Genomic DNA, 122,407 nt, shown 5'->3' on the forward strand with positions numbered 1-122,407 from the left:
TACTATACCTATTTTATTTTTAATTACTTTGCTTTTAAAATGTCAACAACATACAAGTCTATAAACTGCGAAAAGAGCCTTTCCCTCATCTTTAACCCCTGCACATCCCACTCCTGAACCACTATTACCAATGCACACCATATTCTTCTAGATCTCATGCCATGCACAGCGTATAGGTAGAGACCTACACATAATTAGATGCAGACTTAATCAGAGGCAGGACCAGAACTGGGATAAAGAAGGTCGGGGTAGAGATAGCTGATGTCAGCCATTCCTTTCTGCTCAGCAGGAACAAGGAATCCAAACAACTGAGAGGAGTACAATTTTTTGTTCTCAGTTCCCCAAGGGCAGTTATATTGGAGCATCCCCACAGGAAAAGAGAAAGAAGTCAATGATTGGAGGCAAGGAGAGGGTTATGGGAGTGCTGAGTCTTCTAAGACTGATAGAAGAGATGGATCGAGTGGACCTGACGTGATGGAGGGTCTGGGTTCTCTCTGTCCTGGGATAACTGCAGGATTTTTGTAAAGATGGGACCACACACAGTAAGGCATCAAGTGACTTTGAGGATCTAGGGGCAAGCAGCTGTTAGTGGAGAATATGCAAGGAAGATGGACAATTCTGAGCACTGGCAAGGACATGGAGCTGCTGGATCTCCTATGCATTGCTGGAGGGAATGAAAATGATACTCTCAGGAATTTATATATATATATATATTTTTTTTTTTTTTTTTTTTTTTTTTTTTTGGTGCTGGGGATTGAACCCAGGGCCTTATGGTTGCAAGGCAAGCACTCTACCAACTGAGCTATCTCCCCAGCCCAGGAATTTATATTTCTTTATGAAACATATATTATTTGTAAGTAATAGAATATTGATTAATGCTGGTTTAAGAGATAAAAATTTTACTATTCACCCACCAAAATGCTTAGAGGTAGACAGTCCAAGATTAGGCCAATATTTCAAGAATGTTATCCATGAAATAGACTTTGTGCCTCCTTCTGCTTCACCAACCTCAGTTGTTGATATATTACTTTTGAGAACAGTGTCTTGCAAAGTTCAACATACATTTACCATGTGACCACTCACAGATATTGAACCAAGGGAAATGACATAGGTTCAAATGAAGGTTCTACCCAAATGTTTCTAGTAACTTTATTCATAACTGCCCTAAACTAGTACCAATTCAAATACATCCATCAACTGGTAGATTGATAAGTTTTGGCATATCAATGCAATGGAATACTTCTCAGTAATAAAATTAAATATAATTATATTTCATTATAATTATATTATATATTAAATTATATAATTTAATAAGGTGAACCTGCATCAAAGTTCTTGATCATGGTGACAAACACCTATAATCTCAGTAACTCATGGGACTGAGGCAGGAGAATCGTAACTTCATTGCTAGACTCTGCAACTTAGCAAAACCCTGCCTCAAAATAAAAGTAAAAAAGGGTTTGTGCTATAGCTCAGTGATAGAGCACTTGACTAGCATGTACAAGGCCCTGAGTTCAATCCCCAGCACCACAAAAAATAGTGAATGAATGAATAAATGAATGAAAAATTCTTAACTTTTATTATTTTTCTAGCATAACCCAGAGGCATCCACACCAATTAAGGACAGTATGAAAGTTAAAGAAAGGATGGTCAACAAACTACCTTCACTTCTGACACCAGGTGGGAGTTTGGAGTCCCTGAGACTTCTCTTAGTTTTGATAATTCACTAGAGAGATTCCCAGAACTGACTAAAAGCTGTCATGCTCCAGGTTATGGTTTGTTACAGGGAAAGGAGACAGATGAAAGTCAAGCAAGGAAAAAGGTGCACAGCACAGTCTAGGACAGTTAGTTCTGAACCTAGTGACTCCAACCGTCCTATTCCTATGAAGTCATGAAAAGTCATATTTTTCTGGCATCAATGTGTAACAACACCCATAAGGGCACTGGCAACTAGAGAAGCTGACCTGGGCACTGGTGTCCAGAGTCTTTGTTGATGTTCAATCAAGTGAACCTATTTGGCTGCCCGTGTGGCTCACCACTGCCTCCAGTCTCGCTGGAGGTCAAGCTAGTACTGCTTGGTCTCCACCCTAAATCGCTCTGTTGGAGCAGCTCTAAGCTCTCACTCTAAATCACATTGTTATTCTTTGACTATAAAACAATGCCATGTGGATTTGAATTAGAGTGACTTTATAGTATTTTGAAATGTGCTAAGGTAAATTTCACTTGGGTATTCTTTCATATAATATTCATAACTTTTCTTGGATATTTACTTTTCCTTAAAGAACTTAAATTCTTTATTAAAGTTACATTTGGCTAACAGGATAGAAAACTGACTAATGTTGGTTAAAGTAATACAAACCTTTTCTTTTTTCTTTCTTTATTTTTATAGACTGCATTTTGATTCGTTGTACACAGATGGGGTACATCATTCCATTCCTATGGTTGTACACGATGTAGATTCATACCATTCCTGTAATCATACATGTACATAGGGTAATGACGTCTGTATCATTCCACCATTTTTCATACCCCCTCCCTCTCATTTCCCTTTACATAATCTAAAGTTCCTCCATTCTCCTCTCACCCTCCACCCCCCATATCATCATCCACTTATCAGGGAAAACATTCAGCCTTTGGTTTTTTGGGATTGGCTTATTTCACTTAGCATGATGTTCTCTAATTCCATTCATTTATCTGCGAATTCTATAATATTATTCTTCTTTATGGCTCAATAATATTCCATTGTGTATGTATAACACAGCTTCTTTATCCATTCATCTGTTGAAGGGCATCTAGGTTGGTTCCACAATCTAGCTATTGTAAATTGAGCTAGTATAAACATTGATGTGACTGTGTTACTGTAGTATGCTAATTTTAAGTCCTTTGGGTATAAACTGAGGAGTGGGATAACTGGGTCAAAAGGTGGGTCCATTCCAAGTTTCCTAAGGATTCTCCACACTGCTTTCCAGAGTGACTTTTCTATATCCAACAAGATGCTTAGACTGTTCTGAATTAGACCAATAATCCAGCAATGTCATCAATTAAATAGACTGTGCCTACAGCTGCTTTACCATCCTCAACTTGCTGATAATATGTATAAATGTTCCCTCATGGTGTTCCAAGGCTGCACAGATCTGGACACAGTAACTACATCCAAAGATAAGAAGCAGGAATCTTCTACTTATGAGACAGTCTTTTTTTTTTTAAGAATAAAAACTATTAGGAGACCTCAGTAGATGACTTGTACCTCATCTGCCAGAATTGAATTAAACATCCCTTATTGGACAAATTATCAGTTAAAGAGGATAGAAATTAGTTACTGATTGAGACAATCATAATTTATTGATCTGAGGGAGGAACCAACTCTCTGAGAATAAGGCCCCTCTACCCATTTCTTCTAAATGCAATTCTGTTTGAAAGAAACTAGCGGGAATTACTGTCAGGTAGGTAATTGTGTCTGCCACACCTTTACACTTAAATAATATTCCATATTTTTTAATGAATACTTTGAAACTTTACTTTGAATAACCTTAAACATATATTAACTTAGACTTAATATTTTATGGTTTTCAAGTTTTTTCGTCAAGAACTATTATGCTATTCCATTTGTTTTTATCTCATTTTAAGAAATTTAATAATATTCACAGTTCCCTTAATAAAAGTCCTGCAGCTCTCTGGTTCAATATAGGCCCACATAAATATTTTAAAGCATTTGTCACTATTGTGAATGCAATATTTTCCTGTGTTTATTTATAGATATTTATTGGTATTTCCACATATCCCTTGAATCCTATCATCTTCTAAATTATTCCATGAGATGCAATATAGCACCACACACATTTAATATTATGGAGTCAAACTACCAGACACTTCATTTCAACCCTGTCACTTTATAGCTATGTGACCTGGGCAACTTCCCCTCTCTGCTCACTGTCTTCATGTGTAAAATGGGTAATAATAACTCTTGTGAAATGTTGTCATAAGGATTTAATAGAGTAACACATATAAAAATTTAGAATTTAGAAAAGTCACTGGTACATAGTAAATTGTGTATTAGGATTTTCAATATTAAAATATAATTTTATTAATTCCAATTTTATGGGGGTGGGAATACTGGGGATTTGAGGTGCTTTACCACTGAGTTACATCTATAGTAGCTCCAGCTCTTTTAGTGCTATCCATTTACTCCCATAGTAGTAGAATATTGACAAATTCAATAAAAATTCAATACTAGTACAAACACTGGGAAATAAGACTATCTCTTTTTGCTAATAGTATGATTATATCTCTAGGTAACCTAGGATAATTATTAAAATTATTGCAGTTGCTTGGCGGAGTGAGTCAGTAGGTGGGTCGCAAATTGGAGGCCAGTTTCAGCAACTTAGTGAAACTCTTAGCAACTTAGAGAGATGCTATCTCAAAAAAAAAAAAAAAAGCTGGAGCTACTAAATTGCTGAGGTTTTGCGATCCTCTTTCCTAAAGTTTCCAAGTAGGTAGGATTAAAGGTATGTACCACCATGCCTGACTCAACCACTAATTAGCAACTTAGTGAGACCCTGTTTCAAAACTTTAAAAACAAAAGAATTTTAAGTGGTTGGGGATGTTGCTCAGTGGCAAAGCACCCCTGGGTTCAATCCCCAGTACCCAAAAAAAAAAAAAAAAAAAAAATTAGCATTTTGCCATTTAAGGTATTTGCTTTCAGGTCTTAGTAAAGAATATTATAAGCAAATGATGGTCAGCTGCTTTTATTTCTATTTCACTGTTATTGGGAAGGACTGTGAAATTTTTACCAAATCCCTTTTCAGCATCTACAGATATTATAAGCAGTGCTGTTGCATTTAATTTGCTCGTATGGATCAGTACACCTACTGATGTTGACACCCATTTGCATTCCTAAACTAAACTCTACTTGGTTGTAGGATAGCATAGATCATAATTTCTAAGTTTCACATTTTATCATCTCTGAAATTGGGTCAATACATTTCAATTAGTGGCACCCTGCAGTTGCTATTGACCAGATAGCAGGTATAACACAGTTGCCATGACCTGCACACGTCCAGTGGTCACGGATATTAGATCATTGACCCTTTGAGTTATGTACATTGGGTTTTACTCCATGAGTTAAGTTTAGTTGCTGTATAAAAATCTAAAAGATTACATTATGATTTGTCACCAAAATGAACAAATGATTAAACATGCAGAAATTCATGGAATCAGAACAGTAGTACATAAATTGGATATTCATAAAGCAAATTTTGTCATCAGAAATGACTTAGTTTTCCCATTTTCTTGCAAAACAATGATTGAGAGACATATAGAACTAAGAAAGCAAGCCACATACACACTTTTCTATTGAGATACACACAGAAGAGTTGCAGTACTCTGGAAAAGCTGCCAAATCTATTGAAATGGGTAAAAGAAATTCCAAAGCAATGTCATCAATTCATGTGTTTTGAAGGACTATCATTAAGATAGCAAAACTATCAAAAACTTCCTGTTAACTTTGAACAGGAAACTATAGAGAAAGAGCACCCTTTAAGAAATACTGCATCACCAATGCTACTGATGGCCAAGTGACTACATCATGTGCAAATCCAGAAATCAGTAACTCTTGAGTCTATAAATGGTAGAGTTGGACTTTGTGGAATTATCTAAGGAATGCCTAACATGTTTGGTTCATATCTATTTTCTTTTTAAGTGTACACACAGTGATAGATGAGATGGGAACAAACCCAGACTTAGATCAAAGGTCAGCAGTACCCTGGCCACAAGGAGTAGTCAAACAGAGTGAAGTGTTTTGGGCTTTGTTCATTTCTTGGTCTAACCATTTCTGTCCGTGTGCTGGATCCTAGAAGACATTCTATGACCACAAGGAGAACCAGTCTTAACATAAAACCAACATAAGAATAACATTATAGAAGCAAAGAATTGGGCTTGCCAAGCTGCAGGTTCATCTCAAAGCAATCTGAGTTTTTTCTGTTACTTGCAAACCAAAACCTCCTAACTGAATAAGTACTTTGTAAATGTTAGTTGATGGTGCCAACAATAATGAGTGGGGACACTGGAGCAGCACTGCTTCCCTAACCTGGGAATGATCCCACAACTGGGCCCTCTTGATAAACTACTAGTCTCATCTATGGAGGGTCCTAGAAAGAGTCCTAAGACTTTGCTATGGAGTACACTGTGGAAGTAGAATATCTTCGTGCCTTTAAAGGAAAAAAAAAAAAAAAAGAAAGAGCTGAATTAAGGGAAATTGGTAATTAGGGAAGGCATCTGAAGCTGATGTGCTGTGCACATTTATTTTTGTGGTTCAGAAACAATTCTTGATCTGGATTTGACTTTTATGCATATACAGAATGGGAACCTGGGCCAGACACAATGAAGCTGAGCATCAATTTTTGCTTCATTTTCACTTCAGTGCTAACTGAACTGTTCCCAGTGAGCCCAAATACTGCAGGGTCATCAGCTTAAAAAATCATGCCATGCTGCTGGCTTGGGTCACTGCTGAGTAAGCAGATGAATCCAGTTGAACGTAAAGGTGCTGGACACTGAAAGAATCACAAGTGTTTACTCAGGTCTGCCTCCTGCTAGCAATGATTGCTGCCTGCCCTATGAATTTGAGAGGGATAGGTAAGTTTCCCAGCCCCTGCCGGGTGGTAACATATCTAAGTTATCTAAGTTGTCACAAGATTCTAGCCAACCATAACTTCAAAATCTAAGGCTAGTCTATGGTCTTTACAACACCAGAATTACTTTTCTCTTTAAAACCTGGAAGGATGTTGGGGTTTTTTGGTTTGGTTTTCAGATTTTTTAAATTCTGTTTTTAATTTTTATCCTTGAGTTTTATAAATAAGTTTTCCTGTGCCTGCTTACCCATAACTTCTTTTTCTGGTCTGATGGCAGTTTAAGGAGTTCAGCCTGTGTTTTCTCAAACAAAAAGAAACTTGGGAGTATTGGAGCACATTAATTCACCAACAGATGTAGCCTGTTTTCCAAAGACCAGAGCTTTAGGGTGTTATAGAAGTGGAAACAGAATCATGGCTTTTTCCATTTTACTAGTGAATATATCCAGCTGAAGCCTAAGAGCGTCTCCTACCCCAGAATTCTGCTCTTTCTAACTTCTGAACAGAGCTGTCATTAATGGTCAATTTCTGGATGCCCATGTCCCAAGGAAATGGCTTCTTCTTTTGTCTTAAGTGGACTTCCCTGCAAACTTTCCTTGTCATTGACCATACCTCCTATGTCAGGATAGAGAAAGTAAGTTTTTTCTTCCTCCTCTTCACAGGGTAGGAAGAAATTAGACAGGTGGGAGAGAGGTCTCTGGGGGGTAAATTTTATGACTACACCCACATTGTACCAAATTATACCAAATATTTTATGACCTTCAAATTAGATGTTATGGTTTGGACCTAGAAACGTTCCCCCCCCAACCCCACCAAGCTCTTGTGTTAGAAGTATAGTCCCCAATACAGCAAGGTTCAGAGAAGCAACTTTTAGGCAATGATGAGAGGTATAACCTCATTAGCAGATTAATTCATTCGATGATTATATGATTATTATTATTATTCAATTATTATATGAATGGACTACTGGGTGGTAACTGTAGGCAGGTGGTGGCATGGTTGGAGGAAGCAGGTTACTGGGAGTATGCTCTTGGGGATTACATTTTGTCCCTGGTTCCTCTCTTTCTTTCTCTCTGCTTCCCTACCACCCCCACCTTTCTGTCAGGGTGTTCTGCCTCACTTCAGACCCAGAGCAAATGTAGTCAGCAGACCATGAACTGAACCTCTGAAACTGTGAGCCCCCAATAAACTCTTCCTTCTTTAAATTGTTCTTGTCAGGTATTTTAGTCACAGAAATGAAAAGTTTACTAACACACTATCCTGCAAGAAAACGGCAATGGTCCCCTGGTTGTTTGACCCCTCTCAACCCCCAATTTAGATCCACCCCTCTTTCACAACACTTTCCAAGTACCTCTGGATGCTGGCCCTGGACCAGGCTTTGGAGTCCTAGAGGTGGAGCAAAGAAACTCAGAATTTGATTAAGAAGACTCCTTGAGTAGATTTCTATGGGTCCAAGGGTGGCCATAAGTTCATATGAAACATGGAGTCTGAGTGGGAAGTCAGGGAGGAGAATCAGGGGCGCTTTTGGACTTCCACACTAGTAAGTGCTTCCTAGATAAAGCGGGGAGGGCACTGCAGGCAGAAGACTTCTCACTAGCGGGGTGGAAGGCAGCTTTGCTACTTCTGTAAGCTGCATTATGACTGGCCTCATTGTTCCTCTGATCTTTTAAGACTTCTGCTGTGAGTCAGCTAATTCTATCTCTGAAAGGATGTTCTCCTAACCACCTACTTTTCTAAATCAGCGCAGGCCCTTAATACATAAGTAAAAGAAAGAACGGACTTATTAATGGCAGTGGGACAAACTAACCCATCTTCCTCAGGCTGAGAGGAACAGGCAACAAACATCCCAAGATTCAATGTTCTTGGCTGCCACAGGTCACTCTGCCTGGCAAACAGCATTTCGAGGGAGAGATGGAGGCTGGCAATTGTGTATTTGTTGCTAATGCTTGAAGGGATGCTCATTAGAACAAGTCCTGAATATTTTCCATCGCCATACCAGAAAAAGTGGGGGGGAGGGAGTGACAGTAAACCAACAAAAATCCCCAACTATTCAGTCGTGGAGCGCGGTGGTGGCACACGCCTGTAATGCCAGGATCTTGGGAGGCTGAGGCAGGAAGATCACAAATTCGAAGCCAGTTTATGGAGACCCTGTATCAAAACTAAAAGGGCTGGAGATGTAGTTCAGTGGTTGAGAACCCCGGGGGGGGGGGGGGGGACACGGGACTATTCCAGAATGCGCTGAGAACTGGAAGGCGACCACCCTCAGCTAGAGGACCAGGTTCTTCTAGATCCGACAGGGGCAGAGCACTAAAAAATGCATCAGGAGCCGAACGCTTGTAATCCCAGCCACTGGGGAAGCTGAGGCAGGCGGATCGCACGTTGGAGACCAGCCTGGGATATTTAGCGAGTCCTGACTGAATAAAAAAGGGTTTGAGCTGTAGCTCAGCGATAAATCGCCTCTGTATTCAAGCCCTGGTACCAAACAACGACAAACACGAAACGAGTCAGGAGCCTGCGTTCACCGACTCCCGGAGGAGTGGACCAAACTAGAGAAGTGCGAACCAAGGATAGTCGGGGAAGCGCCGGGGGAAGCGCGGAAATTCAAGGGTGTCGGGTTGCAAAGAACTGAGCCAAGAAAGCGGTGGGTGGGAGGAGTAGGGGCGGAGCCAGAGCGCTCTGCAGGGGGCGGGACCTATCACATGTGAGTGGCGTGGAGGCACCAGCGCGAAACTGCGCAGGCGCGGGGCCGCCCGAGAAGCCCCGCGGCTTAGATCTCGGCGCCCGGGTCCCGCGGAGAAGAGGGCGGGACCCGGAGTCCGGCGGAGGGCATTGAGCGCAGGGCTCTGGTGAGGCCGGTGACGTCCGCAGAGGCGGGGTCCGTCGCAGCGCAGGTGAGGAGTCCGGCAGGGCCGGGTCTGCGGCGCGCAGGGTGCACTTGCAGGTTTTAGGTCCTCTCCTTCGAAGGGGTTCTGCGCGCGCGTTTGCAGTCCCTTTAGAGGCCGCCCGACCCTCCCTTGGGACGGCACTCCTGGCCCCGAGGCATCCCTGCACGGTGGCGGTTGTGGGCGCTGATCTGAGGGCGAGCCCGCTCGTCTTCCCGCTCTAGGTTTTGAGTGATGCTGGTGGCACCCACTGGTAGAATTTTGGGACAAAGGACTAAGGAGAGGCACGCCCCCCCACCCTCACGCCAGCGCTAAGTCTGGGATGGGTGGCGAGCGGACCATTGAGAGGAGGCAGTGGCCCGGCTGACCTGCCTTGGTTGCTTACACAATCACGCGTGCCTCTTCAGTCTCAGAGGCACCTGTTCCCCCTCTCCCAGAGGTTACAAACCCATGATTTATCACTGTAAAGAGCCCAAGAGTAACAAAACACAGTACCGAGGTGTGGGAATGAGAAGACAACAATGGACCAGCCTGTCCTCCGTTGTGCAGCAGCGGGAGGGGAAGGGATCCGTGGTCAGGGCAAGAGAAGTTAAAGCCCCGCCTGGCGCTGGCTGTGCTGAGCTGTGCAGCGGGAGGCACCCGCCAGGCCAAAGGCTTGACAGGTTCCTGTCCTGCTAACTGCCTCTTATCCCGCCACACCATGTTGTTTCCACAGCCTGTTGACCTAGACCTCAATTTATTTGGGTTTTATTTTAATGTATTTCCCTTTCAACTGGTAGATGATTTATTAGAAAGGAAGATAATTAGGATTTAGTGTGAAAAAAGCCATCTGCACAAAGCCAGCTTGTGTACAGTCTTGGATGCACCTGTTTTGGCCTGTCCCTGGAGACTGAGAATTGGGAGTCAGATTGCAAACCCTGACTCCTCAGAAGATATTCATTGGAAACGTATAGGTAACATTGTGGGGCAATCATTAATTGGGAAACAAGGAAGAAGTGTACATCATATCAGTGCACCCTTTGTAAGGTAGCGTACAAAGCAACTCCAATATGTTTAATCCTTTGATTTTTTTTTTTTTCATCTCTGTGTGATTCAGGAATCATTTTCATTTTACTGATTGAAGACAGTGCCTTGCCCGGTTCATACACCTAGTGGGAATTAGATCTTGGATATTCTTGGTCTAGCCTTTCCCATATCCCCTTCCTTTATAAGGGCATACCATGTAGTTGAGACTGTTGTTTCTGAGTGGTTGCAAAAGATGCTTCTCATTAACTTGTGTGGTACAAGGAAGGTTTAGTTAGGACTGCAATTCCAGGACTCAAGCTCCAGGCTTTGTCAGTATCTCAGAAATAAAGCAACTTTCATGCCTCTTTGTGAAAGGTTGGGTAGAGGCTCTAAGTCTCCCTCGACTGAGACTTATGTGGCAAGAGATGCTATGAGGGAGCCAGCCTCACCTCTGAGCTCAGTGGCCTCTGGCACAGGGAGATTACAGCTAAGCAGTGCCCTTTGCCTTCTCTGGCACTGTGGGTGGAGAAGGCAATGTGGAGCTGCTGCAGGGGTTGCATGGAGCGTGTGTTGTTGAGTGGGCAGACAGCAGAGAGGTGAAGCTAAGCTAGGGTTCCTTTCAGATCTAGAACTTCCATCTATATAGCAGGCCTGCAGTGACACAGCCGGAGCAGTTGTTCAGTGTTTTGTGTCTGTCCTGCTTGTGATGTCTTGCTCTCCTGGGAAAGTAAATGAATCTGAGCCCTGCAAAGAAGAGAAAGATGATGCCGCCTTACAATTCTCGTGCATATTGCTGCATTTCACATTGTTCTTAAATATTCTTTATGACAACCTTTCAAAATGCCCTTGTTTTTAAGATACTGAGATACAGAGGGATGAAATGACTTCACAGAGTCAGTGAGAGTTTAGGATTAAGGTCCTGAAGCAGTGTCTTTTGAAGTACCACCCCCGCCTTCCTATCTGCACCCATATACCTTGAGAGAGCAGGTGTTCTGTACCCAGACAGGAGACAGCAAGTGAGGGACAGAATGGCTAAATCAGTTTGGGCCTCTGCAGCTTCAGGCTGCTTTCTCAGAGGAAAGGACCTCTTCGAGCTCCTACATTCCTCAGCTTTAGCCACATCCTAAAGTTTCCCCATAGCTGGGTATGCCTTGTTCTTTGAGCACCTGTTCAAAAACTTTGTGAATCTGGCCTTTGAGAGGAGGGTTAAGCCAGAGCCAGCCAGGCAGGCAGGCAAGCAGTCAGCCAGCCCAGGGAGCAGAGCTGAGAGTTGAAGACTTTAGCAGGTAGTTGAGAGTTCATTGCAAGTGGCTGTGGTATTGACAACATTAGTGGGTGGGAGGGCATCTCCTGTTGCTCATGGGGCCCTGGGTGTCCTTGTTAGCATATTGCTAACCTAGCATTTTCAAGCTCTTTAGCATCTAGAATTGTTAGGGCCTTGTTACTGCAAATAGGAAAAGTGTGGACCAGCTTCTCAGCCACGAATGGGTAATGGGACCCTTAAGAAAACTTTTGGCATCGGTTTATAAGCTGTTTGCCAAGGATTGGGCCTGGCATAGTCTGGTGTTCTCTCCAAGTACGAGGTTTCCCAGGCCCCATTCAGGAGTAGTCTTACACTCAACTTGCTCTAAGCCACCAATCAAGTTTCGGGCTCTGGGTCTCTTGTCTAGGACCCCAACCCCTACCTAGTCCGAACTCTAGAGACTTTTGGGCAATGGTTGGCTTTTTGAGAACCAGACAGAATAAATGCAGAATAAATAGTCATGGACTGGGGTTTGGTAGACCCAAACCTGAGTCACCCTTGTGATCTTTCACTACCTATCCCATTCACTGAGCCTGAGTGCCCTCATCGACTTAGTAAAGGAAGGGCTGAAGTAGAGCTTTGAGGGAAGGAGAGGGGAACAGAAGGGAGGAAAGGAAGATGAAGCATCCTTCCAGCCTTGTTCACTGAGGGCCTGAGGCAAGGAGGCCCTTAATTTCCTGTCTCCCTGGGCTCCCCTTTCTTCCCTCTGTGCTGTCTGCCCCCGGCCAGCTCTTTCTGAGGAGGGAGGATTCCCTGGTTAGGCTGGGCTAGGCAGGAATACCCTTGATGTTTAGAATATGATGTTGTCTCTACTTGTTTCAGACATGAATTAACCCACCCAGTGCTGATGCTTTATTTTATTAAGACTTGATCAGTTCCTGCCTAGAGGCAGCTCTTTGAACAGGCAGGAATTTGACCTGGGGAAGGAAGAAGTGAGGATTCATACCCAGCAGGAGAGCATTGGTGGCAGGTGCCCCCTGACTTTCTGAGGTGCCATCAGATCCTTGTAACTGCAGTCTTGGGGTACTTTAGAGTTTGGATGTTTGACCCACACCCAGAATGTCCACATAGTTTAGGTCTGATCACCCTGCCAGCAAGCAATGTAGCTAGGACTCAAATGTAAAGTCACCTAAATCATAAGATAAGTGGGGTCTTTGTTGTTGTTGTTTTTGTTTTTGTTTTGTTCTTGGTACTGGGGATTGAACACAGGGGCACTTTACCACTGAGCCACATCCCCTTTTAATTTTTTATTTTGAGACAGGGTCTCACTAAGTTTCTGAGGCTGGTCTTAAACTTTCAATCTTCCTGCCTCAACCTCTTGAGTCACTGGGATTACAGGTGTACCCCACCACATCTGGTTTAGTGCTTTCTTTAACATCAAACCAACCTTGTCCCAAATTACCTTCCATACTGTACTGAAATTGGATGGTTTCAACCCCACCTCACTGTGGAGTTTAAAATTCAGATTCTTTCATTAGACATGCAACACCTGCTAATTACCAGGCTCTAATTAAGTGCTGGTGATACAGGAATGAGTAAAACAACAGCCCTTGTCCTTAGATTGTGCCACTATATTGTGGAGACAGATGTTAGTAGGTGAAACACATTAAGTCCACTTGTGCAGTAACTTTGTATTTGTGTTTATATATGCATGTACACAATGATTACAGGTGAGGGAGCAGTCAAGTGGCAGGGTTTTTGGGAAGGAATTTAGAGGAAAAGTGTTATTTGTGCTCAGCCTTAACAAATAAATAGATATTTACCTAATTAGCAAGAGGGGGGAGGGCATTCTGGGTAAAAGAAATGGCATGAGCTGTAGTTTAGCCTTGCTTTTGGAGTGGTCTGGTGAGGATGCTCTAGTGACCTGTGAGGCCAGAATGGTCGACTGAAGCTAAGCTGTGAAGGATGGTGCCAAGAGATTCATTGTAAAAGTCTGAAACCAAGGGTGGGATGTGGGTAGGTCGAGGTGTGTTAAGATTGCTCTGACTTTAGCCTGGAGAAAAATTGCAGAAAATCAAAGCAGAGCCAGGCCAAGTTCAATTATGTGGCTATTGAAATAGACCAGGTATAAAATAATACAGTTCTGGGGTTGGATCATAGCAGTGAAGTCAATAAGTGGGTAGCAGATGCATTTTATAAGATGAACAGAACTTCCTAATTAGGTGTGGGCAGGGAGGGTAAAAGAGTAAAATGTGACTGCCAGTTTCTGGCTTGAGCAATGGGCTGATTGCTTGTGTTGTTCCCCAAGAGAGAACTCCAGAAGAGAAATTAACATGAGTGTAGGTCAGTTTTGACATAGTACAATAGAGATCTAAAACCCCCAAGAGGAAACTTTGAGTCAAAAGCAGGATTGGGAATTTGGAAGTCAATACCAAGGTAGAGGGTGAAGTGCTGAAGTAGGTGAGGCCACTCAGAAAGGGTGTGTGAGTTGAAAAACCACTTGCAAGGCAGGGAAAGCAAAGAGGTAATGGATAGATGCAGGTGAGGATCCTCAGTGGTGCCAGCTGACTTCCTGTGCACGGGGTGAGGAATGGGCAAGGTTGCAGCCTGCATGAAAAGCCACAGAGAGAAGAACCTGGCTCTTTGATTCTGTGCAAGTGACATGTGGGCTCTATTAAGGGCTTTACTTCTTTAGTCTTCCCTGGATAGCAGAGGGGGAGTCTTTTGGCACTTGGGAAATGTTATCATCTGCATGACTGCAAATGACTCAAAACTTTGCTCAACTTTTTGAAGAGCTAGGGGGCCTTGGCAACTGCCCTTTTTTTTTTTTTTTTTTTTTGTTTTGTTTTGTTTTGTTTTGTTTGTTTGCTGAAGATTAACTGTGGGCAGCTGAGAGAGCTGTAGGGTGTCTGTGTGGCCTGGTCCTGCCTATAGAGTGACTGAGCTTAGGGGCATAGGCTAGACTCCAGGGCCCCACCTCCAACCCTCCTCCTCCGCCTTCTCTCCCTGCCTGCTCACTGTGGGTCAGCCTCTTTGTCTGCAGAGGCAAGGGTGAATGCTGCAGATGGTGAGTGCCTTCCCAGGTTTAACCTGCTGAAGTTTCGAACAGGGACCTTGTTGGGAGGGGAGTGACTTCTGTAAGGAAGAAGGCTCAAAGTTGGAAACTGAATGGGCAGCGTTGGGGATGGTGATGAAAAACCAAAAATGTTCAGACTTCAAAGTGTGCTGTTTTTGTTGGAATCTTGGGATGTCTCCTGGGAGCATTAGGTGCCTGGGCACCTCCTCATTTTGGAATTGAGGAAAATGGGGCCTGGGAAGGAATCAACCCAGCTTGTCCAATGGATCACATCTGGGTTGTACTCCCCACCCCATAGCTCTTCCCAGACCTCAGCTGCCTCTGTGCTCTGCCACAGCTGCTGTTTGTGTTCTTATCAACTTCGCCTTCTGTGAGAGGGGGATCAGATAAGCTCCACAGTGGGGAATTGGAGACTGTTAGGTGGGGGCTGGCTCTTCTGTAAACAACTTTGTTATTCTCTTTTAGAGAGACTTGACCCTTTCCTTAATGGAAAAGGAATGGGGCCAGGGAGAAGGGACATCTGGTATGTGGTAAATTTCCTTTAGAGCAATCATGATTTCACTGTATTTGATGACTGAAGAATAAGTTGATATTTTTTAATTCTCTTTAAGACAAAGGAGATTATGCCTCTTGACTTCCATAAACCCGTTTCTGAATGCATGGCAGGGCAAGGTGTGACAGAAAGATTACAAGGTTTGAAGTCCCATTTCTCTTGAGCATGGCCCAGGTTATCACTGCTTGCTGGTTCCGTGACAGTGGGGAAGTTAGTGAACTTCTCAGTATTGGTAGCTACAAAACAGGATAATTTCTGCATCAGAGTATATGAAATTAGGCATGTGTGTCAAGTGACACTAAGGAAATTCAGAGTTATTGGCCTCCTTTTTTCAGTGGTCTTAAAGGCTCATGTGGAAAAATGTTATTTTGTTTAAATATTAAAGCTCCCTCTGCCCACCCTTTTCCTGTAGTTGGGAATAAATATGATCCAAGACTCAGGATATGCCCAGGCTCTGCAGCAGGCTGCTGCATACATGCTTTAGGACATGCCAGGATATGGTAGCTTTGTAGTTCTGGGGGCTTGTCTGAGGGGCTAGACCTATGCCTTCTCTGGGTATTTCCAGAAATCACTTTTCACTGCTTATCATGGGCAGAAGAGCCAGCTGCTGGAGGACCATTGGGCATAGTGTGTTCATGGAGACACCTGACACCAGTAGTCCTAATAATGCTCTGACAGCTTAGTGCTGCAGGGACTAAGGATGCAGGCCACCTCCCCAGAGTGGTGACTCCATAGGACCTTCAGCCCTGACATCTGCTACAATCAATCTCCTTCCCAGGTTTAGTCAGCCTTAGAAGGGCCAAGCCCTTCCATTCTGCTTCTTGTGTCCTACACCAGCTCCAAAGCCACTTCTTCTCCGTGTGCCTATGGCCACCCAGATGGCTGTCATTCCTGCACTGCCATAGCTTCACGTTCACGCCCTGACCAGAATCTTTACTGTCCCATTTAGTTTTCTGTTATTTGTGTACCAGGCCTGCATCTCCTTGAGGATCGTTTATCATTTCGTTTTATATGCTTCCAAATTGCCATATATTGAACGGGTAGGTCAGTGCTGCATAAATGTTCAGAAATAATTGTTAAGTCTAGTTGAGTTGAACTCCTTTGTTGTACTCATAAGAAAATGGGCTAGGGGCTGGGGATATAGCTAAGTTGGTAGAGTGCTTGCCTAAAAAGCACAAGGCCCTGGGTTCAACCCTCAGCACTGCAAAAACAAACAAACAAAAAAATAAAAAACAGGGCTAAATGCCTGTGGATGGGCAATGGGGGGATGGCGCCTGTTTGCCTCTAAGTGCAACCAGGATGTATCTGGAGGATGTGGAGCTGACTGTAAGGGTCTCTGAACTTCCTGAATGTGTTCATGTTCCCAGTCAAAGCAAGTCCATTTGTAGGATAGATGAAAGTTGACCTTTTCGTACTGAGACAGAAGTATTTTCATCTGATCAGACGCTACTCATGATCCTGAATCATACACACCTGTCAGAAATCCAGAGATGTTTTAGAAATGTGGAAATATATAGACATTGTTCCAGGCACTGTGGAATCTCAGCAGGTGGTTGAAAGCTGTGATTTTCCTCTTCATTGTTCTGTGAACTATAATCCAGTAATGTGTAACTTTGCCACATGAAAGAATTGGAAGCAGGCCTGTGAAAGTTTCTTTCCTGCTTGGTCTAAGAACTTGATTGTTTGTAACTTACAAACAAAATAACTATTTTGTTCACCATTCAATTCTGTTGAATTCATTTCAGCACACATTTATGGTGAGTCCACTGTCCATGGACCACATTTTTTAAAATGACTTTATTTATTTATTTTTTTTACGTGGTGCTGAGGATCAAACCCGGTGCCTCACATGTGCTAGGCGAGGGCTCTACCGCTGAGCCACAACCCCAGCCCCCATGGACCACATTTTGAGTAGTGTGGTTTTGAGAAACTCCTCTCCCAGCCAGAGTCCCTCATGTCAGAGATACCACAGCAGCAACCCCCTCCCCAATACACATACTGACATCTCTTCTTTTTTTCTTCCCAAGTACATAGATGCCAGATTCCCCTTTCTTAAACACCATTTTCATTTAGTTGTCCCGTGCCTGGAAGTTCTCTTTCATTTCTTAACTCTAAACTGGACTTCTTAGGCTGGCCTCAGTGCTAGTCTGACCTACTCTTTCCTTCCCAAAGTCATTACCACCAAGTTGTAGTGCCCCTGTCACACCACTTCCCTTGGCAGTGACATGGATTTCTAGACTTTTGGAGACATTCTATCTGAGCCAAGTCCTGTAGGGGCAAGTTGACCTTGTGTGTAGGTGAACCTGACCTTGAGGGTAGGTGAACTGCACACCCCCAGGCCTGTGCCCAGGGATCTAAATACACAGAATTAGACTGGGATGTAGGAGAAGGCAAGAGAAGAAGTTAGATCCTAGGATGGCATGAGAAGTAATGGAAGGATAGGTGTTTAAGTGGTTGTCAGGGGAAGGAAGGCTGAATAGGGTTCCTACCATGGTACAGGGGTGTGCTGTTTCCAGGGTTTTCTATCCAGAGGCATAAGGTTTCCCAGCTGAAGGGAATTTTACTGAGTGTCTAGGCCCTGGCTGGGAATAAGAGAGGGTTCCAATAAAATCTGCCTGGGGCTCCAGTTCAGTTGCAGAGTCCCCTACTGTATGTAGACACCTTTTGCCAGGCTACTTCTGAAACCAACACCATAGCATTTGCTCCTGGGCATAACACCACCGCCCTTAGTCCCTAGTTTCCTCATTCAGCAGACACCATGCAGTTCTGTTAACAATGAGAAAGTGGCAGGTTAGACAAGGTGTTTAACAATGGTCTTCTCTTGGTGGTAGGCTTTGGAGGATGTTTCTTTCTTGTCAACCATAATTTTATGTATTGCCTCTTTTTCTGTTTGTTTTTTTTTTTTTTTTTTTTTTCATTTCATTTTTTTTAGCATGAGCCCATTTTACTTCTATAATGAGTGAAAAATAAAGCTGTTCCTAGTTGGGAGAAGTTTACTGAAATTGCCTGCCTACCATGAGTGAGTCCTGCTGTGGCCTTAATGAATAGAATATGGTTCTTGTTTCCAGGGAATATTCAAATTAAAGAGGAAAAAAAATGGGTAACAAAGCAAGTATCCTCTGATCACAAAAGAGAAAGCTGTCCCTATCTAGGGAGGCATAGCTGAGCCACTTGTGCTATAAGAGAGAATCAGGGTTTGGAGAGGAAAGGAAGGAGGAAATATTCTGCCTCAAGGGTCACAGAATGGCAGAGCACTGCAGATTTGGGGGCCAGCACCTTGGACTAAAGGAGAGCGAACAGCAAGAGAAGCCCTGAGAATGCTGTCGTTTCTCTTCCATCACTCCTGACCCGCTGGTGAGTTCCTTGGGGCACTAGTTACACATCCGTCATCTCCTCAAGCTCTGGTAACTGGCAGGTGGTTAGCAGACTTTATCTAGTGTTTCTGATACTGCTTCCCCTCCTCCCTTGGCTTCCTGGCCAGCTGCCTACCACAGCCTTGGAACCTTACTCAGGAGATCAGATTCCAGCTGTCCTGTGGAAGCAGTAACATCTTCCTTCCTCTCAATCTCCAGAGATGTCTTTCCTCCAGGACCCAAGTGTCTTCACCATGGGAATGTGGTCCATTGGTGCAGGAGCCCTGGGGGCTGCTGCCTTGGCATTGTTCCTGGCCAACACAGACATGTTTCTGTCCAAGCCCAAGAGAGCAGCACTGGAGTATCTGGAAGATATTGACCTGAAAACACTGGAGGAGGGTAAGTAGTGACTCTGCTGTTCTCAGTACTTTTCCGAGGTCCTGGGATGCAGGCTTGCTTATTTATTTATTTTTTTCTTTCTTTCTTTTTTTTTTTTTTTTTTTTTTCTTGAAGAGACAATACAGTAACATTAGGGTAAGTTTAATAACACTTTTAAATTACCAACAGTTCCATTATCCTAACACAGTCATCATTTTTATTTTGGCATTTTCCTTTTCATATGTATATGTTATTATAAAGTTATGATCTTGTTATAAGTTGTAATTTTACCTTTTTTCTTATTCAAATCATTGTTCACTCTCTATTAGTGTCTAACTATAATGATAAATTACTTCATAATGTTTAATCATATATTATGCCATCACTTGATAAATGTTCCAGAGAGTTTTCTGAGAAATTCCAGGCTTGTGGGATCATTACGGCACCACCCCCACCAACCTGCAAAATAAAAAATAAAAAAATAAAGAGTCAGATAAGTCTGAGAAACACTGTTTATCTAATACTGTGTTCCTGATGCTCAGCACAGGGCCTGGCACAGAGTAGGAATTTGTTTATCGAAATGGGGAGGTCTGCTTTGCTACTAATAAAGCATAGTCAGCCCCCAATCATGCAGTACACAGTGAAGAGTTTTAGTGTCACACTTTAGAACGGACATATCTCTCTACCTCCCCTTGGGAACCCTCCCACCTCTGGAGTCCATTGTGGGCAGCTGAGAGCCACACATCCTGGTGTACTCACAGCATCAGAGCTGTAGTTCAGTGGGGGGTCAGTTGTGCTCAGATGTGACGGGAGACTTTGGTAAGCGCTGGGGCTCATTGACTGGGTGGTCTCCAGATTAGTGTCCCAAGAGGAAGCCTTTGTCATCCATTCAGTAAATGAGGAATCTTGTCAGAGGAAGGCAGGTGTGTGATTGTGCAAGGTACAGGGAGGAAGGCCTGTGAGCCTTTGTTCACCCCAGGCTTCCCAGTCTCATTTGATTGTGGACAGTCTCCCCCACTTCCCTCTTCCCTTTTTTGCTCATGTGGCATCCACAGGGACATGGATGCCTCTGGCAAACTAAAATAATAAGGGTTCATACTTAGTGAGCCCTCACTAACTCTATGACCAAACACCATGGGGAACACTTTTATATTCTTCTTTTAATAATCCCTGCAGCCCAAGGTAGAACTCCTAAATATATGCATTTTGTAAATGAGAAAGCTGAGGTCCAAAGAGGAAAAACGGCTTTCCCACGATCACACAGCTAGATTCAAATTCAGTCTGATCACAAAGCCAGTCTTGGACTATAGTACCGTCTACCCCAATCACTTCCTTGCAGGACATCTTCTACCTGCTCTGTTAATAATATTGTAGTTACATATTGAGGTACTTTTTAAAAATTTCTGTTGACTTAATTCTTTCGAATATTTTTCTAAGAGTGAGTTTGTGTGTGTGTGTGTGTGTGTATATGTGTATCAAAGTACAAGACATTTTCAGTTTGCACATTTTTCTGACCAATAGAATTGTTACAATGTTCAGTGACACTGGCCATAAAAGGAATGCCCATTTTACCAGAAGTATCACAGTTTGGAATGTTCACATTTGAAAATAGGTTTTGATGGGGAGGGGCCTTTGAGTATGCTTTATTAACTTTCTTCCGTAAGATGGGTAGTCCCTGCATGTGTTTTTTCTTTTTCCCATGAGTGAAATGCCTGTCCTGGCTCTCTCCCAGGCCTGGTTTCTGACCTTGGCTTGGTTTAGTGCAGATCATGAGCTGCTTAGGGGTCAGGACTGGAAGACCAGGAGGAGATACTGAATTTCCTTTTCTTTTTCCTTTAGAACCAAGGACTTTCAAAGCAAAGGAGCTCTGGGAAAAGAATGGAGCTGTGATTATGGCTGTGCGGAGGCCAGGCTGTTTTCTCTGTAGAGAGGTAGGTGCCTTTGAAGATCTGTTCAGAGAAAAGAAACATGGCACGTGGGGGCCAGAGCATTGCCAGCCAGCACCAAAGGCCTATAGGCCCACTTTGGCCTTTTATCAACACTGGGCTGTTCTGTTATTTGCTCTGGGTGTTTCTTTTGATGTGGATTTTGTTCCTGCTTTTTAGCAACTTGCCATCTCTTATTGGGGTTAGCAATACATCTGACTTGCCTTTGATACTTCCAAGCCTTTCACCCTCTATTGTAGCATCTGTGTCTTCCCTAGTTAATCCAGAGGAACAGTTGAGATACAGTTCAGTGTTCCCAATGAGCAGCACAGACACAAACTTCTTGAAATGGGAGGTCTACATTGCTATTGATACAGGCATGGTTAGCTCCCAACTGTGATGAAGCAGCACCTGGAGAAGCTTGTTAAGATGAAACTATAGAACAGACCTGCCTGTCTGCCTCCCCTTGGGGAACCACCTGGAGTCCATTATGGACAGCTTTGGTCTTACAGGATCTGTAGTCTGGTGGGGACTTGGTCAAGCTGGTGGTGTGGGTGCATTTGATGTGAGAAACCCATGAAAGTTGGGGCTTACTGAATGGTCTGTAGGTTGGCCCTTCAAAGGGAAGCCACTGTTGTCTGCCCAGTAAGTGAAAAAGCACATTAAGGGAAGGCAGGAGCTATGATTTCTAAGTCACAAAATACTAGTGTTAAAGGGAACTTTGCAGTGACCTGGAACCAGATAGGTAAGCTGAGGAGGGCCAGAGTGGTTTGGTGGCCTGCCTAGGCTGATAGCAGAAGCCCCAAGTTCTGAGATCACTCCTTGCCTGGATGAAAACTGGGAATGATAGTACTCCTGCTTATAAGACAGCCTGGCCTCCCAAGTTGTGGCTTTGGCCCTGTGAAGGTTATCATCCTATTCCTCTGGCTGCCCTCTTCAGCCCCGAGGGATTTCTTTTTCAGCCCTGTTGATCTCTCTTCTGATTGCATGGTGGACCAGTGGAAAATCCACTTACACTGCTGATACACAGGATGCCCTGCAGAGCCTCACCCTCAGGGCATTTTTGTCCCTGTCACCCCATTGGCTTCTCATCATATCTCTTTGAAATACACCAGCCAGTTGTTGCTGTTCTCATTTTGCAGAGGAGGAAATGGTGGTGCAGAGATTGTAACAAAGCCACACTGTCTAAAGAGTTGTATTAATTTCCTATTGCTGCTGTAACAGATTGCCACAAACTCAGTGACTTTAAACAACCCAAGTACCTCAGGGTTCTGAAGTCAGAATTCCAAAATGAAATACGCATGTATTCTTCCTGGAGGCTATGGGGAGAATCCATATCTTTGCCTTTTCCGGCTGCCAGCATTCCTTAGCTTATAGCCTCTTCCTCTGTTTTAAAGGTCAGCTGGTCAAGTGGTTCTCACATTGTATTCCTGTGACATTGACTTTTCTGCCTATGTCTTCCACACTTAAGGACCCTACTGATTACATTGGGCCCACCCATTTAACCTAGGATAATCTTTCTTCAAGGTCAGCTGATTAACATTTCATTTGGGTCTCCCTCATACTTGCCATGTAACATATTCACAAGCTCCAGGAATTAGAACACAGACATCTTTAGAGGCTCTCGTTTTTCTGCCTACTACTGGAGGTGAAGTTTAAAGTTTTTGATTCCAAATTTGCAATGCCTCCACGCACCAATGTGGAAGCCTGTTATAACTTGATCGTTTGAGGCCAGTGAAACCCAGAACGTTCCAAGAGCAATAGCTCTTTCTAATTGCAGTCTGTTTTCCTCTGTGCTGGTCTGTGTCCTGGCAGAACATTTTTGTAGAAACTTCCATTTTCCAAAAAGATCAGTGGATGTCAGTCTGAGCTATTTGGAGAGGCCTGGGGAAGAGGTATATGACTCAGTTTCCACTTCACGGCTTTGTACATTGATATTCCCAGATTAAAGAGCCCAAGAAAAGCAAGTGGAACTCCTCTTCTCTAACAGGTGGTCTTTGACCACATCAGACACTGTAGTCCCTCCTCCTGGCTCTAGGTCAAAATTTGCCACTCACTGAAGCTCTTGATAAATGTATTGTAATCAATTCTGCTTCACCTTTTTCTCTGTTCTAGAATATAAATGAAAACATAAATGTAGTTGCCACCATACAGCAGTGCATTTGTGTTAGAGACCAGCAGGCTGCATTTAAAAGAATTTCCTGCTGGTTCTTTAATTCTGACACCCAAAGTGGAAAAAAAAAAATTGTTATTAAGGTTGAAGTCTTATCATGATCCATGCAGTAATTTCTCATCCAGCACCAGTTCATGAGGGTCAGGGATGTCTGAACTGCTCAGCTCAGCTACATTCTCCACATTGTCCACTTTCAAATTTTTCCACCTGGTATTTTGCACCTTCTTTATATCCAGTCATGCTCTGTACACTAAGGGTGCAAGAAATGGAACATGTATTTTCTAGCTATTATATTTGGGAATTAATTGATTGTACCCAACTTAGTGGTATCCCACAGACTCAGCACAAAAACGTAGCCAAACAGGGAAGCTATATAGAACATGCACAGAGCCTGTGTGGTGGCTCACACCTACTACCCGAGTGACTCAGAAGACTGAGGCAGGAGGAGGATCACAAATTCAAAGTCAACCTCAGCAACTTGGCAAGACCCTGTCTCAAAATAGAAAATTAAAAAAAAAAAAAAAAAAAGTTGGGGAAATCCTGGTTTCAATCCTCAGTACCAAAAAAACAAAAACAAAAGCAAAAAAAAAAAAAAAAATCTAAACAAACAAAAACAAAAATAACATACACAGAGAAACAGAAATAGAACTTCACTCCAGGCTGGATAGGCTAGCCAGGGAGATCTTTCTAGATCAGGGATACCTTTCCAGAGAGTCCAGTTTGAGCTGGAGAGAGAGGGGAGATGGTAGCAGGGGAGGGGAGACCACTGAGAACAAGTGTGGAGGCCATGGAATATGGGCTGTGTGGCATGTGTCTGATGGTCCCTTGTACTAGTTTGGTCTAGTGCCAGAGAGCAGCTGGAAGATAAGGTAGGAGAGAAGTGTCATGGCTGGGAGTGGAGGACATGTTTGAGTGTGTCCTCGCTGTTATGGCTGCCCGCCCAAGGCTATGGTTGGAACACCCATGATAAGAAGCTAGCTGTCCTTCCCACCATGAAAAACACAAGAAGTCTAGATTGAGGACAGCTTCTAACATCCTTTCCCAAGTCCTAGTGCCCAGCTAAGATAGGCACATGCTGGGTTGCACAAATATTTCTGGCAGTTTGTTGCCTCTGTTCCCCTACATTCAGGACCAGCCATGCTTTGGTGCTGTATAGAGAGAGGTTTGTTGGCTGCAGAACACTAGGAGTTCATGCCCCTGAACCTCCCTGTCTTCCACAGGAAGCTATGGACCTGTCCTCCCTGAAACCCAAGTTGGATGACCTGGGTGTTCCCCTCTATGCAGTGGTAAAGGAAAAGGTTGGGACTGAAGTGAAGGACTTTCAGCCTTATTTCAAGGGAGACATCTTCCTGGATGAAAAGGTATGTATCCTGTGAGCTTGTGGGACACAGACTGGTGGAGACTATGCTCAGCTGTGGAGAGTTCTGTGGCTCAGGGTGAATCTAGCATGGAGCTGGAGACCAGCCTTGCCTTCTGCTGCCCTGGACTTACAGGGACTCCCCCAACCCTCCGAGCAGAGCATCAGATGCTTGAAAGTTGCCTTATTCATTGTTACTAAAACCCTTCCATGCAGTGCAACCCAGTAGCTGAAACCCCTTGGATTCCCCCATCACACAGGTGGACCTTAACGCAAACCCCCAACCCTTAATGCATTGCAACTCTCTGGTTTCCCCCTCTATTCCTCATCTGCAGAATGTAGCATTGTCGCAGGTGTGAGAATGGTGATATGGTGAAGTTAGAGTTATTTCCCTAGGTTGGGCTGGCCTTGAAGTCAGAAGGTGAATCCAGGGCTGGGAGTTAGAGTACTTGCCTAGCAGGTACAAGGCCCTGGGGTTCAATCCCCAGTACTGCAAAAAAAAAAAAAAAAATCTTTTTAAAGATGCCAAACCTGGTGTGGTTCTTCGAGTCCTTACAAACTGAGACTCGTTCTGGTGGGGATGTGCACGTGCTGAATGGGGAGAGGACAGGAACCATCAGATCCCCTGTGGGGAAACTTCTTCCCTGGGGAGGGTAGGCATAAAGATTTCATATGGCGTCTGTTTTTCTTGCTCCCTAGAAAAAGTTCTACGGTCCACAAAGGCGCAAGATGATGTTTATGGGATTTGTCCGTCTGGGTGTGTGGTACAACTTCTTCCGGGCCTGGAATGGAGGCTTCTCGGGAAACCTAGAAGGCGAAGGCTTCATCCTCGGGGGAGTTTTTGTGGTGGGACCAGGAAAGCAGGTACATTCTTAGTGTTTCCTTGGGCATTCTAGGTGTCTGTCTCTGAGCACAAGGCCCTGTTGAGGAGCCTAGAATGGTGTTGCCATGCCCTGTTTGGGGTCTTCTGGCCTTTCTTCCAGAAAACCAAGGGAGGCGAAAAAGAGGAGGGAGGGCAGTAGACATTGGCCACACATCTGCTGGTTCCTCACACATGAGTACATTCACTCTTCACCTTCTGAGACTCTGATCATGTTGCAGACAGAGCTTCGACCGTGAGGGGATGAGCAACTATACCAATGAGCACTGTTCAGCAGTGGCACTACTGGGGCCTGAACCCGGATTTTCTGATTTCAGGTTCTGTGTTCACATGAAAGTATCTTTTTATTATCCTTATAAGTGTACTTTATTGGTATATTTCCAGGCCATCAAGGATGGATGATGGAGGAAACTGAAGAGGAAAGAAGGAATAAAAACAGGCCTGATAAGGGAAGGGACAAGGAAGTTGAGGGGGGAAGGCTGTGCTTTTCCCCCTGAGGGTCTTGGTGTCAGGGCTGTGCCTGAAGAGGTCACTTACCCCTCCACCGACAGGCTGTTATGGTCCCTGATTACGAGGATCTGGAGTCAGCATGGGAACCCCAGAGGCAGGTCATAGAAAAGAGAGATGAGACTCGGCCCAGGGGTTAGGTGGGTGGGTGCTCCATGTTGGACCCTGGGGCTTTGTGACACCCTCCACCCCACCCTGGAACGTGGTACCAGCAAAGGCTGGTATTTGTATGGCAGAGTAGATGCAGGCTGGGCGTGGGAGGAAGACCTGGAGACTGGCGGCCTGACTTCTAGGCTGGTCCCTGCCCAGGAGCATGTCATTAACAGGTATAGCAAGTGTTTTCTTTCTGTAGAAAGACAAAGTCGGTCTGCATGGTTGGAGCTCATTACCAACACTGATGTTTGCATACTTTTCTCAGTTTGGAAGAATATCAAAGAGGGAATAGAAATCCTTGGATTTTAGACTTTATTTCTGAGTTCTTTTATACTTTACTAACTACTTTTGCTTGGCTGTATTAGAACTTAACAGTAAATGGAAATAGATAAAACCCAGGAACCCACATGTCTCTAGTTCTAGAGACCCTACCAGTCCCTGTGCATAAACTATGTCTTCAAGAGGGATTCCCACAGACCCCTGCCAGATACCCACATCCTTGAGCAGGCTGGACTATGACTGCCCCTCCCCATCCTACTCTGGCATGGGGGTGGAGGGTGGGGGTGTTCTTATACTCCTCCCTCCCGTGCCTTCCCCTGCCCTCTAGGGCAGGGTTTGGCATACCTGCCAGCCTTTTCTTGCCTAGTGATGACTCATCTGGTGCTCACAGGCTGACTGGCACATTCCTGGTGTTGCCAGGTGTATTGTTTGCCTTTGTGGCCACTCCCTGGAACTTCTGGCTTTCCCCTGCCTGGTGGAAGGTTAAGTGGATTGGCTGAGGATCAGGACCTAGCTCAGTTCTTCTTGGGAGTAGAGTTTTTACAGTCCACTATGCCAGGTGGCACTTGGTGGGAACTTTTTTTTTCTTTCTTTTTCATTTTTAGTATTAATATTACATATTAATATGTTTTGGTATTAGTAATACATAAAGCACTCAGTGTCACTTGATGGGAATTTTGTAATAAAAATCTGTAAGGCATACTTTAAAGAAGCATGTGCATGCTATAGAAAATTTGAAAACAGTCAGACAATGGAAGGTGGGGGGAGCCATTCTATTAGCTTAACCATCAGAGACAACCCATTGAAACAGAGCTAAATGGTTTTGACTTTGTTTTTTATTTTTGTTCTTTTTTACCTTTTAATCTTTGGTACTGGTAATTGAACTCAGGTGCTCTACCACTGGCCTACATCCTCAGCCCTTTTTTATTTTATTTTGAGCCAGGGTCTCACTGAATTTCTGAGGCTGGCCTCAAACTTGTGCCACAGATTAGCTGAGATTTTAGGCATTGCCATCATGACTGGCTTGGCTTTGTTTTTTTTTTTTTATTTTTAGAAACGAGGTTTTTTTGTTTCATTTAGCAGTGTATCCTGAACATTTTCCCGTGTCATTATGTATTCTTTCTCAGTATTTTTACTACCCATGTTATTGTTTATTAAATAGCAAGTAAATGTAATGTCCTGATCGCTTTACCTGTAGTCACTACAGTGTGGTGGAACTTTTAATTTTTTAAGTCTTTCTAAATAATGACAACATATTTTTAGGATTTTTTGTTGTTTTTTGTTTGTTTTGATGTGTGTGTGTGTGTGTGTGTTATACTAAGGATTGAATCTAGGCATGCTATACCTCTGGACTGCATCCTCAGCACTTTTTCAAAGTTTTTGTTTTGAGCCAGCTCTTGCTAAGTTACCAAAGCTGGCCTTGAACTTTTGGTCCTCCTGCCTCCTGAGTAGCTGGGATTATAGGTATTTGCCACCATGCTTGCAATGGGTTTTTTTAAAGTCTGAGTTCTCAGGTGTAATGGGCTAAATAACTGAGACACAGAGGCATATTCCTATAATCCCAGTTATTTGGGAAAGTGAGGCAGGAAGTTGGCAAATTTGAGGCCAGCCTGGGCAACTTAGTGAGGTCCTATGTCAAAATAAAAAGGGGTAAGGATATAACTTGTGGTAGAATGCTTTCTTACCATGCAGGACCCTGGATTCAATCCTTAATGCCCTCTGCCCACTGAAAAAGACTCTTTTTTTTTTTTTAAACCACTTCTTTAGGGTAACTCTGGGGTATCCTGATCTTAGTTCATTTTGTTTCACAGTATTGGAAGATTGACCTCCAGTTTCCTATGAAAAGTAACCATGGGTCTCTCTTCTCAGGTGACCATTAAACACCTGCTGAAGCCTGCCCTCTGGGCTGCCCACTCAGTCAGGTTTCTTTTTTATCTTCATTATGTTCTCTTTAGCTGACATGTTCTTTTACCTGCCTGCCTGTCTGTGGACACCTGAGTTACCCTCTCTGTGTTATCAGTTGTGAAGCTTTTCCTAATACTCTTGTCATAGTTAGCTGCTCTTGGCTTCAGATCCCAAAGTGTTCCTTGCATAGTCCAAATATTGTGATGTGGCCTTTCGGGGTCTATGTTCCCCCAGAGTCTGAATTCCTCCAAGGCACATGCCAGAACTGATTGGGATCCATGTTCTCTTCCCCTTGAGCACAAGACTTGATGGACAACTGGTGCTCAGTATCTGTCTCATGAATGAATGACTTAGAATGAGGACTGATATTCCCTCATTTCCTTTTTAGGGCATTCTTCTTGAGCACCGAGAAAAAGAATTTGGAGACAAAGTAAACCCACTTTCTGTTCTGGAAGCTGCTCGGAAAATCAAATCACAGACTCCGGCTTCAGAGAAAAAATGACCACATGAAACTGCCCGGCTTATTATTGTTTCCATTGATGCCCCTGAGAAGTTAGGAAACTCACTTATTCTACCATATTCTTACTATAGATTATTAGCATATTTTAATATTGTTTTTTGTTTAGGCCTATTGAAGCAAAATAGGCCCAAAATATGACTGATAAAAAATTCCAAGAAACTTGTGAAGATTATTTTAGGTAAGACCTGGAAAAGATGAGGCTTAAAGTTGGCTGGTGCACCTCATTACAAACATGTGTGGTGTTTGAGTGCCATTATTTGAAATAATTTCATGTCTTGGAAAGTCTAAGAAAAGTTGGATCTGTGGATGTAGCTCAGTGGTAGAATGCTTGTCTAGCATGTAGGAGGCCCTGGGTTCAATCCCCACTGCTGAAAAAAAAAAAAAAAAAAAAAAGAAAGGAAAAAGATCTAGGACAAGTGGATGATTGACTTAAAGATTAGAGAATGTAAGACTTTTGGTATATGTGTTTTCTATTAATGGTTTATTATATAAAGTCAAAGTACTACTCAGAGAAATGATGTGTTATGGGATAGGTTGATGAAGGTAAATTTTAAAGTGAAATCTCTTGTTTAATTGTTCTCCATTCTAACCTCAGAGATTTGTTTTTCTAGGAGTGATCACCTAATAATTATGCATCAAGAATCACCTGCACAAAATTTTCTGACAAAACCAATAATAAAAATATTTACCATAATGTTGGCTGAAAGTGAAAAATTGTAGGAGTATAGAGAGTAAGGGGGGCAGGCTCTAGTTCTAATAATCTAAGAGGTTTGAAAATCATGTGAAGTATTCATCCCATCATTCATACTATCATTTGTGGAGGAATGACTTTGATGTTTAAAATTGGTAACCACTTTGATATTGGTCTTTTAGTCTAGTTTGGTAAGTAAGGAGGAAAAGGAACGTAAGATGAAATATGACTTAATACATTGCTTACGTTTGAATTTTTTTCTTGTGAGTAAGTACAAGGTCTGCAGAGCCCCAAGGGGAGCACTGATCCCAGGAGTCTCTACCAAGGCACAAATGGGCCCAGGAGTATAAGTATTGGAATGGGAATCAGTAAAAGAGAATTTACTCAGGGAACCAGCCCAACCTGGAGGAAGGGAGTGAAGTCTGTCATCTAGGAAAGCAAGAATAGAGACTGAGGCTGAGAGGCAAGCTGGGGAAGTAGAAGAGTGAAGACTGAGGACACAGCAGGGCATGTGACTCAGGACCAAGATGAGGTTTTGGGTCTGACTTTAGGTGGATGGCAGTGCAGAGTGTGCACTGATCTATGTTGGGCTGGGTTTCTGCAGTCTTCGAGGCAGCACCCTTAAGTGTCTACACAGGGTCGATGCAGTGACTTCTTTCCTAGGAGCTTGATCCATGGGACTCCAGCTCAGAATGGAGTTCTTTGATGCCCAGAGGAGACTTAACTCTGAAACAGTTCCCTTGCACCTGAAGAAGAGCAAAGCCCAAGAGCATGCACCAATGGATGCAAAAGTAGAAAACTTATTGTGATCTCTTTCACCAGCTGTTTTCTCCTGGGTCCTCACATGCCTTGTAGTCTCTCACCTGTTAGTGTGGCATCCTGGAAAGAGCACTAGATTGAGTCAAGGTGGGTTCAATTTCTAGTTTACTGTGACCTTAAAATCAAAGCACTGGCCCAGGCACCCTCATTGGTATAAAGTGGGCATAAAAATTCCTGCCTGCTCTTCAGAGCTATTTATTAGAAATCATCGAAGGAGCCAGGCATGGTGGCACACACCTGTAATCCCAGCCACTCAGGAGACTGAGGCAGGAGGATTGCAAGTTCAAAGCCAGCCTCAACAATTTAGTGAGGCCCTAGGCAATTTGGGGAGACCCTATCTCAAAAAATAAAAAAGGTTGGCGATGTGTCTTAGTGGTTATGAACCCCTGTGTTCAGTCCCTAGTACCAAAAAAATCATTAAAGGAATGATAAATATTATAAGATAGTGCTTCTTCAACCTTAATGTACATGACTACAGATCTCATTGAAATGGAGACTGTTGAAAAAGGTGGACACTGAAGCAGTAAAGACTGATTTTATTCTCTAGTTGACTTCAACTGATCTGTGCAGAAGTTACTGGGAATTTTAAAGAATGAATGAGGGGATCAGAAGGGAAATGGGAGGAGGGGCAGAGAAGTGGAAAATTACAAAGAGCTGGTGGGATGGGGTCAATGTGATCAGACCTTCTGTGTCTACTGACTGGCACGTTTATGAACTTAGGCTTCCTGCCTCCCACAGAGCCTGGGAGTCAGCCCTATGTTTCTTGATAATTAAATTTCAAAGGGATGTTCCCAGGTCCTTGAGAAACTCTGTGCTCCTGGGTTGTAAAAAATGCATTGATACCTCTGAGGTATAGAAAGATTTAAAATTGTAAATTTTATAAAGTAAATGTTGTAAGAAAGCGGGGAGGGTAGCTGCCTGTACTTAGGTGTGTTGGCTGGAACAAAAGGTAACATCCCCTTTGAAACTTTCCCAGACGGGGACTCAAAAGGAGACAAGGCCTTGAGATAACTGACAACTGTGCTGTTGTTTGTTCCATTCTTTTAGTGTATGCTTGATAAGGGGCTGGTGGACAAAATAATTTATGCTAAAGGCTTAGTGGTTCTCAAGACTCCAATTCAGCAGCCTGGGGTAGGGCCTGAGTTTCCAAATTTCTAACAAGTTCCAGTTAATCTTGATATCTTGCTGGTTCATGCATCATACTTTGAGAAGCAAGGATCTGATGAGGACCCTACAAATCAAAGGCATTATCCTCTGTGGGCTTTGGGCTTGACGCTTCAGCAATCTTTACAAACATTAGCAGGTTTCCTTTTAATTTATTTGACAAAAGAATGGGAGATCCACAATACAAGCTATTGAGAGAATGTAAGACAATATCCTTACTATAAAGCCGGACAAATTTGGACATACAGTAGAATCACCTGGGGAGATTTTCAAAATCTTATACCCAGGACCACTAAATCAGAGTCTTTGGAATGGGACCCAGGCAACAATATTTCTTTAAGTTCCTGGGTGATTCTGATACGCAGTTAATGTTGAAAAGTGCTTGAAAAATTGAAAATCAGGAAGAACAGCAGTCACATCTCAAGAGCCCTTTCCCAGAACCAGGCTGCCTCTGGTCATCTCTGATCATTCAAGGAAAAAACTTCGGGTTGCAAGTGTCAGGGATGGTGTGGCCATGGAATGGGGAGGTGGGAATCCTACCTGGAGCTGAACATTCAAGGTGAAGAAAATTTAGACAGTAAATTGTAGAGATGGAAAATGGGGACAATTCTGGTAAGTTTTGTTTACATGATTCTATGTTCTTTCCCCAGTATACTGATTTCTCAAAAGCATGCCTATGCAGGGCTGGGAAGATAGCTTAGTTGGTAGAGTGCTTGCCTCGCAAGTACAAGGCCCTGGGTTCAATCCCCAGCACCCAAAGCACTGGGTTCAATCCACACACACACACAAAAAGCATGCCTGCGTCTATATTCTCTTTTTCCCAGAGTAAGGCATTCCATGTGATAGGGAGGCATTGGAGGGGTGGGACAAGCTATTGGAAAGAGGCTGTAGGGGGTTGTTGAGTATAGAGGATGGATGGGTATTTGTGAGTTTGTTTGGCAAGGGAAGGGAAAGAAAATTGGCTCCTTCTAATTTCATCTTTCAGATACTTTCTAGACTTTTTTAAAAATGTATTTATTTTGATTCATAATACACAAATGGGGTACAACTGTTGTTTCTCAGGTTGTACACAAAGCACAGTCGCACCATTTGTGTAATCATACATATACATAGGGCAATGAAGTCTGTCTCATTCTGTTTTTCCTTCCCCCATCCCTCTTTTTCCTCTATACAATCCATCCTTCCTCCATTCTTGCCTCCCTCCCACCCCATTATGTATCATCATCCACTTATCAGAGAGATCATTTGGCCTTTGGTTTTGGGGGATTGGCTTATCTCAGCATGATATTCTCCAGCTGCATCCATTTACCTGCAAATGCAATAATTTTATTTTTCTTTATGACTTGAGTAGTATTCCATTGTGTATACATACCACAGTTTCTTTATCCATTCATCAATCGAAGGGCATCTAGGTTGGTTCCACAATCTAGCTGGTGTGAATTAAGCAACTATGAACATTGAAGTGGCTTTATCACTGGGCAGAATTAATATTGTCCAAATGGCCACACTACCAAAAGTGCTATACAAATTCAATGTAATTCCAATTAAAATACCAATGATGTACCTCATAGAAATAGAGCAAGCAATCATGAAATTCATTTGGAAGAATAAGAGACCCCAAATAGCTAAAGCAATCCTTAGCAGAAAGACTGGAGCAGGGGATATCACAATCCCAAACCTTCAACTATACTACAGAGCAATAGTAACCAAATAGCATGGTATTGGTACCAAAAGAGACTGGCAGATCAATGGTACTGAATAGAGGACACAGAGACAAACCCACATAAATACAGTTTTCTCATAGTAGACAAAGGTGCCAAAATCATACAATGGAGAAAAGATAGCCTCTTCAACAAATGGTGCTGGGAAAACTGGAAATCCATATGCAACAAAATGAAGCTAAACCCCTATCTCTCACCCTTCACAAAACTCAAAATGAATCAAGGACCTCAGAATTAAACCAGAGACCCTGCACCCAATGGAAGAAAAAGTAGGTCCTAATCTTCATGTCGACTTAGGACCAGACTTCCTTAACGTGACTCTCAAAGCACAAGAAATAAAAGCAGGAATCAATAAATGGAATGGATTCAAACTTTCTAGGTTTAAAGAATAAGAGTGTGGGACTGGGGTGTAGCTCGCTTACCTTGTATAGCTGAGACCCTGGGTTTAATCCCTAAGAATGTGCTTGTGTGCATGTGTGCATGTGTACGCGCACACACAAACACTTTTTTAAAAAAATTTACTTATTTTTTGGTGCTGGGAATTGAACCCAGGGCCTCATGCATGCTAGGCAAGGACTCTACCACTGAGCCTCAAATTTGTTTGTTTTTGAAGTTTTATCAGAAAAGATGGTAGTGGAATCTCTGAATTTAGGCAGGGGATCTGGAACATGCTCCTTCCTGGGAATATCAAGTCCACTTCCATGTTGCATGGTGGTCAGAGCTGACCAAACACACTTTAGAGGAAGGAGTCAGCATTTTCCACAGTGCAGTGAGGGCTCAGGGAGTGGCAGCATAAGATGACATCTGAGCTGACACCTGAAGGAAGTAAGAAGTTGGTCTTACAGATATTGGAGAAAGCCTTCCAGGCAGAGGAAACCACAGGTACAAAGGCCAGAGGAGGGAATGGGATTGCCGTGTTCAATGGAGAGTTAAGAAAGCAAGATGAGCCAAGTGATGCATGGACAGTGGCAAGAGAGAAAGGCAGAGGTGGTGAGATGTTTGGAATGCAGGCTATGTGGTTCCAGCAGTCCCAGGTAAGAACTTATAAATTTTATTGAGATATGAGAGATTTTACTGAGATTGGAGAGTATTAAGAAGAGTGGCACAATCTGCTTTTTATTTTTCTTGCTTCTTGGACAGAATAGATTTTTGAGGATAAAAGGTGACAGCAGTGAGACCACTTAGAGCTATTGTAATGATTCAAGCAAGAGATAATGGTGGAAGGAACCAGGTGGGAGCAGGGAGACCCGAGAAGTGTCAGATGCTGACTGTACCTGAAGGAAGAGCTAAGAGGATTCCTGAACCATTGGATGTGGAATGTGAGAGCAGGATCAAGGATGACTTCACCATTTTGGGCCTGAACAACTAACTGCATGTGAATTTTGCATTAAAGAAGAGCAGAAGATGATGAGGTAGTGGGAAATTTTAGTGGGCTACAGCAGTTTCAAGGAATGAACTAGAGGTCTCAGCTTGGATGCATTGAAACAATGCTAAGGAAAACGGCCAGCTCCCGAATGTGCATTCAATAGGATACAATTTACATATGTTTTTAAGACATGGAAACAGCATTGTTTAGGGAGGTGTGTGTGTCTAAAATCCCTAAATCTCACACGTATATGAGATGGAAGTATAAAGACCAAGTATGGAGGGGCTGGGGTTGTGGCTCAGTGGTAGAATGCTTGTCTAGCATGTGTTAGGCACTGGGTTTGATTCTCAGCTCTGCATATAAATGAGTAAATAATATAAAGGTCCATCAACAACTAATAAAAACATTTTTAAAAAGACAAGTATGGAAGGATAAATGATGTGCAGCCTAGGTCGAGCACCACCTGGGAGCTTCACACTTTTAACAATCCCATTGTTCAAGCCAGAGCCTATTCCAGTTAAAGCAGAATCTCTAGGGAGGGACCCAGGACTAATATATTTTTAAAAACTCCCTAAGGGATTCTAGTATGTGGGCAAGGTGGAAAACCACTGCCTTAAAATAAGAAACAGTTGTGAAATCTTTTGAGAAGCAAAAGGAATTTTCCCCTTTTATATCAAAATCTTGGTCAGTATCTGTTTTGGATTTAGGCAAGCGACACCCATGCCCTAATTTCCATGATGTTCATCCAGGAAACATGAGTAAACACTCCCTGGGGGCAGCTGAGCCCAAACTGGCCTTCCAACATCACTTTCCAGTAAAAGGGACTCCTTAGAGAAATGGTTGATTGCAGACTTGGGCAGAACATGTACAAGATGAGTCTGTAACATCTTGTCACATCAGATATCAAACAGCCTCTCAAAGACCACTGAGCACTTGTAGAAAGGGCAGATTCAAGAGACAAAAGAGGTTCTTACTGGGCAAGAATGGGATGGTTGAGCATTGATGAGCATAACTGCGGTGAGTTAAAATACATCGGATCTACAGAAATCCATGAATTTGATGATCCTTTTAAAAAGAAAAATCCTTAAGTTAATAACTCATTTTGAAACCTAGCAAATAAATAAGATTTACCCTGCCTTTGCTACTGAAAAGTAACCAAGAGTTGTTAATAGAAGTTTCTCACTACAGTAGTATTATCCCAGGTCCAGCAATATTATATTAGAGGGGTAGTTGCCAAGGGGCAACCAGCGAGAGAGGCCCGAGAACCTGAAAATGCCTCTCTTGAAAGTGTTCAAAGAGCAACTCCATGCAGGGCTCTGCACTCTCTATCAGTAAGACCTGCTGGTACCACTTCCTACTCAAAATATTCCCCAGCACAGATGAAGTCAGTAAAAATCTGGATCCTAGCTTTTCACTTTAAGAGGGGGAAAGTGTTCTCAGAGAATGAAGTTTCAAAACTCAGAGTTAGCTGGATGTGTTGGCACATGCCTAAAATCCTGGCAACTCGGGAGACTGAGGCAGGAGGATCACAAGTTTGAGTTTGAGGCCAGCTTCTGCAATTTAGTGAGACCTGTCTCAAAATTTTAAAAAGTGGAGGGGAGCTATGGATGTGACTCAGTGGGTAAGTGCCCCTGGGTTCAATTCCCAGTACTAAGAAAATAAACTAAAAAATAAAAAAATTCAAAAGCTGGCCGGGAGCAACTTATGTGATAGAGGGTAAAGAGTTCTGAGGTAAGCTTTCAGATTTGGGCCACCTCTTTGCCATGAAACCTTATGCTGGTGGCTTCCTCTCTGGGTGTTTGTCTCCATCTGTATCATGCAGGAGGTTCTAGATTTGGTAGCTATGGGAACTATGTATCCTTCATTAGGGCCAAACCTGGAGTCTAGGTCTTTGTTCATATCCAGTGCTGTTACTAATCCCATCCTCTTTCCTCTTTTTTTTTTTTGTTTTGTTTTGTTTTGTTTGGTGGAACTGGTGATTGAACCTAGGTGCACTCTACCACTGAGCACATCCCCAGTCCTCTTCATATTTACTTTGAGACAGGGTCTCACTAATTTGATGGGGCTGGCCTTGAACTTGTATCCTCCTGCCTCAGCCTCCTGAGTATAGCTACTGGTATGCACTACCATGCCCACGAACCCCATCCTCTTTGGATCAGTGGACTGGACAGTCCAAGAAAATAGAAATGTTGATCTTAGTCAGGTGTGATGGCAGACACCTATAATTGATGCATTGAGATTGCACTGAGACAAACCTCTCCTTCCAGACCCAGGATGGTCGTTGAGTATAAAAAATGGACTAGATTTGCTGAAGAGGATATTTGAGTCAAGGAGGTGGATGGACTTTAGGACAATTCTCCAAGTAGCCTTGGATAGATTCAGTTCTCTCTACTTGTAGTTCTCAAAATAACTGTGGAATGTACTGGGATCGTAGCATCTTGAGAGGAGGAACTGGCCACAACAGACTGGGCTTTGTTCCTATCACCCCTAAGGATGTTAGGGGAAAATTGCTTCCAGCCAACATAGCTTCTCCCCACAATCCAAGTACTGGGGATTGATCCAAGAGGCATTCTATTACCCACAGGGTCTCACTAAGTTGCCCAGGCAGGCCTTGAGCTTGCAGTCCTCCTGCCTCAGCCTTCTGGTTAGCTGGGATTACAGGCATGCACCACTACATCTGGTTGATAATAGCTGTTCTACTGGGGTAAAGTGATATTGCAAAAGAACTACCATGTGGTACAGCTATACCACTCCTGAGTATAAGCCTGAAGGATTTAAGCACAACATATGCTTGTGTAGAAATGTCACAGAGAAACCCATTAATTCACACAATTAATATGACAATATTTATAACTTAAAAACACTACCATTTGTATTAGCGTATCAAAAAAGAAATGTAGATACAAGATCTATATGCAGAAAACTATAACACTTTCATCAAGGAAATCAAAGAACTGACTAAATGGAGAGATATTCCATATTCATGGATAGGAAGACCCAATGTTGTTAAGATGTCAGTTCTTCCCAACTTGATCTATAGATAGATACAATTCCAATCAAAATCTCAGAAAGTCATCTTATGGATATCATCAAACTGATTCTAAAGTTTGTATGAAGGGACAAAAGTCCCAGAAGAGTCAACACAATATTGAGTGAAAATACAAAGTTGGAGTACTGATGCTACCTAACTTTCAGACAGTATAATGCTATAGTAATCAATACAGTTTGTATTGACAAAAGAATAGGAAAATAGATCATTGAAACAGAACAGAGCCCAGAAATAGACCTCACATAATTATAGTCAACTGAGCTGGGCATGGTGGTACATGCCAGGAATCTCAGATACTTGGAAAACTGAGGCAGGAGAGTCCAAAGTTGGGAGACAGCCTGGAAGATTTATCAAGATCCTGTATCAAGAAAAAAAAGGGGGGGGATTTGGGGGATGGGGGCTGGAGATATAGCTCAGAGTAGAGTACTTGCCTAGCATAAGTGAGGTCCTGGGTACTGATCCTCAAAGAAAAAAAAAAAAAAAAGACCAAAGACATGCACAGACACCTCAACAAAGAAAATATACAGATGACAAGCAAATCAAAAGATGTTGCACATAATATGTCATTATCAAGAAAATGTGAATCAAAATAACAATAAGATACTACACAATTAGAGTGGCCAAAATCCATAACACTGGCAATAAAAATGCTGCCAAGGCACTAATTTCAGTGTCTTAGGAGGCTGAGGCAGGAGAATCACAAGTTCAATGCCAGCATCAGGAACTTAGGCCCTAAGCAACTCAGCGAAATCCTGTGTCTAAATAAAATGTAAAAAAGGGCTATGAAATGTGTCTCAGACGTTAAGTGACCCTGGGTTCAATCTCCAGTACAAAAAACAAAAAATGCTGCCAAGGATGTGGGTCAGCAACAACTCCTATTGCTGGTGGGAATGCCAAATGGTACAACCACTTTGGAAGATAACTCAGCACTTTATTTGGTACTGGGTATTGAACCCCAGGGTGATTTATCACTAAGCTACATACCCAACTCCATCCCCTTTTCAAAAATTGTTTTGAGATAGGGTCTTGCTAATTTGCTTAAGTTGACCTTGAACTAGTGATCCTCCTGCCTCAGCCTCCCCAGTAGCTGGGATTCAGGTGTTTGCTACCATGCCAGGCGGTTTAAGACTTTATTACAAAACTAAACATAACCCTTTGCATATGTTCCAGCAATTGTAGTCCTTGGTATTTACCTCAAAGAGGTTAAAACTATCCATACAAAAATCTGTACATAGATGTTTTTAGCAGCTTTTATCATAATTGCCAAAACTTGACAGCAACCAAAATGTCCTTCAATAGGTGAATGAATAAATAAACTATGGTATATCCAGAAAATGGAATATCAGTCAACATTAAAAATAAATGGAAAAAAAAAAAGGAAATGAGCTATTAAGCCATGAGAAGACACAGAGGAAACTTAAATGTATATCACTAAGTGAAAGAAGTCAATGTGAAAAGGCTTCATGCTGTGACTCCAACTATATGACATTCTGGAAAAGGCAAAAGTATGTAGACAGCAAAAAGATTGGTGACTGCTAAGGGTTGGGGGAGGGAATGCTAAATAGATAGGGCATGGAAGATTTTTAGGATGGTGAAATGAATCTGTTATACTTTAATGATAGATACACTCATTAAATATTTCCAACCTACAGAAGGTTCAAACCACTGATAGGGTTTGGATTGTAAATGTTTCCCAAAAGTTCATGTCCTCAGTTAATAGAATTATTGGGAGGTGACAGAAACTTTAGGAGGTAAAACCTAGTTGGAGGGAGTTAGGTCACTGAGGGCATGTCCTTGAATGGGATATTAGGATCCTGGCCCCTTCACCCTGCTTCCTGGCCACCATGAAGTGAGTAGCTTTGCTCTACCATGATGTTCTGCCTCACCAAAGGCCCAAAGCAATGGAACCAAGAAACCATGGACTGAAACCTCAGAAACTATGAGCCAAAATGAATCCTTCCTCCTCTAAAGTTGTTTTTCTCAGGTATTTTGTCATAGCAAGAGGAAGTTGACTACTATAAACACTAAGACTAGTATAAATATGGACTTTGGGGGATTACTATGTGTCGATATAGGTTCAATTATAATGACTATACCAGGTAGGTAGGGGATGTTGATAACGGGGGAGGCTGAGCAGGTGTGGGTTAGGGAATATGGGAAATCTTTGTACCTTCCATTTAATATTACCATGAACCTAAAACTACTTTAAAAAGTAAATACAAATATATTAAAAATGAAAAATACAAATAAATTAAATGCCAGTATACAAGAAAAATACAAATATATTAAATGCCAGTATATTTGGGACTCTTGTTTTTTGAAATGGGGGTCTTATTATGTTGTCCAGGCTGTCATGAACTTCTAGGTTCAAGTGATCCTCCTGCCTCGGCCTGTTGTGTAGCTAGGACTACAGGTGCACACCACCAAACCCAGTTAATCAATATATTTGTAACACAAACCAAAATAAACTGGCAAGTGAAAATATATTGGTAAATGAAAAACCAAGGCATACAGAATCCCATTTAATCTGTGACCATCTATCTATATGTGTATTTGTTTAGATCTAACAAGATAGATATTTATTTCCGTGTAATGTAATAGTCTATACCTAAGCTATCCAAGGCTGGGCTGGTGGCTCCACTGGGTCAGAGGTCAGTTTTTTTCTGAATTGTTACTCTATCATCCTAGTGCAATGCCTTCATATTCCAAGAAGGTACCCACTAGTTCACCAGAGCTGATGGGGAGGACACGTAGAGGTCACACTGCTTTCCCTTAATGCACAGCGTGGAAATAGCACACCTCACATTTGCTCACATCCTACTGGCCAAGACTTAGGGCTGCTCTTATCTACAAGACATACTGGGAAATGTAATCGTTCTTTCCTTCTTTCATTTTTTTTCCTTTCTTCCTTTTTTTTTTTTTGGTGATGCTGGAGATCAAACCCCCAGCCTCTGAGCTATACTCCCAGCTCTGGAAATGTGGTCTCTCTCATAGATGGCTTTATACCCAATCAAAAGTCAGTGGTTTTATCCCCACCCCTGAAAAAGAATGGATTTGGGAGAAAATCCAAGTGTCTGCCCTAACATATGTCTGCCCTAACATGAAACCCTGGTAACAGCATTTGACTCTAAAAGCAGGGTAAAAGTGATTGAGGACATAAGGTAGGAGGAGAATGTCCTATTTAATACCTTTTTGAATTTTTATAATTTGTTCCATGTGAATGTATTAACTAATCCAACATTTTAAAAAAAGGTTATATAAATGGCACCCTACCATGTTCTTAGTGAACCTTCTTAGCTGGTTCACTGACAGAAGTTTGTGTACCCGCCCCCTCAGAGAAGGTCACAGGTAAATGTGGTGTGGAAACTCAGGCCACATTGAGCTGCAGAAAATCCATATGGTTTGAGGAGCTGGGGAAGCCCCATAGGCCTATATGGGCTTCTCCATATAGAAGCCTGGAAAAGAACACAAATCCAGATAAGTGCCCTGGGAACGCTAATTCCCTCCTGACTGGGCCAGGTCTGATTAGAGGAGAGGAAGCCTATTCTTTTGCCAGGCTCTTGTCCCAGCATGGCTGCTGAGGAGAGGGAGGAGGGCGCCAGTGCCCTCTGGCCAGGAGAGACTGGGAGTGGGCCCTGGAGGTGTAGGTGTAGGCAGCTTCTAGGGCAGATGCTGCTGCTTGCCCTTTGAAGCAGAAAGCCTTTGAAGACTCTGCCAGGCAGAGGCCAAGCTGCCCTTATCTGACTCTCATCTCTCCCCCATCCTTCATGACTCATGAGAACCTTGGAACAAACTTCAGGCCTGCGTGGGTGAGAGTTGGGAGGCTACCAGCAGCGAGCCCCTCATCCTAGTGCGGAAGGGCAACCCCTTCTACTGGCCCCTGCTGGTCTGTGAGACAGATCACAGGAAAGAAACTCTTATACCCCCTGGTGTACAGACAGCTCAGACCCTGTTACCTAGACTGGCTCCCAGTACCCTCCAGGGTGCTCTGCAGTTGTTATTTAGTGCCCAGGGGTCTCCGTGCACAGAGTTTTCCAATTCCACATTTTGTATAATGTCCAATGAAAGAAAACTGAAACTGTTAACATTCCTTTATATATTTGCATACTACTTCTACAATTAATAAGACAAATTGTTATAATTTTAACAGAATAGATTTTCCCTGAACATTCAGTTACACTCTTCCTGATTCTAATGACTCAGTCTCATAAATGTTTTTAACACATTTAAATATTGACAAATAATAAAATAACCATTACAAAACTGGACCTGTAAATATATACTAACTCTGCTTTTGATGCTAGTGAGTGGATCTAAATTTGCTTCTTTATTATTTGCAATCAGCAGCTGAAGCATCCGGCAGGATAGATATATGCTTGTATGTTGCTCATCACTGCCCTCTCCTGGTAACCTGAGGGAGTTGGCCAGGTCATGCCTCACCCAGACTCACCAGGTTCTGAACCTCAAACTCCCCACCCTGGGCATAGTGACTGGACTAGAGGTGGGCTCTCGACTGTACAATAGGCCCTCATGGGCTGGCCATGGACTTTCAAGACTTACAAAAAAGTTCTGTCCAAGAAGGGATGCAAGTATTGCCAGCTGAACAGAGCAATCATCTGCGGGTTTAGGGGGTGTCTGAATATGCATCTCAGAGAAAGGCTGGGCAGAAACCAAAGATTCACAGAGCAGCCAGTGAGCAGAAATCTGGCATGAGCCCTTGAGGGTTTGCTGGGATCAGAAGCTGCTGGGGCAGTAGAAACAGAGACACCAGTGTCAGGGCGCAAATGGGGAGTGTGTGACATGGGGACAATACTAGATTCTGACCCCTGCAGGCCTGCTTTACAAAGGACATTGAGGAGGGGCTGTGCTGGGTGACTTTCTCTTTCCCTGACTTCATATAGGCAGAGGGAATGGGCAAAAGGTGTTCTAAGCCATGGCAACAGCATGGGCAAGGGGTTAAGTGCATAGGAAATAGAAGTTGACTCAGAAATGCATGTGCAGGAAGGGAGGGAAGCAGGGCTGGAAAGAGACAGGAACCGAACTATGAGACCTCAATTAATCCCATGGGAGTTCTAAGCTGGAATGACCCATTCCAAAAGAGGCAAGGAAGCTCTGTGACTCGCTCTCTTTTACCACTTAGTGGATATAGCTGCCCCCCCTACCACATACACACACACACACTGGGGATAAGACACAGCCTTGGGGTGGGGCAAAGCTTTGGCACCTTCCTTCCACCAGGGGCATTCCAAGTGAATGATCAAATTCAAACCCTCCATCCTGACTGTGTGGCCACTACATGGAGGAGACAGACTGGGTCACTGAGTGTAAGGGAGGCCTGTGGTCAGAATGTGGTTGCAGCAGTTCATTCAGAGGCTGGGCCGGGTCAGCCTCTGTAGAACACAGGAAGGGGTTGGTATTCAGGATGAACTTCTAAGGGTTTGGGGAGGGAGACTGGCAGGATCAGATTTTTGTTCTAGAGTCAGGAAGCAGATAATTGGGACCACAGGAGAGAGATTAAGTCTGGTGATAAATACATCGTATGGCCAAATGCATACAGGATATCTAAAGACACAGGAGTGATTGGGACTGCAGAGAACCTGTGAAGATGGGGTGAGGTACTTAGCCCAGAGTCTGAAAAGAGTGGTAACATGTACAGGAAGTGGGAAAGAAACCTGAGGAGCTGCTGGATGTGCACTACATGGTCCTGAGTGGGAAGTAAAAGAGAACAAGTGCTCCAGGAGGAAGGAGACAGAAGCAGTGCCACGAAAGGACAGCAAAATTGTCCCCTCCTTTTCTAGCATGTATGAGCCCATCTGCCCGCAACACATGCCCAGAGCAGCAGCTTGATAAACTCAGGGATTCTATGGACTGCCCCTAGGTGGCAGTGTGTGCACATGCAGCAGCTGTTATGCAAGGGTCCCCAAGGACAGCCAGATTTTCCCATGGGGGGATCAGCTAAAAGGCCAGAAGTTGCAGAAGTTGTGAGAGGACAGAAAGGGATACCTGTGATGCCTGAAGTACCCACCTGTGCTCTTCTCTGCTTCATGTAAGTCCAGGTGCACCTCTGTCTCCTGCTTCTGGGGATGGAAACATGAGGGTATTTCTGGGCCTCTCTTGGCAGGGTCTGAATCGGGAGGTCCCAGAGTCTGTGAGATTGAGACAAACAGGGGTTTCAAGTCTGGATTTGAAGATGATCGTCTTCCTCCTACCACTTGTGGGCTGGGTGACTCCTTCTGAGTTTAGTTAACTAACTCAGAGCTTTGTGAATGTCAGTTCACATGAGATTTCAGACATAACACTCTTTTAACACTCAGTGGCTCTCACATCTGCATACATCCCATAGTTCCCTGAGTGGACATGAGCAACTCTCACCCCTGAGTGGACATAGCTTGTGCAGAGTTGGGGTTTGGCTCAGGCAGTCTGATTTTCAGGTCTTGTTCTTGACCTCTATGCTCTGCTCTCTCCCTTTGATGTCTTATCTAGCCACCTGGGGTTTCCTTTTTTGGCAAAACCATTTCCTCTCACATGGAATAACTATACCATGATTGAATTAGGGGTGGTAGGATGTTGTGTGTGTGGGGGTGACACCTATCAAACTACCTACTTCTCTCCCTAACTCCAGTTTGTGGATGGCACAACCTTGGTCAGAGATATGATGGGACTACTTATTACCACCATCTGCTGACAGTTTTAGCCTCTATCACTGAAGAGTGCACCTCTGTGTCTTGTGCTCACACATGCTCTCCTATCTCAAATCTTAATCCTGTCTTGCAGGGAATGCCAACTGAGGGCATAGGTCACAGAGTGTAGAATGCAGATTCTAACAGGAATAAGAAGTACTTGGAAATTTACAGAGTCTTTAAAATAGTTCATTCTAGGAATGTAGCTCAGTGATAGAGTACCACTGGGCTCAGTACCCCCTACTGCAAAAAAGAAAAAAAAATCATAATGTAATACATAGGCAGGCATTGGATTACAGGACAAGAAATCAATTTCTTTTTTATTCTTTCTCCCTTAGGGCTTCCCTGACCTCTTTTTAAAGAAAGGAAACATCAATTCAAAATTGACCTTGGAGTGAAAGGTCTGCCAAAGATGTTGGCACCTGGATGGTTGTAATTGCCTATACCTCAAGTCCTGCCGTACATTGATAAGGTGACCCATCCTCAAACTGTCTTCTTGGCCCTGACCTTCTCACCCTAAGTAAGGGCCACTGACTTACTTCTTTACTCCACGTGGTCGCCCTCTCTCATGGATACATCCCTCTGTCTGGCACAACCTTGTGCCATACAGTCTTCTCACTCACTCAGGGCCTTCTAGCCCCTCTGCCATCATCTCCTTCCTACCAGCCAAGGCCTGTCATACAGCACCTCAATGTTCTTACCAGTATCCTTGAATCCTCTTCACTATTGTTTTTCTCTCATGCCTTCTGGCAAATCCCCAAACCTTGCTCAACTCTAGATCCTAGAAAAAGAATTGTGACTATCCACTTCTCTCCATTCTGCCTCATCTTCGTCCTGGACCATTGCAACAGCTCTCTATTGAATTGTTTTTCTTTTATGACCATAAGCTGACTGAGGCTGAAACCTGCCCAATGAGGAGAGCCAGAACAGACCAGCCAAGTGGATCTGGGACCTGAATGCGACCAGCCTGCTCTTCTCAGTATGTCATGGCAGTTATTTTAAATACCTACAGCAACCAACAACAACAAAGCCCATTTGGGTAAAGCATGTAATTGGGTCACTGTTATAAGAACTATACACAATTCCTACTTGATACAAAACCCGCAATTTTATGGCTTTTGCTTAGATGTCTCTCCTGAACACAATCTCAAATTGGACCTAAGCCTTCTGTTCAGAGGCACTTCAAATGGAAGAGGCCTAAATCATCAACTCTCTTCAGATACACACATACACAGGACCACTGAGTTCCTTGTCTCAGTAAATAGCACTGCTGTTCTTTCAATCAGAATACCATGTCTCCTATTTCCTCATTTTCCCATTCAACTCCTCATCCTCAGTTCTATATCCAAGAAGCATCCAGACACTGTCCACCTCTCTCCATTCTGCCTCATCTGTACTGAATAATTGCAACAGGTTCCTTTATGACCTTCTTCCCCCTTTAATCTTGCTTCTTCCAACCCACTCTTCTGACTGCTCTTAGGAATCTTCTAAAGCACAAACATGACAATGTCATTGTTCTGCCTGAAACCTTTCAGTGGTTGCCTACAACCTGCTACAGAAGACTCTGCCGGGAATTATGATATTGGTTCTGCACACACCATCCCTTCTTCTAGCATAGGCCTTGCGCTATGGGCATGTGACCCAGTCCTGGCCCAATTATGGGTATCCCATCTCCCTTACCACAGTGATTGGTCCAGGAGTGGGCATATGACAAGAGCTGGACCAATTAGAATCCTTTCTTGGAATTTGTCCGTTTCAAGCTAGAGTATAGAATTTTTCATGGTCATATATTTCTGAAATGGCAAACTTTGAGAACTAAGAGAGAGGGGCAGGGGCTCCTGGTCTGGGAAGCCCCTAGTCTCAGCCATGAGTTTTCAGAGTAACTCTGGTTTCAGGTTCTCCTTTCGATTCTGAGTGACCTGAATTTCCTTCCAGTAATCTCTCCCCTCCCCATTTTCCGATATTGGTTTAAGTAGAGATCTCTTGTTTCCGACTAATTATTTCCTGACTATTGTGAAGAGCCTTGGCAGCCTGACCTTATTAAGACATCATTACCAGGTAACAGAGTTCTTCACAGCTTACTTAGTGTTTTTCAGTTTTACAAACTTTATCTCGCTTGACACTTTTTTTTTTGGCGGTGGGGGTGGGGAATCAAATCCAGGACCTTGTGCGTGCTAGGCAAGTGCTGTACCACTCCTACACCCCTAGTCAGTTTGTGCAATGAGCTTGTGATGTGGACATTACTAAGACCTTGACAGGTAAGAATGTTAGTACTCAGATGTAACATGGTTTGCACAAGATGAGAAAGCTATGAATTAGGAGAGTTGGTCACCAAATCCCTCTTCTCTTCAAGGTCCCCCGTGCCTGCCCCTTGCCTGTGCACATAATTGTACAACCCAGAATGGGCAAGAGCAGCTTTAGGACAAAGGACTATGGAGGAAGTCAGAGGAAGACGAAAACCAAGTTCTTCCACTCAAACTTTAATTGATAGCTACTTCAGGAAAAGAAACTCTCAGCTTCTTTGCTTCCCTTTTTCCTTCACCATTCCTTGTTCCCACAATCCATACTCCAGGCTTGTAGTCTGTACTTTAATTCAGCTACATTTTTGGCAATTACAGTCCTAGGGACTAGAAGGCAAAGGAAATTACTGGTTACAATACAGCCCTTCTATGAGTTGGGGCTGTCTGTATCCTAACTCTTTTCTTTTTTAATAAAGGAAAATAAGACATGTTCTGCATGGAGTTTCTCGGCTGCTCTCAAAAGCAACCCATGTTGCTGTCAAAATGGGAATACTAGCTGGGTAGCTGGAATGGCAGGGGAGTGTCAGATGTGAGCGTCCAGTGAGACCTGCTGGGGACTGGGGTAGGCTGAGGTGGGATAGGACATCCTGGCTCTGTGGGGATCCCCTCTTAACACCCTGCAACAGTGTGTTCAACCTGTCCAAAAAGAAAATATGTCTCAGAGGCTGCTCAGATTGGCAGAATCATCAATATCACCCTGTTCCACGGTTCACAAAGTTGGCTTCACCCTCCCCTTCCTCCTTGTTCTGTGCTCATGACCTTCATATCTGAGATTAGGCAGACATCATCAGGTATGAACGGTCATCTTCTCTTCACTGGAAATATCTCAGCCTCCATGCCCTTAATCATTGTGGCAGTCTCCCTCCATCAGAGGTGACCTTTTCATCAGTGTCCATATCCCATCTTCTTTTGCCTGCTCTTCAGAATCACTGCTCCTTCCATCTCTCCCAGATCATTCCTATCACTGTGCAAACCTGCTCTACTATCATCTATATTTTAACAAACCTCTCTATAGTCTAATAAAAGTCAAAATTAGATGTGATCATGGGCACCGGAAAATAGAAGATTAAACATATATAAAGTCAATAGGTAGGTAGCTGGGTAGGTGTGGTGACTCCCTAAATATCAGGAATACATATTTATTCTCACTCTTATATAATATCCTCAATACATGGCTTCCACTACAGATTCCATATGGTTACTGGAGCTCCAACTGTGTATTCATATATTCCAGTGAGGAAGAAAGAACAATGACTGAGGCAAGAACACTATTTCCTTTAAAGCTAATTTAAAATTTGCACATGATCAGCCCTACATCCTGTTGGTTGGAACTGAGTCACAGGATCATTCATAATAGTAGGACAGGCTGAGAAACTCTATTTTGAAGGGAAAGGAAGAGAATGACTATCAGGGTCATCCAGCAATTTCCACATCAAAAGGGATGTGCCCACATCCCTTTTGAGATGCCCTCCTTTCCTATTAGGTCGTCCATATATAATAGCTCTACTGTGGTCAAGCTTCCATCCCCTCTACTTCAGGAACACTGCATCCCCAGCATGAAAAGGGCCCAGCATACATCAGGCCCTCAATCAAGCACTTACTGTCTGCTGAAGGTGAATGAATGTAAGGTCAGGTTCCCATGGAGGTCCCTGAACTACCTAGAGTATCACAGGGATAGGTTGCATCCCCTTGGTGAAACAGCAATAACTAAAATGGACTGAACAGATACCATTTCAAGTTTCTCTTGCCCTCTTTTTTGTTTTGTTTTGTTTTTTTGGTAGGGTTGGGAATTGAATGCAGGGCCTCCTCCCACTTGCTATGCAAGTGCTCTACCACTAAGCTTTATGTTCAGTCCTTTTACCTTGAGACAATCTCACTAAATTGCCTAGGCTAGCCTATAACTTTTGATCCTCCTGCTTCAACCTCCCAAATAGCTGGGATTACAGGTGTGCATCATTGTGCCCTCAGCCCAGTAAGATTCCTGTTAAGCACTGCCCAGCAACAGAGCAGACTACCTGATCTTCAGTTCCCTTTCTGAGTTTAAGCAACAGTAGTGTGCCTGCTTCACTTTGCTAGGAAGGTCAGCCTTTTCATCACGGGATCCCTGCTAGCAGCGTGGATACCCCTGCACACCTGTCTGTACTTCGGGCCTTCCATACCGCCAAGAATCATCCCAGCCATCTCCTCAGCATAAAGGTCGGAACAAATCTCAGCAGGAGATCCAAAGAAAGCTTGGTATTTTTAGCATCAAGGCTGGAAGGAGCGAGTCCTTACTGTTCCGTAGGCAAAGAAAAATTTTAATTTATCACCTCTTCTTTTACAGACTACCACCACTTCGGGTTTCCAAGGCCTTCCATCTTCAAAATAGCCATTTTCCTAATCCTTCTCCCACCTCCTCTCAGTCACCCTTAACATCCCTTGAGATGTGGCCTCCTAAGCTCGCGTTTCTCGGCTGGGGCCAAGTATGGGGCAAGGCCGGAGGGGCTTTCGCGCAGCTTATCTCTAGCGCTCGCGGTGGCCACAATTGCCTGGCCGGTGTCCAGGCTCCGCCTGCGCCGCGCACCCACAGCTAGGGCAAGGACCAGGGCCGACCCCAGCCTCGGGCACCGCCCAGAGCGGGACAAAGGGGCGGGTCGGTGATCGGCCTCTCAGCCTACGGTGCCTCGGAAGCTGGAAGGCGGGGCGGGGCGCGGCAGGGGCGGGGCGATCCGCAGCGGGCGGGGCGGGGCGGGGCCATGCGCGGGGCCGCACCGGGCGGCGCAGGGAAGCGGCGCCCCTTCCTCTGCCGCCGCCAGGCGCCGCGCCCCCGGCCACGCCCCTCCGCGCCCCGCCCCCGCCGCTCGGACGGCCCGAGTCGCGCCCTCCCGCCTGGCGCTGCCGAACTTGCTCTAACTTCCTCGGCCGACCGGGCCGCGTCGCCGCCGCCGCGCCCGGGTGAGTAGCGCGCGGAGCCCTAGCTGGAGCGTCGGGCCCTGCCCCGCTTATTGTCTGGAGCCGACCCCCCCAGCGAGCGTCCCCGGGGACAGGGACTGCTCCCAGGTTCCCGCTCAGTCCCTCAGACTGCCTCCTCGCCTGCCCGGGGGCGGCCCTGCGGGCGGCGCTGGCTTTGTCTGCCGGGATCGCCTGCGAGAGATTGGAGGCCGCGGCCCGGACCCTGCGGAGCCGAACTCAGGCGCCGGGCGGAGTGAGAGGCGCGGCGGCCATCCGGCTGACTCAGTCGCCCTCGCCTCCTCCGCGTCCCCTGGGACGGGTGGGGGTGGGAGCACCCTGCGAGGGAGGGGCTGGATCCCCGCCGCCGCTCAGGGCTCTGCTCTCGTCCCCAGCAGCGAGCCCCGGAGTGGGCGCTCCCTTCGGCTTCATAGCCATCCCTCGACCCCCCAGAGCTAGGGGTCAGGGTTGGAGGTGGAGGGGTGGGCACAGGCTAGTGAGGGCCACCCCCTCCCCCCACCGGGCGGTGGTGTTCTCCAAGTAGCGCACGCGACTGTGCGTTCCCCTTTGCCTGGCTCGGGCTTGGGGCGGCCGGAGTTTGTGTAGGTGGAGACGCAGCTTCTCCGTGTTTGGTCGTGAGGGGTTAAGCTTGGAAGCAGAGTCCGACCCCTGACCTAGCCTGAGCGTTGGTCGTGCTGCCTTTGTGGCTTGTCCCAGGTTGCTGCTCCCGACCCCCTGTCCCCGTTGTGGAGGGTAGGGAGTGTGTGTGTGTAGGGACGTTGAAGCCGGGACCACTTGAACGTGTGTCTTGGGAACTTAAAATTGGTCTCCTTAGAAAGTCGGAGTTTGGGGAAGTCATCAGCCCGTTGGTAACCTGGCGCTGGCCACTGAGCAGTGGTAAGTGCTTAGTAACTGTGCCTGGACGCTGGTGTCTGAGAACTTCATGTCAGAGAGTGTAGAGCTTTGAATTGGAGCCTCTGCAGGTGTACTGAGAGCAGGGATCTTACCCTTGAGCTGGTGGGTCAGCTGTATGCCATATCTTCAAAAGAAGTCTTCACCCTGCCCCTTGACCTGGAAGTAGAAGTTAGTGCCAGCTGAGTGCTTGGGCCACCATTCCCTTTTGTGAAAGGAAACCTGGAGATCCACATTCAGCCAGCACAGTGGTTGGTGGAGGCAACCTTCCTTTCAGGGATGCTCCTGGGTGCTGGCAACCTCAGAATAAAGCCCAGATTCCATCATGGCTCCATATACCCTTCTAGCCCCTTCCTCAACTCTCCTCAAGCTTTGTATCTCATTCTGAGTATGTGTGTGTGTGTGTTGCCATGCTAGGGGTTGAACCCAGGGCCTCATACCATGCTAGGCAAGTGCTCTTCCATTGAACTATTCCCCCAGAGCCCATTCTGAGGATTTCTATTGTCTGGAAGTCAGACCTTGGAAACGCAGGCCACCAGATGAATTTTCCCTCTCCACATTGTGTTGCCCTTTGTTGCATTCCACCTTCAGGTAAAACTTTTTTGTTATGTTAGTTTCTTCTTTTCATTTCTGAACGCCACATTTGGACCACCTAATATGATCTTCAGTTCATTTAAATGCGTGATTGAGAGTCTGTGGGGCGCCAGGCACTGTTGCAGTCAGTGTCCCAGGGCTAATGATTCCCTGACCATTTATAAAGCCTGTGTGGTCTTAGAACCCAGGCTGGACCTAAGTAGGTGCCCAGTAGTGTTTATTGATTTGAGTTTAGCAGCATCAAACAGAGGAGTCTGAGCCATGGATGCCTCTGTAGGTTTATGGCTGCTCCCAGGAAGAAAGGGCATGGAGGGGAGAGGACTGCAGAAGATTCACCCCTTTCCTAGCAGCTCTGCTAATCTCTGAGGACAGGTGAGGGCTCCTCCCTTGCAGTGTTTGGGAGTGGGAGGATGAAGCTCATGCCTTGCGTGGGAGGGGAGGGGCCTGCTTTGCAGGTTTTGGTGGGAGTGAAATTCCCAGTGAGGCCAGGGTGTAGGGAAATACTGGGTTCTGGAACCATTTCCTGAGGCCTCACTCCATGCCACCATACACTTGAACTTGACCTTGTTTAACTGAGGTAGAATACATTTTGGCAGCACCTACAAAGTGCCATTGTGCCAGGCTTGGGAAACCTTTGCTGGTGCCAGTTTTCCATCGTGATAGTCTTGCAAACCTTTACAGTCTAGGAAGGTTTTGGAAAAGCTTACAGTAAATATGTGGAAGGCTTAATAGTGATAGTGATAGTGGTTTTGTTGAGGCTTAGTATTTACTGAGATTTAAACCAGTCACTCTCCTAGTTTTATTTGTATTAACTCATTTAATCCTTGAAACAACCCAGTGTAGTAGATAATGTTAACCACCACATTTTACGGATAAGAATCAGTGGCCCAGAGAGGTCACAGAGTAACTTAGCTTGAGTTTTCAATGTGAGCTGAATTTCCTCATTGCTAATTGGAAACAGGCATTACATAATGCCTTCCTCCAAGAAGTGATTAAAATCGATTAATATACTGAACAAACCTGGCCCACAGGAGAAAGACTAAATCCTTACAGGGCAGGTGCTTTATATCCCTGCATCTGAAAGCATTTTGTGAGTCTAGCACAGCCTGGGCACACAGTCGGTACCCCCAGATCCCTGCTGATTGACTGCTGATGTAGCTTATGTGGTAAGGTCAGGCAATGGGAAAAGTGACTGAAGAGGCACTGCCTGTATCTGTCTAGAGAGATCAGGGTTTAATGTGGTAACAACAATCTCAGAGGCTTAAAGCAACTAAGGTTTATTTCTCGTTCACTCTGCATATCCATTGCATATCTGTCTTTATGTTGTCCTCACTATGGGACCACATATGGTCCTTTGCTGATTCATTGGAACATTCCTGGCCACTTGGACAGAGGGATAGAGAGCATGATGGTTCTTAGAGCATCTACCTGGAAGTGGCGTTTCATTAGCTGAAGCAAGTCACATGGCCATACTTAACCTACTAAGTTGGGAGGATCAGAAACATTTGGTGAATAGCACTAACGCCCTACCACTTCCCTACCACTGTATGGTTTCTTCCCACAAAGGGGGTTCTATTTACATTGTATGTTTCTGTGTCACCAGGAGCAGTGATCATGAATTATAGAAGCACTAGTTAGGTTAAAGAGGAATTGAGGTGCCACATTTGAAAGACAGAGGTAGGGTAAGCAAAAATGCATTTCCAGGGTTGTAAGAGATGGTCTTCAAAGGAAGTTTGCTTCTCTGTCCTCTGGCCCTGGGCAAGTTACATGAGTTCCCTGAATATTCTTTTGCTCATTCATCAATTCATTCCTTCATTCATAAGCTCAAGAACCAGTGGCGAGTTTCAGGTCAGAGATTGTTCCTAAGCACATGCTCAGGTCCCAGCCCACTACTAGGGGTGACAATACTTGTTTTTTGCTGCTGGGTCCCAGTAACCTTTAAAGAGAAATATTGTCCCTGAGAAAGGAAGTGGGCTCCTGTTCTTCATTTCCCTGGCTTGTGAGACCTAGGACATCTTGTACTTCCTATCCCTGCCTGGATGTGGCTATCGAAGCAGGAATAGATGGAGGTACCTCTTTCTACTGTGCCCTCCCCCTTCCGTTTTGGGACTTTGGGGCTGAGTTTGCAGGCCTAGAAGTGTGGAAAGGAGTGTTGGTGTGGAGAGATGACTAGAGGGTGGGCTCACCGGAGAACAGGATTGAGTGTGGGGCTGGGATGGTTCTCTGGCCGATAGAAGGGAGTAGAAACCATAGAAGATGTTAAAGAGTAAACAACACTGAAGTTCTTGCTTTTGTGCTTCACCACCTGCTTGTCTTTGGTGACATCCAGTAGGCTCCATAGACATTGGTGGTGGGGAGACCTCAGGTTCTTCTGCATCATGGATAACTCATTATCCTTAGGCATATTTCCTCCTTTTGAAGGGCCTCTTTTCCCATCTGTGGAATGGAGGAACAAATGATTGTGGTCTCCAGTAGTTCCCACTCCTGACTGGTCATCAGAGTCAGTAGTTCCCACTCCTGACTGGTCATCGGAGTCCCAGGGAACTGTGTAGACTGGTGATTTAAAACTCTTAGGCTTGGAGAATGCCAGTATTTTGGGTTTGCCTTCCCCAAACCTGAAAAGCAGTGTCTTCTCTGACTGTGAACAAGTGGAGGGTTTTGTAGTCTTTCACCCATTTTCCCCCTTAACTGTATATGTTTTTCATTTGGACAGGGCAAGTGGTTGTGTTGGTTCAGTGTTGTTCAGGACCTCTGGTGATTCAACATGAAGATGACTGGCACCATCCAGCTCACAGAGTGGACAGTGGGGAGGCCAGCTTTCAAGTTGTGTCTAATTTCTAGCCAAGTGTCCTAGATCACAATTTCACATTTTCTTCTCTGTATAGTGAAGCAGAATCAAATCTGCCTTCCTGTCTCACTGGGTTGCTTTGAGGTGTGGATACACACTTCAGGTTTGAGAAACTGGGTCCAAAGCCCAAGGCAGGCCTCATATATTCTTTGGGACACTGCCATCTATCTGAAAGTTCTCAGTAAAGTATTTACCAGCAGCTGATTCTTGGAACCCCACTTCCTCCACTCTTGGGCCTGGTAGGGTTGGGTGGAGCTGGGTGGGGTTGTGGTTTTCTCTAGGAGGCAGCTGGCCTGGTAATCAGAGCTTAAGTGGGTCTGGGCAGCTAGAGTTGAAACCTTCACCTTTTGAGGTCTGTCTGTTTCCCTCTTGGAGCAACCAGGGTAAAGACCTTGACTAGATAGTTGGAGAATCGGTCTTCTCTCTCCTTGTGCTCTGTCAGCCCATATGGATGACTGAGATCCATGACAGTTGTCTCTCAAGTGGGATCCTGGTAGGAGGTGGGCCCCTGCCTCAAACTCTGTTCCCTGTCATTAGGCAGAACTGAGTTTCTGCTGTTTGGCATGGGTAAGATTTGGGGAGGGGCCTGGGCAAGGGGCTGGTGAACCTCCTTTTTGGGTTTCCCCTGAATAAGTGTGCCAATTCTTGGGCCTATGCTCATGTATGCTACAGAGCCCAGGGAACACTCAAAAAAGAGACTTTAAGAAATTCACAACTCTGACATTCAGGAGAAGGGCCCATACAGCAGCTTGAAGGGAGTGAGCGCTCCTCTTTTGTCTGTACCTTGAGGTCAGAGTGCTGGTTCTGACACAAAATCTTTAGGCAGGGTCTTGAACTTAAACTATCAGAAGAAGATGGTTACCCCACTTTCAGTTTTGGGCCTCCTAGAAAGGATCACCTGGGCTCCATAAATTCACTGCAGCAGTTTAGGCCATGATGGGACAGGAAGAGTATGTCTATGCCCATTCTGAGGGGCATTTAGCTGTGTTTGGTGCCCTGTTCCACAGAGAGACTGTAATTGCTCACTGAGTGACCATTACCCATCTCTCTGATCTTCCTGGTGCCTGACTAGCCTGCAGATTAGTAGTTGTGTTTCAGTTCTTCATCTCAGACCAGGCAGACAGGGTCTATTCCTGGGGAAGCCAGCTATGCCAGATGAAGTGTAGTGTAGGGGACACTGGCTGAGGGGTGGGAGTTGATGAATCCGGGATGATCAGGGGAACTCTGAATGGTTCAGGAAAAAATTATTCTGGCATTTGTTTAAACAGTAAGGCAGACTATTCAGGACTATTGCAATGGGATTTTTAATAGGGGAGAGAGATTGGGCTGAACTCCAAATACAACAAAGGAAGAGTGGAACCTCACAGCCAAGGAGCAGTGTGTGGGTAACCTGGAAAATTTCTAAGAGGGTTGGGACTTTTTTTGGTAAATGGTGTAACAGGATTCCTGCTGAGGTACCCCAGAATGATTAGGTATTAACTAGTGAATGGTGGCATATGAGGTACTTGATTGGATATTAAGAATAAACCAATTCAGCAGGCTTTTTGCTAACACTGGGCTCTACTCAGAGACAGAAGTCCAAGGTCAGAATTAATTGAGCAGAGGGCTCAAAGGACTTGACTAAAAAGTTTGGAGGACAGAATTGTTGTCAGTGTCCCATGGCCAGCAGTGACCTGTATTCAGCTTGTCTGTGGTTCTTGCACTGGACTAAGTTCATGACCACTCACCCCTGTCCCTCAGGAGTGGTCTTTCCTTGTGGGCGTCCCTTATTTTATGGGTCACTCCTCGTTTTCAGAAACCTTGGTCTTCTTATTTTCACCATCTACTGGTTCCTTATCTCTTGGCTCCCTCCCTACTAACCTGCTGCACCCAGGAAATAGCATGGGGCCTCATTTCCCTGAAGCCCTCCAGTATCCCACAGCTGGATCTGGCCAACCACTTCTCTGGACAGCTCCATCTGGCAGGCCTCCGAAACTGAGCTGCTTGCATTTCCTGCTGTCCAGGTCTGGTCCTAGCAAACCAGTCTGACAACTTTGTGCCCCACCCCTGTGCCACCTAGTGCTGTCTCTTTTGTCTGAGCTGGGCCCAGGGAGGTGTTGTGCTAATCTTCTCTCCCACTGGACTGACTGTACTTTCATTCTGGGGCCTCCTGGTGGGAGCGCCTGGGTGTTCTGCCTGCGATAACCCCATAGCTTCTTCCCCTGTTTGAGGCCTTTGGAGCCCTGCTTCCAGCCAGCCTAACTCCTCCTGCTCCATGAGCTAGGCTCCTCCCGTTTTCCGTTTTCCTCTCCACTCGGCTTACTTGGTCATATACTACCCCTTACCAACCAGGGCAGGCTCTCACCTGCCTCTCTGTGAAGATGGTATGTTTGGTCTGCCTCCTCTTGGCCACTCTCATCTCAGAAGTCAGCCTTGTAGGAACCAGGCTGCCTGCTGTTGTAAGGAAAACCCGTTGGCTCCTGTAAGGACCTACCTAATCTCTCGAAGGCCAGTGTTGGAGTTCCACCCTTGCAGAGGAAGAGCAGTGACAGACCCCTGCTCTCCACAGCCATCCTGCCTCCCACAGGCTTTGTCTCCTTATCCAGATTTCTTCCTGTGAAATACAAGAAGTGGTATAAACAGGATAAGTTTTGAGGGGGCATTGCTAAGAAAAGAGTCTGTGCAGTGTTGGGCATTCATTCCCTATGGTCCTGGGGTGCTAAGAAAAATAGGAAGAGGGAGTGGCATGTGCCCAGGTATAGGGGTGGTGGACAGTTCAGTTCAGAGCCTTTGTGAGTCAGGGTAGTCCTGAAGCTCCCCTCTGGGAGGCAGGTGAGGTGGTGGGGGCAGGTGCAAGCCTCAGCATCATAGGGCTTGCTGTGGAGATCCAGTGTCTCCCAGGGGTGGGGATGGGACTGGAGAGATGCTGGATTTGATCTCTTGCAGGGTGTGGAGGGTGTGGGATTTCAAGTTAAGACCTGCCTAGGCCTTACACTAAGTTCACCCAGGGGATCAGGAACTTGTTCCCCCAAACTGAAGCCTGAGGGCTCCAAGTGCCAGTGTGGTTCTGCTTGTGAGCTCTGATTTGTGCTTGTTAATTTGGAGATGACTTGTTGAACACTTACCAGTCATCAAAGAGCATCTTGGAGAAGGGGGAACCAAACATGTACCTGACCTCTCTCCAGCCTTCTTTCTCTGGCCTGTGCAGCCTGTGAGCTTGAGACCATTAGGAAATTGTGCCTGTGGTGGTATCCCCAAGGATAGGGTGGAGAGTTCTCTATATGGAAAGGTTTTGCTTGTGGCCACTCCCTGCCCTCCAGTTCTCTCCCCAGATAGTCTGGCCAATCCTGGCACTTAATGGCCATTGTGTCATACCCCTCAGCAGCAGGAGAGTCTGGGACGGTTTTTGTATTATTCCTTTGGGGCCAAATCACTTGGAGGAAATACATCAGTGCTTCTGAGTACAGGGTATTGATAGGCCAGTTAAAGAGGGCTTTTAAACAACATATGTATATCTCTTTAGCAAGGGGTAGATAAACAAGTGCATTGTACAACTCCATTTTGCAACTTCCATTTCCCGAAGGTACATGGAGTTTAGTGGTTAAGGGATTGAGATTTTGGAGAAACTGTTTTTAGCTTGTCCTTGGAATTGGGCCAGGCCTAGAAATCTGTTGAAATAGCTTTCTTTAGCTGCTAAAATGGGGATGGGATCATAACATTAGACCTTGAGCCTGACTAATGACTGGGGAGGCCCCATAAGAGTCCCTGCTTGGAGACTTGGGTTACAGACAGACAGACAGACATACACAGACACACGGTACCTGGACCTTGGGTCCTACTGATGGTCCTTGGTTTGGCATAATTTGTTTCATGCTCTTCTTAGGCAAACTTAACTATTTTGGGACTCGGGATGGAGTTGTAAGCAGGGAGCTCTCTGAGTTGATTGGAGGCTGGCACTTCCCTCCCTCCTTGTCGCTCCTCTTTTTCTTCCCTTTCTTCTTGCCTCCCCTCCCACCTCCTCTCACTACTCCTTGTTCTTGAGAGATACCACAAGCTGTCTGAAGAATTGTAGGTTAAATTTTTTGTGCCTCCAACCACAGAATTTAGATATTTTAAATGTTATTTAGGTTTAACTTTTTATTTTTTAAAAATATATACATGATGAAAAACACAGAACAAAGATATAGTGAAAATTCATATTTGCTCTGTCCCCTTCATTTGTGCACTCACTCATACACCCCTTCCCGCCCCGGAGGGCCCTTGGTCACCAGATGTTCTGTGCCTAGTCAAGCATGTCTGTACTCCTCTCTAGCTTATTCCCATGGTGGTATACTAATTACACTGTTCTGCACTTACTGATTTTTTTCACTCTAAAATTTATCCAGGGATTATTCCATTTTAGCACAGAGTTTAGTCCATTCTTTTTAACAATAATAGGTCATTCTCCTGAATGGTGACCCTTGACTCACTTCACCAGTGTGTGATAGACATTGAAGTTGCTTTCAGTATTTTGTTTCTGCAAGCCAGGTTGCAGGGTATCTCATACATGTTGGCTGGCCATGAGATTGAGGCATTTAGTGCATAACGGGAAGGAAACACTCCCTCTTCCAAGAGGGCGAATGGAAGTTTCTGAGGATTTCTTCTGAGAGGATCTTAGATTTTTACAGTCAAGAGTCTAGTTCACTTCCCCACCTGTCTTTGGTTCACCTTAGGCCAGCCTGTCTCCATGAGTATCGTGTTTGTGACCCTTGGCTGAGCCCTGGGGGTCATGGACCTGTGCACTCAAAAGTGTGACATAGGAGTGTGGGGAGGCAGCCAGAGCAAGAAAGGGATCTGGGGAGAGAAAGGCGGTTTCTCACATGTGGGTTTGAGCTGCCTGAGGCGTTTGCAGGACCTGGAGGGTGTGAAGAGGAGCCTTGCTTGAGAAACAAGCTGGAGCTGGCCATCTGCTTTCAGAAGAGCAGGTCCGGGGCTGTGAGGATCAGGCCTGCTGCTCTGGGGTCCCTGGTATCCTGCCTGCTCTGCTGCTGGGCTGGCACTTGCCTGACATGCTGTGATTTTAAAAGCCTATGTAAAAGGTGCCTGGGTAAATAATAGATGGGCTTTCTGTTTTGAGCAGGGACTTCCTTTCAGAGCAGAAGCAGGGGGTAAGGGCACAAGAGGTTTTCCTTTCTGGGATGGATTAGGGGAGGGAGGGAGGATTGTCTCCTCTGCCCTGGGAGAACTCTGGCTATTGCCACTGTGTGCCTCTGAGATGACCACAAGGGCAGGGCAGGAAACAGATTTTAAGGCTAGCTATCAACCCCCTCACTAGACCCTGGCCTGTGTCCCTGCCCTGGCTGTTCCTGCCCTGGCATGCAGAGAACTTCTCACCATTGCATTTACGCTCAGTCCCCCTGAGAAGTCCAGAGTTCCCATGCCAGCAGCTCTGTTGTTGAGGGCCCCAGTAGCACAGAGGTTTCTATTGTGTCCTGGTGGCAGCAAAGCCTGACCTGTGGAGCTGAGGAGGCGGGCCCTGAGACTGACAGTAGAGCTATTCATGGGCTCTGTCCTGGTTTCCTGGTTGCTCCCATTGTGGATTTTGGGGGGTGGGGAATAGAGAAGGAGGGGAGGGAGTGGCCAGGGCTGCTATTGTTGCTGGCTGTAGGAACCCATTATGCTTCATAGTAGAGGTTCACTCCAGACTGTCCTGAGCCACTCCTGGACCCTTCACTTGTTCTCAAACTCTGGGCCTTGTTCTGTCCTCGTGCCCACCCTTTGTGGATAGCTCTGTCAAGATCCCTTTTCCCCTTTGCTGTGCTGGGAAGGAGCCCCAGTGCCAGGGGCCCCGGCTGCTGCCTGGCCTCCCGCCTTGGGGAACATATTTCTGCTCCAGCCCTCCTGGCCCAGCTGCACCCTTGGGTGGGGGCCAGGCACGTGCCTGGGTTGCTGTCAGTCTCACAGGGCCTCCACCTTCCTTTATACTCACCCGGTGTCCCTCATCCCTGTTCTAGCACTCAGCTGCAGAAAAGCCTGCTCGCTAGCAGCCCAGCCAGCAGCCACCCTGCTGCCTGAGCCACAGCCATTTTCCTTTGTTCTGCCATCTCCGGGCTCTTGAATCTCAGGCGGGCAGCAGGCGGCGGGCACACTGCACCAGCGGAAGCCCTGACGACATGAGTCTGCCTGCTGAGCAAAGGCATGGCAGCCCCTGGCTGTACCCCCATCTCTCTGCCATGCCGAGGTTTTCCTTTGTTTAGATAGTTGCTCTTCTTGTGGATCAGAGTGATAGTTATTTGTGCGATGAAGACAGAGGTCTCATCCATTTCTGGCCACTGAGTGTGTATGTGACACAGACACACACACACACACACGCGCACACAGGCCGGAACTAGCCTCCTGGTCCTAGGCAGAAAAAAAGCCATTCCTGGGCACAGTGTGATCCTCATTGAAGTCAGTGTAGGAACAGCTCTTAGCCAACAGTGGCAGGGCTGGTTGAGAAAAGTTTCTTTTTATTTTGCTATAAATGTGAGGATTTTTCTTCAAATGGGGGGAACCAGGTCCTCCTCCTTTACATCTGAATATCTTTCTTCTCCCTCTTCCCAATTTTTGGTGGGCTGAAGGAACATTTTCTCTGGTGGTCCTTCTCCAGCCATGTGTGGTCACAGGTGGGGCCAAGGGCCACTTCTTTCACCCACCATATGATATCTCTTTCTGGTGTACCTGCCCCTGCTTTCTCTTTTTCCTGCTTTCTGAACTGTCCCAAAATCTCTAAGAGTCACCAGCTTTTGAAATACAGAGTTGTTTTGTATAGAACATTTTTGCTTTAACCTTTCAAAACCCATCCAGCTGCAGGTCAGCCTGGCTGGCTGTCTTATCTGATTTTTTTTTTTTATCAACCCAGTCTTAGAAATTAGGAAGCAAGTCTCAGCCACAGAAGATTGCACCTTTGGGGATCCTCGTTTTAGCAAATGTTGTAGTATCCTGGATACGCAAAGCAAACAGCTGGAACACAGATGCCATTTTCGGGGAGAGGGTAGTTGCACCCAGAAATGACTGGAAAAGGTCACAATTGAGGCTTGCTCAGGAAAAACACCCAGAGGCTCGGGTTTGCATCCCAGTTATGTGCTGGCTTCCTGGGTGACCTTGGCAATCTAACACTTGGCATGGGCCTCTGGCTGGAAGACAGAAGGAAGGGTTGCTCAGATGAACTTTGGAAAGGTTTTGACTGTGACCTTTTTATTCCCATTTCACCACTGCAAAAGCTACTCTAACCAAAAGACGAGTGACCTGTGGTCAGTCACTGCCAGGTACCTCTCTTGCTAGCTCAGAATCTTTTGGAAGAAAATGTCATCAGATGGTATGAACAAAGGTCCTTCTTTTCCTGGGCATTTGTTTGTCAGATTTTTAAGGGACTGCAATGATCTCCTTAACTGAGGTCTGGTTTTCCAGTGGAAACTCACCACCGTGAGCCCAAACACACACTGCCAGTTCTCAAGTGCTACATGTGCACTAGAGACTAAGGAGTAAAGTCTTGCCCTAGAACTCAGCTTGACTCTTTCCTTGGAAATAACACATTATTCTTATTCATTAGTGTAGTAACCCCTCTCTTGTGAAATGGGACCTGGGGAAAGAAAAATAAAACATTTTATTTTACCTCCTGCCAAAGTGAAGACACTTTGGTTCAAAGTAGAAATGAAAAGGTAAAGATACCCCTCTGTACCTCTCTCTTCTTTCTTAGTTTGGGGGGGATTTGGTTTTAATTTTTTCATCGTTTTGTTCATAGGTTTCAGAACGTAAAATGTTTTTTCCCTAGTGCTCCTTCAGCATGGGATTCTGACCTTTTATCTGCCTTTCCCCACCCAGCCTCCATCCCCTGGACTTCCCAGCCCTAACCAATACTGTCTGCCAGGCCTCCTTGTGCCTGCTGCCCTACTGCTTTCCTTTCATTGTCTTTGGGACCAGCCCATGTCACTGCTCTAGACTGTTTCTGCCTGCAGGTCACTGGAGGTCTACAGTCTTGGAAGAAATCCAAGGAATGGGGAGGCAGAGTTTGCTCATCTTTTGGTTAGAGTAGCTTTTGCAGTGGTGAAATGGGAATAAAAATAACCTGTGATGGGCTAGGACTGTGGTTCAATGTTAGGTCACTACAGAACTTTTGCTAGTCTCTGAATTTGATTCCGCAACCCTGTAAAAACAGCAAGACACTTGTGACAATCCAGTGGGATGCACTAAGATAACTAACAAATTCCAAAATTAAAGTGTTTCTCAAGGAAAGCGGATTGTATCCTTGTAAATCAGTGCACAGTAAGGATGTGCTTCCCTTAATGGTTGGTTTTCTTCTGTGCATCGCTGTGGTGGCGTGTTCTCCGGCATCTCCCATCTTCACTATTCAGAATGCCTCCCACAGGCTTGTTGATGGGCAGTCTTGGAGTCCTCACCCAGACTAGCTGAATCAGAACCTTTAGTTGAACAGGATTTCCAGATGATTTGCATGCACTTTCACATTTGAAAAGCACTGGCTCAGACACCTACCCTGTTATTTCTCCACCTGTCTGTTTTGTGGTTTTTGTAGTTTTTACCCTCTGGCCTTCCTTAATGTTGTCCACTTAAGATGGGTCTGGTGACTCCCATATCTATGGCCCCTCTCCTAGGGCATGCAGCACACAAAGTTATTCCTAGGTGCTGGGAGTATCTTGGAGATGGGACTGGTACCCAGAAAGCTCCCTTGGCTCCAAGCCTGCTGGTGAGTTCATCTTTGGGGCATGGAACCGAGGCGGGTAATTGGAACCTCTCTGGACCATTTGGTGTCACTTGCCATGTCCTGTTTGTCCCTGCGTGGTCCAGCTGGAGGACAGGATCAGAATCAGGTTGGAGGAGTTCTTTGAACTTTGTTGAAACTCAAAGCATTCTATATAAAAATATTTGGGTGTGTGTTGAAGTTCAAATAAATAGTTCAGAAGAGGGACTATAAAATTACATTTTGTTGTAGTTTTGCAGTGGAAAAGACAGGTGACTTTTGATCATACTAGCATCTCCTGCCTACCCCCTATATTTCTGGTGAAGGACTGGGGGGAAGATTAGGTCCCTGGGGATGAGACCCCAGCTCCCCTGCCTAGTGGCCGAGTCCCTGCACTCCTGGGTTCTGCTTTCGTGGCTGTTTTGTTGAACTAACTTGCTAGATTCCTCTCAGTCCTTGTCAGTAGTCTCCCACCGTTGATTTCATTGATTTGAAGTTTTAAACCCCCTACCATTCCTTTTCTCTTTTGACATTTTCCAGTTCAGCTTTGCTTAGCCTTGCCCTCTTTTGCTTTTCATAATTTCATTGGGAAGGTTTCTTGCTTGTTTTTAGTTTTGTAAATCTTTTTTCCCCCAGGCTCTTTGCTGGGAGGCAGGCATTGCCTTGGGCTGGAAAGTGTCCCACCCTGAACTGCTTGGTAGAGTTTGGGAGTTCTCCAGAATGCCTTCCTCAGGGTGAAGTGGGTTGTTTGTCTTAACATAGTATATTGTAGCAGACTATGCAGTTTGGATACAAAAATTTTTAAACATCCAGAAGTACTCCTTGTCTTTCAGCCATGAAATAAATGGAGGAAAGGACTAAATATGTATTATTTGAAATTCTCTTAACTAGTTTCCTTTGTAGGAGGGAGAGGTGGAGCAACACACAAAAAGAGAACATTTCAAGTCTCAATTAGGCATGCAGGTCAAATCCTAGCAGCCTTACTAGAGCAGCTTCTCAACAACCAGCAAAATCCAGTCATTTGAGTAGAGTTGTATTTTTTCCCCAGAACAGATCCTTTGGTTACTCACCCTACTCCCACCAAGGTACCCAGGGACGCTCTCCCACTGAGCTACATCCCCAACAGTTTTTCTAGCTTTTACTTTGAGCTAGGGTTTCACTAAGCTGTCCAGTCTGGCCTTGAACTTGAAGTCCTCCTGCCTCAGCCTCCTGTCTGGGATTACAGGTGCTAAGTCCAAGGGATCCATTCTTAACTTGGAACCTATAGTGCTCAGAAGTGGTTCCCCACTGGCTGGCCCTGCAAAGGTAGCCACACTGGTTTTGTCTTGATGCCGTCTACAGGCCCCAGCCCAGAACTGGGAGCATACTGGGGTCTCTTGATGATTTGCATTGGAGAGTGTGTCCCGAGATAGTTGCCAGCCACCAGGTCGGGTGGCCAAATGCCCCATCTGCCAGACACCACTGTTGCTCCCAGGATGATGTTCCTTTAGATGCAGTGCTCTCAGCTGGTTCACATTTAAACCAGCTGTTCTTTGGAGCATTTCCTGACCAGTTTCCTGCTACACCTCCTTCCTGTGCTTAGCACCTACTTGGCCTTGCTTCTAGGAGTGGGAATCATGTCCCAAGTCCCTTAGCCAGGTCCCACTCTGAGTCAGAATTTTCTCCACAGAGTCATTCTGGGTTCCTTGCGTGCAGCAGCACCCTGAACATGTAGTAACAAGTCCTGATGTGCTGTCTCCCACAACAAAGACTTTCCTCCCCAAGGAGCTTGCTAAGCCAGCCTGTGCCCTCAGAGGTAGCTGGGAAGGCTGTCTGCAGCCTTGATAACCTGGGCTGACCTTGGCCCTCTGACTCTCCCAAGAGTTTCTGAGTGGACACGGGACTCTGTTCTTCAGCCATTTGTCCTGAGACACAGCATGTTGGCCTCCTGGGTTCTTGTCCACCTTGGAGATGCTGCTATAAAGTGGCCCACATGGGCCACATTTGTGTGTAGCGGCTGAGAAAGATGCTCTTGTGTGCTTTTCCTGGGGCATGTGAAAGGATTCTGTGATTAGGGGTTTGACTTGGACTTAGGTTTTCAGAAGGGGCTGTGATTATTAGGGCACAGGACTCAGGGCACCATGACAATGTCAGCCCCACATCATCCTATGAGCGGGCAGCTTCACTTTGGATGGCAGAAGGCAAATGGTGTGGGAAATCAACTTGCAAACCAGGCTTCCTCTCCCCTAGCCATTTGAGAGGATGGGGTGGGGCAGCAGCTGTGGGTGAGCAGGCCCTGCCTCACCTGGGTGGGCAGGTATTATCTTAAAGCTGCTAGTGCATTTGAAGGAGCTGCCTGATGAATCATTCTGAGAATCTCTGGGGCCCTCTGCGGAGGCTTGTTTGTTACCTTATGTTTTGTCTGCTTTTTTTTCCCCCCTCAAGGAAAAGGACTGCAAACTTTCTGTTTTGTAGAATCGCCTTTAATTTGAGTTTGTTTGATGTTTCCTCATGATTAGATTCAGGTTCAGCATTTTCAACAAGAGTGTTATGTCCTAGGTGCCTCCCCTGGGGAGGCACATGATGTCTTTGATTCAATTTGACTCATTACGGGTGATATTAGCAGTAATCATTTGCTTATTGTGGTGTTGGCTGGGTTTCTCCACTGCTAAGTTACTTTGATACTCTTGCAATTAACAAGTGTTCTGTGGGGAGATAATTTGAGACTATAAAAATATGCTGTTTCCCATCACACTTTGATCAGCTAGTTTTAGGACCTGTTGAGCATCCTTGACAGAATGGGTTATTTCTGTCATGGTTGCTGAATGGTGGTGATTTAATTCCATAATTCCTTCTGTATTTAACCTGTGGCATTCATCTTCCATCTTTCTCCTTTGTTTGTTTATCCGTGTGTGTTTTAGAATCCACTCATGAATTCTTGTCTGGTTTGATTCTCAGATTGTTCCAGATATGGCTAGTGGAGGCTTCTTCAGACTGACTGCTATGAAGGATAGCTCTTTAAAAATGTACATTTCCAGGTCTATACCAGCCCTGTTGAACTATTCAATGGGATTCTGGAGATGTGTCCTTTAACAGTTTGGATGTTCTGTGGAATTTGGTATCATGTGGATTTAGCCGGATGTTTTCTGTGGTCACCTCACAGAGCTCCATTTCTCCCCCAGTCACCTGCAGACAAAAGTGACCCGAACTCTGTCTGCCTGCTTCCAAGCTGGGTTTCTGGGTCAGAGTTTCTTTGAACAAAACCTTCTGTGGCTTAAAAAATAATAAAAATAGTAAGTTTTAAAATCACTGTATTAGGTGACCTCCATTCCAGGCCAAACCCTTCCTGCAGAGTCCCCTCCCTGCTTCCCTCCTCTGAGCCATATCTACCCCTCCCTGGGCTTCTCTCCTGATAACTGCATTGAAGGAGACAAAAGGCTTCTCTCACCAATTAGGAGGCCCCTTGATGCTTCTGAAACTCACAGGTTTGGGGTTGTGGGTTTTTGGTGGTGGAAACTTATAATGCTTAATTTGCCAAGCTCAGTGTTCTTACAGGAAGCCCCACACTTAGAACCTCAGACCAGATTCAGAGCTGGGGGCCCAACCTCTCTTGAACCTTCACATGGAAGACATCCTAGGGCTGGTGGTCAAGACCTGATGATCCTTGGAGCCTACCTTTCCCCCATACCTGTGCTCTGGGGCACTGCTTGTCACCCTGTGATAAAGGAAGGTGGCTCACCCCAAACCCTGTATAGCTTTGTGGTATCTTCCCACAGTGTAGTCACTTTCCTGATGCCAGTGAGTGTCTGCTGCCTCGTTGTCTAATAGACCCTGGGTATAGGGTGTTGGGTAACTGGGGACTGGGTCAGCAGCAGACATAGATACTTTTGACTCTGTGGCTGAGTCAGAGAGAGCTGAGCCCTTCCTTTTGCTCTCAGAGTGTGGGGTGCCTTGGGGCAGCCTACTGTGGCCTGCATTGTACCAGCTGTCTCTCCTACTGCCTACTGGAACTCCTTTCCCTTCCATGCCCATCTACCCCCTCCTAGGAATCTCCCTTAGGACCTATCTGTTCGTTTGGCCTGCGAAGGTTCCTGGGTGCCCAGTGGGTCCTGAGGCACCCCCTTCTTTGATGGTGACTGTCCAGGGCCTAAGTTGTGCTCCTTGGAAGTGCAGAAGGGCCCTAATTCTGTTGGGAATGTGGCTGCCCTTTCCTGGTGTTGAGCCTGAGATCCAGTCATTTGCCAGTACTGGGAGTCTTGAAGGCAAGGTGAAAAGTTAAATCTTGGTGAATGACTGGATCTGGACACTAGAGAGAAGGGAGATTGCAAGGATAATTAAATTGAGGGGCTGCCTGTTTTAGCTCAGAATGTGGGTGAATGGGTTGTCATTAAGGTCACTTGGTCCTCAGGTAAAAGAGGGGTTGGAGGTAGAGGTGGAAAGCTAGGTAGGTTTTCAGACCTTCTTGTATGATAATGAAGTACTGATCTGTACTTCATTACAGATGAGGAAGCTGAGAACGGTTAAGGACAGCTCCTGAGCAAATGGCTTTGTATCTGGGTAGGTGAACGTGCCCTCGGGGAACCCAGTTGTTGGCCACATTGATTGAGATACCTGAGAGATCCAAATGGCACTTCTTAGTCCATAGTTGAATTTTATGCCTGGAGGTTGGGGATAAGGTTTGAGTGATAAGATAAGAGATATGGAGCCAATAGCAGAAAGCAGTATCAGAGGGGACGTGAAGTGTGTAACTACCTCCTAGAAGGGTGGTAAGCTTTAATTCAGGACAGTGTTCAGTGAGAGCTTGTACTGTCTCTACAGCAAGGTCAGGCAGTATGACACTCAGTTCCCTTTTTTCCACTGCAGTCTGGTTTCCTTCCCTTCATGCTTTAGTCTGTCTGCCTGCCTGTATCTGTCTGGCAGGTTGTTTCTGTCTTCTTCCCCTTTATTTTTATATCTGTGTCAGGAATGAGTCTGGTATCTCAATTTCTTGAATTTTGATCTAATTAAAATACACGTTGAGGGACACTCCTTTTCTGCATTTCCAGCAAATTCATGTTCCTGGTGGCTTCTGACCAGAGTCAGCGCCCATTTTAAAACATATGTTGTCCAAAGAGGACAGGTCAGAATGGGGAGATGCTAAAGAACTGCAGGGAGAGGAGAACCTGAAGGAGGGTGTGCAGGTGCCTGTCCTTCCCTATGAAGGTACCTGCTTGAGGAGCAAGGGCCCGACTCCCTTGGGTGTGGGATACCTATGCACCAGCCAGAGTTTAACATGGATGAGAAGCTCACAAACAGTGCTTCTTGAGTGCCAGTTGGTGAGGATGACTGTTTGTATGGAGCTGATGGCTAAATGAATGGGAGAGGTAATGAACTTTTTTTTATAAATTTAAGGGTTTTTTGTTGTTGTTGTTTTGATTTTTTTTGTTTTGGGGATTGAATCCAAGGCTTTGTGCATGTAGGCAAGCACTCTGCTGCTGTGCTATATCCCCAGCCCTTTTAAGATTTTTATTTTGAGACAGGTCTTGTTCAGTTGCCCAGGCTGGCCTATAATATGTAGTCCTCCTGCCTCAGCCTCCTGAGTAGCTGGGATTGCAGGTGTGCACCACTACATCCAACTTGTAAACTCCAGTTTTAATTTAAAATCCCAATTTTTTTCTTAATTGAGATCTTTCCTTTTCTGCCTTTCCATTCCATCCCCACTTTTTCTTTAAGCCAGTGCATATTTTATTATTTCATAGCTTTTGTAAGTAAGAAGTCCACGTACAACAAAACTCAACTCTATTTCTGCTTGGGACCTCACAAGGCCCAAATCACAGTGTTAGCAGGACTGTTTCTTTCTGGAGACTTGGGAGGATCCACTTCTAAGCTCTTTTTTCCTGTTGTTGGCAGAGTTCAGTTCTTGCTGTTGTAGGACAGCAGTCCCTGCTTCTTTACTGGATGCTAGCCACAGCTAGGAGTTAACTCCTGGAGTCTCTCTGATCCTTGCAGGTGGCCCCCATGTCTCAGACCCAGCCAAAGGTGCATCAAATCTTCTCATGCTTGGAATCTCTCTCATTTATGCTTCTGCACTTGACTGGGAGAAAGCTGTGCTTATAAAGGCTCATATAATTACAGTTGGTCTTATGTATCTGTGGGTTCTGTGTCTGAATTCAAATAACCACAGATCGAAAACACTTGGAAAGGAAAATGGCATCGTGCTGAACATACATAGACTTTTTTCCTTGACCGTATTTGCCAAACAATAAACAACATTTGCAAAGCATTTACATCGTATTAGATATTGTAAATAATATAGATATTGTCAATAATTTAAAGTTTGAGAGGATGCATGTAGGTTGTACTACACGGTTTTATATAAGGGACTTGAATATCTCTGGTGTGTTTTTCCACAGGGGTCCTAGAACCATGCCCTGCAGATACAAAGGGACAACTAACTGTACTTTGGACCCACTCAATAATCTCCCTATTTTAAGACCAGTTGATTAGTCACCTTAATTGCATGAACAGAATCTCTTTTGCCCTTTATTTTGTGTGGTGATAGATTCTTTTTGCTAAATAAAAAGTAGCAACTAAAAATACTTTGAAATCTTCCTGAGATAGAAGTGATGAATTGACCGGACAAACTTAATTTTACTTTCTCTGAAAATCTCACGTAAGTTAAGGGGAATTTTAAAAAAGGAATTCATGAGCATGGGTAGAATGACAAAGAAAATAACAGCAAGAAAACTTTTGTAAACTAGGAATTGATGGATGAGTATCCCAGTTTAAAATGTAAGAATTGATGGCACCAGATTATTTTGAGGGGTGAGCAGGAATGATAGGCATCTGAGGTGGATAAATATGATCGTTCGAAAGGAGTCAATACCTAGACTCCTTTCCTTCCTCCGTGATGCTAGGTGACTGCCTCTCCCACTTTTAAACCGAATATTGGAGATTAATTCTGCAGAAGGAAAAAACGAAGGGCCTTGGAGACTCCAGGTATACTTGGGGGTTCATATTGAGATCACCTCTTCTCAGTCTTCTAACTCTATTTGTTTCTAGAATACTGACAGCCAGTCTTTTGGCGATTAAAAAGCAACCTCCCCAGGCAAGGTGGCACTTACTTGTAATCCCAGAGACTTGAGAGGCCAAGGTAGGAGGATTGCATGTTCGAGGCCAGCCTTAACAATTTAGCAAGGCCCTAAGCAACTTAGCGAGACCCTGTCTCAAAATAAAAAATAAAAAGGACTGGGGATGTAGTTCATTGGTAAAGTGCCCCTGGGATAAATCCCAGTAGCAAAAAACAAACAAAAAAACAAAAATAAAACCAATATCACTGGGAAAACCTAATCAGCATAGGAAGAAAAGAGAAAAACAAATGATGCTGATAACAGGGATTTTCCAACAAAAGACCAGCTAGATCACTCTAGACAGAAACTTACCTGCCCAGTTTCTAGTTAGCTCCTTAGTCATTCATTCTTAATCATGAGGATTACCAAAGATTACTAGGCATATGAAGATAGTGACTAACACGAAAGATGGCAAATAGAAGAAAAGTAACTTGAAAGAGTCTTAGAGAAAACAATTTTTTAAAAAACTCACACATTTTCTCAGAGTTAAAGAAATATTGCATACTTGAAATAAGAATAGATACTATCAAATAAAGCACATGTGGAAAATCAAAAGTTATTAAAAAATCTAAAAATGTGGGCAAAGTAAAGCCATCAGTAGAATTATTAGAAGAGGAAGTATTCCAGGATATAGAGTAAAAAGATGAAAAGACAGATAATAGATAAAAAAATGAAAGAACGAGCCAGGCTTCCCACATCCATTAAAAGCAGTTGCAGAAAGGGAGAACAAAGAATGCAAGTGATAAAATCTCAAGGAAAACATTCCTAGAATAGAAAGCTCTTTTTTTTTTTTTTTTTTTTTCCTAAATAGTAATGGTCCTCTGAATATTGAGCTATATGGTAGAAGGTAGACCCAAACTGGTACTCTGAAGTCTTAATATGCTGGGAAGATGATCCTATAAGTTTACAGAGATAAAGAAGCAGGTCAAATACAAACATCAGGAATCAGTGCTTTTGGACTTCTCAGTGCTCTTGAAGAATATAGAAGATGGTGGAGCAACGTCTCAATGTTCTCCATGGAATTGATTCTCAGTCTAGAATTGTATACACAGCCAAACTCATTCAAGAGTGAGGTAGAATATAGTTATATTGTGTGCATGTAGGAATATGAAACAACAAATCCCATCAATATGTACAACTACAATGCACCAATAAAGAAATGTGGAAAAAAAATTGTGAAGGTATTGACTGGATAGAGCACCTACCTAGCATGTGGAGGTTCTGGGTTTAATCCCCAGGTCTACACATACATCTCGCAAAGATGTTTTCAGATATACCTGGTCTGAAAAACTCACCTTTTGCACTGGAGACAAAAGTGAGCAAAGACCAAGCCTCCTGTAGACTGAATCCCAAGGGGGAAAGGGAGCCCTGGGCATCTGGTGAGATCAAAGAAGCAGCTCAGAAACCTCAGGAAGGGATTAGAAATAGAACATCTGGTGTGTATGAACTTACTGAGAGGAGGGTTAGACACCTGGCATTGACTTTGAGGTTGACTTTGACCAAATTATAATGTTAAATTGTGTGCATCTTTAAATATGTAACAACAAATGCTACCACCATTTATAACTCTAATACATCAATAAAAAATATAAGAAAAAAAGAATTTGAAGTTAATAGTAATTTAAGTAAACAAAAACAAGAATAACTCCAGAGAAAACAAAAATTGCACAGGAAAAGCAGACAATTGTGGTGTACTTGGCCCTTTTTGATGACCCATGTGGTAACATTGTAGTGTCAACTCTGAAAATGACTCCAGCCAACTCTACATCTTATAATTACAGAGTGGAGAGTTGATAAAAGACAGATATGGGAGGGTAGCTCAGGGGAGAGGTGGTTCAAGGGCAGAAGAAGAGTTAAATCCTCATCTTCCAGGATAGGAAGTGGACAGGTAATGCCCCAATCCAAAAAAGCAGGGAAGTAATTCAAACATTGTATACAGACATTTCTAAGAGATATTTGTGTATAAAAAAGATTGAGCTAGAAGTTGAATATCCCTTGGCCTTAAAGGAGGCCTGGCTTAGGGGTGGGGCTAGGGTCTGCTGTTTTTCTCAGCACAGTTTTTACAATAGTTGGTTCTTAGATTATCTGGAGGTATAATTTTGAAAAAAAAATTTAAGAGCAAATCTAAAATATACTGAATGTGAAAAGAGGAAGTATGACTCCAGGAAAGTCATTTTAATTGTCCATGCAAGTTTGTGCACACTGGATTGCTTTTTGTTAAATGTATTTCATTTTGCTTTGCTTTCTTTCCTTTTTTTTGGGCGGGGGGTGGTACTGAGTCTCCAATCCAGGGCCTCATGCTTGCTGTGCAAATGTTCTACACTGAAATTAGTTATCCTCAACCCATTAAATGTATTTCATATTGTGAGCTGTGGTCAAACAATTGGTAAGCCATTTTTGAGTGGATTCTCATTGCCTGTTCACTTTTCACACTTCTGAGTTGATCACATATTTTATAGTTGAGCATGTGCTACTTTTTTACTTAAAAAAGGACAGTGGGGAGGAATGGCACAGCTTAATATGACACAGAGGTAGACGGGGAGCCTGTTTATGATGACTGCAGGACTCATTGCCACCCCTCCCCATCCCAGCAGTGACTTCTGTTTGCATTTGTAACACCAGGGAGGAAATGGTGAGTGCGATAGTGAAAACCTTTTTGAAAATCAATTAAAGGCCACCACACCATGCACATATTTTCAAACTCTTATATTCTACTTTGGCCTTTACCCATGTGCTTACAAATTTGCTCCATGATTGCAAACCCTGATGTTCATGTTTAATAATGTGTATTCTTTTTCCTCTCCTGCTTTATTTTCATGAGGCATATTCTTAATTATGAGTTTATTGGTTTAAGGGTTTGATCAGAGTTTTTGGGTGTTGAATGAAAGGGTAGTAACACATCTCTCTGCTGCCAGCAAGATATGAACATGGTTGCAGCAATAGTGGTGGTTATCTTGTTAAATTAGGAAGTATGAAATAGTATCTCTGGATATTCTTTAAATTTTATTTCCAGCTGGGGGAATGTAGCTTAGTGCTATAGCACTTGTTTCACATGTGCAAGGTCATAGGTTCAATCCCCAGTCCACTGACATTTTTATATATTAATTATATTGATCTTTCATTTCTGTATAGTATTTGTATCCTTTGTTTACCTAAAGCTGGAGTCTTGTTCTATTAAGTATGAATGTTTGTGTTGTATTTATCCTCTGTCATAGTTGCTATAGGTGCATATCACTTATCATTTGTTTATTATTTTAATGTTACTTTTAATCATATGGGAATATTGAGTAATCTTGTACTTTTTTCCTGTTGCTTCAGAAGATGAGGCCACGGACAGTGACTTATGCTGTACTTCCAGCTATTCAGGAGTCTGAGGCAGGAGGATAGCAAGTTCAAGGCCAGCCTGGGCAATTTAGACCTTGTCTCAAAGTAAAATAGAAAGGGCTGGATGTAATTCAGTAGGATGGAGCTTGCCTAATGTGTGAAATCCTGGGTTCAGTTCCAAATACTGTTTAGAAAAAAAGATGATTAACATGTACCTACTGAAAAAAAACTCTTTGTAAGACATGTGCATATACGTATGTCCTTTAAATATTTAGATTTTTGTTTATTTAACTCTCCTCATATTGCTAATCTACTATCTCAACATTATTAAATAATTCTACCTTTACCCCTGTTTTGAGAAGATGATTTGACCAACATGTTCCTTGTATTTGCTATGTAAATACTTTTATTTTGCATTAATAAGTTTTTAGAATTGAGACAGTTTGAGGTTCTGATAATTGTTTTCTATGCACACAAAATAGCTTTTGGATTCTTCTCTGCTAGGGTAGTAATTAAGTTTGGGAAAGTTTGCCATCTACTTTTAGGGAGCTAATTTGCTTAGTTGCTCATTTAAGGTGCTAATGGACACATCATTAATAGAGGGCCAAGTTCTGCCCTCCTCCAGTGTGACTTGGTTTAGCAAATAAGGTGAGATGCCAATGACCATGTTCACTTTGAAGTTACTTTGGGTTAGGTCTGGCTGTTGGGACTCTCTGACTTGGATTTGGGCCCCAACATCTGTGCAAGCAGAGTTATTTGTTGGTTGTTTGTGTGGCTTGTGGGTGGAAGGCAGTAAATCAAGTGGGAGAGAAGCCAGGTGCCCGTGGAAGGAGAAACCATGCTCCACAGCTCAAGTCTCCCTGCTGGTTGCGTCTCTGTGAGGTTCCCTGTGTGGCACCTGTTCTCCATACTGAACTGGCTGGACCTGAAGGAGACAAGGGGTCTTCAGGGTGAGATTCCCTGTGTCACCACAGAATAATCATGTCCCAAAGACCCTGGGCAAGGGGAGCAGGGATGAGGCCCCCAAAATGGGCTGGTTTATTATCTCATTAGCTAGTTGCTTTATGGAGCTCCAGTCAGGGAGAGAGGGGGATTCTGGCTTGGTTGGTTAACTGGTGAGCAAGGGGCACTTTCTAGGATTCCTAAACATTTGGGTACTGTGTCTGACCAGCCCTCCCCTGTGTTTAAGGCCAGCTTCAGAAAGGGAAGGGCCATCCGCCTGCCAGACATTTTGTACTCCAAGTTGCAGGATTGTCTTGTGGGTAAAAAGGAACACTGTTTCTACCACTAACAATATTTTCCTGCCTTGTGCTGTATTTTCAGCTGAGTTGGCTGTTTTCTGTGAAAAACTCAATCAAGTTTTAGGTTTCATTTTTTTTCCCAACATACCTGTATCTATCTATAGCCTACCACCAAATAGCCCCCCAAAAAAATCCCCAATGCTTTGAGGCTTTATAATCTGTGACACACAAACAGATGGATATTAGTTTCTTTGGGTAGTTAAGTGTCTACAAGGAGTCTTCCTCAACTGACCCCCAGTCTATGTGCTGCACCCCAATAAACAAGACCCTTCTATTCTCACAGGATCCCCAAAGGAACTGCAACCCCTACCCAGGCCTATACTGGTCCTCTGGCCATATGTCAAGAAGCATGTCCCTGTCTTCTAAGGAACTTATCAATAATGCAGATTCAGGACCCAACCTAGACCCACTAAACTGAATTGAGCTGTGGGGTGAGGAGTACTGGAATCTGTATTTGGAATAAACAATTTTGATGCTGCCAGCTGGGGCCCTCAGTCTAGTGGTATGAGGGACTGCTCACTAAAAGCCCTGTTTTAGTTGGAGATGCCAAGGCCCCAGGAGAGCAGGCCTTGACATGGTCTGGTCATCCTGCTACAGTTGCCTCTGTCTCTGCCTGAGGTCCCTGTGTTTCTCCCTGTAGTATCTCACATGTCTCTAGCTATGTTCTGGCCTCACAAGTGTGTGTCCTTCTGTCACAGAGTCCTTGGGCACTGAGATTGCTGTCCCTCAAGAAAATGGGGCAATTTTGTGGAAGTATTCTTCTGATGGTGGGGGTGAAGGGATCGGAATGAGGGCTGCTGGGTGGCTGGTATCTTCCTAGTTAGGTTTTGAGGTCAGACAGGCTGGGTTCTTCCAGTAGGGCGCTTACCTCTCTTCCATCCCTCCTGGGAAGGTGGGAGCAGGGCTAGTTAATGGTGGGCTCTAGACAGCCTCTTGATTCCACACCTTGGGAGGATTGACTGAGCAGTCACAGGATCCACTTCCAGAGGAATGTGCTTCCTTGTCCCTTCTCTGCACTTTTGTCTCAGCAAAGTGGCAGGGTTTCCATGGCTTCTCTGGTATTGATTTTGTAAGTTGCTAATCCTCACATAGACGTTAGGCACTGATTTCTTCCTGGGTATTAGGGATGGGTTGTCTCTTCATTGGCCATGTTTGTTCTGGCCCTCGACCCTGTTCCAGCTGGCTCCCCCTCACCCTGGAGAGTGGGAGGTAAACAGGGTGTTGGGGAGGGAGCTTTGCTCTGTGAGCCTAGACACCCTCTCCTTCCCCAGCATCGACTCTGCTTTGGCAGCAGAGATTTTCACTTTCCCTACCACTCCCCACCAGAGGATGGTAGAGGAGTTCAGGGATCATCTGGATTGCGATTGGGGTTCAAAAAGGAAAGTAGTACAGGTGGGCCAGGCCCTCAGAGTCTTCCTTTGGTACCATCCTTCCTTTTGTATGATTGTGACAGACTTGGGGAATGGACACAGATTAAAAACAGCAGCCATCGTCCTTCAAAATGTAGGTCCCAGGGTCTTCCTACAGGGCTGTTTAGTCTAAGCTTTATTAAAGCCCCGAAAACCAAAACTGTGGTCATAGAGGGGAAGGAGAAGAGAGGGTGGAAGCAAATGCTGGCTGCTATGGGTTGTTGAGGTCTTACCCAGGCCAGGGTGCTGGGCCTTCACCTCTGTACAGGCTGAGCTTGGGAGTTTGTCTCAGATAACAGGTAAATTAATATGGAGCCTTAATTCTGGCTTCATGTACTGTCTACAGTTGAAATCATGCTAACCTGCCTAACCTTTCATTTCCTCTTCCAAAATATGACTCTTTGTGGTGAAGCCCTGTATCCTCATTTCCTTGTTTGGCTCTGGAGGGTGGAAGGATATGGAGTGTGGAGTCAGCTGTTCTTGGTGCAGATGCTGGGATCTATCATTGCTCTCTTGTCCTTGGGCAAGTCACGTGACCTTTCTGAACTCCTGTTTCCTTAGCATGAAGTGGAAAAATCAATACCCAATTGTGAGGTTATGAGCTGAATGTTTGGGATGGTTCCAAGCAAACTCCAGGGACTTAGAAGACATTTTGAAAATTGTCTTTCTCCATTCTTTAAAAATTCCCTTCTAATTCTTTTGTTTGTTTTTGGAAGCCAACCTAATCTGACTTTTTAAAAATATATTTTTATTAGTTATTGATGCACCTTTATTTACTTATTTATAAGTGGTGCTGAGAATTGAACCCAGTGCCTCACACATGCTAGGCAAGTGCTCTGCCAATGAGCAACAGCCCCAGCCCTCCAGTCTGATTTTTACCTCATCTGTAGCTGATATTGGTAGTATACTGCACTTGGACTAGCAATAGGACGTAAGAGAAACAATTTAGAGATTTCTGCAATCTGTATGAGCCTCACCTTCTCCTTTCCTTGGGGAGCAGGTTTTGGGCATATGCTTTTACACTAAACTTGCCCTCTCATCAGTTGCTGTCTCTTTGCAGGCCCTGCTTCTCAGAAGATGCACTATTACAGATACTCGAACGCCGAGGTCAGCTGCTGGTACAAGTACCTCCTCTTCAGCTACAACATCGTCTTCTGGGTAAGTACAAGAAAAGAGCCACATTCTCTTGTCCAGTCCTTCCTGAATAAATCATGATTCTGTACATATTTTTGATTGCCAAGCCCTACCTAGGTGAGTCTGTGGAACCAGCAAATGTGATGGATGCATCAGTGTGATTCGAAGCTGGGTTAAGGGCCCCTAACTCAGCCTTGGAGTTTCAGGAAGGCTTGGAGCTCTGGTCCAGGTGCTGTCTTCCCTGCCCCCAGAAGGCTCCCAGTGAGATGGAGGCAGTATGGTACTTCATGTTATTTGACTCTGCAGTGCTTATGGTTCACCAAGAGCAGGATTAGCCTGCTTGGCATCGAGAGCAGGCAGGGAGAAGCTTCTTGGTTGGGGTGGCCAGGGAAGAGCATTTTGAGGATGTGACCTGGGGACTGAGAACTGGCCTCAAACTCTCTATTCTCCTGCCTCAGTCTCCCAGGTAGTTGGGACTTCAGGCATGGACCACAGGTCCTGCTATGAATATTAGTGAAAGAGCAGCCAAGTGGGGGTCTGGGGAAGAAAGTTCCAGGCAGAGAGAATAGCAGTTGCAAAGATCAGAAGAAGGCTACATGACTAAAGCCAAGTGTGAGTGAGAGGGAGTACAATTGATGTCAGTTTCTTTCTCATTAATCATGGTGTAGGTGAAAGACACCATCAGAGGAAGGAGTGGGCTGAGGAGAACATCAAAACAAGTGAGCATGTTGACTAAGAAGAGGAAGAGGAGGAGAGGTTGGAATACTGAGCCCTGGGGTGCAGAGGCTGGGTGGAGGAGAAAACCCATGCAGAATTGACTGAGTGAGTGGACTAAGATGAAAGGGAGACCAGGAGATTTCATGTTGTAGAAGCCTCTGCAGTAAAGGAGCAGTCAGCTTTACCCCAGCAAGATGATGCAGGATGAGGACAGAAAACTGGTAATGACTTGGACAAAGTAGAGGTCGTTGGTGACCTTGACTGGAGACACTGTGCTCTGGGTGTGTAGTGTGTGTGCATGGGGTAATAGAAACTCAGCTGGAACTGCCCAAAGGAGCCAACAGAAAGTGAGGAAACGAAACAGAGACTCTTGATAGTTCTTTCAAGGACTGACTCTTGCCTTAAAAAGGAGAAGATAAATTGGTTACTGGCTGGAGATGGTGAGAGAGTTGAGATGTATCATGTGTGTCTTACAGTAGAATTGGTCCAGGGAGAGGAAAATTAGGACATTGAGGGACATGATAATACAAAAAGCTTTTAAACAATAAACCTTTTAATGGTTGAAACCATTAGTATTTGCTATAGTTTAGCTCTTGAAAGTTTAGATCCCAAAGTCCCATGTGTTAGAAGCTTGGTACCCAGCCCGGGGACCTATTCCACAGGTAGGTCCTAGGAGGTCTTAGGTTATTGAGGGGGTGCCCCTGAAGGAGTTAGTGGGACCTGGTCTCTTCTTTCTTTTGCATTCTGGCTGTTAGGTGAATGATTTTGCCACACACTGCCTCCATGATGTGCCACCTATGACCACAGGTCCCACAGCAATGGGTCAATGAGTCATGCACTGAAACCACCAATTTTGTGAGTCAAAATAAACCTTTTCTCTTTATAAACTGATTATCTCAGGTGTTTGTTGCAGCAATGGAAAGCTGAGTAGCACAGTATCTGTGTGGGGGCAGAGGGAATAAGAGGGTCAGGATGAGTGGTGGCAATGTCACAGTTTGCCTCTGTTGTGGATTGGTGGTTCCTATTTGGACTGGAATTCTTCAGAACAAGGCAGACATACTAAGACTTCCCAACTTTTCAATCTTGACTTATTGCTTCATCTCCTGGCAGTTTATCTCAGTGCATTCTGTTCTGGAGAAATATGGGTTGGGGGGTTCCAGTGGCTTGGCCTTTGACCCCAGGTCATTTCCTGTGCTTAGATAGCCTCTCACAAACAAGTGCCATCACTGCCCCTGAAATAGAGCATTGCTGGATCTTTGCTATTGTTCCTGTGGTTCCCTCCTAATGGGAGAACTATGCCTTGTCCTCATCATGTGTGGCTTCCCAGACCTGAATTGCTCCCTGTATGGAGGGAAACCCTCTGGACCACCTGCCCTGTGCCCCCACCCCTTCAGGTCAGGTATTCACTGATAAAGGGCCACATGGGCCACAGACAGCCTAACACTGGTTTCTGCCCTTCTGATGGTGCTGGTTTACCTTTTTGTCTATACCTCAGACTGCCATCCTGATTTTTGTAGCCAGAGCAGAGCTCTGCTCTTGCTGCTGTGGCTGAGGGCCCTGGTCATCTCTGTTTCTTCAGGGGCTTTGTAGAACAGATTCTTGGCTCCTGGGGAACTGTACTCACTTGCCCAGTAACACATTCATAGCAGCAAATTCAAATAGCAGAGTTCATGAATCCAGAATTGCAGCAGGTTTGCTTAGTGGTTGAAGGGCATTGTAGTTTTATCAGGGTTTTGCAGAATTGGCAGTGTGTGTGGTTGAGAGTTAATCATTTTTCAGTTAGTGTGCATTGGGGCAGAACAGCAGGGAACAAACAGAAACAGGCAGGAAATGAGAGCCTGGTTGGGAAATACAGGCAGGAGACTGGTCACCTTGCTCAGGCCCAAGCAGCCCAGACCCTCCCTGCTGAATCTTGGCTGGTATTTGCCATCTTCATCTGTGTAGGAACTGGCAGTATGGAGTGAGGCCTGAGAATTGAGATGCACTGTCCTCTGGAAAACTCATGGAGTAGCAGGAGGATGTCAAACTACCCTGGGCACCAGGGTGCCAGTCTGGACTCTTTCATGATACTGGTTGGCCTTGATAAGCCTGGTGTTCTCATTGTGAAACATTGTTTTCAGCTGCTTGCTGTCTGCCTCATAGGGTTGCAGAAAATGTTTCAAGTAGTATACCTCTTCAGAGAAATTTTCTTTTTTGAAATGGAGAGAAATACAAAAATAGAAAAATGTAATGAGCCTTACATTCCTATCATCGGGCTTCAGAATTCCACTCATAGCTGATCTTAATTTCGTTTGTTCCCCCCACCCACTCTTTGTGTTATTTTGAAGCAGTCTGGATAGATGATCTTGCACAGTGTTGGTATTGGTTTTGTTTTGATGAGGTGAGCAGTGAAGGAGGAGGATTGCTCAGCAGGCAGGGATGAATATGCAGAAGGCAACCTGTTGTTACTGCAACCAGTTCTAGGTGATGGGACAAATACAAGCTTTAATTTAGCAGTTTGCCCCCATTGAGCATTATTTTCACAATAACTTTCTTTAAAGATAAATGCCTATAGCACTCTAACAGTTTTTGTTAGCTGTTTTTCTGACTTAGGGGCTGAGATTTCCCAGGGACCATTAATACCTGATTGGGGTAAGAAACACGAATGCCACTGAGTCTCTGTTTTGTTCTGTATCTCATGTTTCACGTAGTAAGAATGAGCTGGGCTTCCTGAAGGGTCTTATCATAGAGATATTAGGAAAAATTGCTTCCAGCCAATATAGGTTTGTTTTTTGTTTTTTTAACTGTACTAGGTAATGAACCTAGGGGTGGTCTACCACTGAGCAGCATCTTTCTGGTTTTTATTTTGAGACAGAGTCTTGCTTAGTTGCCTGGGTTGGACTCAAACTTACAATTCTCCTGCCTCAGCCTCCTGAATTGCTGAATTAATGGGCATGTACCACAGCACCTGGCCCAACAATAGCATTGTGAGAGTGTGAGCATTTTACTTTTTAAATTACTGTTTAGTTATGCGAGACTTGTTTGTTGTGCACAATCTTCAGCTCTGGGAAATGAAAAATCAAAACCACAATGAGATATCACTTCACATCTCTGTTATTTAAAAGAAAAAAAAAAAAACAAATGTTGGGAAGGATGTAGAAAAATTGGTGCCATTGTCCACTGTTGGCAGGAATGTAAAATAGGTCAACCATGATGGAAAACAGTATAGTGGCTCCTCATGAAATTAAAAATGGACTCACCATGTGATCAATAATTTCAGTTCTGGGTATACACCCAAAAGAATTGAAAGCAGGATGTCGAAGAGAGATGTGTACACCCACATTGATAGCAGCATTATTCACCATAGCCAGATGTGGAAACAACCCAAGTGTCCTTTGATGATTGAGTGGGTAAATAAAATATGGCACAACATGCCATAGTGTCTTATCCTTAAAAGGAAGACAGTTAGGACGCATAATGTAGGAGAACCTTGAGTACATTACGTTAAGTGAAATAAGCCAGAGGCAAAAAAACAAATTGATTCCACTTATAAGATAAATGTTGTATGATTCCACTTAGGTTACCTAGAGTAGTCAAAAATCATAGAGAAAGCGGAATATTGGTTGCCAGGAGGTGTGGGGGAGAGAATGGTAAGGGTCAGAGTCCATTTGTGCTGCTCTAACAAAAATACCACAGGCTGGGTACTCATCGAAAATAGAAGTTTATTTGGCTCATGGTTCTAGAAGCTGAGAAATCCATGACCAGGGACTGCATCTGTTGAGGGCCATCTTGCTGCCTCATAACAGGCAAGATTGGCTGAACATGATTTTGTAACAAACCCACTCTGGTGATCATGACTTAACCTAATCACTCCTGTAGGTCCTGCCTCTCAACACTGCTCCATTGGGGATTAAGCTTCCAGCACCTGAATTTTGGGGAACACATTCAAAGCTTAGGAAGGAGTTACTGTTTGGTGGGTACAGTCTTTCAATTTTTGAAAAGAGTTCTGTGGATGGATGGTGGTGATGGTGCACCAGACTGGAATCTACTTAATACCACTGAACTCTACACTCATATTGTACATTTTACCACAATTTAAAAATTAAAAAAAATCTTACTTTGGCTTGCAGAGGGAGGGAAGCTGGGAGAGGTGTATGCTGGAGGAGCCTTGTATGGCCCTCTGTCTTTGTTCATTCATACCCTGCCTGGTTCCACAAAGAATTTGAGCTTTTCTGGTTTGGCTGAGGAATTCTCTAGAGAGATGTTTTAGATGAAGTTTGCAACTCCAGGATTGCTTTCCCCAACTAGCATTGACTTTAGTCTGAAAAGTTCAGATAAAGCCCTTGCCTGGATTCATTTCAGAGTGGGCTAAAAGTGAAGAACTCAGATCCCTTCTTAATACAGATAATAGGCCTGTGTTGCCCACAAGTGAGTCTGCTGCTTGTTTTTAGTTTAAACATTTTCTCAAGTGATGTTCTGACATTGGTGTTCTTAGTGATGGGCAAGTCTGGGCTGTTACTTTCCTACTTGTAAAATTCATGGCTTAGCCTCAGCCTAATGGACTTGTGGAGTGAGATGGGAGATTTTGGATCAGTTTGGCTTGAGATACCTCCTTCAGAGTAATGGGTGCCTGGATGCCTCCTGTGAGTAGGATGAGCACGTAATTTATCATCCAAATCCAGAAACTTTTTGTTTGTTTGGTTGTTTATTTGTTTTTGGTACTGGGAACTGAACCCAGGGCACTTTACCACTGAATACATCCCTAACCCTTTTTATATTTTATTTTGAGATAGGGTTTCACTAAGTTGATTAGGGCCTCAGTAAGTTGCTGAGGCTGGCCTCGAACTTAGGAACTTGGAATCCTCCTGCCTCAGACTTGTAAGTCACTGAGATTATAGGTGTGTGCCATCTTGCCCAGCAAATCAGGAAACTTCTGAGAGTGAGAAGACATTGAGAGTTTTGCCAGAACCCCAGTGTACACCAGTCCTGTTGTCCCATGCAAACTGGAACCTGTGGTTACCTTACCCAGAGGTAGTGCCAGCATGGATGGGTCAGCTCTTCCTCTGCTTCTTGGGCATCTTGGGGTACCTGGGATTGAGCTCAGGGGCACTTGACCACTGAGCCACATTCCAAACCCTATTTTGTATTTTATTTAGGGACGGTCTCACTGAGTTGCTTAGTGTCTAGCTTTTGCTGAGGCTGGCTTTGAACTTTTGATCCTCTTGTCTCAGCCTCCCCAGCTGCTAGGATTATAGGCATGCACCACTGCACCCAGCTCCTTTGGTGTCTTTGTCGGTAAAGTCCTAGAGTCTGCATCTGACCTTTGGGTATGCTCTTATAGAGGACACCCCATTTTCTAGACCTCCTAAGGTGGTCTGTTGTTCCTTGACTCCTCTGATGGAGAATTATTCTTTTTGAGCTGAACTCTGTCCATGTGATATCAGACCCCAAGGCCTGATCCCCAGGTCTGAATTCATAGTTTCTTTGTTTCCATCTGGATAACTAATGCAGTGCAAAGGGAAAAGTATAGTGTTTTATTTATTTATTTATTATCACATTATTATATGTATTAGTAGGACTTGTGATATATTCATATATGCACACAATTTGGTCAATTTCATTTCTAGTACTTTTCCCCTCCTTCCACTCCTTCCTCCTATCAGTCCCCCAAGTTTAGTATTTTAAGCATGGTGTAGTATACATTTTTGCCTTCACTGCTGAGAAGATGTCGTACCAATTTCTCTGCAAGTATTATATGATAAACTTTTATTATTGCATGGAAGTTCAAGACATCAAGGCATCTAAGGATTACTGCTTTCCCCCTCATGTGCCCCCTCTTGTCTGAGGCTCCCATAGTTTCAGGTCCTTGTGAGCAGTCTCTTCAGGTTCTTGATGTCTGCATTTTCACAGCAGCATCACCTGGTCTAGAATGTTCCTATTGTTACATAGTTTTTATGACTATGTTTGTTTTAGAAATTCCCATATTGGACTTTTAGGTTGTTTTCAGTTTTTTTCTATCCCAGATAAGGATGTAGTGATTAATTTTTTGTAATACAGGTTCTTCCCTTTGGAGAAGGGAGGGAAGTCATTTGCCAGGATAGATTCCCAGGAGTGACATTAAGTGGGTCAGAAGGGGTATGCATTGATTTGACCTGCCTGACATACTTGTAGCATCAAAATTTCTTTTCCAGAAAGCCTGTCCCAATTCACAGGAAATATACTGCCTTATTTTTTGGTGTCAGTAGACATGTGTGGGTTTTCATGCAAGGCAGAGGGCAAGGACTACTCAGAGTCACCAGAACTTGAGGCATGCCCAAGGGTGCTGATCCCCACAGGGCCGTGGCCTCTGCCCTTCTCACACAGGCATGAGTGAGACAGAGTAGGGGTCACAGAGGAAGTGGTGTCCAGGGTGCACCGAGGTTCTTGCCTGGTCATATGGTTATTGAACACTCACAGGGTACTTTCAAGGCAAAGTAACCTGGTGTGTGTGTATGTACAGTTTGATGACAGTTCAGTGGGCCACACAACCACCATCACCAAAATGAAGATGTGAAACATTTCTCTCACTCCAGAAGCTTCCTTTGTGCCTTCTGCAGCCCCTTCCTCTGCATCTCTTCCCCAGTTGACCATCAGTCTGCTTCCTCTTGTTGTAAATTAGACTTGACTCTTATGTCTTTGACTTCTTAAAAGATAGTAGAAGGAATGGGACATTATTACCCTATGTGTACATATAATTACAAGACCAGTGTAACTTTACATCATGTACAACCAGAAGAATGAGAAGTTACACTCCATTTGTGGATGATGTATCAAAATGCATTTTTCTGTTATGTATAACTAATTAGAACAAATTTTTTAAAATGCTAAAAAAAGAAGTTAGGTATGCTCTTTCTTGTTTTTATGTTTTGAATTCCATTATTTTAAAAAATCTTTTACAATTATTTTTTACTTTTATTTTTCAAAAACTGTGAAATATACATAACAAAAAATTTATCCTTGTAACCACTTTTAAGTTCATTGGCATTAAGTACATTCACATTCTTATCCATCCATGACCACTGTCTATTTCCAGTTCATCAACTGCTGTTCTTTTATTATTTCTCAACTGTATTTACTTGGGAACTATTTAGCTTTTTTTCTAGCTTTTGAAAGTAGATTAAATCACCGATTTGAATTTCTCTTGACTTAGACTAAAGTATAGGAATTTGAAGCTATATATTTTGTGCATGCCACACATTTTGATATGTTTTCACTTCATTTGATTAAAATATTTTGTATATGCATATTGCACATGTATTTTATCTTTTCCCACCCTAAGGCTGGTTTCAAAAGTTTCTCTTAGCCAGGTGAGGTGGTGTACTCTTATAACCCCAGGTACTTGGGAGGGGAGGTTGAGGCAGGAGTATTGCAAATTCGAGTACAGCCTGGGCAAATTAGTGAGACTGGTTTCAAAAATAAAAAATAAAAAGTGCTGGGGATGTAGTTCAGTGGTAGGATGACCAGCGTTCAATCCCCAGTATTGCAGGCTGGGGGTGGAATTTCTCTTTTTTACTGGATTGTATTGTGCAGTGTGGATTTCTTTGTATTTAATCTGAGGTTCATTGGACCTTTGGAATTTGTGAGAATGTAATTTTTATCAAATCTGGAAATATACTGATTACTATTTTTTCAAATATGCTCCCTCCCTGCCTGCTTTTATGACTATTGCCTGCAGGCAGCAGGAGGCTGTGTTTAGTTTTTATTGTTTTCCCTTCTTTCCTTTAGTCTGTACAGTTACTGTTGCTTTGTCTTTAAATCCATTGATCTCTTCTTTTCCAAAGTTTAATTGGTTGTTAAATGCATCCAGTGAATTCTTCACTTCTTACGTTGTATTTTCTATTTCTAGTACTCATTCCATTTGTGCTTTTAAATATGTTTCTCTCTTTATCATGTTTATATTTTTATTTAAATTCATGAACATATGTACAATATTTATTTTAAAATCTCTGTCTTGCTAATTTCATATTCTTCGTCATTCCTATCTCATATTTACTGATTTTTCCTTGTTGTGTGTAGATCTATGTAGTACCTTTTCATTACATGCTAAGTATAGTTTTCCATCCAAATATTCTTCCATTAACCAAGTCTTTTATGCTTGACATCTTTTGTTAAGTATGTGTAAGATTCATTTCAGGTGTTAATATGTAGTTATGTAATATTTAATTATAGAAATATGTCATTTGGGTTATTTATAGTTTTAAGCTATCCGTTAATGTAATATAAAATCTGGAGACCTGTGTTGGAGACCAGTGTATGGGGGTATCCCAGGGTTTGTGGGGCTGAGTTAAAGGAAATCCTGTCTTTCATCTCTAGGTCCAGATGGCTTTAATGTGATAGTTTAGTGCTGGCCTTGGCACACCATGGCTTGCAGGTCAAACCCGGTCTTCCGCCTATTTTGCACATATTGTTTTATTGGAACACAGCCATGTTGGTTCATTTATTTGTCTTTGACTGTTTTCCCACTGTAACAGCAGAGTTGAGTGCTTGCAACAGAGATCATCCAGCACACAGAACTGCAAGCATTTACTTTTTGGCCCTGGTTTGGAGTCTTGGAGTTCTACCCACTGTTAATCACTATGAACTATGACAGTGATGGTAGCAACTGAGGTGGAGGTTCCTTCCACCCACTTGACTGTAGCTCCCTTGGATGACTATCCCCTCACCTTCCTTCCTTGCCAGATTCCTGGGTGGGGCTTGTTGGGTCCAGCTCTGTGTTATCAGAGGACACAGAGACAGCTGGGGAAACTGCCTTTGGAGACCTCTGCCCAGTCCTTGCCCTTCCTCTTTGGGCCCCTCACATGGGTTCACTGCTGTGCTGGAAAGGGCACGTGTTTCTTATTGTCAAACCCACCCTTCCGGCAAGAGGAAATGCTGTTACAAGATAGCTTTGGGGCCCAGGCAGGATACCTCCTTCCTGGGCACTGTTTCCTCCTGTAATGAGGAAGCTGAGCTCTAGTCTCCATTCTGGCTCTCAGATCTTCCAAACTCCCTCTGAGAAGTGGCTTAGTTCAGACTCATCTAATAGGAGTCTACTTTGAAAGGGAGGTTCCCTGCTCTGTTGAGAGCTCAGAGTGGCCCCAGTCTTGAGGAACACAGTCTTCTAACCTTGATGAGTATCCCATGAATCCTCCCTCAGCCCACTGGGCTTTGAATGTTGAGTTTAGGTTTGGGGTCTGTGCCCTCTGGCAACCTTTCTGACCTCTAATTCAATTGATTCATTGGCATTTCAGAAAGCAACAAGGATTTCTGGTGTTCACTAGGCCTGAACTCAGGGTTTTCTATTCTGGATAGTACCAGGACCATGGACTTCGCACCTGGAAGGATTGAGGAGAGCAAGTCTCAATGGAGATGCATAGGCCTTTTGCTCATTTTTCAGATGGGCAAACTGAGCCCCAAAAGAGGGATGGCTTCCTCAAAGCCACGGGTGTGTTAGGAACAGAACTGAGGCTCAATTCTAGCTTTTTCCACTCATTTTTTTCCCTGTTTTCTTCCATCATCTTTTCTTGCCTCACATGTAAGCCTCCAGAAAGACCCATTCCCAGAGTTCTGCATTCCTGTTGTCTCCAGAATCCCAGTGAAGCTTCTGGAAAGGAAGACCTCAACTTAGGACAGAGACTTGTGCAGGGGCAACTGGAGTGGGACTCAGTATCATCAGTGCAGTAGGTGCTTGTGGTATTGTTCTGAAGGCCTCTCTGTACTTCTGTTGTGCCTGTACCTTGGGAGACAAGGCTCCTTCAGCTGAGCTCTGCCCCAGGGTAAGCATGTCACAGGAGGTTTCCTCCCAGCCTACAACCTTCCTATGACCAAGGAAGGCTCATCCCTGTTGTGTAGAGGAAATCAAGCCCAAAGAGGGTCCTAGAAGTGCATGAGGTCCTGTTGCTAGGATGTTACCAGACTCGGGGCACGCCAGCCTATGCCATTAGTTCAGCATTGCTCTGAACCACCCCATCGTTTGCTATTTCACTTTTGTGCTTCCTTCCAGTTATCTCTGAGACGCCCATAGGAGGCCCAGGGGAAGGAAGGGACTCTGTGAATGTCAGCCTGAATCAGCAAGGGGATTGTGTAAAAACCAGAGGCCAGCAGAACAGAGCTGAAAATGTTGCCCTGTTGCTGGTGGTTCTCCTTGAACCTGCTGAGGAAAGACCTCTGGGGCCTGCAGGAGTTGCCTAAGTGCTTTCACACATGCTTAAAGGAAATCTTGCAAGGGCCAAAGCCATTAAATCCTGGGTAAGAGACTGCTTTTGACCTACTTGGAGTTGAAATTCTCTCTTCCAGGCCAGCAGAGCCTGACCAGCTGTTTATACTTTTGCTGGGACTTGATCCTGCTTGGTAAAGTGCCACAGGCTTGCTCAGGTGGTGAGGGAATTTCTTGAAGCTTCCAGGACAAGAAAGGACAGGACCAGCTCAGCACTGCAAGCAGACCTCTTACTTCTATCATATGGGCCTTTGACTGAGGAGGAAAGGTCATTTTGAATGTTCTGATGATCCCTAAAGAAGCCCTTCTCCCTTGCCATCTGCCCTGGTTGGAACACAGACTTCTTTAATAGGGGCCTCCGCATCAAACAGCTATGTTTTGTTGACTTTGAAGTTGCACAGCCCAGATGCCCCTCCATGGCGTTCTTATACCACTGGGCTCCCATGTGAGTTCTGAAGTCACATGTTGTCAGGGTCAGAGACACTTAGATTTGGTTCTTAAGTAGCACCAGCTAGTTCTGTGACCTTGGACAATTAACCAAGTTGCTCTGTTTTGGAGCCTTTCCTCTGAAAAATGAGGGTAATAGGAGCAGTGTTTGGGGTATTTAAAAGGTCTCTTTTGGCATTTAAGTGTTTAACATAGTGTAAAGCAAAGGGTGGGGCTACAGGCCTGGTGACCACAGCAGTATGCATGTCCAGTGATCCAAGCAGACTGAAGGTTGGACTCACTTTGAGCTTGGTTGGAGCTGGGATCCCTACTTGAAGGAATTCAGTTAGGTCACATAAAAGGGACAAAGGAGACTGGAGGGCGCCCAGCAGAGCCATTGCTTCCAGATGGTGGGCAGCTAGGGACTATGACCCATCCCAGTCCCACACACCATCTGCTCCAGAGTTCAGGGAAGGGCTCCACTGGGACGAAGCGGGTTCCTTGGCTAGTTAATGGGGCTGTTCTCTGAGTGTGCAGGCGGGCTACTTCCCTGTCTGGGCCACCTTCACTCAGTCTTCTTGTTCCTAAAATGATCATTGGTCTACAAAGTTCCAGCTTTGTGCCAGTATTCATTGAACCCATGATCTGACATGTGACCTCTAAGTTCCTATCTTTCTTGTGTAAGTTAAATTTAATTCTTCCTTTAAAATAAAATGGAAAAAAAAAAAAAATGAGCCCTTAGTCTTAGAGCCTAGTCATTGTGAGGGGAAGGAGAACTGCACTACAGTTATGGGTAGTGGGCTTCTCTGCAGACCAAGGGCTTTCCTAGGGGGCCTTGGGAAACAGCGATGACTGGAACAGCCATGAACAGGAACATGCCCGCCCCTGCACAGCCCTTGATGCTCCTGAGGCAGGCAGTGAACGCTGGCTTCTGATATGGAGAGTTGAGAATCTTTCTGGAGGACTTTTCCTTTGTATTCTTTAGCAGTGTAATCTTCCTTGCATCTGTTTAGTCACCTGGAGGAAGAATTAAAACAGCACCTCAGCATGGAGTCAGTGAGACACATACATGTAAGTGGAGCTGAGGCTGGTCTTACTGTGGGGAAAGATAGATGCAGAAGATGGGGTGAGGGGTGAGCTGTGAGACACAGAGGTCAGGAGAGGGGAAGTCTGCATGACCATTGGTCGAGTATTTCAAGGCTGACTTCATTCACCTGTCCACATGTCACCAGGAGCTGGGTGGACTGTCGAGGAAAGCAGGTTGGGAACACTGATGGGGGATAGTGCTAGTCAGCCTTGGCTCTGTTCTGCCTGATCCTTGACTGTGCAGGGCTTTACTATAGACCTGGGCCAGGCTGGATTCTTTCTTGGCTCCCTGGAGTGGGTTTCCAGTAGTGTGCCTGGGAGGAGAGCTGGAAGCACCACAGGCTGGGACTGCCTGGCCTTGCAGCCCTGGTGAGGTTCTCACAAGGACCTGTTCTTCACCTACATGCCAGATCCTTCTCTGTATTGCTGGGATATACCCCTGGATAATACAGTTAGCCTCTGTGATCTAGGATCAGTGCCATGAAGTTAATCAGGCAAAAGGAGATGCCAAATGATGGACAGGGAGTAATGATAAAGGTGGCATATCTGAGAAGGTGAAATTTGAGGAGACCTCCCTGAAAGAAATGAGGAAGCCAGGAATGGATATGGACAAAGAACATTCTAGGCAGAGGTAACAGTTTCAAGGCTCTGAGCAGGGATGAATTTGGTGAGTTCAAGAAACAGCCAGACTGCCAGGATGTGGGGTGATGGGCAGGAATGTGTTGCTGAGATGTGGGCTGAAGCCTGGGGTAGAGCCTTGTAGGCCATTTCAGAGTTTATTTCTAGGTCTGAAGGGAAGTCATTGGAGAGTTTAAAGAAGAGAAGTCACCTGATCTAACCATGTCCTTTGGTATCTGCCCGTTCTGCATCTGTAGACTCAGCCAATCTTGGATAGAAGCTATTTTTAAAAAATTCATGCTGTATTGAACATGTAAACATTTTTTGGTAATTATTTCCTATAACAACCATTTACACAGGATTTACATTGTACTAGGCATTATAAGTAATCTGAGATGATTTGAAGTGTATGGATGATGTGCATAGGTTATATGCAAATACTGCACCATTTTATATGGGAGGCTTGAGCATGAGGATTTTGGTATCCACAGGGGTTCCTGCAACCAGTCCCTCTCAATTACTAAAGGGCAGTTGTATTTCCAAAGGATCACTCTAGTTGCTTGGAGGCCTGTGAGGAGGCCCCTGCAGGATCCAGACCTGAGCAGGTAGATAACAGACAGGTGGGAGCTGAGAGGAGAACTGGTTGAATGCCCTATGTGTTTTGAAGGCAAAACCAGCAGAGGGTTAACAGTGAGTTGAATACAAGGCAGGGGAGACAGAAGCATCAAGTGTGAAGTCAGGGTTTTCTCTTAAATGGGTGGACAGAGAGAGTGGTACCTTCTAAAGAGAAAGTGAGGAGTTGGGGAGGAGCAGAGCAGGGATGGGGAGACACTGAGGACATTTTCCGATTAGAATCTCATTAGATCTCTCAGGTGCACGAATCAAGGAGACATTGGGGTGTGTGACTTAAAGAGGTGACTATGATCTGGATCCGTGAGTTGGCAGTGTATGGACAGCATTTAATGCCATGAGAATCATGAGATCACATAGCAGGCTCAGGGCAGAGTGAAGGACTTAGGACTGACCTGTGAGCTTCTCTAGCACTTGGTGGGATCTGAAAGAGGAGTCAGCGAGGGAGACAACCCTTTGCCTTGATGTCCCTGAAGCTGGGTATGCAGTGAAGTAGTTGAAGGAGTAATGACTGACTGCAACCTCACCTCCCATAAGGTCAGATAAGATGGCATAAAAGAGTACCTCCAGCTTAGGCAAGAGGGAAGAGAGTATTGGGAAGCTTGAGGAGTGGTGGGGTAGAGCAGTCACCTGTGGGTTGCTTCCCATAATTGCAAAACCCCTGGGAAGTAAAAGAAGTAGTCATGTACCTCATGAAGTCATGTACCTCATCAAGAAAAACAAAAACCTCATCAATTAAGAAAATCATTGTGGTGTTGGGTGGGGTGGCATGGTAGAAAGGACCAATCTACTGGAGCCTAAGCACCAGCAGCCTGCTGGCCTTTTGGTGAAATGCAGTACCCAAGATGTACTCCTTGAATCTTTGAACCAGTGAGTGAGGAACAAATGAATGAATGAACTGAGCATGGGATGGGGCCCTTCTCCTCACTACCTGACATTTTGGTCTTGGCCTCTTTGGGCACCAGTATTCTGCTTTGTAAAATGCAGGGATTAGGTTTCTGGCAGGGCTTCTTCAGTTGGGGTTCGCAGACCAACCACTAGAAACTGCGAACCAGCCCTCCAATATTCTATGCAGAGCAGAATATTGGGCGTGTGTGCATTTTCTGAAAATGATCTGTGATCTGGAAGAGGCTGAGACCTCCCAGAGCTTTCATTAAAGGGCCTGCCTTCCCATTCCAACCACCTGGGTCTAGTATTGAATAAAATGGGCAGAAATAGCTTAAAGCTTGAGGAGAATATACTTTGGAAAGGTGAGAGTCATAGAGAAACCAAGCCCTGTTATTTATTGTGAGACACTGATAAATGGCAGTGAAATGCCAGCATGGTATAAAGTAGTTAAAAGAAAAACAGGAGGCAGCTTCATTTGCACAGAACATGATGTGTTTTCCTTTTATATGGCAAATTCTCCCTGGTTTGGGAACGTGTGTGGTGCACTTGGGAACCTGTGTGGTGCATTTGGGTGGTCTCCTTTCTCATGGCCCAGGGGCAACTTAGCCCTAGTGGGTTCCTGCAGGTGGGAAACTAGGGGTGCTTTTCTTCTGAGTGAGATCATTGCTTAGTGCAGGCTTAATTTAATTCATTATCTAGTAACCCAGCATCTTCTGAGCACATGTGTACTGTGTGCTCTATGTAGGTACCCTGGAGAGGGGGCTCAATCCTGGGCAGCAGCTGGCCTGGGTAGCTGCTTGTGGCTGGAGTCTGAATCCAGTGCTGGAGATCTAAAGTGGGAAGCACATTGGGTACAGGGCTTTGCTCCCCATGCCCTCGCCTGTGCTGGAGGCCTCTAATGCTCCTGAGGCACGATGTCTTCTTACACACTGAGAATGCCCTGAAATGAATTTGGGTAGGGGTAGGTGTAGGTGCGGCAGAGTACAGAAGGAACAGGGTAGAGCTTGACTGCATTCTTTCTAGGACCTAGCCTGCTCTGAGGCTCTTCTCGGGGTTATGGAGCCATCTGGTGTTTAAGGAGTTTGTCATACATTCAGGAAAGGTACACACTGCTTATCTGCAGAACCTTCATGTCCTTTTCTGGGGGTAGAAGTCCCTGTCATCTTCAAGGTTGAGGAATTTTTTTTTTTGGGGGGGATGGATGATTGAACCCAGGGGCACTTTACTACTGAGCTACATTCCCAGCACTTTTTATTTTTTATTTTGAGACAGGGTATCATTAAGTTGGCTAGGGCCTTGCTAAGTTGCTAAAGCTGGCCTTGAACTTGGGATCCTTCTGCTTCTGCTTCAGCCTCCCGAGTTGTTGGAATATAGGTGTGTGTCACCATACCCAGCAGGGCCAAGCATCTTAGTTGTGAGCCAGAAGCATCTCTGACTAGCATGTGGACTTTACTCTCAGAGGCATGTTCATGGTACTGGCTTCTGACCTAACTGTTCTCTTTCTCCCACCTGTTCCTGCTTAGTTGGCTGGAGTTGTCTTCCTTGGAGTTGGACTCTGGGCATGGAGTGAAAAGGTAGGTGGAACCTATATAAGGACCCTGAGTGTCAGGCAGCCAAAACCATATTCATTCTGCTTGAATTATCCCCTCCTCCAGTCTGTTCCTTGACAAGGAGCATTTTCTGTACAATGTAAAGATCCTCAATTGTCAACCCTCAGAACCCACCTGAGGCTGACTCTGCCCTGGGTGGTGCAGGCAGGCTGCTGGTGGCCAGTGCTGGAACAGGTAGGTTTTTGGTATTTTTGAGTTCTGTGAATGTGGAGAGACTTCTATTTGCAGAAGCCCCAAGTGGCCCTGGGCTTGCCTGCAGCTGTGCCCAGAGTAGGCCTGGGGCTGCCTGCCTGACCCTATATACTTTTGGAGCCAGTGAGCAGGTCCCTGAACACAGTTGTTTATTCTGTGAGCACTTGTCCTTACCCATAGAAAGAAGTCCTGAGGGCAGGAGCAGGGCTTGGTTATGTGCCCCCAGACACCCTGTGTGGTGGGAGCAAGTCTTCAGGCATGTTTGACCTCCTCGCCAAGCCTGTGGGAGAGGTGAGAAAGAGAGACTATGCTGTAACCGTGTGGAAGGACGAGGAACAGGTGGAGCTGTGGTGCTGTCATTGCTCATGGTAGTTTGGTGCTGGGTAGGAGGTGAGGGCAGAAATACCTGCAGGGCCACCCAGGGGGGCAGAGAGAGAAGCAAGGTGGAGGAGGGAAACATAGAGTCCTCTGTTCCTTCAGTGGAAACTGCCTTTGTTTCCAGAAGGAGACAGGAGCATTTAGGTTATGGGATTTCCTGCCATAGTCTTAGGAACTAAATGAGTCCCACCTTGGGTTTGGACACCTTCAGGGCGGCCTGTGGACCCTAAAGGGTAAGAACTACAGTGCAGTGTCTCTTTGCCCCAGTAACCTGGAAGCCAGTGCAACCCATGACTTGCAGTGCCACTGTGTGGCCACCTCTGGGACTGCAGCAGCTTGCCTGGTTGGCTGGCTGCGCAGCCCTCTGCACTGGGCTGAGCACCTGGTCTGACTGCCCTCTTCTTTCTCCTTTGAATCTCACAGAACTGCTCTGTCATTGTGATTGCACTAGCCACATATGACTGTGTATTTATGTTTAATTAAAATTAAACACAAATGAAAATTCTTTGGTGTCCCTAGCCACATTCCAAGTGCCCAGAAACACACGTTATTACCAGTTTGGACAGTGCAGGTACAAAACACCTCCAGTATCACAGGCAGTTCTGTAGGCAGCACTGTAGCATATCTTCCCTTGCTGGGCGCACTTTCCACAGAACGTTCACGTTGAGGCTGTTTTTGTACTGTCGACCACAGGGTTCTGCTTTACCCTGGGCCTGTCAGAGATACCCAGTAGGCCACAGAGGAGGCCTCGGGTCTGCCTCCCAGGAACTCACAGCCTCAGCGATGACCAGGAGGTTGTGATCCTCATGTGAGGGTCTCGGGACTGAGGTGGGCAAGAATTTGCTTGGCTAATGGGCCTCCAATTGGACAGACAAGGCCACCCTCTACCCTGGATTTTAATGCTACTGAGCCTTGAGAGGCATGTCTCTGGAACGGCCCAGCCCCCTAGAGTTCCCTTGAGTCCCCTTCAAGGCTGATGCTGCCCTGCTTTCTCTGCCTTTTTCAGGGTGTACTGTCTGACCTCACCAAAGTGACTCGGCTACATGGAATCGATCCCGTGGTGCTGGTCCTGATGGTGGGCGTGGTGATGTTCACACTGGGGTTCGCTGGCTGTGTGGGGGCCCTGCGGGAGAACATCTGCCTGCTCAAGTTTGTGAGTGGCCCCAGAGACGGGGTGGGATATGACAGAGGTAGGGATGATGGGGGTAGGGGTATGGGCTCAGCCGAGCAGGTCTGTATGTTACCTAGTGTGAGCCACTTTGCCCTGCTACCTCACTGAGTGGTAAGGTTTTAGGGGAAAAAATCCAGATGAGCTGGCTCCTTACCCCAGGAAAAGTGGGGCTCCTCTGGTTTTCAGCCCCTGTTGGGAGCAGTCAGCTACTTATAGGCAGCTCAGCTCCTCTCCCTTTCTTTGCCTTTTATCTCCTCTCAGAAGTTCTAGAGGAATTGTTTGTTTGCTACTCACCTTTGCCCTTCCTGGCTAAGATCAAAAGATGTTGTCAGTAACATTAAGAAATCATTTCCCTCCTCTGGGGTGTGTGAATCTGTTGGATGTACAATGCAGAATCTTTAATTTCCTGGTAGAACTGCGAGTTACTAAGAGTTTAGTTTTATATTTAGATACAAATTCATTTTTAAATGCATTCAGTTAAAACTAAATAGCACCTGGTAGGGAAAACACATTATGGTTTTTTTACAATATCTTATTTGTTGAGTTTATTAGGTCAAGCTTTCTCTTTCCTAGGCTTAATTTAAAAAGCAAAGCACATTTTTTTTTTTCTATTTTTTTCCTTTTAAAAATACTATGTTTAGCATCTTGCTTCCATGGGAACAGGGAGTACATTCAGAGGGTCTGTGTGAATGCATGTTTGTATGCCTACATGCTGGTACTTCTCCATCTTACTTTGAAAGGCTCCTCCAAATTTGCCAGTGGTGGAGAAGCTGCTTAGTGGCCTTTGTGCCTGTGAGAACACAGACTTTGCAGACTGAAAGTCTCTGATGACAAAGGTGGTGTGGACCTATGGCCGCAGGGTCCCCTATAGAATGCCACCACCTTTTGTGGCCTGTTGCAGCTGTACCTCAGAAGAGGTCTGTATGTGGCTGTCATATGCTCACATACAGAGTGGGTACTAATAACGTCAGCACCTCCAGGGTGGTACAGACTCTGCCAGGGAACTCAAATGTCCTGTGTGCGTTACATGACTGCAGACAAGCTATGTACCTGAGAGAGCCTGTTTCCTCATCCCTAGGGTTGGGGAGATAGATCAGATTTCTAGAAACTTGGATGATTGTGTATGTGTGGAGAGCGGTCAGGTAATGTCTGGGCCCAGACATCCTGTGGGTAGGACAGCCATTCACTTCCTGTTATGGTTTCCTTCATGTCGAGGGAGGAGGGCTGCTTCAAAGCAGTGACTAGTACTTTGACTTAGAACTTTCTCATCCTTTTTCACTCATTCACTGTTAGCAGTGGTGCAATGGGTGACATGGGTACTGATGAACATCCCCCTTTACAGGTGAGGTGAAGTCCCCCTGCTATTAATGTAGGATTCCCAGGCCCACCTGGGGTCTCTTGTGACAGCCCATGTTCTGCAGTAGGTAGTGGTTCTGGGCCAGATGGGTGCATGGGGCCAGGCCAGCCTGGTCATGTGGTAACTCCTGCCCTGCCATTGGCCCCCTGCAGTTCTGTGGTGCCATCGTGCTCATCTTCTTCCTGGAGCTGGCTGTGGCTGTGCTAGCCTTCCTGTTCCAGGACTGGGTAAGGGACCGGTTCCGGGAGTTCTTCGAGAGCAACATCAGATCCTACCGGGACGACATCGACCTGCAGAACCTTATCGACTCCCTTCAGAAAGCCGTAAGCACTGCCTCCTGGCAGGCTCTGTTGGAGAACCCGTGCTTTCCTGCCTTTAGTCAAGTCTGTGCGCCTGGGCAGTCAAGACTTGGGGGAACCCGAGCTTCCCTCCTTGCTGGGTTTCCACCTGCAGTGTGGCAGGCAGTAGGGAGGTTGTGGAGTGTGTGCTCTGCCTCTGGTCAGTTCATCTCTGCCTGCTCATGTGGCCAGTCTGCCAGGCTCTCTCTTCCTTTGTCTCCCCATCCCCCATTTGGATTGGGCAGGCAGTCCAGCTGCACCATGGCCACCTACTTCCAGGATCTCAACCCTTGCTACCCTCCCACTTCGTGGCCCAGATCTCCCCAGTCTTGCCCAATAGCCACGCTGGCAGCCAGTTGTCCCTGGGAGCTTGGGCCCCATGAGTGTCAGGGGCAGGGGAGGCAGAGCTACTCCCTGGGCTCGTGACTCACCACTCGAAGCTATTCCTGTCTCCTTCCTCTCTGGGACCTTTTCCCCTTCCTGTTTGAGAAGGGCAGAGTGGCCTGGAGGAAGCTTCCTCAGATGGAAGGGAATGTGACCTCTCTGGTGTGTGTCCCCAGGGGTTTGTCTAAGCAGTCCCAGGCTGGGTCCATCAGTCCATCTGTCCCTGTCCCCCTGCACCTGGAGGATTGGTCTCCAGTTGCCCCAGTCCCCCTGGGAGAAACACCCTCTCTGGCCTTGTTAGCTCCTGTTTGCTCTGTACTCTGTCCGAAAACCCAGCTTCCTCAGGAACTTTTTATATGGAACACTTTAGTTCTGAGAAGAAAATAAACTAGAAAGCCCTAAAAATAGCTATGACCCACTCTTATTGTTAACTAAAACTTGTTTACCCTTATTTCATGTATCATGGGATCCAGCAAAACCCTTTTGTATGACCAAAGAGTCTACCTGTATTGTTGTCATTGACCTGTATGGTCTGTGAAAGCCACCAAATCCCTGCCATTTCTTGTTGTTCTTTTGCTGTTCACTGCCACAGTCCTCTCTGTGTTCACATGATCTTGGGTTTTCTAGCCCCAGCATGCTGGATTCAGGTGCTTCCTGCCTGCATTGCCTAAAAGACATCATAGTTTTCTCCACTGCTTGCCTTCCCTTTTAAAAACAAAATTTTCCAGAGGGATTCAGTAAGTTATAGAACTTTCTGGGGGTGAAATATTAGATAATTATTAAATTATTAAAGTACCTGGCACAGTGGATGGGTGGGGATGGGGAAGACAGTATTTACCTTAAAAGCAGGAAAACAATCAGAAATCCCCACTGCCATTTGTTGTGAATTATGCCATAACCATGTCGGCTGGGAGGGCAAGCGTGGAAACGGGATCTGCTCTTCTGTGAGGACGCTGTTCATGCCACAGTAGTGCTTTCAGCGTGTTGGATTTTACAGTTGTTAAATTAATGGGAATTTTTCTTTGCAGCTGTACCAGACAGTGGGGAGGGAGGGCAGAGGCCCTGGATTGGGGCAGAGTTTCATATGTTGCCTTTCACTCTAATTGTAACTCTTGTTTTGGGGAGTAGACATTAAGCAGCTTTTTTTTTTTTTTTTTTTTTTAGTTTTTTAGTTTTTGTAAAGAAACAAAAAAGGTAACTAGGGCCAGAGTAGAACTTTCTCAGGGAGAAAGACCATTCTCTCCAGAGTAGGAAAGGACTTTACCAGAGAAGGTCTCTAAGGAGAGGAGACCCAGCTCAGGGAAGGCAGTGAAGGCCAGGAAAGCATCCAGCTAAGGTGGAACTGGAGCTGAGCCCACTGTGCCCTACGCTGAGGCCAGGTGGTGCCACTGAGTCAACCTGTGCTGGACAGACATGTCAGGGATGCTCTCGTCTTGGTGGTGGTGGTGGTGGTGGTGACGGCAGTGGTAGCACTGGGGAATTGAACCTGGGGGTGCTTTATCACTGGATTATGTGTCCATTCCTTTAATTTTTTTTTTTTTTTTTTTTAAATTTTTGAGACTAAATTGTTAAGACTGTCTTCAAACTTGTAATCCTCCTGCCTCAGCCTCCAACCTGGGATTACAGGCATGTGCCACTGTGCCTTGCTGCTGTTTCCTTTTTAGAGGTGTTGCCCAGCATCTCTGTACATGTGGGAGATAGTGGGGTAGGCCTCAGTTCTCTGTCTGGTGGAAGGGAGTGTACTTATCCCGCCACATCAAGACTGACTCTGGGAGCCTCTGATGGTTCTTGGCTTTTGTTATTGTAGAACCAGTGCTGTGGTGCCTATGGCCCTGAAGACTGGGACCTTAACGTCTATTTCAACTGTAGTGGTGCCAGCTACAGTCGTGAGAAATGTGGGGTGCCCTTCTCCTGCTGTGTGCCGGATCCTGCGGTGAGTTGGCCTGTGTCTGCACATGAAGTGTGTCCCTCCTACAGCCAGTAGTTCCTGAGAGTCTGCACATGCTCTGGGCCGTTACTCTGCTGCACACAGAGGAGCTGGGTGCACGCCCTCCACATCTGCCCCTAGGCCTTGCAGCTCTGCAGTTCCCTCTACATACATTCCAGATTGTTCTCTCATGGCCCACCCTGGCTCTGGTGTGCTGGGTAAAGCAGGAGAAAACAGTATTCACCCTCCCTTGAGAGACTTTCACTCAGGTTGCCTGGTCAAGATGCTGTGATGGTCATGGGGCTTTAACTGGCCCATTGTGCCCTTTCTCAGGAGAAAACACAAAGTACTTAGGAGCTTATGTAGAAGCTATGGGGGGCACATCACTGGCTGGGGAACAGCATCTCTGTGGTGGAGAATTATTTTCTGTGGATTCTTCACTGTTTGTTTATTCTCATTTCAAACCCAGGTCACTGGGTCCAGAAACTGGGCTCTCGGGATGACTTGTGAAGGAGCACTGAATTCTGTCTGAACTGAGCGTATGCAGAACTGACTGTCTGCAAACACTCAGTGCAGCAATGTAATGCCTGTTCTGGGTCATGGGGCTCTGAGCAGGCAGGCCATACTTCTATTACATGGTCAGGTTCCCCAGCCCAGGAGAGGCTCAGATTTGCTGAGGTTGCACAGCTGATATTTAAGGACTCCAAGGGTGACTGTGAAATATACTAATCTTGTAAGCATTGCATTAAGCAAGTGTAACTTTTACTTCCTAGCTTAAAGATTGGCAAACTGTGACCCAGGACCCAAATCTGGTTTTTTGTTTTATATGATCTGGGAGCCAAGGATGCTTTTGACTGTTATTAAATGGATGTTGTCATCTTTCCATCACTATAGCAAAATACCTGAGATAAATAACTTACAAAGACAGAAGGTTTATGGGGTTGTGCTCAACTCAATGGCAGAGCTAATGCTCAGTCTGTGGGTTCAATCTCTAGCAAACCCCACTACCTCATCTCCACCTTCCCCTGCAAAAAAAAATGAAAAAAGATTTATTTTGGCTCATGGTTTTAGAGATTCCAGTGCATGATCAAGCAGACCCATTACTTTCAGGCCTGTGGGGATGCTGAATGGCAATTGTGGGGAATGCATGGTGGAACAAACTGCTCACTTCTTGACCAAGAAGCAAAAGAGGAAAGGGACAGGTCCCACAATCCCCTTCAAGGGCACATAGCCACCTGACCCCACCTCCTAAAGTTTCCACCTCCCACTAGCTCCACCCTGAGGACCAAACCTTTAACATAGGGAACTTTGGGGGACATTGAACATCCAAACTACAGCATGGTTGAAAATAAATCAAAAGAAAGGTAACATTTTGTGATATGTGGAAACTGCACAAACTTCAAATTCCAGTGTCCATCCAGAAATACAGCCAGGCCTATTTGTTTACCTGTTGTCAGTGCCTGTTTTCTTGGTACAAAAGCGGAATTCTGTACTGTTCTGGAGACTGTATCTGAAATATTTACTGTCTCGTCCATAGCAGAAGCAGTTTGCCCATACCTGTCCTATCCTGGCTGGAGGATGTGGGCTGTGGTGGAATTTGTACAGGTGTTTGCTAGTGTTAGGTTATGACTTTTCTAGAACCTCCTACCACTAACTTATCAAGAGGAATACAAGTGACTGATTTTTTTCTGATTTTCTTACAGCAAAAAGTTGTGAACACACAGTGTGGATACGATGTCAGGATTCAGGTAAGAGCCCCATCATGCAGAACTTTAAGACCTCCATAGGGTGACAGTTCTTCAAGTTGTATTCCCTGTGGTTTAACTTGCTGCTTTAGCAAAAGTGCAAATTGGAGTGAGAAAAACAGGGGGAGATTCAGGTGAAAAGGTGTCATCTAAATAGAGACCAATCTGAGCAGGGTTCAGTGCACCACACACTCCCTCGTGAACTGGAGGCAGGATCCTTGGGCACAGTGACAGGTAGAGATTTCAAGGTCTGTGACTGCAGGCACAAAACAGAACCCTTGCTGCGTTAAAAAAGTGGGATGGAAGTTTTGGGAAACAAAGTGTGTATTTTTAAGAGACTCCTTGGAGCCCTACAAGGTGTCTATTATAAACGGGTTTGGGATGAAACCGCAGGAGTGTGTGGCTTGGTGCAGATTCCTCAGAGAGACAGTGGCAACAGACAGGAGACTGGCCTGGGTCAGGGGCAGGGCTCATGATAACAGGGTTTTCTCTAAGCCAAGGGAGTCAGTTCTTATATATGAAGAGGAGCAAGACCACCCCAAAGATATACGCATAACCCTCCACCTCAATTCCAGTCCTTGCTTTGGTGGCTTTTGGTGATAGAAATGACTGCTTTCCTGAAAGGAAGGGGTCTCAGGGAATCTGCAGGGGCTCCTCCTGTTAGTTATGGGCACTAGGGATGTGTCCTGTGACTTGGGAAACTTGGAATCCTTCTCTAGTGACCTCTATTTCTCAGGAATGGGCTGCATAGGCTGAATATTTATTTCTCCCCAAAATTCCTAGATTGAGACCCCATCCCCCGTGTGATGGATTTTGGAGATGGGGCAGGGCATTTGGGAGGGCATTAGGCTATGAGGGCAGAGTCCTGAGGAGTGGGATCAGTCCTTACAGAAGTGGTCCCAGAAGGCTTTTTCAACTCTTTTACTATGCGAGAAGACCACCATCCAATGAGCCAGAAAGGAGCCCTCATCACACACTGAATCTGTCTGTGTCCTTAGCTTGTGGGTGTCATCTTCTCCCTGAGTCTCCTCACAGGGTTTGCCCCTCTACTTGTCTCTATCCTAATCTCCTGTTGTAAGGACACCAGTGATACTGGATTAGGGCCCACTTTAGTGACCTCATTTAATTACATTACCTCTGTAAAGACTTTTCAAATACAGTCACACTCTGAGGTGATGGGGGTTAGGACCTCAATTATGAATGGGGTTGTGGCACAGTTCAGACCCTAAGGCCACCAAAATGATTTACTTTCCATTATTATTCCCATTGACAAGGTTGGTGGGGGAGGGGAACTGAGGCCGATTGCCATTTGTGAGGTGGATAAGGGTGGAGTGTGTGCTGGGACAAGGTCCTCCAGCGCTTACTGATGTTTCCCTGGGGTTGACATTGAAGGGCCCTGGTTGGTTAAGGACCACTGCCTGCTGGCTCTGTCTCCTGGAGCCAGGCTTACCTGTGGGAGACAGTTGAGGAGCCACTGTCCTCTCCTTCTGCCCATCCTTTGAGAAAGTGCTTCACCTCCTCTCCTAGTTTCTCCCTTTAAAGGCACATCTTCCTTCAGACCTTCAGACCCGCTCCTGTGTCTCCAGAGATGGGCTGTGGAGGTGTGTTAAGCAAGTCGATACTGAATCTCTGGCAGCCCAAACAGAAATGAGATTACAGACCAGGCCAAATAGCCTTTGGTTAAATAGGTAACATGATGGCAGCCTGCCTCAGGAGGAACAGAGACCAAATCCAGGGGATGTGTTTTTCCTGGAGAGTTCTGCCTATCCTTCCCATATGCTTTACCCTGCCCTGCATTGGAACTGAGCGTTTGGGGACCAGGGTGGGAATTCTGTGCACAGGCTCAGGCCTTTGGGGTGCTTCCCTACAGCTGAAGAGCAAGTGGGATGAGTTCATCTTCACCAAAGGCTGCATCCAGGCGCTGGAGGGCTGGCTCCCGAGGAACATTTACATCGTGGCTGGTGTCTTCATTGCCATCTCTTTGCTACAGGTACGTTCCAGGGGCCTGCAGGTAGGTGGGTGCCTTTTATTCATTTGAGAAAGTTGGGCAGTTTACAGAGAATGCTTGTCCAGCTTGTGTACAGTGTGGAGGAACCTGACAGAAGAAATTGGATCTTTAAGGCTGAGTGCGTATGTGTTGTGGTGTGGTGTGGGCTAGACCCAGACAGTGATTCCTGTCTCCCTGTGGCTTACTGTTTGAAGGGAGGCTCTCTGTGGTGACAGGCTAAAAGGGGACTGCACAGACTGGGAGCAGAGTGAGACCCTCTCCGAGGGACTTAGTAGGCTGTGTAAGGGTGTCTGGTTGGGACTACAGTACGTTCTGGGAGGCTGTCACCTGCTTTGTGGTCCTTCCCTGCTGATGGCAGAGCTGCTCTATGGAAGGTGATGAATGGTTAGCTAGGGCTTGAAGAAGGACTGAGTCTCAGGTCAGTGTGTCACCTAAGGATCTCCTTCCCTGTCCCTGGCACCTGGGCACCCAGACCTCTTCCTGTTCACATGAGACCCTCTTGGCCCCTGCCCTTTGTAGGTGCTTGTTCACCAGAGCTGGGTTTCCCAGGTGGTGAGAGGTCAGCGAGTTCTGAAGAGAGTGGACCTGCCAGTGTCCCTTAGAAGGAAAGTCAGTAATTCAGTGGTATCAGACGAATGAGCAGCTTTTCCAGTGCTGCCCAGGACTCTTGAGGAGATGCTGGCAGTCTCTGAATAGCTTCTGGGAGAGTGAGTGCCATGCGCGCATGACGTGTTCAGAGAACATCTGACTCCCAGGGTCCTGCCTTGAAGAGGGTGCTTGCCGTGGGCCCAACCATCTGCACATGCCTTCCTCCTTCCTCAGCACACCCTACTGAGTGACTGCAGAGGAAGACAGAGAGAAGCATCTAGACGAGAAAAGAAATATCCTGGCAAAGCAGGGAGGAGGTTTAGTTACCACAGCAAGAAGTTAAAGGGAAAATAAAAATGAAGCACACTTCTGAAGGTTACCAAGTTCACTTTGATCTATTCATGTAGGAAAACTTCAGTCTAGCCCTGTGATTGCCCTGTTCTCCAAGGTCAGGATGTGTTGATATCCGCACAGCTGTCAGTAGTAACCTTGGTTTTATGGTGGGATCCAGGTTTACAGGAAACATTTGAGATTTATTATTTTGAAACTCAACATGATGGAGTGACCCTGTTAATTTTGGTTTCAGTCTGAGTACACGTATCTTGCCTGTGGTACATGATGTGCTCACTCGTGTTAAGAGGCAAGACCAAGTATCTCTTTTAAGTCTGTGATTTTTGCCTGCTCTTGCCTCTTCTGGGCTTAAGAGACACAGCAGACTAGCCCCAGGAAGTACTTTCTACCTGTGGGTCATTTGTGCTTTGTCCCTTGCCCAAGTGTTGTTCTTAGTGTGTCCCTACCCTGGCAGGGTGAACGAGGGAGCAGCACAGAGCAGAATATCCACCAGCCTGCCCTCTGCTCCCTGCCCTCCTCCTTTGGTCCCTAATGCTTAATGCCACTGACTGCTGGCTTTGGTTTCAGATATTTGGCATCTTCCTGGCAAGGACCCTGATCTCAGACATTGAGGCAGTGAAGGCCGGCCATTACTTCTGAGAAGCAGAGGCAAGCACATGCAACTGAACCACACTGTGGAGGCCAGAGCCCTTCACTGTCATCAACCTTGTTTCCAGCGGGAGAGACACTGACACAGCCACCCAGAGCCAGCACCCTGTCTTCGGCATCAGTGTGATGTGAACTCTCTTTCTGCTTGCTGGTACTGAAGACCCAAGCCTCCTTCTCACCTGCCCAGACTTGAGCCTGCATCCCTGCTGGGTCTTACCTAGAGGCAGGAAGTGTCTCTCTGTGGGGTAGTGGCTCCGAGGGACAGACAGGGCTTCTGTGGCTGCAAGGAGTGCCCGTCTTGGCCCTCTTGGAGCCCAAGAGCATCTGCAGACACCTGCTCCTCACTGCAGGCTTTGGGTCATTGGCGCTAGGCAAATGGATGGCCACATCTTAGGGTGGGACATGGGTAAAGGAATAGCAGGTGAGCACAGAACTTCTCTCTCCATCAGGTCCAGCAGTATAGCGTCCTGCTCCTAGCTGGGGAGGGGAAGGGGCTCAAGTGGATCTCTGTGTGCCAGTGGGGTCTGTAGTGGTGTTCGGGTGGTGTGCAGGATCCTCAGCCATGTCCAAGTGAAGTAAGCCTGAGCCAGGGCATGACTGGTGCCACGAAATGCCTCGGATGCTGCCCGCCAAGCCCCGCTGCCATTCCCTGGGACAGGAACTGCCTCGTTTCAACAGCATTAAGCCCTCATTGCCAGGGAAGCGGGGGTGGCCCGGTTTCCCACTGAGAGCCGGCTCTCATTTTCTTAAAGCGTGTAAATAGTTTATTTATAGAGGTAAGAATGTTCTCACACCAGTCTCCATTTCCTCTTCCTTTCCTCCGGCATTCTCCTCTAAGCAGCCTTACACAGTGTCTGGAACTAAAGCCGTCCCTTTCAGTTCTCCTGAGTGTCTCCAGGGCCAGCCACACAGCCTGTCTCTTCATCTACACGTGTCCTGCATTCCCCTTCCTCCATACACTCACCCCCAAGCACACCCCACCTCCCAGCTTGGCCCACTGTCTCCTGGTTTTGGTGCTACTAAAACTGTCACCCAGAACTTGAATCCTGACCCTCCCTCCCCATGGCCTTCCCAGGGAGCCCCAGTCCACAGATGGCCAGCCAGAAACCTTTTGGGCAGAGCTCCTGGTCGAAGCTGAATGCTAAAGGCTGGCTGGACTGACATCTGTCCCTGGAGAGAGCTGCTGTCCTGCAGCCAGGCCCTGTGCTGAGCTGTGGTCCCCAGGCCACAGCTGCTTAGAATCTTGGGACGTTTTATTCTCATTTTCATGGTGATTCCCCACCAGGATGTGTGGTCACTGTATCCACCCTTCCTGTTGGGGCTCTTTTGGAGCTTGCTTTTGGCCATGAAGTTTGTCTTATGTCCTCAGTACCCCCTGGGGTAGTAGGGGCATTGTCCATCTTTGGCTGGGCTACTTCCTAATGCTTCTTCATAGCTTGTACCAGTTCTGTCCTTACTGTTCAGGGATCGAGAGCTACCTTCATTCACTTGCCGAAGTGTACATTCTAGTGTGGTGTATACTGGTTATGCTGGTGGGTGTTTGTTGATGATGATGATGATGATGTTTTTGTTTTTTTGTTTTTTTACCATTCTCTGTAGACTAGAAGAAGAATGCTTGTGTTTTTAGAAAGTGTGATGCTTCTCTTTGACTGCCAAACTCTTTTATGGAATATATCTTTATATTAATGCTGCTGTTTTGTGGTTTTTATTTGGGGTCACTACCAAAATGGTTTTTTTTTTTTTTTGTTTTTGTTTTGTTTTGTTTTGTTTTTGAATCTTCAACTTATATTTATAAATGCAGACAAAAATTAACTCCTCAATGGACAGCTTACTCCCCCAAATTATTACAATTTTCATTTAGCATTTGATGTTCTACCATAAGAAGTTCATCAGTTATTATATTTATTACAAAGTACATTTCACCCCTTTCTCCACAGGGCAGAGCAGGTATTTTCTTCGGCTGGCTCCCATAGCCAAAATGGTTTTAAGTAGCATGGTGTAAATTTGGCTGCAGGGGAACCAGCAGGATCAGGTGTAACTAGACATACAGAAGTGCAGATTGGCATGTTTAGTTATCCTCTGAATGAAGCTACAACTGGAACTAGTTGACTTGGGGCATAGCCACCCCTATGTGTAAGTGAGAGCAGGAAGAACTTTGACTCCTCAGGCCCACAGGAAACATTACATTATGTGATCCCTTTCCAAACCCTGGCAGTACTATGGACCCAAGCAAAAGCACTTGGGGACTGTGGGTTAGAGTCTGGGTATTGCTACTTCATGAGCCACGTGTCCTGGACTTGCTGGCCTATCTGTATTGGGGGACGGGAGAGTGTCAAGGGCTGTGTCTACCTCAGCGGGAGCCTTCTACCCAGCCTCCCTGCCAGTGTGTTGGTGGCCACAGACCCTGCCTGCCAGAGTGTTGGTACCAAGGGCTCTAGACACCTGCTGTCCCATCTGTTCACGTAGTCCTGCTGCCTGGACCCTTCTGGAATCTTCCCAGATGCCATGCTCCAGTTCAGGATGAAGTCTAGCCATGACTTCCATGGTTGAGTTTCTCAATTAGTTTATAAAATGTTCAGACCATTTCATTTGACTGAGTAGTTGGTTGAAGAAAGAAAATAAACCAAGAATCAGGGAGCCTCCGACTTGTAGCTTAGACACCCTGCCCTGGCCTGCCCTACACCTGCATCTTCCCTGTCCTTTGAGGCTGGACAGAGGCCAATGTTCGAGCTCTGCACTCTCTCCTTCTCCCTCCTTATAGCTCACTTTAGCTTTTTGCTTTTTCTGGCAGTGGCGGGGTTGGAACCAGGGTTGTGCTTGTAGGCAGGCGCTCTACCACTGAGCCACACCTCCAGTCCTGCTCGCTCACTTTCAAGTCTCTGAGTCCTTCCTGTGACCCTCCTGCCTGCCTACTCGCAGGACTCCACCTTGCCTTTTTCCCACCCCTCTTCCTGTTGCTCTCTTTCTTTTCCTCCTACAGACTTGCTGTGGCTCCATTGCTTTCCTCCCAGTCTTTCACAGGCAGCTTCTTAACTGGGTTTTCTCTGCCATCCTGGTTGTCAAACCAGGACCACCCACTCTTTAAACTCCTCTGCTTCTGAGGTCCAGTGCTATTTCTATCTCTCTTCCATCTGTCCCTCTCAGGCCTCAGCTGTGTCTGCCCCACCCCCCTCAGTGACCTCCAGGACCTCCCACTGCCCACAGGTCATGGCCCTGGGCCAGGCAGGAAAACCCTGTGCATTGCTTCACAAGCCCAGGCACTAAGTGTCCTCACATGAATAACAATAAAAAATTAATGGATAAGTACCTTCCAGCAACACAGGAAGTGCTCAGAGTACTTAAGAATTAATAACTCATTCAGTCACCAGAATAGGTCTGAGGAAGCCATTTTCATGCACAAAACATGAGCCTCAGAGAAAGGTAAGTTACCTCCAAGGATTTGGGGAGGGCCTGGTTTAACTCTGGAAGCCTGTCCCGAGAACCTCACCTTACAGCTGAAGCAAGAGGCCAGGAGATAACCAGCCAATTCTGAATTCCAGATATAATTTGTTCCTGCTGAGCAGAACCAGTCCTGGAAGGTCCTCCAGCTCACTGGGCTCTGGTGGATCTCCAGGCATTTGGGAAAAGTGGGAAAATGGTGATCTCGCCTCTGTACCTGGACTTGAGTGCCCAATGTGGTTTTGGGGCCTGTGGGAAAGTGGGGCATTGCTTCTAAGGAGTATAGCCCCATCCTGGGCTCTGGGCCCTGGTGCTGCACAGTAGGCTCAGTTCTCTGCAAGACCTTAGCTGTGCTGTGTTGAGACCACAAACTGCTCCCTGCTGTGTGTGAGGTGCTTATCTCTGGGGTTGGTTGGGGACAGAGCTTCCACCTAATCAGCAAGCCTGTGGAGGCTTTCTGTGCTCAGCATTGTGGGGTCAGACACAGCCTTCTTTCAAGGAAGTGCTGAGCAGAAGCCACTTGGGTGCTGTTCATGCATATGAATTTAGGCTGTTGCCCTAGTAGAAGGAGGGCCTCTGTCTAGCAAGAGGGACCGCATGATGGCTCCTGGCTAGCAACCTCAGGAGCATATAGAGGTACAGAGAACTGGGAGGGCTATCTAAATGACCCAGCACCTGAGACTCCTCCTGTCATGAGAAAGTCCCTCCCCAGATGTCAGCACTGGTCCCCACTAGTTGAAATCCCTCAGGTCCACCAGGTGAGAGGGGAGTGTTAGCGCAAAAAGAGAGACCTGAATGAGTGCAAATGCCAAGCCTTGGCTCTTTTATTCAGGAATGAAGGCTCATTCAGGAACAGGAGTACAGGGATGGAAATGGGGTCATGGAACTGTTTCCTGGTGAAAAGTGAGCCCCTGAACAAAGAAAGGGACTGGATTTATATAGGTTATTTCAAGGGGCGGTCTAGTGAGCATCTATCAGTTTGCTTGGGTATGCAAACCTTTTGGTCATGGTTTGTGGATGGTGTTTGAAGAGATTAACACCTCCCAGAGACTGCTTCCTTTAAGGGTGGTAAAACACATCCTCCCTATCTGCATCTGGCCAGTGCCTAGAAAACATTTGCCTTCATTTTTTCACTCCCTTTTCCCAGATCTCATTATCTTGGGGATCTTTTTATTCTCTATATCCATTAGAGGGGAGGATCAGTACTTCACGTGGGCCTTTGCTCCCGTGTCATAATGTTTGTGTCTCCAGGGCTACAGGGCTTTAGCTTGTCAGCCCTGAGCTGTGGGAACTGTCCCCCATGATGGATCTCAGTAGAAGTGCTTCTGTCTGATCATGTCCAAAGGATGCTGCTGGGCTTCCAGGGCAGACTGGGCCACCTGCAGGACTGTTCTCATTTATCTGATGCTCTCCAAAGATCCAGAGAACCATATACCTTTAGGGCATTTTGAGCTTCTTACAAAGTCACAATTAACTGGCCTTTCCTCCTCAAAGGCTGCATTAAAACCATATTCATTCTCAGAAAGCTTTGGGGGGCTTTATGGGGCCTCAGCAATATTAAATGAACACTGTAGGACTGGGGCTATTATGGAACTTTAGGAGAAAGAAAGACAAAAAGCTAAGGATATATTTAAGTGGGTATTGTTCCAGAGGGTACCATGGGGTCCCAGCTCTGGAGAGGGCAGAGTAAAAATTCCTTACACAGGTTGGAGGTGATTGTTTCTTCACTCTCCTTTCCCATGTTCTGTGTCCCATATCTCAGCAGGGCTTTCGAAAGCATGACTTGATAACTACCAAAATAAATTACCACCTTGGACTGTAATCTTGTCACCTAAAACAACTTTTAAATGAGTCTTTTTAAAATATAAGTAAAAGCAGTCTAAATGGAGTGTAAAGCGAATTTTTTTTCTGTTGCCAGAGGCAACCATGATAAAGTATCCTTCCAGCAAGTGTCTTCAGATCTTCACACAAATGGCAATCATTTTACATAGTACATGATTAGTTTCCGTGGTGCATTTGCATGGTCACATGGTCCATTATGGGACTGTGCCACCAACAAAGGGACCTTGCCCTCAGACCAGAGGAGTATGTTTACAGTCACAGGTAATAGAAAACCCAGTTCAGACTGTCCTGAACAATGAAGGGAGGGTTTTGGCTCGGAAACTGGAAAGTCCAGAGGTGGGGTGAATTTCAGGGCTGGTTTGATCCAAGTGGCTGAGTGAAGTCAACAGGATCTGGTTTCCTTTCTGTTCTGCTTTCCATGGTGTCCCCATCTTTTGGGCTGAGGGGAGAACCATTCCTCCTGGGACAAGCCATGAACTCCCATGATGGGTGCAGCATGTGGGAAAGCCACTGGTGGAAGGGAGGCCTTCCTGCCTGTTCATTTCACTTAAACCATGTGGCAGGGAAGCAGAGTCCTGTAGGATGGGGGATGGATGCTGGATGCTAACAACACCCCCCCCACACACACACACTGTAGATGAACATTAGGGTAGCGTGCAGAATTTTGCTCTAACAGGGACTTGCAAAAAAAAGCACATGGTATTTGGTTAATGGAATTACTTCTTAGTAGGATTTGTAACATGTAAGGGAATTCTACAAGAGGTGGACTTACATCTTAATGAGTGGCGCTCAGGCTGGGTATGCCTCTCCTGCCAGGCCATTTCTGGTGTGTGGGATGGTGTCCTGGACCCCCACCCTCTCTCAGTCTTTTCAAGGATCAAATGAGATATGGTGGGTAAAACATTTAACATAGTTAGTATGGTCCCCCCCCCCAGTTATTGCTAATATAATTTGGAGATTAAGGCGATTTGATTGGTAACTTTTAGTCCCCGCCTGCTGAACTGCCTGGATTATATGTCATATAGCTCAAGTTCAGAGCCCAGTGAAATGAGTAGGATGAAATGTTCATTTCCCTGTCCCTTTAGGCACAGGCTTGCAGGTCTGTAGGGAGCCTCAGGCATTTGGAGTTCAAGATCTGATTTGCTTTCTGTGCCTTTGGATACCAAGGTGGGGTGGGGGTTGCCTCTTGCCTGGAGCTTGGATCCTACTAGAAGCTTTCACAACCAAAGAAGTTGCCCCTTAGTCCTCAAAAGCAGCAGAGGGACTTCCACCTATCAGGGGTTCCAGGATTGCCACTGAAGCCCAGGGGCCCAAGAGGGATGGTCCACAGGGATAGAGGTAAGCTGGAATAGCAGGACCTGGTGTGTACTAATGCACTCCGAAAACTTCAGAACGTCTACCTTGAGTGGTTAGTGGACCCCATCTGGCCCCATGGTCCTGGTAAGAACAGAGGCCCAGAGAAGTGCTAGGACCTGCTAGAGGAGGCCAAGTGCCCTCATCTGACCAGGTATAGGAAGCCTGCGGTCATGCTGACTCTATGAGAGCCAGGGGACATGTGTGAGACTGGCACATGGGCCCTGCTGTGCTTGTCAGGGTGCCCTGAGAAAAAACTTGGTGTCTCAAAACTGTGGGAATGACAGGAAAAGTCAGGTAGAGTGTGGCAGTCATCGCCACCCGGGCTGGTGTCATCCTCTTCTCTCTGCAAGGTGGCCACTTCAGCCTTTACTTTTATATTTTCTTTTTTTAAAAAAATCAACAGATGTAGTTCAATATGGGATGGCTTGGCATGTCTCTGGGAGGTACTGAGTACCTTATCTCTGAAGGAATACAAGCCCAGGCTGGATACTTATCTGGGATAATATGGATAGGACAGGTAGCGCATGGGTTTTGTGCTGCCTGGACTGAGAATAACGCTGTCCATCTATTGATTAAAAAAAAAAGAAAAGAAAAAAAGCATGACTCAAATATTACATATGCACACGTCAAGATTTTAATTCATTAAATAAAGGGAGTTGGTAAGATTAACAGTCAGTTCAAAGGAGGAATCACAATGAATCACAAATCCATATGTAGTTAAATGTTGAAAATGGATTTTTTTTTCAGAAGGGGGACAGTTGAATCTCTGGGATATATGTATATCTGTTGACAATAACTCTGCAACATAGAGAGTTGTAGAATAGCTTAAAGGCAATGAAGATCTAGAATTAGGATAAGATAAATTGAAGGGTGTGCCCCAAACAATGCATAGGTTTCCACTGAAGACACTCAGAATTTTTTTTTTTTTTTTCACTTATTCCCAATTCCCTTCCACCTCTTGTCCCTCTAGCAGAGCTCACTTTAAAAATAGAACGCAGGCAGGTCATCCAAAGGAGCCAGTGGCTCACAATGAAAAGAGTTGCTTGGGAATTGGAACACCTAGATGCCCCAGCTAAGGGACCGCCACTGTGGGAGGCATCCTGAGGGTCCTTTCAGCATGAATGGGTGGCTCAGGCCATGTTTGCCACCAGCAAAGCCCATGTCTACAAATCTGCTTGTTTTTTGTTTTAACTAAGGAAAAGCAAACAAACAACCTTATATTTTCTTTCTTAAATAAAAAGGGATTTGCTTTGTTGCCCAGACTGGCCTCAAACTCCTGGGCTCAAGTGATCTTCCTCCGTCAGCATCCTGAGTAGTTGGGACTACAGGCATGAGCCACTGCAAACCTGCTTTACATCTGCTTCCTGGTCCACTCCTGCAGATACCTCAGTTGCGGCATGCCAAACTGCTCAACTTATTTTCTCTTCCCCCAAGCCTAAGTTCCACCCACATCGCAACTAGCCTGTCTTCTGCATCTCAGCCGGGCACTTCACCGACCGTCAGTGACCAAATCCAGGAATATGGGTATCACCCTACTCTGAGGATGAAATTGACTCCTCTGTCATCAGTGGGCCATCTATCCTAAAAGTTAAATACATTGACCAGCCAAGAGATGCTGAATACTTCACTCCCTGGAGTAGCCACAATAACAGATTTTAGTGCCATCTTCACTCCTTGTTTGAACGATTTCTGAGACGCCTCTGGTTTGTAACATATATATTCGAATCTCTTCAAGCATAGCTGCACATTTTTAAAATTTTTGTTTTCTTATTTATTTAGGTACTGGGGATGTAACCCAGTGGTGCTCTACCACTGAGCTATATCCCCAGTCCTTTTTTTGAGTAGTTTGAGACAGGGTTTTGCTGTAGTTACTGAGGGTAGCCTCAGACTTGGGGTCCTCTTGCCTCAACCTCCCAGGTGTATGCCACCATGTCCAGTGCATAGCTGTATTCTAAAGTGTGCTTACTTCTTTTCTCTGTGAATCTCAGAGATTCCTGTAAGGGTGGTAGGACTTCGTTAGTAGAGAAGGAAACCTGCAGTGGATGTTCTAAATAACAGTGGTGTGGGGGTCCCCAGCCCCTAGCTGATGAATTCTTCCTTCCATCCTCACTGCAAAACAATTCTTAGAACTGGCAAAGGCATGCATTTTAATGTTTCAATTTTGGTGTTTTTTTTTTTATTTTTTAACTCTTACAACCTCCCTGTGTTAGTCAGTTTCTATCACTAAGGTGAAATACCTGACTTATAAAGAGAAAATGTTTATTTTGGCTCCAGTTCAAGACTGATTGGTCCATTACTTTGGATTTTTAGTGAGACAGGACATCATGGCAGAAGCATTGGCAGGCAAAACTGCTCACCCCATGGCCAAAAAGGAAAAGCAAAGGGCTGGGGAGATAGCTCAGCTGGTAGAGTGCTTGCCTCGCAAACACAAGGCCCTGAGTTCGATCCCCAGTACCACAAAAAAAAAAAAAAAAAAAAAAAGGAAAAGCAAGAGAAGATGGGGTTGGGGTTTCACACCCCCAGTGACCTGAGGACCTCCCATAGGGTCCCACCTTCTTTAAAGGTCCACAACACCTCCCAATACCACCACCTTGGGGACCAAGGACTTGGTGTGTGTGGGGTTGTGGTTCTGGGGATGGAACCCAGGGCCTTACCCATTCTACCACTGAGCTGTGCTCCCAGCCCTAGGATCATGCCTTTAACACATGGACTTTTGGGGACATTCAACATCCAAGTTAAGCACCCCAACTCCTTTCCTTAAGGTCATACCAGAATAGGTGCCAGTCACAGGCCTTGAGGAAGCAATATGGGTGAGTGTTCATTGTGGTTCTCAGGATTGAGGTTGAAACTGGGGCACGTAAGGCCATAAAGCCTTCCTTTTATCCACTATGAAAATGCAACAGTCTGATGACAATCTCAGAAAATCTATAGTAGTGCCAAAGTTGCTGGACAGGTGGGGGATGGGGAGAGAACTATTTACTCCATTACAAAAGAGAAATAGACTCAGACCAATGAACTTGCTAGATGCCAGATGACTGGGAAGTAGCATAGCTGGGATTACAGCTAGAATTTCCACTTTAAGGACTGTTGTCTCTCTCTCTGATGACACTAACTCATAGGACACATCAGTGAGGAAGGATGTGGGCAGGTGTGTGTGCTGATGTAGCACAATGCAAAAGCCAGGAATTAAATCCCTTTTCCTCAGAAAAATGGGAATAGTACAGTCATTCCAACACTAGCTTATGAGTTAGGGCATGGTTCTCAAAGTGTGGTCCCCGGGTCAGCAATTACAGCATCACCTCCAGATCACTTCAAAATGCAGATTCTATGCACTTCTTTTCCCCAAGTACATGGAGTCAGATACTTGGTTAGGGTCAGTGTTCTGTGTCAGTCAGCTTGTAAGTGATTTTAATGCACACTAAAGTTTGAGAACATAAGGGACAAATCCGAACAGACTAACCCCTGTAACGAACATCTCCTAAATTTTGATGGTTTCGAAAAAATGTTTATTTCTTGTGTATGTTACTTTCTCTGGTGGCTTCTGGGGTTGAGTGGGGAATACTCTGCTCCATACAGCCTCTCAGGGACCCAGTCCCCTTCAGTCTTATGGCCTTATCTCCTGGAGCTCCTTGGAGTTATCTCTAGTCACCTGGTGGTTGGGGCGAGGGTGAGGACCAGGGAGGATATTGGGAGCTAGACCTGGATGGGACTACATCACTGTATTCACAGTCCATTGGCCAGAACTCGAACTAGGTAACTACAGGGGCCTGGCAAAGACCTGGGAATAAGATGGGAGGTCAGACACTGGACACCAGGGTTCCATGCCCCAAGTCACAGTTTAGCGAAATGAAGATGAACTGGATTTCCTGACTTCCTAAATCTCTCTTTGCAGGAATTTGGGGTACAGGTTGGGGTGGGTGCTGGCTGGTTTGTCTCATAGTCTTTGTTCAGCCTTCTCTGCTCTATAGAGTGCCCTGAAAGCAGTGGGCTTCTCAAATTCTGGGTGGGAGAGTGGGTTGTGTCCAGACTGGAGGACAGACAACACACTGATTCCTCCACACACTGCCCTTCAGTGTGGCTCAGCTACAGTTCTTGGGAGTGGCAGCTGCATGGCCCTGGAAGGACCATCCAGTCTAGAATAAGAACAGAGCATGGGAGGGCAGGAGCTGTTCTTGTCTCAGTGAGACCTGCCTTTAGTCCTGGATTCACCTTTAGCAGCTGTGTGACCCAAGTCTTGGTTTCCTCATATGTGAACTTGAGGTAATAGAATTGCTAGCTTCATAATCTTGTTCTGAGAATTAAATGAGATACAAAAAGGAAACCCCTGGCAAAGACCCTCCTGCCACACAGACATAATATTGACAGTTCTACCCTGACTGCTCCACCAAGCAGGACATGGGGGATGGGGGCCACTGGGCTCTCCTAGAGCCTTGGAACCTGGCAGCAGGGGCTCACTCCAGTTCTCAGTCACTTGCAGGACAAGGATGGCTTCTCACTACTGGTCAGGATGGGTTGGGCTGGTGGGGCTGGGCTTGAGGTTTGTATGTGACTTGTCTGCAGCTGAGTGGGGCAGCAGACAGGGCTAACTTTGTGTTTAGTAGGACCCAGGAGACCAGGGCAGGTTTGGTGGGAGGCTGTTCATAGCATTGGTTGTCTAGGACAACAGTTCCCACCCGCCCTTGGAATTCACAAGTATGAACCTTGGACTATGAGTTGGTGTCTATTAAACCAGCGCTGAGTGGCCTCAGGAGAGGGATCAGATGAACAACCTTTCTTATGAGGAGGATGGGGTTTCTAGGAGAGGTTTATGGGGCAAGGGTGCAGGCTGGTGTTCATCCTTTGTGTCAGATGGTGGTGGAAAGGCTGCAGCCATCTCACTGCTCCCTCCACTCTGCGAACCCAGAGCCTGTGAGCAGGAGATTTAGCTCCTCTAGAAACTGTCCCTTCATTGTGTCATGGCTTCTGCCAGTGAAGCAAAGGAGGGAGGCCTGGGACACTGCGTATCTCTAAGAGCCTACATCCAATAAGGAAGTGAGGGCTGGATTTGGAGGTCTGGGAAGGTTCCCTGTGGGAAACAGGTCATCAGAAAGACCCAAGTTTCTCCTTTTTGCGGTCTCATGTCCTGCCCTTCTCTATAGCATCCATGACAAGACAGGTGGAAACAGAGGCAAACCACTGGGTGGTCAGGAGACACTGGCTGCAGTGGTCTAAACCTTAACTCAGGTTAAGCAAAAAGGGGGCTTTATAGTCTCCCACTTCCACTAAGGACAGGGGTATGTTCACAGACTCAGAGCAGAACCAGGGCTTTGGGGCAGGCAGGGACCTTGACACCTCCAAGGTGACCTCCTTATGGGCTCCTCTGCTGTCTTTGCAGGTTGGTCCCACTCCCTCCTACTGCACACAGACCTTAGAGGGAAACTCAAGGCAGCCTCAAGTTAGTGTCTATGATAGAAAATAAGCTCATTATCCCCTATGTTTGTTTATCAATCCCAGACCCAAGTCCATACCTGTCTAGCATGTAAGTCTCCTTTTAAGCCACAAGTATGGGGAAGCTTTCTAGGCAGAGAGAACTAGTTATCCCAGCGCACTTCCCACCTAATATTATTTTGATTCACCAAATCAATGAGGAACCAGGCCCCAGATTAAGAAGCAGACAAACAGAACTGATGTTGTCACCCAGTGTGTGCCTGGCTGGCTCATACAGGCCCTATCTGTACCCAGGTACAGATGAGGAAACTGAACCACAAAAACAAGGCCTTGGAGCTCACTGGTCTGGTAAGGTCCCATGTGAGTGACACAGGTCTAGTTGGCTACAACCATGAGCTCTGCTGCTGGAATGTGTGTGTGTGTGTGTTTACACAGCAGTTTTGTTTGTTTGTTTACAAATGTTAGCATGGGTGTCCTGCCCTTTAGAGATACTTGGACGCCCCCAGTTCAATGGTGAGGAAAACTCCAAGCCTTCTACATGATTTTTGCTAATTTTTGGTGACCATGCTCCTAGCAGCCCATGTACCCCAAAGCACAGAGATCACTTCTCTTTAGTGATCTCTCTTGAGTCCCACCTCTATTCTGCAGAATTGGATAAAGTTCACTTTTTAAATAGAAATCTCACAGCAAGCATTTTGTAAATTAAATCACACTGATAAAGATTTGGGGCAGGGTGTTCCTAACCAGGTTAGATGACTCCCTCCCTCTCTTCTTCCCCTGCCTTCTCTGAAGATCACAATCCCTAATTCCCAGCCTCACTTCCAAATCTAACAAGGTATCCAGAAGGGCAGGGCTTTTTCCTTTTTTTTCCACCTTTTAAAATCGGAGCATTATAGTTGTACATAATGATGAAGTTGTTTTTCCATATTCATACATGCACACAATATAACTGGCTCCTGTCAGGAGCGGTGGTACCAGCACACCTGTAATCCCAGTGGCTTGGGAGGCTGAGACAGGAGGATCATGAGTTCAAAGCCAGTCTCAGCAAAAGTGAGGCACTAAGCAACTCAGTGAGACCCTGTTTCTAAATAAAATACAAAATAGGGCTGGGAATGTGGCTCAGTGGTCGAGTGCCCCTGAGTTCAATCCCCAGTACCACCCCCTGCCAAAATATATATATATATGGCCCCTTACTTTTAATAATTCAAATTATACTCCTTAGAAAGGAGTGGGGCTCGAACTAGTCTTTGTCTTGCTATGTAAGACTGAGGCCATACTACATACATCCATTTTCAGGGCCTGTTGTCCCCTTTACTAACACATCTTGGGCACTTTCTTTATGCCAAAACTCTTCTCAGCTGCAGTTCTAATGACTGTACTGCATTTTATCCTATAGACGTGCCATATTATTATTATTGTGAAAATTTCACTATTATGACAATGTCACAGTAATGATCCTTAGTTAGGTCACAGATCCCCTGCCCCCACACACACTGAGGATGTGACCACTGAGGAGTGTCCTGGTAGGATCCCAGGTAACAGATAATTGCTACTGGCAAATCATCTTAGCTTCATTTATTGGACATCCATTTTGTTTGTGCTATTTTTATCATATGCTAATAATTTAGTGGGGCTCTTTCTTGATTCCATCTACCTGTTCTTTTAACAATACTGAAATGTTTAATTTTATGTATTGGAATACTGGCAGTATAGAGTTAAATAGTCGTTCAGTATATGGGGAGCTGGTCTCATCTTTTATTTTTATTTTTTCTTTCTTTGGTGCTGAGAATCGAACCCAGGACTTCCCACGTGCTAGGCAAGTACTCTACCACTGAGCTACACCCCCAGTCCCTCATCTATTCATTCTTTTGGTTAACTTGAATCATTTTATAAAGGCTCTGCCCCAATTTCCTTTCAGATTTGAAATGATATTGTTGATAAATTAGAGATTGTATTAGTTATATATTGCTGCATAACAAATTATCCTCCAATTTAGCATCTCATAACAACACACATGTCTTTCATACCCCTTCTGAGGGTTAGGAATCTAGTAGCTGAGCTGAGTGGTTCTGGCTCCACATCTCTCATGAGATTGCAATGAAACTGTTGACCAGGCTGAGATTTCTCCCAAGCAGAGCTGGAAGATCCTCTTCCAACCTCACTCATGACCAGCATCAGGTCTCAGTTCTGCTCATGGGCCTCACAGTGTGGTTTTCTGAGTGCATGACGAGAGTTGAGAGTCTGAGCTAGACATTCTGGTGGAAGGTATACTCCTTTCTACCATGTTTGATTGGTCACTCAGACCCACCGTGATACATATGAAAGGTGGATTTGCAAGGGTGAGAGATCCAGGAGGTAGGGGTCTTTGGGAACCATTCTTGCAAAACCGCTGATACAGAGATTAATTGGATATTTGTCAATATTGGGTCTTTTCTGATTGTGAACATAGTGTGTTCCTAGACCAACTTAAAGTCTAGGTATGCTCTCAGCAGAAAGGTCTACTTTTCCTCTTTGTAGGTCCCCACTTCGTTAAATTCATTCCCATTATTTCATATGTCTGGTTTCTGTAGTGACCAGGATCTTACTTTGTACATTGGTTTTTCTTCTCCTTCCTCCCTTAAGTCATTATTTTATTTTACTTGAAAATATACCTCCAATTTTTTCTAAGTACTTGCTACACTCATGCAGTGACACTATTGATACTATGCCCACGATTTTTTAGTGGTAACAAGCAGAAACTACTGTTGACTTTCACTGAGCCCTTGGATTGCAAAACTGAGATCAGGTAAGACCCTATGAGTGCTCTTAGGAGCAGCTTCCCAAGTGATGATGCACCAGGGAAGGTGGACAGAATGTAAGGAAGGCCCTCCTGTAGCTGATTCTTCCACAGTGGCTTTGCCGTAACTGTAGAGGAGATGACATGGTTGTCTGGCCATCACTGACCCTACCTGTGAGGGACCATGTGGTCATGCTGGGGAAGCCAAAGCAGGTGACCTGTGACAAGGCTATCCATCCACCTAATGCAGCCCATGGCTGCCAGATTCAAGTGTTCAGCATCCTCTCTGCAGAGCCCTGCTCTGGATGCCTCCCCAGCATTTGTACAGGCTCTGGCTAGTTCTACCTGGAAGGTTCCTTCTTCATCCATTTTCTACAGGTATTTACTAGGCACTGCCATGTGCTAAGGAACATTATACATCCGTGACCAACCAGGTAGAAGGACTTGCACTTGGAGTGCTTATTATCCAGCAGGGAGAGACAGAAAGAAATTTTACTGCCACATAAATAGTTTACAGAGCAGAGGAAGGGAGGTGGAATCAGGAGGATAGGGGAGATAAAAGTTTGAGCCAAGACTAGAATTTGGTAACTGAGCCAAGTGAGGTCTAGGCAGAGGGATGAGCCACTGTGAGGCCCCGGGAAGGGAGATTTCTAGTGTTTTTGCTGCCTAGTGTGAGACCAGCAGGCTGTAGCCAATGACCAGGTGGAAGGGGTGGAGAGTGCCATCTGATGGGTGGGGTGGAATAGGGCTGATCATGAAGGGCCTGTGGGCCCCTGGGAGGACTTGAGTAAAATCGGCTTTGAGCAGAGAAATGGCATGCTCTGATTTGATTTAAAGAGGATTTTAGTAGAAGGAGAGATTCTGGATAAGAGACTCTGGGACCCCCAATTCTGCTCTTACCTGACCCCCTTGACAATGCCTGTTTAGTCCTTTGTTCCCTCTCTCCTGGATCTGGCCAGCATCTGATGACTATTCTCCCTGCTTCCTGTTTCCACCCTTTCCACATTAGTGACAAAGTCGTTTCAGTAATGTCCTGAAGCCCTTCTCCAGATTATGAACCTGAGGTGACATGGATGGTTTGTCCACCCTGACTTCCTGGCTTAGGGAGGTCTGGCTCTGCCTGTGGTCCCCCTCTCTGGGTGGGTCCCTGCTCACAGGGGCTCATCTCCAGAGGTTGGTGTCTGTAGTTCTTATTTTAGGACTTTTGAAGTACATTTGATTTCAGTCATGTGAGTTACATAAGTGTATCTTAATCACTCTGTAAAACACAGAAAAAATTAAAGTGTTCTCCCTCCCCATTCCAAGAAGAAACAGTGCTAAACAATTAGATGTGAAATCAACCGTATTTTTCCTTTGTTCATACACAAGTAATCAGAATTTCTATTTTATTTTTTCTCTCCCTTCCCATGTTCAAACATAGACTTTAAAAAATGGATTACCCTGTGCACAGTGTTCTGTACGTTGCCTTTTCATTTTATCTGCCTTGGATCTTTCCCCTGGCCAAGACTAACCCATCCCACTCTGACAGGAGTATACAGTTCTGCACTGGGCGACCCCTGACCTCACCAGGGACTTTCAGGTGGTTTCCAGTCACTTGCACAATAGCATTGCATGCGCGTAGCTCATGGGCCTGAAAAAATTGCGTTAGACTACAAAAATAAATACATCACATGGCCAATGAGAAATGAAAACAGAATACAGCGGGTTGAAAGGCGACCCTAACCGGGTCTGAGAACCCCTGGTCCCTCGCCAGCACATCCTGTCTCCGGCTCTTTGCGAAGCCCAGCGGCGCCCTGTCCGGCCGCCAGAGGGCGCCCCATGCCGGGCCCGGCCTGAGCGACGGGCGGAAGCCAGGTGGGAGGTGACGTACAGGACCGCCCAGCGGCCCCACCTCTTCTTTCCGGAAATCCGATCTAACTCGCAGAGCGTCTGCGATCTGCCTTGCGGTCACGGCCCCGGGGTTCGGTGTCTTCTGGCCTCCTGCCCCACTGACCTAGGATTGCCAGGGAGCACCCCTCCCCCCAGCGAGGTCCGTTCTGTTGTACAAGACCGGGAGCTAATCAGGGTCATCCTCCTCTGCCCCCACCACAAGGAGGACGCCATCACCACCCTGCCAGAGAACTGGACCTCATGCCCATTCCCCCACCCGGTGGGCGGGTACTGCTGCTCTGAACAGCATTCTCTTCTGCCCTCTGCCCCTTCTTGTCCTGGGCTTCTGGGGAGTCCAGAAAGGAAGAAAGAGGCCGCCGGTGGAGGCCAGATCCCTCGGTTGCCTTCCTCCCCTTGTCGAGAATTCTCCCTGGACTTTGAGCTTCCTCCAGTCCAGCCACGGTTAATGCCAGGAAGGTCAGAGCAAGCGGAGGCTGGGGACCGTCAGTCAAGAACCGAAGGGAGCCAGGGCCCCTAGAGGAGTCCTTTAGGTGGGGAAAAGGAGAGAAGAGGGCCGGGCAGGATCCAAGGCTGCAGCTCTGTCATGTGGCCAAAACACCTGTGTGGAGGCGCCCAGAAGAGCTGGGTCACACTGGGACTGTCTGATTCTGGGGAAGGGGCTCCTGACTGTATTTCTTTTGACCTTGAGGACTTAAAACTGGGTGGAACCTGCTTAGTCCTTGCAGTTGGGTGAGTTAACCTAACAGAGGAACTCACTTGCCACCTTCTTCCATCACTCAGGTGCTGGATCCACCCTGAGTCCTAAGGGAAGAAATGGGACACGAAGGTCACCAATCCAACTACCAAGCCACAATGCCCAATTGTACTAATTTGTTTGTTTTCCCCTGGTGGGGTTACATTTTTTAAACCATCAACAGGAAGTTAGATTTGAAAATTTGGTTGAGTCCAACTGCAGCACCTGCCATCTCTGAATTCCATTTCCTTATTTGAATAAAAGGCAGCTAGCTGTAAGTACCCTTGAACACAGGTTTTGTTTATTTTTTGGGGGGTGGGGAGGCTTTAGTCTCTGCAGCAGCAGCTCCTCCCACCCTCATGGCCAAACAGAGGTGGCTTCCCATCAAGCAGAAGGCATGTCATCCTGCCCTGCCCAGGCGCCTCTGATCAGGGCACAGAGAGGAGGCAGCTTCACATTCTTCCTGTTTGGTGAACTCCAGATACCTGCAACAACAAGGAGATCAATACCAACCATCCAAATCGGCCCCTGGGGGGTTTGTCTGTCAGCACATACCCAGTTTGAGTTTCCTTTGGGGAAAGGGGAAAGAAAATCTGGTTTCCTTCCTTTCTTGGAACTCCATGATAGCACTCCTTTCAGTGGTCTCTCTTGATACCATCTCATTTTCCTCCTTGGCTCTGATACTGATAAGAGCAAAGCAAAGTTTTAAAAGCATGACCTCAGTCTGCCAAATGGCTTGGAAAAGAGAGGGTTGGCAGTGGTGGAGCAGGTAGATGGTGGGGCTGAGGAACCCAGAAGTTCCTGGCCTGCTCTTCTGGCCTCTGTTTAAAATTGG

At 45.5% G+C, this 122,407-nt stretch overlaps 2 protein-coding genes across 6 annotated transcripts; both read left to right on the forward strand.

Annotated features, from left to right (window-relative positions):
• The first annotated feature begins 9,356 nt into the window (after positions 1–9,356).
• Positions 9,357–30,868, forward strand: Prxl2a (peroxiredoxin like 2A). 4 transcript variants are annotated; one of them, XM_047553989.1, is made up of 6 exons: positions 9,357–9,514; positions 18,955–19,134; positions 20,953–21,044; positions 24,432–24,572; positions 25,268–25,432; positions 28,681–30,868. In XM_047553989.1, the coding sequence occupies exons 2-6, from the start codon at positions 18,957–18,959 to the stop codon at positions 28,792–28,794; spliced, it is 690 nt and encodes a 229-aa protein (XP_047409945.1). In that variant the 5' UTR covers positions 9,357–9,514; positions 18,955–18,956; the 3' UTR covers positions 28,795–30,868. The 4 variants fall into 4 exon arrangements, with proteins under 4 accessions (XP_047409945.1, XP_047409948.1, XP_047409946.1 ...); XM_047553992.1 differs by having other exon boundaries at positions 9,359–9,514; positions 18,972–19,134; XM_047553990.1 differs by lacking the exon at positions 9,357–9,514 and adding an exon at positions 14,736–14,820.
• Positions 30,869–49,361: 18,493 nt separating this feature from the next.
• On the forward strand, positions 49,362–105,797 carry Tspan14 (tetraspanin 14). 2 transcript variants are annotated; one of them, XM_047553115.1, is made up of 10 exons: positions 49,362–49,536; positions 76,762–76,859; positions 77,504–77,554; positions 92,937–92,987; positions 94,600–94,746; positions 96,274–96,444; positions 98,651–98,776; positions 100,474–100,518; positions 102,386–102,505; positions 104,030–105,797. In XM_047553115.1, the coding sequence occupies exons 2-10, from the start codon at positions 76,779–76,781 to the stop codon at positions 104,099–104,101; spliced, it is 864 nt and encodes a 287-aa protein (XP_047409071.1). In that variant the 5' UTR covers positions 49,362–49,536; positions 76,762–76,778; the 3' UTR covers positions 104,102–105,797. The 2 variants fall into 2 exon arrangements, with proteins under 2 accessions (XP_047409071.1, XP_047409072.1); XM_047553116.1 differs by lacking the exon at positions 77,504–77,554 and having other exon boundaries at positions 49,367–49,536.
• Positions 105,798–122,407: the final 16,610 nt, after the last annotated feature.

This window comes from Sciurus carolinensis, chromosome 5 (genome assembly GCF_902686445.1).
Source record: "Sciurus carolinensis chromosome 5, mSciCar1.2, whole genome shotgun sequence".
In the NCBI taxonomy this organism is placed as follows: Eukaryota; Metazoa; Chordata; class Mammalia; order Rodentia; family Sciuridae; genus Sciurus; species Sciurus carolinensis.

Bases quoted from the DNA above. Each gene is read 5' to 3' on its own strand.
- Prxl2a (XM_047553989.1), top strand. From the start codon at position 18,957: ATGTCTTTCCTCCAGGACCCAAGTGTCTTCACCATGGGAATGTGGTCC. The intron at 19,135-20,952 runs GTAAGTAGTGAC...TTTTTCCTTTAG, and splicing joins CCTGAAAACACTGGAGGAGG to AACCAAGGACTTTCAAAGCA. The intron at 25,433-28,680 runs GTACATTCTTAG...TTTCCTTTTTAG, and splicing joins TGGTGGGACCAGGAAAGCAG to GGCATTCTTCTTGAGCACCG.
- Tspan14 (XM_047553115.1), top strand. From the start codon at position 76,779: ATGCACTATTACAGATACTCGAACGCCGAGGTCAGCTGCTGGTACAAG. The intron at 94,747-96,273 runs GTGAGTGGCCCC...GGCCCCCTGCAG, and splicing joins ACATCTGCCTGCTCAAGTTT to TTCTGTGGTGCCATCGTGCT. The intron at 98,777-100,473 runs GTGAGTTGGCCT...ATTTTCTTACAG, and splicing joins GCTGTGTGCCGGATCCTGCG to CAAAAAGTTGTGAACACACA.